The sequence below is a fragment of the Magallana gigas genome, chromosome 7 (genome assembly GCF_963853765.1).
Source record: "Magallana gigas chromosome 7, xbMagGiga1.1, whole genome shotgun sequence".
Taxonomy (NCBI): domain Eukaryota; kingdom Metazoa; phylum Mollusca; class Bivalvia; order Ostreida; family Ostreidae; genus Magallana; species Magallana gigas.
This window is the reverse complement of record NC_088859.1, coordinates 30,622,852-30,747,648: the sequence shown is the minus strand read 5'-3', so window position 1 is coordinate 30,747,648 and position 124,797 is coordinate 30,622,852. Positions and strand designations below refer to the sequence as shown.

Below are 124,797 nucleotides of genomic sequence, written 5' to 3'. Positions count from 1 at the left end.
TAATGATTATTATAACTAGATCTCGTTACGAGTAACGAATAGGTCTTCCATCCGATTTTGTTTTATGTGATTCAATGAAATATCGATACTCTCTGCCAAATCTGAGATCCTGGTGAAACTAGGTTTTTTGTCTCGAGACCGGAAACGGACAAAAGGAAGTGATTAATGAAAATAAAAGCTAGTTTTTCTTTATACATTTGCCTAGTGTACATCACTGTTTATTATCTTAGATGAAACACCAAAGACACTCCGTTAAACTTGTTAAAAACATGAATTGTATGAATTCTTCTCGTGAGTACCGGAAGTGACGGTTGACAAAAGAAACCCGCTAAACAATTCTTCAATCAATTGTCTATCATTCATAAATGTTCGTGTCTCAATCACTTACAGTGACTAAAATCTCGCGGGTATCAAATTTGTAAAAAGGATATGTACCTAAGATATTTGATATAACTCACCGGAAGTAGAATATGTTTGCTTATTTAACATATAAAAGATTTCAAGAATATGTTTGCTTATTTAACATATATAAGATCGTGTAATGATATACTGGTATTCATTCTATGTAAAAAAAAAAAAAAAAAAAAAAAAAAAGGAAAAAAATATTTTAAGTGCTTCCGGTGACGACCGGAAGTGACGACAATTCAAACAAAATAATGCAAAGATGGATACATACTTAGGGCTATCATCTCACAAAGTTTGGTTGTTAAAGTCATCACTGTTTTTGAGATCTCGTGAAGTCATTTTTTTTGTCTCTTCACAGGAAACAGACAAACGGAAATGCTCAGCGAAAGTAAAAACTTAGTATTTCTTGAACATTAGACACTTGTACTTTATTGTTTATTAATTGAACTAATATTGTCAAAGAAAAACAGTAAAACTTTCAAACAGCTTGATTTGTTTTAACCCTTCCGGTGAGGACCGGAAGTGACGGTTGACAAAATGAAAGCGATTACACGCATTTTCTATAGAATGTCTATTATCTATATACGTTTCGTGTATTGATCACTTTACTTTCTGAGATTTCGTGGGTAAAACATTTATTTTAAAAACGCTTTCTGAGATATTTGAGATATCTCACCGGAAGTAGAATTTTTTGTTTTTATTTAACATCGGATATATGACAAATGTAAGGATTATTACTTTTATTTCAATTCTATTTGAAACAAATTAAATGTAAAATTAAAAAAAAATTGAAGTGCTTCCGGTAACGACTGGAAGTTGTGACGAACAAAACAAAATAGTTTGAAGACATCTACAACTATAGTTCTATAATCCTACAAAGTCTGAATGCTTAAGTCCTTATCATTTTTGAGATCTCAATGCCACAAGCTTTTTGTCGCGGGACAGGAAACGGACGACAGGAAATAAACTTTGAAATATTAAAAATTGGATACTTGAGATATAATTTATTTCTATCACTCCTAAAAATTTCAAGAAAATCTATTGAGCCATCTCTGAGAAATCGTGTGTGCAAAGAAGGGGAACAAAATTCGTACCCAATTTTCGAGCCATAGTGAGCACTTAAGAACGGCGCCAATGGCGTAAAACAAAAAACAATAGGCACAACTTCAGACTATGGTCTACCTATCCTGAAAATTTCATATTCATATCTCTGATAGTTTTCGAGATGAAGCGTGCACAAAATGGGTCGAAAAAGTGACAAAATCAGCAATAAATCGGTACCGGAAGTGACTACGGCAAAAATATCACAAACGAAATAAATTCAGATCACTTCCTATCATCTGTGAAAAAATGGTGTAAATCGGTTGGATAGTTTCCGAGAAATCGCGTGCACAATTTGTGGGGAAAAAAAATAACTAGATACGACCTCGTTACGAGTAACGAGTAGGTCTTCCGTCCGATTTTTTTTAATGTTACCATGATATATCGATACAATTTTAAAATCAACACCCCCCTTAAATTTTAAGATAATGAATAAAAATCCCCAATTACGTCAAACATGGGCCTGACGATGACTTTTTTCAAACCGATAATGTTCAACAACTTTGATTCTATAATGCATAACAAAATATTTATCGTTTTCAAGTTATTCGTAGTAGACTTTACGATTCTCATGGGCCAGCCCCTTTTTCTTGATTTTATTGGAAAGAACTTTTGATTTTCTACTACTTTTTTTTATATATTATTTAACAAAATATCAACTGATAAAAAGATACAACTCAAAACGTATGAACATTTTGAATGAAAATTAGGACCCAATTTGTGTGCCTAGGTGGGCTCAAAGAAATGGCGCCACTGCCGTAAAAAAATATAATAGTGCACAACTTCAAACTATAGACTACCTATCCTGAAAATTTCGTATTCATATCTCTGATAGTTTCTGAGATCAGCTCTGCACAAAATAGGTCGTAAAAAAATAGAAAATCCGCCGTAACTCGGTACCGGAAGTGACGATTTGAAAATTTCAAAAAAGGTCTAGAATTATAACCTCTGGCAATTATCTGTGAAAAAATGGTCAAAATCGGCCGAATAGTTTCTGAGAAATCGCGTGCACAAAATTTGTGGAAAAAAATAAGAAGAAGAAACAGTATGAAAACAATAAAGTCTTCCGTTGGAAACGGAAGACCTTAATAAGAAACTGTACGAAAACTATAAGGTTTTCCGTTGGAAACGGAAGACCTTAATTATGTATAATCATTAGAGGGTACCTGCTTTAATAACTTTGACCAGCTCAAAAACCTTAACCTCGTCAAGCATCCAAAACTTATGGCCCAGATTCAGCATTCAAGCCTGTAAAGTGCATCAGTATCATTTGACGCACAATCAATGTAAGTTTTGTGAAGTTAGGACCAGTATTAATTAAGATATAACCATCAGAGAGCACCTGCTCCAAAAACTTTAACGAGCACCAAAAACATTAACCTAATTCAGCATTCAAAACCTATACAATACCGTCAACGCGGATCCCGTATTTGACCGCGCTCCCCCCCGCGGTTATTTAATCCTTTCCGCGTTACACCATCGCGGTTATTTCATCGCGGTCCTCGCTGCAGCCATGTTTAAACCGCGGCGGTGTGACCTACCGTTGAACAAGGTGATCGGAGATTGTTACCTGTATGCTATTAGACAATAAGACGGCCACCTAACACTGAGAGTCATTCTATACTGGCCATGTCTGATGTATTGTTTTCATTTCACATATTAAAATGATTACGTATTTTTAATGCACGTTTTCAAAACTCCTTATCGATTATTTTAGAGATGTTTTAATTAAAGAATCATCTGCACACGTAATAATTTTTATGTAACTGTTGATATACGTATTATTTCAAAAATATTTAATCATTTTTATAATGTAATCTACATGACGGAGAGGGTGAGAACTATAAAATATTATTTTTCGATTTTTTAATGATTTTAAACATTTCCGACTACAAAAATGTTTTAATCCATTTCAGTTTGTAGCTCGTTTTACGGCACTCTCTCGATGCTCAAGACAACTATTAATAATCTAGTCCTTGCCAGGCACATGCTACACGGAGAACGTTTACCTACGGTCAACGGCATAATATGAAAATTTTACTCAACCCTTAAAATACTAAATTATATTGACATAATTTTATGTGAGTTCAATATGAAGCTACAACACAAATGTACATGTAGTATCAGCTGCGAATACCGTTTTTCGTAACCGCCCCCTCCACCTCTTCAACGTTTTAATGACTGTGAAATTACATGTAAATTGTACTTGACTTTAGTCCCAATTGTTTAACACAAAGGTGTGAAACCATCGCATTGACGGGAAATCACTCTACGCTTGAATGCACAGAATACACTGGTACATGTATATGAGACAGGTGGATAATCCGTGTAACGAGTGACCATCAGGAATTTCATTTGTTTTTCAAACAATTTTACTAACAGTAATAACAATAAATAGTTATTCATTTTACTGTTATCTGTTTAACTGTTAAACGTGTTTAAGATGCACCCCCTCCGCAAAAAACCTAAATCCTTCAATATAGACTATGAGAGAGAGAGAGAGAGAGAGAGAGAGAGAGAGAGAGAGTCGATACTCAAGACAATTAACCTAGTCCGTGACAAGCACACGCTACGCGGTGTACGTATACCATACGATCAACGGCAAAATATGAAAATTTTACTTTACCCTTAAAATATAAAAAGATATTGATATCATTTTATGTGTGTTGAATATAAAGCTACTACACATATGTCGTATCTGTAGCGAATTATAACGTTTTTTGTACCCCCCTCTCCAACGATTAAATGACTGTGAAAGTACATGTAAATTGTACTTGACTTTAGTCCCAATTGTTTTTCACAAAGGTGTAAAACCATCTCACTGACAGGAAATCACTCTTCGCTTGAACGCACAGAATTCACGGGTATGAGGCAGGTGGATATTCCTTGCAACAAGTGACAACCAGGAATTCTTCCCGTATATCAAACAATTTATCTTACAGTAACAATAAATAATTGTTTCATTTTACTGCCTTCTTAAACTGTAAAAGGTGTTTAACATGTCTCTTCCCCCGAAAAGAGAGAGAGAGAGAGATTAATTTTCTTTTTAAATAACGTTGTATACGAACTAAACTTCACAAACACGGTGTCAAGCATTAAATTAAACATCATAAACAGTGTTAAATACTTTATTGTTAGACAAACTTCTTTTTTTTTCTTTACCTGAAGACTAATAGAACGAAACTGTTTTCCTTTATCAAGGAAGAAGCACGTGGTGCAGCTCGCGGGCTGATTTGATTGACAGGTGAAACACGAGGACTCAGACTGAAACTGCATATTGGATTCAATCTCAATGTCTTTTATGAATACTAAACTTAGGAAATTCTTATATTATTATATTTCAATTAAATGCAGTGGTGTCGTGGGGGGGGGGGGGGGGGGGGGTGGGGGCGAAAGAGCATTACCCTCTCTCTCTCACACACACACATAAAGATCGTAGATAAAATCAAGATCGGCGACACTCAATCAACATGATCAAGAAGCCTCCTCTGTAAGATAGGTGTACGGTTAGACGAAGCCGTACGCAATTTGGAGATTTTCTTTTGTCTTGAATAGGTGTGAAAACCCATAGAGCATGTCGTTTTCTACCCTAGGTTTGTTAAGGTGGCTCGACACACCAATGCATTATTTGATGGATCGATGAAGAATCATTTTTGAGAAATGATTATACAAAAATGACACCTATATCGGCCTCTGATTATTTTATATGATTTTTTTGTATTTTTTGATAGAAACCGGAAACATCGTTTTAGCTGCGAACAAGATATATTAGAGCTAAAAATTTGTTATGAATTAATGCACAATACAATTATCTATAAATACATATCAAAACGGCCAGATAAACTTTGAAATATTTTTGTAAAAAAAAATATTTATGAAAATGAAAAAAAAGGATTGTAGATATTTTTTAAATCTATGGATAAAAACTGCAGATAAACTGTTTCTCGCATTTAACAATTGCTGTTCAATCATATTTCAACAAGAAATTAAAACCAAATAGTGAAATTAAAGAAAAAATGGAAAATTTTAAAATCGAATCGATCCCGATTGTAATTAAACTGATCCCGAACGAAATCACATAAAGTTAGAATGAATCAGAATTTTGCAAAAATTTCAGGTTGTTTAGCTGTAAAATGGTTTCGTCATTTACTAACTTTATAATTTATATCAATTACTTAGAAAAAAACTGCAGTTTATTTGTAAAATTTCAATTTTAAAATAATTCTGATCGGGATCAGTTTTTTTTTCAATCGGGATCGGTTCAAATTTGATAAATAGCAATTTTTCCAAAATTTCGCATTTTCATTTTAATTTCTTTGTAAAATATCATTGTTTAGTAAATAGTTTATGTGACTATATGTTATTTTTAAAATTTTATCCGTAGATTAAAAAGATATTAAAGAATTAAAAATTTTGATTTTCAGAAATTTTTTAATTAAAAAATTAAACACTTGACCAAACAATCTTTGGCATGAATTTATTTATAATTATATTACACATTAATTGACAACAAGTTTTGAGCTCTAATATATTTTGTTTGTCTGCAAAACAGTTTTTCCTATTTCACTGAAAAAATACAAAAAAATTCGTATAAAATAACTGAAAGCCGATATTGATCTCTGTTTTGTGGAATCATGTTTCAAAAAAGATTCTCTATCGATCCATAAAATAAAATGTTGGTGTGTCGAGGAACCTTAAATTATTCACTATACACAGGAAATAATCGCGACTTATAATTAATATACACAATGAAGGAAATGTGTACAAAAAAAGTTGGCATTTGAATTTTTTTTTAAAGTAACTCAAGATATAAGCATTTAATAATATGTACAACTTCCCATGTTGTTTTGTGATGTAAAAACCTCATTCCATTTCTTGTAAAGAAATGTCTATCTTCAAGCACAACAGAACGCCTAGCCATTGTTTTATGAAAATCACAGAATATACGTGTATATACACTGTATCTTTTCAGGGCAACACTTAGTTTAAAACTGAATAAAACCCGTGCGATGTGAAGAATCATACAATTTTAATTATGAGTACCTTTTTCCTTTGTGTTTTAATTAGGAGAACTGATTTTTCTTTTAACATTTAATTGTGAGCAGGTGTTTTTTTTATAAGGCTACAACTAGTCGGTCTACAGAGCTGGTTGAAATCAATTTTCCTAACAAATTATAAAAATTTTATCAAAACAATGACGCTTGTTACAGCAATTATAAAGTCGTGATTTTCCGTAATATGAGCGATTAAGCCACTTTTAAAATTTAAATGAATTTTTAACGGTTTCATAGGATAAAAAGATAAAATGATATTGAAAAATAAAAATATACGTACCTGAATATTTATAAAGTAAAATATTTAATTTAAGTAAGTAAGTCTTATTAATTTTACATTTTTTTGTTAGATTTTAAAATTAAATTTAATCGTATATCGATAGATCAATAAGTTAGTAAAGCATGATTTTTCAACCACCTGCGGGCATGGCTCATTTCACCTTGGATTGTACAGATAACAGCTTTAAATGATTAGAATTCAAATATTACCCCAGTATTACCAAATAAACAGCAACTATTAAAAAAAAATATTTACCTTCAAAATATGTGATTTTCTATAAAAGGATCATGATTATCTTTATGCATTTGTTAAACGTTTAATGCATGTTATATTTTTTTTAATCGAGGGAGATAACTCGTGTTCCTTTTCGATACTTTTTAGACGGTGGCTATAAATAGCCACGGTCTATTGCTACGGTCAGGGCTTGGCAGAAGGATAAAACGTACGCTCAACTAGGACCCCAGGTCACCTGCTTATTCACAACTACCAAATCTGTGCACTCCGCTACAAAATGTAGTGCATTGCAACCGCAAAGTGAAAGTAGAATAACTAGTACCACTACTTAGCATTTAGAAATGATATACAACAGGCAGAAATGTATTTTTATTAAAGAATACCCCTCTAAGTATTGGAAGTACACTATAGAGGATAAAAAATTCAACATTGACTGTTATTTGAAAGATATATGAGATACGTTATATAGACATAAGGTGACCTGTGGTCCCCCTAAGGATATATAAGTTAAATGTAACACAAAATCCTCCTCATTAAAATATCAAAGTACTTCACCTTCTTACTCTGTATACGTAGGTGTAGCCTGTAGAAAGAAGTAGTTTTGCCCCCCCCCCCCCCAGCCACCCACCCATAGACTTTTTACTGATACTTTAATATAATGGTAAAATGATTGGATAATAAATTACATTAGATGACATCTGGTTTCCGTAATGGATGCATGCCAAAACAGTTTTGTATAAAAAAAAATATCTGACATTTTCGAGCCCGTTAGTGATGAGAACTGTGTGATATTTTTTTTTCCATACAGAGCTGTTTTCGGCATACATCGTACTAATTAAAAACACTGTTTTTGAATTTCATTGTTGAATTACCTGAGACAATCTGATTTTGAAGGATATCAGTACTGTAACCACGAGTAACGGTCTTATTTTAAGAAGCTCACTAATATCGGACTGTACATGTAAAATTTTAGACTGCTGGAACAAAGGAATGACATCAAATTTACATGTACATCAAAGGCAACCTTATAAACTAAATGCTCTAGCTAACATCTGGTCTCTTTATTGTCATTACGGAGTAGGTGTCCCCCTCCACCTACCACTTCCCTGGACTGGATTTTCACTCATCAAATTAAAAAAATATATTTAAATTGCTAAAATAAACATAGTAAATACGGACCTTTTGTGAATTGCATCTAAGAAATAAATGAAGACGAGCAAATCGTCACCCCTTTACCCCCCCCCCCCAACTTCCTTTGACGTCAAAAAATAAGGAATAAATGTGATCGAAATGTGTACCGTTTTTGCTTGTTTATAAAATCAAATCTGAACTTTTGTGTTCAGTAGATTAGAGTATATAATTTTTCACACACCACATTTTTAAACCTGTTGTCTCCTTATAAGTTATGCAATCTCTGGTCTCCCCAATGATGTACAATATATGGCGAACTCTGGTTTACGTATTTATTATCATCTTTATGTGACACATGTTCCCTCTTACAATTATGTTCTTCTTAATAAACAATATAAATATAGTGCATGATTTTCGTCTTGTAAAATGACATAAGATAACCTCTGGTATCCGTATTGATTTTCAAAATATAACATTGATTTAGAAGCTAAGGTGACCTCTGGTCTCCTAATAGACATTGGTTTCTTTACAGTGGATGACTTCTGCATGGTAATTCTCCATCTTGAAAAAGAAGGTGGCATCTGGTCTTTGTATTAATGAACAATTTACTACAATAATTTAGGTCTAAAGGTGACCTCTCATCTCCTTATTGATAATTCATAAAATTTTATCCCTAGTCTCTCTACCGTGGATTACTTTGGTCTCTCTACAGTGGATTACTTTGTTATCTCCACCTTATAAAATGAAATAAGATGACCTCTGATCTCCTTCTTAATTAACAAAATTATTACGACACATATCCAAGACCTAAAAAGAACTCTGTTTTACCTACAATAGATGATATTTTATGATTCTTCATCTTGTAAAATCTCTTATCACCGTATTGATTTACAGAATTAATCATTATACTACATCAATTTCGATCATAAGGTGACCTGTGGTCTCCTTTTGGATAGTCCACTTAAGGTGACCCTTGGGTCCCCTACAGTAGATGACTTTTTTGAATCTCCATCTTGTAAAATGACATTAAGTGACCTCTGGTCTTCGTTATTAGTTAACAAAAATATAACGACATAGATCGATTACCAAAGGTGACCTTTGGTTTTCCTACAGTGGATGGCTTGTTGGGAATCTCTATCTTTTAAAATGACATTATCTGACCTCTGGTTAACGTATTGATCTTTGAATTAAATCTAAACCTTTTTGAAACTAAGGTGACCTCTAAATTCCTTTTAGATATTCCTCTTAGAATGACCACTCGGTTTCTCTACAGTAAATGACTTCAGGTAAATGTCTATCTTGGAAAAGAAGGTGACATCTGGTGTTCGTATTTATCAACAAACTATTACATTGATTTAGGACATATCGATACCTATCATCTTGAAATTCCATTCAAGCTGACCCATGATCTAACAAATGGATGATATCTAGTGAGTATACATCTTGTTTAATGACGTTTGGGAACCTCTGGTATCCTATTGATAAACAAAATTATTGCTACATTAATGTAGGACATAAGGGGACCTCAGGGCTCCTCATGGATATTTTACTAAATGTGACCTCTGCTCTCCCTACAGTAAATGACTTATTTGAATCTACATCTTGTAAAATGACATTAGGTGACCCCTAATTTCCGTTATTAATGGACAAAATTATAACGACAGACATCGATTTCCAAAGGTGACCTTTCGTGGAGGGCTTCTATGGATATCCATCTTGTTATGACATTAGCTGACCGTTTCTATATTAAAATTATTTTATTGATGAAGGACCTGAGGTGACCTCTGGTCTCCTTGTGCATATTTTTACTTCAGGTGACCCCTGATCTCCCTACCATGGCTGAATACCTATCATGTAAATGACATAAGGTGACCTCTGGTATCCCTATAGGTAAGGAAAATAATCATTTAATTGATAGGGGACATGAACTGACCTCTGGTCTCCTTATGGGTGTTTTTGTAAATGACATATGTTGACATCTGGACTTCATGTCATTTTAAGAAAATTAAAACTACATTGTCTTTAGACCCAGGTTGACGTCTGGTAGCCTTTTAGATATTCACTTATGGTAATCCCTGGTCTTCCCACTGTGGATGGTTTTGGTAAATCTTTACCTTGTGTATTGATATTTTGTTAAAACTCAGGTCTCCATATTGAATCAAAGAATTGCAACGTCAATCTAAAACTAATGGTAACCTCTGGTCCCTTTATCGATTTTTTAATTAAGGTGACCCCTGGTCACCCTACCGTGAATAACGTTAGTGAATCCCCACCTTGTAAAAACCATCTGAGGTAACACCAGGTAGTCAAAGAATGGATGAAGACTGATTAATCTCCATCTGCAAAATGCATCTGCAGACCTCCAGTTTCCGTATTGATTTACAAAATCACTACGACATTTGTGTAGGAAATACATGTAAATAGGTCACTTCTCTTTCTCTCATGATATTTCACTTACTACAGTGGATGACCGGTAGCTCTCAATCCTGTAAAATGACATAAGGGGACCCCTGGTCACCCTACAATGGATGACCAATGACTCTCCATAGTGTAAAATGACATAAGGTCATGACTGGTGACTCTCTGTCCTGTAAAATGACATAAGGTGACCACTGGTCACCCTACAGTAAATGACTGGTGACCCTCTATCCTGTAAAATGACATAAGGTGATCCATGGTCTCCGTATTGATATAAAGAATTAATACAACAGTGATAAAAAAAACTTAGGTTACCTCTGGTCCCCTTGGGCATATTTCAAATAAGGTGACCCCTGGTCTCCCTACGTTGGATGGCTTTGGTAAATCTTCACCTTGTATATTGAAATATTTGTTAAATCTGGTCTCCGTAATGACTCAAAGAATTACAACATCAATCTAAAAACATTGATTACGCCACTTACTCATTTTTCACTTAAAGTGACCCTTGGTTATCCTACAGTGAATAACCTTAGTGAATCTTCATCTTGTAAAATGATCTGAGGTAACACCAGGTAGTCAAAGAATGGAAGAAGACTGATTAATCTCCATCTGCAAAATGCATCAGCCCACTTCCAGTTTCCGTATATATTGATTTACAAAATCATCACGACATTTGCGTAGGAAATACATGTAAAGAGGTGACTTCTCATGATATTTCACTTAAGGTGACCCCTGGGCACTCTACAGTGGATGACCGGTCCCTCTCCATCGGGTAAAATGACATTAGGTTCACATAATCATCACGACATTTATGTGGGAAATACTTTAAGGAGGTGACTTCTCTTTCTGTCATGATATTTCTGATAAGGTGACCCCTGGTCACCCTACTGTGGAAGACCGGTAACTCCCCATAGTGTAAAATGACATAAGGTGACCCCTGGTCACCCTACTGTGGAAGACCGGCAACTCTATATGGTGCAAAATGACATGAGGTGACCCGTGGACATCCTTCAGTGGATGACTAATGAATCACCATCCTGTAAAGTGACATAAGGTGACCTCTGGTCACCCTAGAGTAGATGACCGGTGACTCTCACCTTATGTCATATAACATGATGGAGAGTCACCAGTAATCCACAGTAGGGTGCTCACAGGTCACCTTATATCATTTTGGAGAGTCAAGGGCCAGCCTCTGTAGGGTGACCAGGGGTCACCTTTTATCATTTTACACGATGGAGAGTCACCGGTAATCCACTGTAGGGTGACCAGGGTTTCCCGTATATCATTTTACACAATGGAGGGTCACTGGTCATCTGTAGGATGACCAGGGGTCACCCTATGTCATTTTACACTATGGAGAATCATCGGTCATCCACTATAGGATGACCAGGGCATCCACTGTAGGATGACCAGGGGTCACCTTATGTCATTTTACACTTTGGAGAGTGATCGATCATCCTCTTTAGGGTGACCAGGGGTCCACTTATGTCATTTTTAACTATGGAGAGTCACCGGTCATCCACTGCAGAGTTCCCAGGGGTCCCCGTATGTTATTTAACACGGTTGAGAGTCACCGTTCATCCTTTGTAAGGTGACTAGGGGTCCCCGTATGTCATTTTACATGATGGAGAGTCACCGGTCATTCACTGTAGGATGACCAGGGGTGACCTTATATTATTCTACACAATGGAGAGTCATCGGTTACCCTCTGCAGGGTGGCCAAGAGTCACTTTATGTCATTTTACACTTTGGAGAGTCACCGGCCGTCCATTGCAGGGTGACCAGGGTTCTCCGTATGTCATTTAACACGATGAATAGTCACCGTTCATCCACTGCAGGGTGACCAGAGGTCACCTTATGTCATTTTACACGATGGAGAGTCACCGGTCATCCTCTGCAGGGTGACCAGTTGTCACCTTATGTCATTTTACGCCATGGAGAGTCATCGGTTATCCTCTGGAGGATGATCGGTGACTCCATTGCGTAAAAAGACATACTGGGACCCCTGGTCACCCTTCAGTGGTTGACCGGTGACTCTCCATTATGTAAAATGATATAAGGTGACCTGTGGGCACCCTGCAGTGGATTACTGGTGATCTCCCTCCTGTTATATGACATAAGGTGACCCGAGATCTCCGTACTGATATAAAGAATTGATACAACAGTGAAAAAAAAACTTAGGTTACCTCTGGTCCCCCTAGGGATATTTCATTTATTCATTGTGTAAAATGACTTACGGGGACCCCAGGTCACCCTACAGTGGTTGACCGGTGACTCTGCATTGTGTAAAATGATATAAGGTGACATGCGGGCACCCTGCAGTGGATTACTGGTGACTCTCCATCCTGTTATATGACATAATATGACCCGAGATCTCCGTATTGATATAAAGAATAAATACAATGATAAAAAAAAAACTTAGGTTACCTCTGGTCCCCCTAGGCATATTTCATTTATTCATTGTGTAAAATGACATACGGGGACCCCAGGTCACCCTACAGTGGTTGACCGGTGACTCTCCATTCTGTAAAATGATATAAGGTGACATGTAGTCACCCTGCAGAGGATTACTGGTGACTCTCCATCCTGTTATATGACATAAGGTGACCCGAGATCTCTGTATTGATATTAAGAATTAATACAACAGTGAAAAAAAAACTTAGGTTACCTCTGGTCCCCCTAGGCATATTTCATTTATTCATTGTGTAAAATGACATACGGGGACCCCAGGTCACCCTTCAGTGGTTGACCGGTGACTCTGCATTGTGTAAAATGATATAAGGTGACATGTAGTCACCCTGCAGTGGATTACTGGTGACTCTCCATCCTGTTATATGACATAAGGTGACCCGAGATCTCCGTATTGATATAAAGAATTAATACAACAGTGAAAAAAAAACTTAGGTTACCTCTGGTCCCTCTAGGCATATTTCATTTATTCATTGTGTAAAATGACATACGGGGACCCCTGGTCACCCTTCGGTGGTTGACCGGTGACTCTGCATTGTGTAAAATGATATAAGGTGACCTGTGGGCACCCTGCAGTGGATAACTGGTGACTCTCCATCCTGTTATATGACATAAGGTGACCCGAGATCTCTGTATTGATATAAAGAATTAATACAACAGTGATAAAAAAAAAGTAAGGTTACATCTCCCCCCCCCCCCCCCCAGGCAAATTTCAATTAAAGGGGCACGGTCACGATTTTGGTCAAATTCTATTTTTCTATTTTTATTTTTTAGAAATGCTTTAGACATGCATTTCCAATGATCAAATGAAATTTGAGAGTCATTATTGGAGTTGAAAGCAAGATACAGAGCTGAGAATTCTTTGTAATGTACACAACGCTCGTGCCCTGTTTTTGTTTACATAGGTTCAATATACGAGTAAAAAAATTGTAAACCTGATTTGTCTATCTTTTAATTTATTTTAAGCATAAACAGTTTCTAACGTTTAACACATTCATTTGAGGTCTAAAATTGGAATTTTCACTTTAACATTTAAAATATAAACAAACGCTTTGTTTACTTTGCAAAGAATTTCAAGCTCTGTAACTTGTTCACAATTCAACAAATTACACTCAAATTTCGGTTGCTTATTAAGAATGCCTTACTAAAGCATTGTAAATATTAAAATAGGAAAGGTGATTTTTGACCAAAATCGTGACCATGCCAATATAAGGTAACCTCTGGCTTTGGTAAATGTTCACCTTGTATATTAAAAAATTTATTAAATCTTGTCTCAATATTGACTCAAAGAATTACAACATCAATCTAAAACCATTGGTGACGTCGTCACTTATTCTTTTTTTTTTTTTACCTAAGGTGATCTATGGTTATCCTACAGTGAATAACCTTAGTGAATCTCTATCTTGTAAAATAATCTGAGGTAACACCAGGTAGTCAATGAATGGAAGAAGACTCATTAATGTCCAATTTGCAAAATGCATCAAATGACCGGCGACTCTCCATACTATAAAATGACATAAGGTGACCTCTGGTCTCCCTAAAGATAAAAATTATTACTCCATTGATTTCAGACCCACGTTGACCTCTAGTCTCCTTGTGAATGTAATTTGATATTTAGCCTTCTTACAGTGATTGACTTTTGGTGAATATCCATCTTCAAAACTACATTAAGGTGACCTTTGGTCTCTCTATAGATTCACAAATTATTACTTCATTGATCTAGGACCTAAGATGGCCTCTGGTGTAATTTTGAATAGTTTACTTAAAGTTACCCATACTCTTTAGACTAACAAAATTATTTTAATGGTTAAAGACCTAAGGTTACCTCTGGTCTCCTAATGGATATTCCACTTATGAGGACCCCTTGTCTTCCTACAGTGGCTGAATTATGTTGAAGCTCTCCACCTTGTAAAATCTTGTAAAATGACATAAGATGAACTCTGATCTCCCTATAGGTGAACAACGTTTTTATTTGATTGATTTAATACCAAAGGTGACCTCTAGGCTCCTTACAGTGGCTGACTTCTGGTGAACCTCCATCTTCAAAAATGACAAAATGTGATCCCTGGTCTTTTTATAAATTATTAAAATTATAACAACATTGATAACGGACCTATAGTGACCTCTGGTCTTCCTTTGGATAATCTATTTAAAGTGACCCCTGGATTCTCTACAGTGGATGCCTTCTGGTGCAGCATCCTTTACACATTTTTTAAAGATAGAGTTTGGTGGTGAAAGTTAAAGCATCAGGTCTACCTTAAATTTTAGAAATTATGTTTTAAGCTATAAACTATATCTTTTTGTAGAATTTTATTATAAAGGAGATCAATATAATATAAAAATGGTCACGATCATCGAACCTCCTTAATATGTGACCTCCGGTCTCCCTAAAGATTAACAAAAAATATTACTTCAGTGATCTGGGACCAAAGATGAACTCTGGTGTCATTATAAATGGTTCACTTTAGATTAACAAAATTATTTAATTGGTTACCTAAGGTAACCTCTGTTCTCTTTATTGGTGTTCAAAGTAAGGTGACCACTAGTCTCCCTACAGTTGCTTCTGGTGAATTAATCTCTATCTTCAAAAATGCATAAAGGTCAGACCTCTGGCCTTCTTTTGGATATTTCACTTAATGTGATCAATGGTCTCCCTATATAGATTAATAAGGTTATCATTTCATTGATTTAGGACCTTGGGTGACGTTGGGTCTCCTTATTGAAGTTCCACTTAAGGTTAAGGTAGTCTCCTACAGTGGCAAACTTTTAGTGATTATCCATCTTCAAAAATGGCATTAGGTGAACTTGGTCTTCCAATATATTACCAAAATTATAACAACACTTGATTCAGGACCTAAGGCGTACTCTATTGATATCGTTTTTATAATGATCCCTTGTTTCTCTACAGTGAATGGCTTCTGGTGAATCTGCATCCGGCAGCCCCCCCCCCCCGATATTCCGTGCCTGGACCTTTAATTTCCCTATAGATTAATAGAATTCATAGGTCCTAATATAATATGACCTCTAGGCATATTATGAATATTTCACTTAAAGTGACACCTGCTCTATTAATTACCGAATTATTTTTTCTCTCTTCATATTTAGGACCTAAGGTAACCTCTGGTCTCAAACGAACATTCCACTTAATTTAACCCCCGGTCTACATCTCCCCATTGATATTACACATTAGGTGACCCCTGGTCCCTACAGTGGATCACTTCTGACGAATCTCAATATTGTAACTTTTGTTTCCGTATTGATTAACAAAATGATTACGACATTGTTTTATGACGTAAGGTGACCTGTGGTCTCCCTATGGATATAGAAAAAAAGAAAGTAGATTTACATTCTTATCTTCACTTGTAAAAGAGTTCTATAAGTGCTCATTAATACACTCATTTTGGAGAACTATTTTCGGGTGACCCAAGGTCCTAGTTGAGCGTACGTTTTATCCTTCTGCGGTCCTGACCGGAAGAGTATTTCTCACGGGGACCCTAGCGGAAAAGGAACTATAACTCTGTTCGGTATGCAGTGTTACACGCAATGTATTATCTATATGTCGATTTCAGTATGAGAACTAATTTTAATCTTATCAGATAATTTAAGCATTATAGCTGCTAATCATTTTGTTCATATATTCAAATAATCTCACAATAATCGCTTCCTGTTTTTTTTATGATGTAAACAATTGTCAGAAACACATTATTTAAACAGGTTTGCCATTTCATATTTCAGCAATTATGCTTCATCGATAAATTCAGTCATTTTCAACGCATTAATTTTAGTTGAGGCAGAATATTTTTTGTTGTTGTAGCTTATTCTAAAGAATTCACAACAGATACTGACAATGAATATTACATAAATTACATTTTATTGAACTTAAACCGATCAATGGCACACTTTCTTTTACAAGTGTGCATGTGTTTTTAAACATACAAAAAAATTTACGATACAAATGTGTTAAAATCTGGACTGACCTGTGATTTACCTAATTTTGTAACCCACTCAGTCTGTAGGAACATTAATTTTATTACATGCACCTCAATATATATTCATCAGAAAATATGTACTACTGATGTTGACGCTTTACTTGCTGCTGACTTTCTCTCAAACACGCTAATTGATCGGCCTCGGATTGTAAAATTCACGTGCAAATCAAATCGCCATTTTACAATTTTACATGTATACATGAATAAACAAACCACATTTTACGATGTTTCAAAGATTTTCAGTTCAGATTTTTTGTAAGCAAATAAAGGCATGCTGTTTAGCTTGAATTCTAATCACTTTCAACCTCGTCTGTCTAATACAGGTAACCTGCCCCAGGACACAAATTATCACCGGGTCAGAGTGGACTGAACCAATAACATTTAACTCATCATACCTACCTTGATTTGATAAAATATAACACACCTGAATATAAAGAAATAATTTCTCGTGTGAAACATGTACTAACTATGTTTTTAAACCTTTATCTCGCCATTCGACTTGGTACTCGGAAAAAGTTTATCAACATATACTAAGTACACAAACAATCTTACTTCCGTACTGAATAAATTGGCTGAAAATTCAATTGCAAATTCAGACATTTTATTACGATGTGTAAATTTTAGGAATGCATTTCATTTCCTTATTGTTTTAACTGTAAGATAAGATAAAAGGCTACTATGACAACGTAACTGATTTAAAAACAATTTATTCATTTAAACTTGCTGTAGTTTTTCGACCAATTCTTTGAAGTCGACCTATTTATCCTGTTTTGATTTTTCTTTTGATTTTTTTTGTGTTGCTTAAAATGGGCTCCATCATCCTATAAACAGGATTGACCTTTCTCCGATTTTGAAAGTTAAGGTGATAGGGGACATCTGTCGATATTAATGTGGATTAATGTACATTATAATTAAAATACTTTTAACAGTTTAGAATTTTCAAATTTTACAATATTTAACCAAAAATAAGCTTTTAAAAATATTTGGAGAGGTAAAAATGTTAGACCCCAGTAGGATTCGAACTCATGACTTACAGATACTCAGAAAGAAATTATTTATATAATTACACTACGTTTTATTGTTTATTTCGATAAACAATACGTCACAACATGAAAGTGTCCCATACCACCTGAAGTAGCCTTCCTAAAATAGAGTACATATTAATATAAGGTATCGGATGTACAATTGAATCTGAGAGCTCGGAATTTTCCGGGATGAGCTCGGTAGATTACGGAGATTGAAATAATTTTCAAAATATCGCACTATTTTTGATTTAACGTTATAAACAGTAAAGAATAAACAATTGATGCATTGAGTCGAGCAAGATTTTTTTTCATTGTAAACTGAATTATTTAAAACTTTTTCCCCTTAGGCTAATTATGACGTTAAAGCAGCTTTTCGTCATTTGACGCTATATGACGTTATTCTTTTTCCCGAGGCGCTCTTGCAATAACATGAAGAAAAAGCCAAATTTTTTGAGTAAAGTTTGCAGTGCGTAAGTCCTCTATTCCGTTGAAAAATCGGTGGTTTTAATCATTGATTTCGTAGATTTTGTGACTGTGCATACCTTCAATTTGTGGTAGTCTGGTTATTGTACATGAATGACTCTATTTGTCTTATTTTTGTATTCGTAATTTCATTATACATACAGAATGTTTCAGACCCAATATTTGTATAATGGCGTATTTGCTACTTACTATTTTTAATAAGTAACATGCAAACGGATTTCCTAGTTAAAATGCTTGTGTACACACGTTTCTGTAATCATTGTGTTTAAACATCTACTCGTTAATTTCCGTAAATCAAATTGACAATAGTCAAAATATGAAATTTCTAATCATTGTATTTTTTCATCGGAATTACAAACAGTTTTCTTCTCTCGCATTTTATATTTTGTGCATGAACGGTATATTTTTCACTCTCTTGTTAATTGCTGGATTTTCTATCATTCAAATTATACTACTAAATACTGATTCCGACTGCTTCAAAGTCAATTTGTTTCAATTGGCTCTTACCATAAAAGAGGCGCGTTACCATCCATTGAAATCAAGTACTTGTACTCAAAATTTGATTGACAGGTTCAGCCAGCTGTTAGCCGATGTCCAATGTGTGGTATTTGTACACAATCTTATCGTGTAAAAATGCATGCTTACATGCATTACAACATCACATCGTCATTTATAGATGATTTGGAATTTTGTTCTATAGATGTATTGTGTATTTCACTATAACATCATTGTCAGACTTTATCGGCAGTCTCCATTCTCTAGACTTTTAATTCTAAAATTACAAGTTCTCAGTCGTAAGGGAATAGAAAACGGTAAAATTACCAGGTGACGGGAATATGAGTTAGATTATGATTGCGAAGGCCGATGTGGAGAGTTAAAATCGCGTGACATAATCATGGTCGTTGTAAAAAAAATATTTCTCAAAAATTCAAAGAAAAATGATATTATTACTTATTAGGTTCGTTACTGACTGTTTACAGAAATTTGTGGTGTCGGTAAAGTCCATAAAAGGCTCGGCTCCGCCTCGCCTTCTATGGACTTTACCGACCCCACAAATTTCTGTAAACAGTCAGTAAAGAACCTAATAAGTGTTTTGTTTTGTCAAGGACCTACAGTTTGATATGTAAACAAACAAAAGATAATATATAACGATTAAATTCATAGTTTTATTCACTCATTTTTTACCTTCCTCGTCAGTTGTTTGTGCAAACCTCGATGGTATTGTAGGAGCATAATATTACGTCACGGGCAAAGGGGGGTCACTCTAAATATTTTGGGGCTTAAAAATTAAATGTATGATTGAACGTTTGTGTAAAAAATCAGCTCAAATAACGTTACGTCCGTCATGTTGCCGTTTAAATTTTGACGCTTGCCCTGTAAAGAAATTTATGAGGCAACATAGAATATAAACCTTACCTTGCATCATTATTTGGTCAATAGTACATCTGATACCTTAATATTGCCAAGTGACAATTTGTCATGTTGTTTTCAAGATAAAGTTAAAATTGTTAATGGATAACACACAGCAATTACGCTAAATAAGAAATGAAAATACATGTTCAATACACGGTCATGTTTACCCCCCCCCCCCCCGCCCTTTCAACTTCTGCCTTATGGGTGGGGGAGCTCAGATCTCACATTTAACATCAGGACATTATAAACATAATAACAATGCATGACCTCATCTCCTACAACTGACACTACAGAAAAAATTAAATCAACACAATAAAGACACATTGCATAGCCACACCCTAAGGCCTGATCCCCTGACCCAGGAACCATAAATTTGGTAGAGAGCTTCATGGACATCATTACCATGCATCTAGTTTTTCTAAATTTTATATGGAAGTAGAGAAGGACATTTTCTAAGATATAATACACTTTTATCACATGGCTAAATATGCCCTAACCTAGGGCCTGAACCCCTGACCCAGGGGCCATGAATTTCAACAATTTTGGTTGAGGTCTTCATGAACCTCATAACCATGCATTCATTTTTTCCTCACATGGGAGTAGTGAAGATTTTTGAAAATGGGGGGGGGGGGTGTTTTTGTTGCATATTTGGTCCCGCCTGTGCCACCTGTGGCGGTAAAGCCATGCATTTCACAACCTCCTCTAAGCATAGAGATGCTTCATACCAAAATTGTAACAATTGCCCTTTAATTATTTTTCAAAAAGTGTTTAACGAGCGACTTATGAATGACGCCGCATGACGAAGGCCGCGGGAAAGGACCAATTATAAAATTTAATGCTTATAAGAGATGATAATCCATATTCCTTAAAGGAAAAGTATTGTTTACATATGAAAAGTTATCAAACTCATGAAAATTACATGAAAGTGTGTCATTTTTATTTATGCATTTAGTCCAACAACTTTGAGTTTCCTCATGTAGGATGTGTTGGAGTGTTATGTAGATCGAAACTTTTAGTAAAAAATTTGTTTTGTGCATGAATATCATTTGTCTTTTCACTCCTCAGGATTTGTAGAAAATGTAAATGATTCATGCTGGCAAGTGAAACTGTCAATGTTTTTGTCAGCCTTTTACAGCTTGAATTAATTTTTTAAATTAAAAAAAAAGAAATAAGAAAAAATCATATAACCCTTTGATTCAGGTGAGCTAAAATGTAATGTTATACATGAATTATATCTTAACAACAATGGTAAAGGTTACAGTACCTTGAATGATAATGATGCGGTGGTGAAACTTCTAATGGCAAATCTCCCTGGGTTCAAATCTTCACACTTGTCCTCTAAAGCTTTTGCTATTGTTGTGTTATATGTAACCAGCATATTTTCAAAACCAGCTTTACAATTAGATGCCAGGGTGTCTGTAGTTACATAACTAACTTCTAACTTTGCCTTGTAAGATGGAGTCTCATACACTGGAAAACAAATGTAATTATCAAATCAATGATATAGTATCTGCAATCTCTAATACTATAAGCAACTCCTTTTAGACTTGTAAATTGCTCCTCCGTAATATGAAAGATACAAGATGCAAAGAATGCATTAACTTATAAACAAACAAAAACAACAGATAACAGTCCAGAATATATTAAGTCTTTACAAACCCAAACATCAATACACTACATTAAAAAGAGAAAGCTGTCGATGTGACAGCAAACCAGGTTTTATTTTGCGTGAACAGTATCCATAATCCACTTATCAACTCTGAATTGATAAACACTACATATCTAGAGAAATGGGGTACTAAAGTTTAAAAGCGGAAAAATAATCAAAAATGATCAAAAACCAAAGTCCAAGTAATATGCACATCTCTGATATATGCACAATTGATCTGCAAAACAGCAACTTCCTATCTCAAATACTGTAGTTGGATTTAACCTTACAATATGGTTACCCTTTGACCCCCCCCCCCCCCCCCGCCCCCACACACACACACCATTTTCACCATTTCAATAACTTTAATTTTTACTTTGGAAAACCTGGTTAAAAACAATGCTGCAAAATAAAGTTCTTTTCATGCTCAGAGAAAACAATATATAAAATTTGGCATCTTGGAGGGTACACACTTCTAGCTTCCTTATCAACTCTTATCACTAATGAAAAATATGCTAGTTTGACTCTATCATCAAGAATGGTCCACAGTGGTAAAAAAAAATACACTGTCTGGGGCCAACATACAATAACTGCTCATCGGGCTGATCCCAGGAGCATAACCCGAACCATGCCTGGGGCTAAGTAAAACATCATACTAGTCTAAATCTATTACCAAGAGAGAGTACAGCTAAAACATAGGTATGTTAACTTCCGATTTACCCATTGTATCGTTAGGAAATAAGAAATAACGTTGACTGTGACAGTTGAAGTATATAAATTTAAAGGTCGTACAAGCCGGATTAATCTTTGTCGTTTATTTGTACCACATGGATTTTGATTGACAGCAATTGACACTTGCTAAAAGAAACTACAAGATCTTTGCCCAACTACGGTCCACACGGAATTCGAGGTAAACGAAACACATCATCACTTTCTCGATAATTTATATATGATTCACCAATTTCAGTTCATTTTAAAATGAACAGAAATAAATATGCCAAGCAAAACCTTAAGGGGCCTCAAGTTCAATATAAATTTAGTTTGTAGCAACTCCTGTGAAAAAACGCAAAATGCATGCTTATAAAATAATAACATTGGTTATCTTAAAAACTTCGAACAACCATTACCTGGGAGAAGTAGAAAAGACATATATCTATCAACAAACTTGTTCAGGATTATATTCGCGAGCCCTGCATGTATTTTGTTAATAGTCAATGCACATGCGTTTTAGTGTATATGACCCCGTAGATCGTTGCGATGTAAATACTAGTATGTATGGATTATTCGTAATTATTAAGTTTAATGAAACAATTATATTTATTTCTTAGAAAAATTTGTAATTTTCTGAAAGTTTATATATTCATAAGTAGTACAAAAATATCGAACCCGATCGGAATTTTTTTTAAGTCGGTTTTAATAAGATGCGCCGAGCTGTCTCTTTAACAAACTACTTATGTACCTGGATTATATGAGCAGGATAAATAAATACCTAAAGTAGACCTCCCCATAAATAGACGCCTAAGTAGCCCCCCCCCCCCGAAAAAAAACAAAGAAAGTTGATGGGGATGGAGTTTGACTAGCTGCAAACACAAGCGTCCTAATAAGAATGAAACAATCATAGACTTCCGATCCCCATCCCCAAGGATCAATGTCCCTGGCTTATCTATTCTTATTATTGGTTATCTTTTATATCTTCCATACTGACCATAACATTTACTTTTAGAAATAGTGTCTATAACAGAAATGCTACATGGCAACAAAATTAACCATTTGTGACTTGATGTTTAACATGCATACTTAATGTACAACAATAATAATACAGAGAACAGTAGAAATATTGTTTTTAAATCATAATTGATCCTATAAAATTCCAACTTTAAAAAAAAGGGCATTAATCAAATGAGAATTCCATGTACCATATATGGTGGCATAGATCTGCCACCACTTGTCAGATAGTTATGTCGACTTGTCAGATGATTATGTCGACTTGTCAGATATTTATGTCAACTTGTCAGATCTTTATGTTGACTTGTCAGAAAATAACCATATTGACTAGAAACTCAATATTTTGTTGTTAAAGCGTGTTAGTGCCACTAACTGCCATTAACTTGTCATCATAATATCTGACAAGTCGACATAAAAATCTGACAAGTTAACATAATTATCTGCGAGAATAAATAATATGGCCACTAGTTTAAAGAAATTTATCATTCATATTATAAGCCTATGGTTATTTTCTGACATGTTAACATAAAGATCTGAGAAGTTGACATTAATATCTGACAAGTCGATATAATCATCTGACAAGTCGACATAATCATCTGACAAGTCGACATAATTATCTGACAAGTGGTGGCAGATCTATGCCACCATATTTACATGCCCAATTTGTGCCATCCATTTGAAAAAATATTTTCTCATAAGTCGAGATAAGGATCTGACAAGTCGACATAATCATGTTTAAAGTCGACATAATTATTTGACAAGTCGACATAATTATCTGACAAGTCGACATAATTATTTGACAGGACGATAAATCATCTTACAAGACAACATCACTATCTGACAAGTCGACTTACACTATGAATGATAATTTTCTTTAAACTAGTGGCCTATTATTTTTTTCTGTCAGATAATTATGATAACTTGTCAGATCTTTATGTCGACTTGTCAGATGATTATGTAAACTTGTCAGATATTTATGTCGACTTATATGATATTTTGATGACAAGTAAATGGCAGTTTGTGGCACTAACACGATTTGACAACAAAATATTGAGTTTCTAGTCATTATGGTTATTTTCTGACAAGTCAACATAAAGATCTGACAAGTTGATATAAATATCTGACAAGTCGACATCATCATATGAGAAGTAAATATAATTATCTGACAAGTGGTGGCAGATCTATGCCACCATACTCATCACCTATAAAGCTTTATCAAAACCTAGCTATTTTAAAATTCACTGATTTTAGAGTAGTGGCGCTGACAAATAGTTAAAACTTTACTTACGGTAACCAAAATGTGACGACTATAAAACATTTTTTTCTAGAAAATTTCTTTACGAAAAAGGGGTGCCTATCATACACCCAAATAGAATTTTGAAACTTTTTTTAACAGGTAAAACATTGGTTATAATATTGTAATTCAGTGTACCTATCCCATATACAGAAATGCTACTTCTATTTGTTCACCACATTTATTTTAATAAATGAAAATGATTGTTTAGGCGTATTTAGCAAAAAATGTTTTGCTCTTAACCCGTTGATAGACAAATTGTAATAGAACGGCCATTTAAAATCAACTAAACTGTTTACTCAGCAATCAGAGCTGTGCATTCATCATCTCAATGTTCATGCCATTACAAATGGTTTTAATAGTACTGTGCAATAAGTCATGAGGGCCTGACTGATTTAGCCTTTTAGCCTTCGCATTACTCATTTTAAGCACATAAATAATTACTATTAAATACTAGATGCTGTCATTAGACAGTAATACCAGCACCAAGTGTTTGCCCCTAAATAACACTGTTTTGTACCAGTTTAATTAAAAAAAATGAAGGCCACATGTAAGCTCCAGTAATACGGTACATTTAAAAATTATAATTTTCATAACTGAAGGATGAGATCCCTTCCCATATGATAATACACATGAGCAGCACTTTATGTGCAATTTGGGGTTGAACTCTTTGCAGTGAATTTTCAGTTAATCAATAATCTTAACATTTCATGTCATAGAAAGTATAATGGTCTATAAATTATTACAAACAAAATTAAAAATTAAATTATGCCCCCTCCCCGTGGCGGTTGCCGGTTTTAGATTTGCTTCTGTGTGCCTACATGTACATCACCGTGTGCAAAGATTTAGAGAAGGGTGGAAGTGAGGGGCCGAGCCCCCCACCCCCCCCCCCACCCCCATGAAAATTCATTTACATCAATAGTAAAATTACCAAATATACACCTTGAACCCCAATGCTCTTACAGACATGTACTCTAATCCATTGCGCTTCAATGTTAGTTAATATTATTTTGAGGGTAAATATTTAATTAATATCTATACTTCATTGTTTATCTCAATAGGAAGTATACATCACAATATGCAGTTGTCCTGCACCACCTTAAAGCTGTTATTTACCTAATATTGTGCAAGGGGTTTTGAAGAATAGGTTATAAAAATACATGCATGTTGCAAACTGATCTTTGTCTGAAGTTACGTACACAACACAGGTCTGCAGGTCTCATTAGCGGGTACTAGTTTTACCCAGCTCTTCGATTAGATGGTTTCACATGTAATGATGTATACATACATGTATGTGTTTTCCATATGCAGAAAAGGATTAGTTAAGATCAGCTAAAGGAATTCATTATTGTGCTTTAATTGGATTATCATTATGATATTGACCAATATAGGTAAGCATAATACATGTAGTACATGTAGCAGTAGCACAATATAATGAGATGTCAGCACACAAAAGTTTTACTTTTACTTTCTAAATGTGATCTCCTTTTGACAGCATACTGTATCATCATCTTTTAATATTTAAATAAGCTTATCATTGTTACCTATCCTATCGCATTTGTAAAATTTCTGTCATTTTAATTGCAAAAGTTATTTTTTTTATTTGTCAGACTTACACTATTTAGTTGACCCGGTATAAACAATTTCGTATTAAATTTGTGTATTAAATGTAAGTAAGTGTAGACACTTATCATTTTTATATGAGTTATAAGAGGAAGGAAGGAGCGTTTCTTTCTTAATGTATTATAATGCATCAAATACAATGTAGGTCATGACCTTATGGGACTGTTCTGACCCCACATAACAGGAAAATGTGGTGTTAAGTTATACATTAATGACCCCCAGGTGTAACCCCCCCCCTTTTATGAGATAGGAAATGATGATACACTGTATATTTTGTTAACTTCTGAGATCCTCATGCCTAAACCATATAATTTATTTTTGCTCTTTGTGTCATTGCGCATCAAATTGTATATAGATTATGCCCCCTTGGAGACACTCTGACATTCTAGAACTAGAAATAATACAGTATTTTATATTATTCATATGTAGTGTTTGATTCATGTAGGTAATTCCTAGCCTAATGATGACACTGCTTTGTTTCGGAGACTTTACAATTGCCCAAAATAGGGCGAATACACATGCATATAACATTTTGTTTATAAATCTTAAAAAGTGAATTAAACAATTTCCAAAATGTTAATGTGCATCAGGAGAGAAAATCATTCAAGAAATGATTTAAAATTTGCTACTGTACACATGTGAGAATGTATTTAAAAAAACTGAATCTTTAGACCAGGTTAGATGGGGGGGGGGGTGCATTTATAATTTGAATCATTTATCTATACTACTATATCAAAATAATAGACTCGATTTTTTGGTCTTTAATACCGAGAAATCGGAAGAATACTGTCTTTTGTTTTATATATTTTAAACATCATTGGTACTTGAAGATTACCGATTTGTTTTTATTTTTTCTCAGTTAAGCTTCGCTAATTAATAATCAACGAAAATTCCTCATAAAATCCCGGAAATCGCCTAGATGTTTTGGATTTTACAATCTTGCGCTTGCGCAATAAATTCACGCTTACGAAATCTTTAGTTTATGTTTTCACAATACACATCTGCTTGAATAAACTCAGAAATGATAATATAAATACGGGTAAATTTTCATTGGACTTTTGCTATATATTTTGTTCATACCGTACATATTAATGATTTCTTATGAGAGAAAGTATAAAATAACAAATATACATTTCAACTAAGTACTTACTTTTGTCTTCGTGATGATAAAAAAATATTTGATTACATGCAAAAAAGTTACATTATATTTGTTAGGAGGGTGAAGATAGAATGTGATTTATCGTAAAAATGAATAATGTCCTACGGACCCAGTTTTACCAAAAATACTTGTACGTTGGTGAAAACGTGATGAAAGGTGATAATAAAAATCCATTCTATGGATTAAATTTTTTAGTTAAAAGGTATTTGCAGTCTCGAAAAGCTTTGTTGTGATGAATTTGACTGTTATTTTCAAGGCAACTTCATTAACTTTCTCCAAAATCGTTCCGGAGCGATTCTGCAATTTTCTGCTACATTTCAGGTATAAGGGAGGCATTCTAACTGTGGTGAGGGCCTTTCCCGAGACACAGTTAGATTATTCTAACTAAGGAAAGTGTAGTGAAATTAATAGCATTATTGTAGGCTTATAGCTTTGTCAATAATAAGGCGTGTCGATGTACCTATTTCGTAAATGTCCGATATGTAATGTCAACCCGTGCACGCACGGGTCAAAGTCTAGTTGTTATTAATTTTAACTTGTCAATGAATATAGGTTATTGATCTCAAGGTAGAAATATGACCTCTGATCATATCTCAATAGATCATTTGTCAAGTATGCAAGGTGTAATGTAATTTTTTTTAAGAATAACATTTTTACTAGTTTATAAAGGTTTTTAGACACCCAAAGTATATTTGGATTTTAATAGATCATTCGACAATTATGGGGGGGGGGGGAGAACAGTTTATATTTGAGTTTGTTTGGGGGTGGGGGTTCCATGTCATACAATTTTTTTAATGTAATTTAAGATAAAACAAAGCCATATACTACAGTCATGAACATGAATAGTATAGAACAAAACACAAACTAATACACGTATATATCCATAGGAAGTATTACAAAGCATAGATGATTGATCTATATCTGGGTTCTTAAATTGAATCATATAACATGTACATATTATTTTATTGTTTCTTTGTTCATGGCATTTCAGATGGTATGTAGGTCATGATCCCAAGTGCCCTTCCTGAAATTATCAAATATAATAAAAACCATTGAGATCCCCACCTTAATCCAAAGATATTATTCCTCCTTAGGTCATGGCGCATCGGATCATTATGGCATGTAAGTCATGACCCTAAGGCTAAGGGGTCAGGATTATCCTGACCCCCTTTAGAATCAGAAATTGTCAATAATATCTTTAGATTATTGATGTTTGATGATCCTATATCTATTTAATCTTTATTATTAAGTCTCCCAAATGAAATTTGAAGACTTATTGTTTGTGTACGGTTCTTAATACATGTATCATTATTCTTCGTCTTCTTCTTTCCCGCTCTGAACTTGTTTCTCAGAGATGGCTGAACAGAATTGTACAAAACTCTAGGATACGATAAGCCTGCATATCTAGTTGTGCATCCTGGTTTGATTTTTCTCATTTTGGGTTTTACAACCACTTTTCGGGAGGGGGGGGGGGGTCAAAACGGTGTGGGGTCTAACATTGAACCTTGTAGGAAGAATAGTAGACTCTATTGTAATAAATGGTAACTTGAAAACGGACAAAGATAATATTGGGTTTTCATAATCATATATTGACTGTTACTGGCAATATATAGGGTTTATTTGATCTGACCCCTGGGGTCATCCCCACCCCCCAGGAATTTGAAATTACCATATATCTCAGAAACTGTTATATCATGACCCCTAAATCATATATATTCATGGTTCTGATGTCAATGAGCATCAAATATTATGTAGGTCATGGGCCCTGTAGGTGGTCCTGGCCCCCTCGAACAGCAAGCTCCTTAATATCTTCAAAACAGTTGAGATCCCCACCCTTAAACCATATATATTCTTGTTCCTTGTGTCAAGGGGCATCAAACAGTATGTAGGTCATGGGTCCCGGGGATGGTCGTGACCCCCTCGAACAGGAAGCGCACGAATATCTCGAAAACGGTTGAGATCCCCACCCCTTAACCATATATATTCTTGATCCTTAATTAAAGGGCATCAAAAGGTATGTAGGTAATGGGCCTCAGGGTTAAATTTAATTTTTCAAAACCTTAATGCACATCTATAGGACAGTCCCTTTCATATCCCAATATATGATGTGTCTATCCATTAAAATATTAGAGGAGTTCTAGGATCTATGTTTTTGTTAGTGATAAACGTCAATTTTCTGCTACTATTTGACTCCCTGGATTAAATTTTAATTTTTAAAACCTTATTGCACATCTATAGGACAGCCTCAATTATATCCCAAGAGATGACGGAGCTACTCCAAAAGTTGTAAGAGGAGTTCTGGGAACTATACTTTTTTTGCAAAAAAAACGTCATTTTTTGTTGCCCACTGATCCCCTTAATAAAAACAAAATTCTTCAACCTGATCACAATTCAATATGACACCCCCTATCATATTCTAGGAGATCATTTGGCCACTGATAAAAAAATGACGTTTTTGAACCATTTTTTTGTTTGTAAAAAAACGTCATTTTCAGCCATTAAAAGACCCAAGGACAAAATTGAAAATTCCGAAACCTTATTGCGCATCTATAGGATACCCTAAACATATTCCAAGAGATGATTTGTCTACTGTTGAAAATGTAGGAGGAGTTCGAGGAAGAATGTTTTTTGTGAAAAAACGTCATTTCTTACCAATTATTTGACCCCCAGGACTAACAGAGAATTTTTGAAACCCTTTTACAAAACAACATGATACCCCAAATCAAACTCCAAGAGTTCAGTTTGCTGGTTTAAAAGATGTACGAGCAGTTTGAGAAAGTAAAACGTGACAGAAGGACGGACGGACGGACAGACGGACGGACGGAACAGGGTAACAACAATATACCCGAACTTTCTTTAGAAAGTGCGGGTATTAAAATAAAACTTATCTTAAAGATTCATTTCAGCTTTATTTTTAACACCTCTTTCGCGGGTACCTCTTTGCAGCCCTATCAAAGCCATTGCTTTACACACGTGCGCTTGACACTTATTCAAATGCTGATCAAATCGGATATACAATGTACCCTAAGGGGCAAAGAAATTTAACACCTTGACTTCCTTAATTGATACCCTGTTGTGTGCGATAAGTCACACTTTCAAGCTGTTTGAAGATTACCGCTATACAGACATCAAGACTTTTTAAAAATCTGCATCAGAAAGGTTACATCGTGAATGGACATTTTTCACTTTTCCCTGAATTACCATCCTGACATTTTGGTCAAAAGTATTGGTGCATATCATACACCCAAAAAGATGAGTGTGAATTATAAACAACTTCATAGTATATTCAGTAAATTACGGTAAGTCCAAAAATCAAATTCTGACAGATTTTATTTTCAATTTCATAGTTATGTAAGAATAATTATGTTAGACAAGGTACTTTCTTCCAAATTTTCCCGATTATCTTTTACCATCAATTCATTTTCCTAAAAAAAATCATTTTTACAGAATTTGTTTGTATATCATATGTGTTATTACAAGTTCATGATACTTACGAAGACAATCTTCAGGACTAGCCGAGGGAGACCAGTTATTGGCTCCTGAGCAATGGTATTGTTTGGAGGTAGTTCCATCAAAGTACACATAACCAGCTTTACAATTATATGTACATGTTATATTCCCCCCCACTGAACCACAACTCCTGGCAGCATTAGATACAGATGGTAAGCTTCCCTTGAAGCAAACTTCAGCTAAAATAATTAAGGACATTCAACGTATCAAGTTAACAAGTCACTAAACAATATTGCTCAGTTACTCAACAATATTACGCAAAAGCCTTACCTTTGGTGTAAATCAAAAATGTACATGTATCTGATGTCCCCCATTTGTCCTGCAATGTTGCTATGACTTGACGTGGTTCATCGAGTGTTGAAGTATTCAGTTTAATAAACTGATTTGGGTAAAATGTTGCTCCAGTAGTTACAGTTTGATTTAGGTCAACTGTGATTCCTGCTGGTGTGTTAATTGTCTCTTCAAGAAATGAAGGACATCTCAATCCGGGTTGAATACGATCTACACAAAGATTAAAATGATATTGATTTTGAAAAATTTCCACATAATGCGTAAGCAGGAATGAAAGGCAAATAAAGGCAACAGATACAAATAATCATATGTACCAAATTATAATTTGAATCTCTCAGATCATAATAATAAGTTGCTAGAGTGTGAACACATTCAATCAAAAACATATTATGTACAGGGATATAGATTGCATTTGCACATATTTTATTTATTTACTTGTAAACATTCTCAAGCATCAAAAGGTAAGTAAATCCCAGTGTTTCAGTTTGAATAAAAACTGATACAGTCTCATTTTACATACAAAAGAGCTTTAATTTAATTAAATAAAACATTTTGTTTTATTTTCCATTACCTGAGCTCCGAGAACTATTATATATCTAATGTTAGCGTCTGTTTTTAAAAATGGTGGCCTAATACACAAGAGATATTAATAAAAGTTGCATATAAGTTGGACTTTCTAATGATAAATATAAACATAAAACCAACAGGCCCTACCAGTCACCTTAGTACCACAGCCCAAACACAGACATGTCGAAAAAACTTATACATTCTTTTTATTATGTTTCATTTTGGAGAATTTGTAAAATTTAAAATATTCATAATTAAAACATTGTAATAACCACACCATCCTTCCTGAAATCTTCCAGGAAGAAGTATAAAAATATTATTTGTCATAGTAAAGTATATGCGACGTTGCGTCGCAAAATATTGTGGATTCTTTGTTGTACTTAGAACCAGCAGATCTTTATCAATCTATCGAAGACGAGCACAGTTTCTTTAGTAACAAATGTTTAAAAGAACTAGTAAAAATCCAATATCAATCCGCCATGCTTTTGCTTGCTCTCTGCTACTGCACATTCTCCTTCTCTCCTTATATACATGTAGACAAATAGTAACCAAATAATCTACTGGAATATGCATATAATTTGGGCTGTCATGTTGATGTGTAACCAGGTTTCAGAATTTATTTTATCACGAGGGCTGGTGGGTTGCATAAAATGACGGTTTTTGCCAAAAACATATGATTCCCAGAACTCTTTTTACAATTTATGCAGTACCTATGTCATCTCTTGTTATCTCTATCCAGGGAGTCATTAAGTAGCAGAACATTGACAGGTATCACTCCTAAAAAGTCCTAGTTTCTAGAACTACTCCAATGATTTTATAAATACCCATATCATATCTTGAGATATTTGCTTTTTAATATTTAAGATAAAATTATCCACATGGGTCAAACACTACAGTACCGATCAGACCCAACCTAACAGAAAGTAAACCCCAACTAAACCCTGGGTTTACTTTCTGGGTTTACTCTGGATTTACTAGAGTGGACCCAGAGTAAACCCAGAGTAAACCCCAAGTAAACCCAGAGTGGATACAGAGAGTAAACCCCGATCAGAAGTATACCCTGAAAGCAGACGCTACATGGGTATTCAGAATACACAAGGGGCAGGAATCACAGGCAGTAGGATGATAAGATAAAATACAGGTTTGCTTCACACTTCAATGCATATAGTTGACTCCAAAAGCAATTCTCGAGTAAGCCCAAAATAAACCCAAAGTAAACCCCAAGTGTACCCAATTTTTCAAAAAGTAAACCCAAAGTAAACCCAGAAAGTAAACCCGGGGTTTAGTTGGGGTTTACTCTGGTGTTAGGTTGGGTCTGATCGGTACTGTACATAGGAATAAGATAAATACCTGATTATTTCCAGTTCTAGATGGACAGGGTGTTTCAAAGGGGGCATAACCTATATACCATTTAATACGCAATGACACAAAGAGCAAGAATGAACATAGTTTAGGGATGGGGGTCTCAAAAGTTTTCAAAATATAATATTTCCTATTTCAGAGAAGAGAAGATAGTTTGAATATAACTCTTGGGGTTGATGTTCTTTATACCATTTCATGCATCACACATTAGAAACAAGAATGTGCTGTGGTTTTATTAATATTCATGGGCATCAATTTTCGTGGATAAAGTGAAAATCATAGTTTCAAGGATACGTAAATTCGTGGCCAACGATCCTATCAATACAAAATGTTAATAGAAGTTGCACTTCATTGAACATTTATTTCGTGGATTAACATAACACCGAAATATATGAAAATTAGTATTCAACGAATATTGATGAAACCACAGTTTAGTGGTGGGAATCTCAACAGTTTTCAAGATATTAAGTATTTTCCTGTTTCATGTGGGTCATAACAATACCAATGGGTCATGGCTTACATACCATTTGATACATCATAATACATTTGAAACAAAAAATTATAGGATGCAATGGATTTTAAGATACGTCGGGACGACCCAAGGGCAGGGGTTGTGTCTTAAATGAATCTTAACATGATCATCAGAATTGGACAGAATGATCACTACAGGGCATTTGCAGAGTGGGGCCCTGATTAAGTTGTTAATTGTAACAGAAGACTGCTACACAATAAAAGTTTACTCTGGTCTAAAAAATACATGAAGCCAGCACAGTTTGTCATTCATTTTCAACAATAAAGAGTTATCATACCAGAAATAAAGTGTTCAGCGAATTTCAGATATCCAAAAAATTATCAGTCAATTTTAAATGCAAAATCAAGATTTTGCTTAACCACATGTATAAGTCTTTGTTAATCGCATCTTGATGTACAGCCTTTTAAAGACAATCAATCTTGAAGACTTGAAAAGTATTAATAATATATAACATTTAAAAAGGTCAATATTTTCAAAAAGATGAACTGTTTAATCAGTAGCAAATGAGTCACAAATAACCGATTGGCAATTCTGTCATTGATCGACTTCCCTAGTGTAATATTACAACCATTTTAGAAGACCTTGGATTTTCGGTAGTATGTAACTATCTATTTCTTGCGTCAAAACAAGTGAAAAATGACGCTGGTTTGAGGTGAAATATACACCGATTGCGTAGTCTTAGCTCAAACGCCAGACAAATCTTGTTGATTTCAATGAGCTATGGCCGAGTGGCCAGCAATGAAATAGACAGGGCCACACCACATGCTACCAAAAGTCCAAGCTCCTGTTAAAATGATTCTACATGTGCAAAGGTAATTTCATATGTATATTGCTAATTAACAATCAGAATTAAAATGCACAAATCTAAATATTGTCATAAGCCATAAACATTAACTATCTTTATCTATGTAAATACATGTACCCACATAACTCTTGAAAAAAAAGAATAAGTTAAATAAAAAAAACTTACAGTCACTTGCTTTATTTTCTATTACTGGTGTATGATGATGGGTAGGGGGTTTAATGGGGAAAAATTACAAATACACCATGCTTTCTATGACATGAAATGTTAAGAAATAATTGAAAAATTTAAAATTGATATGCAAACAACATCAAATTGTACATAAAGAGCAACTCATGTGTAATATGAGATTGGATCTTATCCTTTATTAAAATCATAGTTTTTAAAATGTACCAAAAATTGCGTATGGCCTTTTTGACACTAAAACTGATACAAGAGGGTGTTTTCTCGTATTATCACCGGTGTGGAATCGGTTTGTCCAGTGTGAAACAGCAGTATGAGATTTATCTTTCTTACACTGTGTATTACTACGCCGCTTTAAAACGTCGTCTGCTATAGGCTAAACGATTGATTGAGATTTTCCATTAAGTAATCGTTTTGCTACATAAATTACAATTTATCATATTAATTTTTGTTGAAAAAACTGTGATATGCTCTCATTTTGACCTGCATTATTTGAAGCATGTGGAGGGAGAAACCGAAAGCAATCTCTTGAACGTCATAACAGAAAGTTGTCAAAAATCGTCTTTTTATGTAAAATAATGCTATAAAATAATTATTCACTATATACTCGCGTGAGAAAGTGGCCTTTAACCTTGAGGTGTCCTCAATGGAATTTCACTGTCCCACACGAGTACTAGTATATAATGAATGATCTTCTTATTTTAAGGGCAACCACTTGCTGACAGCCCCTAGATTGTACGTGTTTTCATAGAAAAACTAAAGATGGCTAATACACGTTTTATTTAAAACACACCATCTAGCATTTATCCAAAAAGCATTGTGCATGTACCGCACATCAGTGTTCGGGCTTGTCCATTATTACTCTGTTGTTGATTTGAAAATTCAAAAACTATTTTCGTTGTTTTTTTTTTATAATGAAAATGTTTGTACGATTCTTTTCATCATTCACATCATTTACAACTGTTTAACAATTAACTCAGAAAAAGCAAGGAAAAATAACTTCATTAACTGTTCCACCCCCAATAAACTTTTGTCAAAGGCTTTTACATTATCTAAAATTTGATAGAATGCTTCATTCTTACCCTTTTCTATACATATACTTATTTCTTTTACTAAAATTTAAGTGCACAATAATTGTATTTTCCCGCGTTTCGTCAGTATAGCGGGAAAATGTTGTATTCACGGTAGTCATGTTTAACAAATTGTTATGGTCCAGTATTGACCAATAGGCGGCAAGGAATTGTTATGAACGTATTATGAATTACTAGAGTAAATCACTTTCTAGCCGCCGCTTGTGATCGATAGACGCAATGAACGCTGAAGCAGTACAGAGACAAATTAATGAGACTTTACAACGTACAAATAATGAAATGCATAGCAGTTTTTCACAGCTCTTGGACAGCAGGCAGGCTAAATTCAGTACAACAAAATATCCGCGAAAATCAAAATCTTATTGCAGATCGGCAAAAAGCAAAAATCGAACACGTGCTCTCAGACGGGTATAAGTTTAAGAAACGTGGCAACGAGGAACAGCATAAGCACAACGTCAAAGTTATATCCAAACTGAAGGAGGCGAGTGATGAGCTGAACGAGGACAAAGTAGCAGAGGCCAAGCAAAAGTTAGCCGAAGGATTGGACATAGTAAAACAGCGTCAAAAGCTCATTCGGTTGGCGGATTCATCAGAGGCGGGATGGAGGGCGGTCGATGAATATGTTAAAAATCCGATAGCGTCCGATTCAGAAGATGAGAAGAAAATTCAGAAAGTCCAGAATCGTGCAGAACGGAAAATTAAAGAAGTGAAATTAAAGAAACGTAGAGAACAAAGAGACAATACCCGCCCTTACGCAAGACCCAGTTTGACTGAGAACACGACTACCCAAACATGGAAGTCTGGACATTGCTACCGCTGTAATAAAAGAGGGCACTGGAGGAGAGACTGTACGGAGAAATTGTATGAGAATAAGATAAGTAGAAATGTTTCTGAATTAGATCATTTGATAAGAAACATAAACGTAAATGTAAATTCAGTTTTTTAAGGTTCAATGTGTACAAATCATTCATGCATGAAAAGTAGTTTTCCAGTGGGTTGTTTAAAAAGAAATATAGGCCAGTTGCGTTTGATTGGAGCGAATTCGTTCATTTTGGAGGTTATAGAAAAGGGTTATAAATTACCTTTGTTCACTGCACCCGAGTCTGTTGAGTTAAAGAACAATAAGTCGGCTGTAGAGAATGTAGAGTTTGTGTCAAAAGAAGTTGATTGTTTCTTGAAAACAGGCTGTATTTCAGAAGTGAGTAGTAAACCAAAAGTGGTTAATAGTTTGACAGTGGCAGGGAATAAAGCTTCAAAACTGAGATTAGTTCTAGACGCAAGGCATGTTAATCCCCATCTTTTCAAACATAAACATCAATACGAAGATGCTAAAGTTGCTAAATGTATGTTTACGGCGGAAGATTATATTTTTCGTTTGATCTAAAGAGTGCGTATCATCACATAGAAATTCATGAGTTGTCGAGAGAGTACTTAGGTTTTAAATGGCAGGACAGATATTATGTTTTTAATGTTTTGCCCTTTGGCATTAGCACAGCAGGTTACATTTTTACAAAAGTCATGAGGGAGATAGTTAAATTTTGGAGGTCTAAAGGAATTAGAATTGTGATGTATTTAGATGACGGTATCGGAGGGGGATCCAGTTTGCGAGAAGCAGAAAGGATAAGTTCTGAGATTCATAGAGATTTAGAGAAATTGGGGTTTTTAATTGCTATTGAAAAGTGTAAATGGGAACCAACACAAAAGTTAGAGTGGCTTGGTTTAAGCTGGAATACACAAAAATAAAGTCAGTGTATCTAATGTAAACAGATGACTATTCGGTGACCTTGATTAGTACTGTTAAATGAACACGTAAGTTGTATATGCAAACTGCGCAATTATTAATCTGTCAATAACTATGTTGGAAAGTCCTTGGGAAATTATATTTTGGAAATTAATTACGCAGCAGCATGATCTCACACGTCCAGATGTGGGACACTAATGCTATATTTGTCATATTTACAGACTCTATGGAGTCCTGATATTGCAAGCTTGTCACAAAGTACATGTTTTCTGTTAACCTTTAACCTATACTCATGTTTTGTACTGATGCGGGAGATTGTAAGCCCGCATCCCCCGACGCTGTGATGGACAGTTTGACAGTTTTGATACTGTATTTAGAATTAAAATATTGTTTAGGAATTTGATCACTAAATCTACACTCATGACCAGCGCAGGTGGTCATGAGTAACCGAAACTGTCTGTCCCAGCCGAAAGGGTATATATATGCATGTCAAATTGTTAGTAAATCAGAACGGAATTAGACCAGCTTTCATACCACTATACGATCCAAATAAACTTGTGAAGCTTTTTACCGGACTTTTGACGTTTTCAATAACAAGCACAGACGGGAAGACTTTCTGCGGTAGAATTCTTACACTAAGGGTAGAATTGAAAAGTTAGAGATGAGTTTAAAAAACATTATTAGAGCAACACAGTCGGGTTGTGTTTGGTTTGAGGTCAAGGGTATAGCCTCTGTGGTTGGTCAGTTGATCTCAAGTTTCTCAACACAGGTTGTTTTTGGGCAAGAGGTCAGATTAAGAACTAGGTATCTGTATTTTTGTATTTTAAACAGATCCAGTTGGAACTCCCTTTATTAGTCTGAGCTCAGAGGCAGTAGGAGAGTTAGAATTTTGGTTTAAAAATTTAGATGCAATGAACAAAAGAGGTATTTGCTTGAGTCAGTTGACAGAGGAAAGCAACGTTCAGATTCTCATATATTGTGATGCATCTGATACGGGTTATGGATGTCGTTTGACAAATAACTTGGTGGATGAACAAGCTTTAGCTTGTTATGGTTTCTGGAACGGTTGGGAGAGAAAGCTCTACTTGGAGGGAGCTGGAGGCGATAAAAAGAGTATTAGAGCAGTCAGTTCACAGTGTTAAAAATAGAACGGTACAGATATTTTGCGACAATAGAAATGTTTAACATATTTTAAAAGTTGGAAGTAAAAAGTTGAAGCTTCAGAATATTGCCATGGCAGTGCATCAGTTTTGCAATTGTAATAGCATTGTGGTTAGTTGTAAGTGGTTTCCAAGAGCAGATAATACAATTGCTGATAGATTGAGTGATTGTGATGATTGGTCTATAAAGCAGGTGGTGTTTGATTATTTTGATAACAGATGGGGTCCATACACGTGTGATAGATTTGCAAGCAGTTATAAAAAAAATGCAAATTATTTAATTCAAAGTATTATTTGCAGGTACATGTGGGGTTGATGCATTGGAGCAGGTTTGGGTTGATCATGTCAATTGGGTGGCTCCGCCCCCTAGATTGATACCAGAGGTCATTAGAAAAATAGAAAATGAAAAATGTAGGTGTACAATTGTTTGTCCAGAATGGAGGTCAGCTCCATATTGGGCTATGTTGATTGAAATAGATGGAATGTTTAAGTCATATGTAAAAAATTATGCTTGTTTGGCAAATGATGTGGTTATTTGTCAAGGAAGAGGAAACAATGGAATGTTTGCGAAACGAGATTTTATCGTTTAATATGATATTTTTAAAGATATAATTTTAATTATTTGTGATTTTATTCACAGGATTAGGACTACAGAAGTGTGTAAAGGAGCTGGCACAGGTGCATGGTGTTCATTCGGGTAGTTACCTGGAAGATTTATGTCCCAGACTTTCGTATTATTTACTATCAAGTAAGAGTGACAACACAAATACGAATTATTTCAACGCTTTCAACAGATGGAAAACTTTCATAAACTCATAAGGACATTGTGCATTACCAGCGAGTTCTATTCATGTTGCACTTTATTAATGCATTTATTGGAAAACGGATCTTCACAACATCCGGTGAATTCGGCGATTTACGGTATAAAATGGGCGCATGATATTGTCGGATTGCCAGATCCCACGAAAAAGTCATTTGTGTCGTCTTTACAAGAAGCTGCTAGATGAAACGCATACAGACCAGTGCATAAAAAGAGCCGATTTCAAAAGAAATGATCATAGAACTCTGTAATAAATATGAGGAATGTAATGATAGTTTGATTGTTAGAAATATGCTTATGATTTTTTTTGGATTTGCAGGTTGTTTACGATTTGATGAGATCAGTGCACTTACATTTGGGGATGTCAAAATTTTTGAAGATTATTTAGTGTTATATATAAGAAAAAATAAGACAGATCAATACAGGCAAGATAACGAGGTTTTGATAGCTAAAGGCTGTTCAGTGGCATGTCCTGTGACAATGTATAGTAGATATATTGAACTTGTTGGTCAAAAAGATAGTAGTTTTTTCTTATTTAGACCCGTTTTTAGATAAAAAAAAAAAAAAAAAAAAACCACATGCAAGCTTATATACAAAAATAAAAAACTCAGTTACTCTGCTGCTAGGTCAAATATTTTTTGGCTGTTAAAGTCGGTTTGTAGCAGTGAATTAAACATAGGGTTGCATTCTCTTAGGTCGGGTGGAGCGACTTTTGCTGCTAATGCAAGTGTGGATGAGAGGTGTCTTAAGAGACACGGTAGATGGAAGAGCGACAGTGCCAAAGATGGGTATATAGTAGACTCGGTTGAGAAACGTTTGCAAATTTCTAAAGCACTTGGTTTATGATTACAGTCTAGGCACCCGTTCTTTGTATTTTCTAAAGCGTACACGGCTAGCTGTATGCAAGGTATATATGTGTTGTTGTTATTTGTTAATAATCATTATAGTAAATACTTGTATTTTCCCGCGTTTCGTCAGTATAGCGGGAAAATGTTGTATTCACGGTTTTCACAAATTGTTATGGTCCAGTATTGACCAATGGGCGGCAAGGAATTGTTATGAACGTATTATGAATTACTAGAGTAAATCACTTTCTAGCAGCCGCTTGTGATCGATAGACCAAATTTATGAAAATATTTTTTGTGAAGAAGTTGTTTTACCCATGTTATTATTTAGGGAATATAATATTTAAAAAATTATATGTATTATGTGAGGTCCGTCACACCCTTCTTGCATCATTTAGCATTGGCAACGGATACAGGTTTCCTAAAAAAAATTCACGATTCTGCATTTAATCGTTTAATTATCAATGTTGATAGGTGTTATATAAAAATACAAAGTTTTATATTACATTTCACATAAAATTAACACATGTACATGTAGTAAATGTTTAATAAAATTTGTATGGCGTCCAGCGTACACGGCTAGCTGTATGCAAGGTATATATGTCTTGTTGTTATTTGTTAATAATGAATATAGTAAATACAATAATAAGATTAATACAAGAGGCCCATGGGCCACATCGCTCACCTGAGCAAAAATTGCTAACTATTTTGACTTAAAACACTTGAAATAAATAAAAATAGAGAAATTTAATATTTAGCATAGTTAATTTAAGTATCATTATTTTCTTATGTAAGATTAAATATTTTTATAGAGGGGTGGGGATGAAAATAAATTGCGTCATTTAAATTAAAATTAATCACTGGTATGTTAATTCCAGCAGGTTTTTTGGCACACATTTGAAGAGTAATGGTTCTTTAAAGATAAAATTTCCATGCAATTGCTAAAATGTATATTAGTTTGAAATTTAGCACTTATTGTGGGCTGACCTTATCACGTGTGGTCATAATTTAAACAAGTTGAATCTACACAAATAGAGGATGCCAGTATTCTGGTTCATTGATTTTCATATCAGAGGTCATGCAATACATATCCAGTTTCATATATAAAATAGTGGTTAACCATTTAAACTTACTAGATTAATGCCCCAGGCCCTTCATAACGTCATGTGATAGTGCGTGTTATTTCATGCAACCTTTCTTTATTTCCAAGACTAAGTTATGACAAGAGGTACGCGCAAAATCCTATTAGATAATTTGTAATCTAAAATGTGTCTGTTAAAATCTAGCTTCATTTATACGCCGACTCAATATATCCCAGAATTTGAAACTTACAGAGAAGCTTTCATATGCCTTTTGGCAAAATTTGCTCGAAAAATTGGCAACATTCTCTTTGATGTGAACCCTTAAAAATATGAAACCTGTTAAAATATGTTTCAATCACAATGGCATGATTTAAGATATCTACAATGAATACAATTACCGGTATAATATATCAACACGAGACTTATTCATGTTAGAAAGCAATTTTATTTAGAAACAAACATTACTGGTAATATAAAAAGAACCTCTTGAATAATTTTTATGCATACAAATTCAAAAAGTAGTTACTGGTTATGCATTAGTTTTATCAAATTTTACAAATATACTGTATATGTTAACATGTAGTTTCTCAGTGTCTTATAGTTATGCATATTGTACATTAAATAAAATGATGATAAAACACAATAAATCATACTTTATAACCAGATGTATACATGGATATATAATTATGTTAGTCATATATATACACAAAGTTTGAATAAATTAATTTACAAGTTTCACTGTTTTTTCATAATCTTTCTCCTAAAAAGCGAAAATAGAAAGGTTATGAACAGTAATGATTTTACAAGACATAAGTAAATAGATATATTTGTTGATAGAAATTTATACAAAAACTAGTAACGTAACTATTCTTGTGTCATTTACTTAACGGTAATAAAACCAGAAAATGATAAGATCAGGAATGATTTGAAAATACCAGTTTTTTGTTAATTTTGTTATTTGAGTGTGATTGTTTAAGCAATTGTAAAAAATAATGCACTTTATACTTTAAAATGAGCATCATCAAAAACAATAAACTTTATGACACATTTATGAAAAGTTTAATATAACCATACAAGATGAAGACATCTTTTCTGTGCTATATGACACAAAATAATGTTTCGATCATATTATATATTTGCATACAAATACATGCACAACCATATTAAATAATACTCTATTTTTCTTTTACAAAAGAGTATATAAGTGTTGAGTGTGTGAATGATTTTGAAATTTTAAATAAAACTTAAATGAATAATTGTTTGAAAATCAATTCACTTTTAATGCAATGTATTTCTCATTTTTCAATTTCTTTCAATGAGATTTTCAATAAAGTATATATTAAGAGTACACTGCCTCAAACAAGCAACCAGTATGTAATATTTCTTTTGTTTTTACTTCATACATGTATGTACGGAAGCCCATTTAGGACCTATCAAAAAATATTTTTGAATTTGATATAACGAATTCTTGAATTTGTTAAAACGAATTTAATTCGTTATAACGAATTGTTGAATCCGTTATAACGAATTAAATCTGTTATAACAAATTTTAGGAATTCGTTATAACGAATTTAATCTGTTATAACAAATTCGCTGAATTCGTTATTTCAAATTTTTAAATCTGTTTTAACAAATTAAATTTGAAATAACGAATTCTTGAATTCGTTATTTCAATGTTTTAATTCGTTATTTCGGTTTTTAAAATCGGTTATAACATATTTTCATCCAATTTGTGGTAACAAATTTCATGTTTTGGGAAACAAATTAAACGGGGCGGACTTCATTTTTCCCATATCGGCGTACGACGAAATGTACCGATCAATTGATCGGCGATAAACGGCGAAATGGTAAATGAAGTGAACTGGCGTAAAAACAAAAGTGGAGGGACATATTGTCACAGCTGTTGCTGTAACCATGGTAACAGATGTAACAAACCCAAAAGACACCTTACTTTATCGGCTTTGCTAGAATTCCTACATTGATAGAAACACAATATTTAAGAACTGCTATGTATTTTCACAAAAAATACCATGCAGGATATACAGATTTGTTTCGACGGGTTTCTGCTAAAAATTCCCCAAAATTGTTTAGTTAACGCGTTTAATCAATGAGTATGTTGATTTATTAAAGGGTACCTGCAGCCCAGCCAATGTTGAACTTATATGTCATAGAATTTATTTACCAGATTTAAATGCAAAAAACGCATCGAAATCGATGCAAAAATAATGGAGTTACGCCGCTTCAAAGTGCCTATTTTTACCTGCTTTTAGAAATAAAAACAAGAGAAAATGAAATTAGGCGATAATGAGGCTTCAGTGACGTCACGAGGTCAGCACGAGGGAAATTTCCGTATAAAGCTATGCAAAATAAATTCGATTTTACAGCAAAAATGATTGATAGAGGTCTGATGTTTTGACGTATCTAGTTATTTAATTTCTTTTTAAACGATTTTAAATTTGCTATTCTAATCGCCTTTTACCGATTAATACAATATCTTTAAACGCTTGCATGGGCAGATTTATGTTTGTTATTCATATTCATTTTGGTCAGTGCGTGTTCAAATCCAATAAAGCTTAAAGGGCTTTATGATAGATTTGATATGCATGCTCCGACCAAAATTATCATCTCATTATATTCAAAGAATTATGTCTTTTTGCTTATAAATCTTCATATTATTTTCAATTTTTACACTTCAAAACAACATTTTAAAACCAGGGTTTTTTTTCATGCATAGCACATGTTATGTATTATTGCAGCAAATACCGTTTCACAGTTATGATGTAGGACACGCCCATTTTGTGTCGCTCATATTTTATGAAATTATTGGGCTATAGTTATCAAAATTGATTTGTAATGTTATCGCAGTAAAGGACACTTGAAAAATATAAATATGATATTTCATATGACAAAGCCAGGTATTATAACCAGGATGTGCGCATGGGAGAACCAACTTTCCATCGGGATTGGTAAACGTTTGGGAGGAAATCCGATAGCTTCCTGGAGGAACTTCGAACTGATGATAGGTGCCCCCCCCCCAAAAAAAAAATAACAACAAAACAAAAAAACCAACAAAACAAACCAAAAAACAAACAAAAAATCGCGTTTTTATATCATATAGTCATTAAAAGTGATAGGAATGTTATGTACCTTTGGTTTACACTAAAAAAAGTTAGTTAAATATTTGCAAGGACAATAAAGGCAATGTTACAGGAACACAATAGACACGTAGCTTCAAACGGGTTGGAGGGTGGGGGTGGCAGGGAGTGGCCTGTCCCTATGCAGGTGCCTCCCTCCTTTCATAGCATTTTCGGAGCATGTAAAAAATTGAAAGTGACTGGGAGGAAATAAACAGTGAAAATTAAGTTTAAGGTAAACTTAGCATTTCTATAGTTACCCCCACGGTGTTCAATTTTCACGGTTTCAAAATATCACGGTTTCCTTAATATACCAGTAAGAAAGAATTGGGTTTATATAAAAACCAATATTACTGTATCTCATACAAACACCTACGCTTAGATTCAATATGAAAAAATCCAAGGTTAGGAGGAGAGGGATAATTTATTTTGTTTTTCTTTTCTTTTCAGGGGTTATTGGGCAGGGGTAAGGGTGGTCAAACACCGACCCCATGTAGCTCTATCCATAACCCCTCACCAAGGTCGATCTGTGTGCCCATCACCAGGGTCTGTATACCCATCACAAGGGTAAGAATACATAATACCAGAGTCGGTGTACGTATCACCCGGTTCTGTATACACATAACCAGATTCAGTATACCCATCATCAGGACACCAGGGTCTAAATACCTAACCCGAGGGTCAATGTGTCTTTGTGCTCATCACCAGGGTCTGTTTACCCATAGCCAGAAATCAACGTAACCATCACCAGGGTCCCAATGCCTATCAACAGGGTCAGTGTACGTTTCACCAGGGTCTTTATGCCTTACATCAGGGTCTGTATACCAGTATTTATTATTAGGGTCAGAGTGAACATCAGTAGCGTCTGTATACCCATATCCAGAATCAGTATACCCATCACCAGGGTCAGTTTACCTATAACCAAGGTTAGTGTACCCAATTACAAGTGTCTGTACATGTATACGCGTAACCAGAGTCAGCATACCCATCACCTGGGTCTCAAAACCTATAACAATATAAGTTTTGAGACCCTGGTAATGAGGACCAAGCCCCTGGTGATATGTATACTGAACTTGGTGATATGCATTAAGACCCTGGTGATGGGTCTACTACCTTGGTGATGGGCACACAGACCCTGGTGATACGTTCACTGACCCTGGTAATAGATATAGACATCCTGATAATCGTAATACTGACCCAGGTTATGGGTATACAAGCCCTGGTGATACGAACACTGACCCTGGTGATACGTACACTGACCCTGATGATACGTACACTGACCAAGGTTATTTGTATGCAGACCCAGGTGATGGGCACCCAGACACTGGTAATACGAACACTGACCCTGGTAAAAGATACAGACATTCTGATAATCGTAATACTGACCCAGGTTATGGGTAAACAGACCCTAGTGATAGGAACACTGACCCTGGTGATATGTACACTATGCTATTAACACATTTAAAAATCCTGATCCGTGGGGGTAGGGGGTTTGGTGAACCTTTCACTTCAATTTTATAGTTTATATCCTCCCTTTCATTTCAGTTTTTACCTGGTCCCAAAAACATTTTGGGGGGAGGCAACTCTTTGTTAATTCACATTTTATATGTAAATTTAAGAAAAATGTTTGCTGCGAGAAAACGTGTGCTGAATGGGGTAGTCTCCCCTTGCCCCTGCTCCACTCCACACCCCCTCCCCCATTCCGATGCTAAGTGCCTGTTGTTTTCCTGTGACATTGCTCTTTATTGTTATCTCAAATACTAATATTTATTCAACATTTTGGTGTAAATCTAACGTACACAACATTCCTATCACTTTTAATGAACATTTATAATGTAAAAATTGAATTTTCCTAGTTTTTTAAAATGTGCAAATATCACTTCCAAGTTCTTCCAAACAGCTTTCGAATTTTCTCCCAAACGTTTACCGAAAAGTTGGTACACGCATGCACACATTCTGGTTATATTGCCTGGTTATGTGTATAAATCAAAGTACTGAAGTACTGCCAGGAGTTGATTTTATCGATTATTATTTATTCTAATATCAACGATATGTTATTTTGCATGGCACGTAAATTCCTATAAGTTTTGAATTACGCACATTTTTTTAAAATATGAATTCTCTTACAGGAATTTCGTGAAAACCCAATATCAATCAAGTTGTGTAATATTCAAAGAATTATTCCATCAAATTACGTATCAGTAATCGAAATAGTTATGAGAAATTGTATGGATCCAAGCAAAATTGAACTCTAGCCTCGTTCAACCTGACTCTCAACTGTATCCGTTAATCTCCGACAAGCAAGAGAGATTCTCCGCATTCCGGAGATTTACGGAGACAGCCGAGCGTCTGGTTGGACGAAACTATATTGAACTCTGACGTAGGAATACATAAAATGGACGACTTCAAAAAATATCTAAATTGTTAGTACCATTTAAAATCTTACTATCTACAAGGTATCTCTAAATGACATCCTTTAAAAACAGTGCTTATAAACTCATTACATCGAATTTATTGATTAGAACTAAACGTTGTAACCGGTGTTGATTTGTGCTTAGGTCCAAACACTGTTTCACTTTCGGTTTGCCTGAATATCCTTTACTTTGATAACCCTGCACAATAATTTCATAAAAAAAAGCGACAAACAATGGGCGTACTAGTAACCGAAAAACAGTATTGGCTGCGCTGCGTAATAATACATAGCATGTGTTTTGCATTAAAAAACATTGGTTTTAGAATGCTGTTTTAAAGTATAGAAATAATATAAATATAAGAATTAAAGTAATAAGGAATCATTCTTTGAACATTAGGAGTTGATAATTTCGGTCAGAGCGTGGTCAAATCTATCATAAAGCCCTTCGAGCTTTATTTGATTTGAACATGTCCCGGCCAAAATCACCTTAGACTAGTAATACTCAAAGACTGATTCTCTATTCTTCAATTAATTCTATTCCAAACCGGTATTTCTTTTAAGTATGGCGTTATCTCACGGTTTGGTGATGAAATGAGATGAAAAATGCAGATATATGTTAATAAATCAGCATGCTCATTGATTGATAGCATTAGTAAAACAAATTTTGGGAATTTTGCGCAGAAACCCGTCGAAACAAATCTGTATATCCTGCATGGTATTTTTTGTGAAAATACATAGTAGTTCTTACATATTGTGTTTCTATCAATGTAGGAATTCTAGCAAAGCCGATAAAGTAAGGTGTCTTTTGAATTTGTTACATCTGTTACCATGGTTACAGCAACAGCTGTGACAATATGTCCCTCCACTTTTGTTTTTACGCCAGTTCACTTCATTTACCATTTTGCCGTTTATCGCCGATCAATTGATCGGTACATTTCGTCGTACGCCGATATGGGAAAAATGAAGTCCGCCCGTTTAATTTGTTTCCCAAAACATGAAATTTGTTACCACAAATTGGATGAAAATATGTTATAACCGATTTTAAAAACTGAAATAACGAATTAAAACATTGAAATAACGAATTCAAGAATTTGTTATTTCAAATTTAATTTGTTAAAACAGATTTCAAAATTTAAAATAACGAATTCAGCGAATTTGTTATAACAGATTAAATTCGTTATAACGAATTCCTAAAATTTGTTATAACAAATTTAATTCGTTATAACGGATTCAACAATTCGTTATAACGATTTAAATTCGTTTTAACAAATTCAAGAATTCGTTATATCAAAATTCAAAATTATTTTTTGATAGGTCCTAAATGGGCTTCCGTATGTATGCCATATTGTTTATAACTATGAACTCTGTCCATAGATATAAATTTATCAGAAAAGGCAGGTTTACCACCGTCTACAGGCTGGCCGGTGACCTCCTTTCTTTATACTTACCTGTCATTTTTGAATGATTGGAGCTAAATGTCCTTTAAGACTGGTGCCTTTTGTACTCATAAGAGAAATACATGCATTCAAATGAATTAATAACATTGTATTCGTAAAATATGTATAATTTTCATTATAAAATTCATATTACATGTACCAAGGTAGTTATGTAGTTTACATAAAAATGATTTGGTCTGAAGTAATATAAAAAAAACCGTAAAGGTCAAGTCAAATAAAAAAAGAAGGAACATTACTGTAAAGATGTCTTCTGTTTTTGCTCCAATATTTTCGACTAACATCTTACATGTATTAACATAATTTAATATACATCTACTATGCACTCACATGAAGGATTTGTATATATTTTGTGTGTATTGTCGGTATAAATAAATATTAAAGAATTTTAAAAAATTTAAACAGATTCCCATACATTTATTATATTGTAAGACACCAACCCTTGCTTGATATAATACGATATTATTGAATGAAATCATTGATAACAGTGCTTTAAAGATAATAACTGAATAATATTAAGTTTAAAGACATATTTGAAAAAATTGTTTTCTAGAGTATAGGGTGTAATTATTTATATGAAATGCAAACAATATATAGTATACTAGTATAAGTAGTATAGACTGTATAAATATATGAGTACGATTTAACTTCTATCAAGTTATTGTAACACATGGAAATGAAACAAAAAATATATAAATAAAGCATCAGAATACAATTCTTTTTAAAACAAATAAGTGCAGGTGCATAATTAATCAGTTTTTTTTAATTTACTTTCTTCTTTTCTTTTCTTCAGATATTGCCACATTCTGTTTTGCTTTAATATGAAGGAAGAGTTCAATTTTTAATGTGGCTTGTGCACGGTATTGAAGTTGCTTACATGACCTGTCCAGAACTACAATTCCCAATTAACTCACATGTAGTTCACTTAATATGGAGCACATGGCTCAGTGGTCATAGGCATTATTAAACAATATAGTATCAAGAAAGATGGCCAAGTAATACAAAAGGCAAAATGTAATTAGTAAATGAATTTTTTTATATACATCATTCTATTACATTAGAAAATACTAGTACATATAATTAGTAATTATATATATATTTAATGTTTGTATTTAAATATATTGGCAGTCATGTTTTAGGTTAGAGGAGTTGTAGAATTGATGAAAACAACATCAGTGAAGTGGATGATATCTGTGTAAATTTGGCCTATTAAAGGCTAGAAATTAAAAATTGAAAACAGATTTAACAAATTCTCTTATACATTCAGAAAAAAGTTGAATTGTTACAAATCAAATGCTTAATTAATAATTTAATCCCCATCCCCCTTGACAGTGCCAAATGCAAATAGTTGGTGTCTTACAATATTTATATTAACAGACCATTTGTCACCTTTTTAAAGGTGACAAATGGGATGAGGGAGGGGGCATTATTTTCACAGCTCCCTCTGATGAGTTTTTACTTTGGTGCCCCATTCTCTTTAAAACACAATTATTTCATTCAAAAGCGCAGTATATCATTTTATGATCAGACCAGTATGCTTTAATCACATCTGTTGCACATGGGGCTATGTTTGTAAAAATCAGGTCCAACTGAGAACCAGTATTATGGGTAGCCTTTTTTACAATTTGTTTCAATTAAAACATTTTTCAAAAAATGTTAAAAAGTCAATATGCCCAGCCACCAAATCAAAATTGAAATCCCCAAAAAGTACAAAGTCCTTCTGGTGTTCAGTCAAAGGCTTAAGATGTGTGTTAACATGATGCTTGAACTTTTCCAAAAAACATGATCACCCCTGCGAATGTTATTGTCATTCAAATTTTAGACCACGTGGTTTTATTTGACCCTTTCAGTTTCGCAGTAAAAATCGTACCTCGTGTATACAGTCTATTTCACAGTTCATGTATCTAGGTTCTTAATATAGTAGTCAAATAAAAAATCTAGAGGTTTATTGATTTTAAACTTTATCTTCATTAATTGGTGAATAAAATGTGTTCTAGAAATAAATGTGACTATACAAAAATTAGTTTTTGTCTGCTGTTGCAACAACTAACATGCTTAAAAGAGATCCCTCCTGAGGATTAATTTTCGATCCGCGCCTGACCTAGTAATAACATCAATAATGAAACAGACTATACCATTTTATGCAGAATGTTCCTTGAAAATGTCTCGATATACTAAGTTTTAATGCAAAACAGACACCCATTATTTTTTTTTAAAACATGGTATTGCACACCACAAGCATAAAACATGGCTATGATTTTATTTAGCAACCCAATGATTATATTTTCAACCACTCTACACGTGTTTGAACACGAACGATAACTCTGTTCTGAATATTATCGTTTAATATAGATAACTGCTAGATGGTAAAATAAGACATACATCTTGAAAGCTTTTCCCGTTTTAACATAAATCACAGTAGGATATGATATGAAAAACGACCAGTACTTACGTATTTTGAGAATATTATCCGAACACTTATACTTCCGCTCGAAATTTCACAGGAAGTGAACAAATATCGATGAAGTCTCGTGAACTTTCATTCGAGCACCTCTGGATTTATTACTTACTTAGCAACGATAAAGAAAACATTCCGAACACATTCGCAGGGGTGTGATGGGTATTTATAAAGTACGATAAGTTGTACATCTCTACTTTGGCTTAAATGTACATTTGCGCAGTGATGAACTCCAAGAAGCCATTGTTAAACTTTGAGATATCTGTAATCTTGAAGTCATTTTTCACATACAGTGCTGTTCCATGATGTGGACGTCTATTCAAGTGACATGTAACCTCATGATTAAATATTGCTGTGTAGCTGTGTAGTTGAAAATTCTCTTCATCTGCACTACATAGTCTTGTCTCTATGAAACCAACTACATCTGATGCTAGACTATTTGGCTCACTTTTTACTTGTGAAAAGTGCTAATGGAGTTATCTACAATTATTGAAAAGCAACTTTATGACAATTAGAATTGATTTGATACATTGGAACATAACAAAGTTGCAATGGTGTTTCAGTTTTCATTCTTTCCATTTCCTCAAGCACTTTTTCATCCATAGCTAATGCCTGCTCATTGAAGTTAAGGATATGTAAATGATTTACTGACCGTACTCGACTTAGAGAAACATAGTGAATGTGTGGAGTTTTCCAAATTTTAGTTTGAGACAAGTCAATTACAATTTCATCAACAGTGCACCCTTGAGCTTTATGAACTGTCTTTCCTGCAGCTGGTCGCAATGGAAATTGAATTCTCTGAAAAGTATTATGATTCAATACAAAAGACCGCTGAACTTCAAAAATTGGTGTCCAGTCATCATCTGTTCCATCATGAAACAAATGCTTGTATTTTTTGCGAGTCGACTTTCCAACACCACAATCAAAGAAATTGACCCAAACTATGCTTGGTCTTGATATGCCTTCCATTTTGCTTTCAATCAGTTGAACTTTACATAATGACCCATTAGTAAGACCATCAGAGACATCAACATTGACTGAGATATCGTATATCATCCCAACAGCAAGAATCAATATTTGCATTAAATTGGCAGTTTTGCTAACATCATCTTTATTTACTAAAGACATGAGAAGCTTTTGTTTCACTTCCTTTGGGTAATCTTTGATAACAGTATCAACTGATTTCACTATGACCTTTTCCCCCTCAAGTCTTTCAATCAGCTGATTGTTGTATGCATCTACTTTAGAGTTCTGAGTAAAGAGATGGGGCGCATGGTGTGGATAATTTTCATTTGTTCCTGTAATCATGCATCTTTGAATAACATTCTTGTCTTATGGTGTTATTTCATTATAACGAAGGCGATTAAGGAGTTGGGCAAACTCAATATAATCTTTTTGTCTCTTTATTTCATTAAATTAAAATACACAAAAGTGTTCCTTCCAAAGATTGCTTGCAAGAGCTTGGGCATTACATCTTAAATCCTGAAAGATCCAGCTGTCCATCACAGGTTTGAGTTGAAAAAAATCACCAACTGCTAAGATACCAATACACCAATACCACCAAATGGCTTTTTGATGCCTGTAAGAAGTTGCAAACGACTGTCAATCAAAGCCAGTGACATATCGCCTACCAATGATATTTTATCAATTATGATTACTTTTAGGTTTCTGTATTTGGTACGAAAATTATTCAATTCATCGCAGTGTAAACTTTGTTGGCTTTGATTAATTTTTTGATGAAAAGCAGACGCTATGGTTGACCCTCCAATGTTATATGCTGCTTTCCCTGTGTACGCACAAAGAAGAATTCTAACATCATCTGGGTTTTCACCTTCATTGGAGAAAAGACGTCGGTGCAAAGCTTGATAAAGTGCTCTTATCAAAACAGATTTGCCAATACCAGCACCTCCAGATAAAAAAGAATAAATCGGCTCCTTTTCCGTTTTGACCCATTGCATGATTTGATTGAAAAATTCCCTTTGCTTCACATTCAAACTTTCCACCAATTTGAAATAGTCATCCTCTGGCAGTCTCACAGAACTTTCCTCTGTAATTTGTCTTGATGGGATACCAACGTCTGCTCCAATATCATATATTCTTTGTTCAACTGGTCTCTCTGAATTACACTGGACATACTTTTCTGATTCAAAAGACCCTTCAGCTTCATCTTCTGCCTCTGTTTGCTGAGTATTAGGTGCCAATTCATCAAAAGCATCTGTTAATTCATCATTTGCTATCTGTAATGCTGCATCTAGCAGTTCAGCATTAAACTCATATTGCTTGATTTTCTGAGCAAAAAAAGACTTTCTAAGACTAAATGAATTTTCAAAAGTGTCAGTTCCAGACAACAGATCAACTGATTCATCTCTCCAGTGCAAAAACAACATTAACTTTTCTCTATAGTAATTTTCAGGCTCTGTTTTTAGACTAAACCCGACATATCTAATCACTCTAGGTACTTTGCAACGTCTGATGATAATGCCATTTTTTAGAGAACAAGTGTATCACTCTCATTAAAGTCAACATCTGACTCATCATTTTCATCATCATTTATCTCTGTTTGATCGAATGATTTTTCACATTCTTTTGGAAACATCACATCAAGTTGAGATACATAGTCAGCTAAACAACAGTTTTCAGGTTGTTTAGGTCGTTTTGTGTATCTTTTAATGATATTACTGCATTCAACATCGGTAGAATTTGGTGTCAACTTTTCCAATTCAGCATCTGTTTTGATGAGAATTACTCTATCATCAGAGGGACTTGTGTTGATAAAAACAACATCTCTTGATGCTTTTGTTAGAGGCATTTGCAACACTAAATATGCAGCTTCTTGTGCTCCGATTTCTACGCTATTGAGGAAATGGTTTCCAATATGACGCACTTGTCTTTTTATGTCAAGATTTCCTTCTCTAGCTTCTTTTGCAGCTCTGTTCAGTAAATCACTCATTCCTCTTTGAGAATTACTATTATATGAAACAATATACATTGCACAGGCATATGGATCCAAGATAAATTGCATGTCAATGTTTGCTTTCCAAGCATTTAGAACAACGCTGTTGTAAGAACTTACTCTCATATCACATGGCTTTCTTTTCAGAAAAAAACCTTTGGACCTCTCGATGAACTTCTAATGCATTTGATGTAATCTTCCTCAGATATTTCTAAGACTGAATCTAGGAGTTCTTTGTATGATAAATCACAGCCATTTTTCGACATATCATTCAACTTTTTCTGAATCTCATCATACATTTTTCTATACTTGTCAACATCAGCATCTAAAGGTTCTAGAATCATAGACTTTTCTAAAGGAGGTAGTGGAAAGCCAAATCTGCATACATCTTTTCCTCCCTTTTTGCATGTTTGAGAATGTTTATGCACTTGTAATTCTGCCAAGTCATCATCTTCATTCTTTTCACATTTCAAGCAATGATCTACAAAATCCAAAATTTCTTTTTCATCATTTTCTTGATATTTTTGGGCATTTTCAATCCAGACAACCATATGGACATGGAGTGATCCTCTCTGTTGAAATTCAATTCTATAAAAATACTAGTAGTCTTTCAATTTGCCGAATGGATGATGGTCACTTTTCAAAACAGAATTCAGAAACACCCGAAACCAATGGTCAAAATATCTGGTGCATGTAATTGGATCTTTCTGTACCATTTTTGATTCTTGAAACCATGACATATTGTCAATTTCTTCATCTGTATATTCCTTTACATTGTTTAAAATTCCCAGTGCTCTGATGTGATCAGTCCATCTTGTATCGGCAGCAGACAGAGACATGAACCATGTTGGTAAACATAACTGTCTATTCATGGCAAATACATCTTTTTTCCGAGTTTCAAGATATGCAGGTGAATTTCTTAACTGTCTAAAGATAAAATAACCCTCATTGTGTCTAACAAGACTATCGACATGTTCAGGATTTTGTACATCGTTTGCTGTGAATGTTTTTCCCTTAGTTTTACATTTCCTCAAGGCCAAATTGCATTTGTCAGTAACTTGCTTCATTTGTATTTTTTTTTCAACTTTAAAAACAAGTTTGGAACAGACTGTGCTGCACGTCGTCTATCAAAACTTCTCAATTCCCACTTAGTTATGTCTGCATATGAAACACGCAGTTCTCTTTCTTCATCATTTAATCTTTTTCCTTCCACAAAAGATTGTAGGAAATGATAGATATTCAGCAGCCTGATCTTGATATAAAATTAGTGGACGTTGCCCTTCATCAGGGGCAAACGTGTAGACCTGATTCATGTCTCGTGATGCATCATCTAGAAGAGTATCACAATTTCAATCTCTTCCAATTCCATCAACTTCACAAAATTACTCTTTATCGGACTCTAGACAATCAGTATTTTGGTCCCTTCTTGACTGTGTCTGAACTAATTCTTGAACAATTTCGTTTGCAGAGGTTGTGATTTCTTGAAACCAGTTGTCATCAACATTGATATTTGCGTTCTTGTAGAATTCACTATTGTTCATGAGCCAATGCAGTGCTATCATTACTTTTGCGGGTCGTACATTTTCATGATAATCACATTTTAGATACGATAATTTTTTTCTTCAATTTTACGGGAATTGTGACATTTTCATCTAATTTTCTAGGTAAGCTATTTATTGTAGGCTGAATATCAACTGGGACATTCACAACATTTCCTCTGGCAGAATATTGTCCACCTCTTGTTAACTCTCTAATTTGCATAAAAGGAATTCTCAAAGACACAAGCCTTTCCTCTAAAGGAAAAAAATCTAATTCCATTGGTTTTTGTGGCCATGTCTTACCATTAAAAACAGACAACTTTGGAGTTTTGTTTTCTTTTAACGATGAATAGCAAATATTGCAAATCCACTCCTTTTCTAGAACAGAAAGAGTACTAGTCAAGTATTTGTATTTAATTCGTTCATCCAGTTTTGTGTTCTCCACCTTTAATACACTTTCTTTAAACCACGTTTGCTGACAACAAGAACATACAAAAATGGGACCATGCCTTATCTGTTCATGAAAATTTTTGATATAGTCATCTATATCTGCTCCAAACCTAAGCTGTCCTTGTCGTTCATTTACTTTGTTACAGTATTCAACATCTGTTCTCTTTTTATTGTTCCTGTTCCCTATTATGAAATTTTTCATTTCCACGATATGAAATGATACATCGTTTAGCTTGTTTTTTCAATCTTTCTTGTTCAAGGACAATAATTGGGTTCTTTCTCATCAATTTTCTGGCTTTTGTCTCTCGTTCATTCTCTTTATTTCTTACATTAATGTTTTTGTCGTTTTTTCTTTCTAGCAATTTTGTCAATCTTTCTTTCAATTTCTTGAATTTGAACTTTGCCTTTTAATCTTTCTTCCAGCTGTATTTTGTGTTCTTTCCTTTTCTTTAACATCGATAAACTGTCGTTTCAATTTTCTTCCAGCTGTATTTTGTGTTCTTTCCTTTTCTTTAACATTGATACATTGTCGTTTCAATTTTCTTCCAGCTGTATTTTGTATTCTTTCCTTTTCTTTAACATCGATACACTGTCGTTTCAATTTTCTTCCAACTGTATTTTGTATTCTCTCCTTTTCTTTAACATCGATACATTGTCGTTTAAATTTTCTTCCAGCTGTATTTTGTGTTCTTTCCTTTTTTAACACTTCAGGATTTCGTCTTTTCAGTTTCTTTGCAATTTTGTCCATCTCTCTTTCCTTGTCCTGAACATCAATACATTGTCGCTTCAATTTTCTTCCAACTGTATTTTGTGTTTTTTCTTTCTCTAACGCTTCAGGATTTTGTCTTTTAACTTTTCCTGCAATTTTGTCCATCTCTCTTTCCTTTTCTTTAATATCAATACATTGTCGTTTCAATTTTCTTGCCATTTTGTCCATCTCTCTTTCCTTCACCTGAACAATAATACATTGTCGTTTTAATTTTCTTCCAGTTTTGTTCTTTTTCCTTTCACTCTCTAACACTTCAGGATTTTGTCGTTTCAATTTTTGACAAGAGCATCTTTGCATCTTTCTTCAGTGTTAAATTGTGCGTTCTTTCTCTTTCTTGACATGTATTCTCTCATATAGCGTTTTCTGCATTGCTTCTCACCATTTGTAATAGATGGAGTTTCATCCATTTTGTAGAATTTATTCTGCAATGGGTCTCTCTCTGGAAAACTTTGATGCAAAGTGCTAATTGAGATTGGTAAGATTTCAAACTGCATAGAAAAATCAATATGCATTCTGTTGTACATGTTGTACAAATATGTCACCAAATCATCAAGACCCTTGTTCATTACCAACACAGATTTGCCCTCACATGCAGACATGCTATCATGGTCATGTGAATGAGAATCAAAGAAATAATATTCAGTGTTTGACATTTTGTATACACCCGAACAAATTGCTCCTATCATAATTAGCAAATATCTAGAAATCTGGAATGCCTCGTCTAATGCTTGATGCAATGATTTCACAGGGCTATTTTGATCTCCTGAGCGACTCATCCCCAAATGGTATCAAATTTGTGAATGACATGATGATTTTCTCCCAAAGTTAAGTTACTTGGTAATTCATCAAAGTTAAGAAGTTTGTTATGAAAGATTTGTTTTTGCATCAAACTTTTGACCACTGTTGTATACACCTGGTCTCCTGCTATTACATGTAAAGTGCTATCTAAAAATTCAGTTCATAACATTTGATCAACATAGTAAGTGCATTGCAAGTACATTGACGGCCCATTGAAAATGATGAAAATTTGTATCTCCTTGATGAAATGACCCAATAATTAATTTTCTTTGATAAACCAGGTTATCTTCACGAGGTTGCAAATGATTGCAAATTTGTTTCACAAAGTTCATTGAGCAAATTCATGTCAAGTTCATTGTGCAAATTCATTTCAAGTTCATTGTGCAAATTCATTTCCAGTTCAGTGTCCAAATTCATTTGACAAGTTTTTTGATTTTCCTGTTTTTTTTAACCTGAGGCCAGGCTCCTCAGAGTCAACATTGGTTTACTGTTTTTTGCAAGGCCAGTCTCCTCAGTCATTTTAATGTCAGAAATTGTTTTACTTTTTTTAACGAGGCCAGTCTCCTCAGTCAAGTCCAGGTCAGAAATTGTTTTACTGTTTTTAAGGAGGCCAGTCTCCCCAGTCATGTCAGTCTGTAACTCTTTCCTGTTCATCCTCCAATACTTCCGTCATCTACAAAAAATACCCTTATATATAAAGATCATGAAATGCCACGCAAAGACCAATTTTTATTAGAGGGTTTGGACTGTGAAAATAAAATATACCAGATGAAATTATAATTTGGGTAGTTATAGTCTCCCAAACGAACAAGGCTATTATTGGGGGTAGGGATGGCCAACACGGGTCTAACTTTAGAGACAAAAAGAGTGAATACTTCAATATTTCTATTTGTGAAAATTTATGAGATTCATGAGGGGTCATTTACTGTTTATCAGGTGATCTGACATAACCTAAGTAACAAGAAAATACATGGTTAAGGGTTGGGGTTCTCAACCATTTTCAACATATTTGGGCACATACTGTATGAGGGGGGTCAGGACTGCCACAGGCCCATGACCTTCATAGACCATTTGATGCCCCTTAACACAAGGATCAAGAATATATATGGGTTAGGGGTGGGAATCTCAATCGTTTTAAAGATATTTGGGCACATACTGTTCCAGGGGGGTCAGGACTATCCCCTGGCCCATGACCTACATACCATTTAATGCCCCTTAACACAAGGATCAAGAATATATATGGTTTAGGGATAGGGATATCTACAGTTTTAAAGATATTTGGGCACTTCCTGTTCAAAGAGAGTAAAAACCACCCCCAAGGCCAATGACCTACATAACATTTGATGCCCCATAACACAAGGAACAAGAATATTTATATGATTTAGGGGTGGGGATCTCAACCGTTTTTAAGATATTGGAGCACTTCCTTTTCAAGGATGAGTCGGGACCACCCCCGCCGCCCATGACCTCCATACCATTTGATGCCGATTAACATAAGGATCAAGAATACATGTGGTTTAGGGTAGGTGATCTCTACTATTTTCAAGATATTTGGGCACTGCCTGTTTGAGGGGGGTCAGGACTACCCCGGGGCCCATGACTTGCATACCATTTGATGCCTCTTGACGCAAGGAACAAGAAAATATATAGTTTAGGGGTAAGGACCTCAACAATTTTCAAGATATTTGGTCATTTCTTATTTCTTGGGGGTGGGGATGACCCCAAGGTTAAGATCTAATCAACCTCACATATTGCCAATAATCCAAATGGCCCCCACCATTATAAATGATTGTTGTTTACCTGGCATGAACTTCTGTGACTTTTTGTAACCTAACTCAATTGATCGATGAATACACTGGAGTGGGAAATATATTGTCACATGATATGTTAAAGAGCTATTTAATGTATTGACAGGTATGTTAGTAATTACTTTAATGTACTTAGGACCACCAATTATTTTCATCTTTATTAAAAAAAAAACAAAAAACAAATGGCTATAAACTAAGATAATTTTCCATTGCAATATATTCTTAAGAACAACGTTACTTTAGATATCATAATTAAATTATGTCAGAACTATAGAAACTGTTTAAAAGACATCGTTTATATTTACTCTTGCAAATTACCAGTGTTTCAAGCTCGTCAAAAAATTAACTAGACACTCAGGGCTGACAGCTAGTACAAGTTGTCAGCCCCGTTAAAATTTAACCAGCCTGGAGAAAAAAAATTGACATTTGGTTGGGTTTTTTTTTTGCATGTAAACCATTCAAAAATCTGCTCAGATTTTGTTCCATCATAAACTTGTCGTTCTGTTATCGTCCTCTAATCTCAGCAAAATTTTTGACATACATCTTTGAGAGTATATACGACCTTAACTGGAACTCTAAAGCATTTTTGAAGGTGTAATGCATGTGGATATGAATTGAAAAATAGACAAGTTCATATTATATAGCTTTCCAAAAATTCAAACATATTTTTAAAATTAAATGTTGTGAAAGAACTAGGTACGTTAATTGCCAAAAATGGACGATATTTTACTGAAATTTAGATATGAATATGCAAGTTCCTAAAATAGAACAGTTTTCATTTTTTTAATGAAGTCTCATTTAGCATTGTAACGTATAACAATAAACAATTATCGCATTAATATGAAGCACTTCATAATGGAAAAACCACATGTGCAGCTGAATTTCTATAGGAACAAAACTTAAAATAAGATTTGAACCATTTAGTCAGAAACAGAAAACTAACATTTTATATTGATAGGGAATTGAACAATGTTCAAAGTAAAAAGTTGAAGCAGGCGGTCGATGTAATTCAGCGTATTTCTTTCGTAACAACCAGTCAAAGTTGGGGCAAATTTTACAAAATCACTATGTCGCACTAGTCTGTGATTCGGAAGAGATGTACCAGCGTTAAAATGTTTCAGCCTCGACGAGATTACCCTATATTATTCCAAGCATAAATGGGGACTCTACTTCGCCATCATGATTACAAGTCAAGCATAATGTACTTGAATTAAATGCTTTTATTGACTGTTGACTTGTTAATTGACTATAAAAGGAAAACGATAGAGTGACAAGAATTAGTTTAAAATATTTAAAACCCCGATCCCGGTATTATAAACAAATGGCTCAAAAAATATCTACGTCCAGTCGGATGCTCGTACTAACAAATTTGTTCGTCCGTGCCAAAAATTATGCATCTCAGGTGGTTGGGCGAACGGTTAATTCAAAACTGAAAATCAGAAATTACTATCAAAATTGTTGTAGATTTTAGATAATTCTTTTGGTAAGAAGGGTCCTAAACAGTATTTATCTGTAACATATCATCTGTCTAATTTTTCTGCACATTGCAAGTATTTAATGCTTGGCAAGACATTTCTAATGATCAACCAATATTTCAGCATCAGTCATAGAATCATAAGAACAAGTGAAAAGCTGTCAATATGACAGCAAACCGGGGTTTCTTTTATGTGAACTGTATCCATAATCCATGTCAACCCATTCCAGTGAAATGGAGTACCCTATATGCAATATTTTGCCAAAAAAGACTAAGTTCAAAAGCTGGTATTTTTTTCATAAATAATCAGAAATCAAAATCCTACCAATATGCACACCTCTGGTATATGTACAGTTAATCTGCAAAAGAACAACTTCCTATCTTGAGAACTGTAGGAGGAGCTATCCGTACAATGTGGGTACCCTATATGCAATATTTTGCCAAAAAATGACTAAGTTCAAAAGCTGGTATTTTTTGGATAGATTATCGGAAATCAAAATCCTACCAATATGCACACCTTTAATATATGTTCAATTGATCTGCAAAAGAACAACTTCCTATCTTGAGAACTGTAGGAGGAGTTATCCGTACGATGAGGGAACCCTACATTGTATATGCAATATTTGCCAAAAAACGACTAAGTTCAAAAGCTGGTATTTTTTGGATAAATTATCGGAAATCAAAATCCTAGCCATATGCACACCTCTGATATTTGTACAATTGATCTGCAAAAGAACAACTTCCTATCTTGAAAACCCGTACAATGAGGGTACCCTTTTGGCAGCAGCCCACCCACCCTCCCGCTCCACCATTTTAATAACCGGTTTTTTCCGATGGAAAACCTGGTTAAAAATACAGAGCCCACAATTTCGCTAGGTTTGAGTTACAGCACCTGACGTTATATTACAGCTGTCATTAATAAAAATCGCCCTTTAATCTGCATCTACTGCCTTCGATATGTGACAAAAGGCTAAACACTGGATGGCAGTTGACAAAATGGCGGCATATTTTGTGTGATCCCTTTCAAACTTAGCACTGATACGTCTAGCGAATATTCAAAAGGCGTTAATTTTGAAATTCCATTAAAATACAAGTTATATTTTGAAATATTGAAACAAAACACAGTGGAGGGAAATCTCATTTACATACAGGCTTCAACTTCCGCCCACCCTTTAGACATTTATCGTATATCCGAGGCAGTAGATGCAGATTGAGGGGTGATTGTTATTAATGACAGTTGTAATGCACCGTTTTGGTTGAATTAGTTGTAAGCTTAGATGTTGTATGACCGATCGGGAGACGGAGAAGGTTGCAAAATTATTTTCCAGATGAGTCAAGCAGAACTTCGAGCTGATGTGACAGTTTGAAATAAAAATGGTGGCGATGGGTACGGTCTACCTTGCATATTATTAGATAAAAGGTATTAATTTTTATTATGAAAAAAATGTAAAGCGTCAGGTGCTTGTGGTTTGAGTCTTGTTTTTTGTTCACATGAGTTTAATGAATTCAACTTAAGATTTTTAAACTTAGTATTTACTATTCAGTATTTAAAATGTAAACAAACAAAAACATGGCCTAAGCTCTATGTACAATCAAAGAATTGTGAGCAAAGCTCTATATCTTACTAATAACTTGAGACTTGAGATTCAAATTAGCTGCAGGACTGTAGCTCCCGGTCTGAAAAAATTCGGATGGACGACCTGGGAGCTACAGTGCCTCCCATAGTAAAAAAAACTGCAATTTACGGCGCACAAAACATTGCGCTAGTTTTGGACTTATTAACCTTATTTTCACACAAATTCTGTAAAAAAAATTAGTAACATTAAATTCTTCAGCAAATTTACTACTGACATCGTCACTTAACTTGTCTCAGATTTTCTCTTAACATGATATCCGACCTCGGAAAATGAAGTATGTTAATTTACGTCGAGATCGAGAGTCGCCATTTTTAAATGTAAACAAATTTGCACCACTTCAATTCACAGGGCTGGTGATGGTGTTTAAAAGACTATCAGAAGTAAGTGAAGTGACGATATCTGTAGTAAAATGTTCGAGGAATTTTTTGTTCATCAATGAGATTAATCAGTCCAAAACTAGCGCATTTTTTTGTGCGCCGTAAATTGCAGTTTTTTACTATGGGAGGCACTGTAGCTCCCAGGTCGTCCATCCGAATTTTTTCAGACCGGGAGCTACAGCCCTGCAGCTAGATTCAAATATGGTTAGTAAATAGAAAATTGTAAACAATAAAAACAGAGAAAATGCACAATAACAAAGACGGAGCACATTTTATTTTTTAAATCATAAAAACACCTATATAATAACATATATCCCTTCAGCGAAAACAATGTCTGCTTAGACTGAATAAACTTTAGAAAATGCTTAGCATGTTCACGTAACACATTGCACATATCCACCACTGCGCAGATATTATACCGATTTACCAATTGCATGAATCGTCTTTTCACATGTTGTTGATACATCAGATTTTGCTCATTTTACGCAGGTAAACAATCAGCTGCCTGAATTACCGAAATTTATGTTTGATTTAATAGGAAAAAAATTCCAAAATACAGGCGATGGTTTCCTAAGTTCAAAAGCACAATGAAAATTAAACAAACTAAAAACCACCATCGCGTCACGAATGAAAATGTCAACGCATTAAAACATTCAACCTCAGTTTACTTCACACAATGATCGGCACCAATATATATACCTTGCAAGTTTCAAACATTACCTTTGCGCGTGAACTTTTCCACAATAAACAAATCACCCTTTTCAGACTTTTGCCAGAATGCGTCGAAAATGACCGCTTGGAACAAAGAACCTCGTTTTCGAGATGGAATGTGAATCTGGAATTACGGACCCGAACTTATAAACCGATTAAACCTCCTATATTATTTTTCGTTATCGTTTTCGTTTATAACTCAGATGGAACCGAATTAGCCCTTAATTTTTGCAATTTAAATTTTCCTTCCCATAAGGATGATTCATGCTAAATTACATTGAATTTTAATCAGTAGTTCTTGAGAAGAAGATTTTTTAAAATGCACCCCCTTTTTCTACAATTTCGAGGTTTTCTCCGCTCTCAATGAAAATTGGTCTTTCATTTCTGCGATTTATATTCATCTTTCCATAAGAATGCTTTAAGCCAAATTTGGTTCAATTTGGCGCAGTGGTTTTAGAGAAGAAGTTTAAATCTGAAAAGTTTACAGACGGACAGACAGACAGACGGACGGACGGACGGACGGATGGACAAAAAGTGATCAGAATAGCTCACTTGAGCTTTCAGCTCAGGTGAGCTAATAAAACCCCGTCAATAGCCCTTGCCTTAATAAGGTGTCATGGAATTTCATGAAAGATGACAGTTAAATGGTTTTCTAAATATGAAGTCAGTTCTATCCTGTGACGGTATATGTAAACATGTTTAAAATATTGTAAACATTAACACTATATGACCATTTTGGCCACAAACTGCAATAAGAACCCTTACTCTTGGGGTCATAAAATCCACATTAATCCACATTTGCTGTCAGTTTCAATTCAGTTTAAGAAGAGGTAAAGAAAGACGATTTTGAACATGTTACATGTACAAGTGTAACATAAAGAAATAAAGAAATATTAAAATTTCTTTATTTTACCCCCCCCCCCCCCTTGCTATTGTTAGAGCCCCTATCCCGAGGAACACGGAATTTAAAATCTTGGTAAAGGGCTTTATAGCATTATTAAAAACACTGTCCGTTTCTTTTCAGTACCAGTAAGAGTAAAAAAGAATTACAAACATTATATACATTAACACTACTTGACTATCTTAACCTAACACTAAATGCAGAACCCCTACCTTTGGAGGCATGAAAATTACAGTTAAGGAAGGAGTCTTTTCATTATCAAACATACTTCTTATAATAAGAAATGCATGAAATTTTGACACAGTCAAACGGATCATATTACTTAATGATTCTATCAGTTTAATTAAATTTGACCTTTTTGTTTTCGGATAAAGGTCAGGTCAAGGTCACTACCTTTTTCCTCAACGTAAAGAGTGATAAAAATAAGTGTAGCTCTTTATAGTTCTGTAGACATTTGTTTAAGATTTGAAGATTCAAATCTTCAATGAAATCATAGACCATGAGAGTGTCTATCAGCTTATACTACTAAATTGGAATAAATTTTATACTAAAATTGATATTGCTTAGCCCGCATTTCCTCTAATTTTCTTAAATTTTGAAGAAATTTTGATTATTTTTTTATGCTTCCAATAATAAAATATTTCTAATTTTTATGTATTATGAAGACTTTATATAAGAATATAAATTGACAGAAAAGCTAATATATTGACCGTTTCATAAGAGAGAAAAAACTGATTTTAGTGATTTGTTCACAAAAGTCAATGTATAGAATGGGCACTTTAAAAAGCTTATAAAAATGTTATTTGATAGGAAAATCATATTTTACAAACATATTCTGAAACCCAAGTATCATATTATTAGTTCACATTAGTAAAAAAAAATCCAACATTATTGTTATTGTTTTTAAAATGCTAAAACAGACTCATTATATGTATATAATCTGCAGCAATTCTGAATTGCGCAACATGTGATATTTACCTACGCCAATATTACGCCAAAAATATAGTCCTTGTTCCATTCTAAACATTGATTACATTTTTCTATGCGAAGTTGTATGATAGTAAAAAAGAAAGAAAAATATACTATTTTAATTTCCTTTCATCTTGATTAAATGAACAATTAATCAAATTTACGTTTGGCAAGTCGAAAACCAGAAAAGACTCCTTCCTTAAGGTGGAAAACTTTATTGACTTTCTTAATTAGTTTCTATTCAGTATCAGCAATAGTAAAAAAGGTTTTTAAACATTTAAATGCATTAACACATTATGACCATTTTGGCCCCGTCCTTGAGTCAGAACTTTGTAAAGTACATAATTATGAAATCAAATCCAGTTTTCCTTAAAGATGTGTGGGAGTAGAGAATAATACTTTTACCAATATATAAAGGCATTAAAACTATATAACCATTTTGGCCCTGCCCTAGAGTCAAAATTCCTATATGTCCTGCAGGCAAATTCACAAATTCGATGGAGGGGTTCCCTGGTCTACATAAGTTTGAATTCAGTGTTTCTTACAAATGTTTGGTTGTAGAGAAGAAAAATTTGAATATTAGATGCATTTATACTGTATGCCTATTTTAGCCCCCACCCTAGAGTTAGAAACCTTATCCCAGAGGACATAAAATTTAATATATTTGAAGAGGACTTCCTAGTCTAGATAGTTAGGAATTCACTTTTTCTTACTGATGTGTGGGTAAAAAGAAGTTTTTTTTAAATAAAAAAAAACAAACAAAAAATAAAATAAATACAATACAATTTAATAAAAATTATTTGCATTAACACTATATTACCATTTTGGCCCCGCACCAGAGTCAAAACCACAATCCCGAGGGACATAAAATTTACAAATTTGGTAAAAGGCTTCCTGGTCAACAAAATTATAAATTCAGTTTTTTTCATAGATGTTTGGGAGTAAAGAATGAGATTTTAGAAATAATGGTTAAACGTTGACCATTTTGCCCTGCCCCTAGAGCCCATATGATGCATTTGTCTTTGTAAATTACAATTTAGGTCCCCCTAACACTAAAGTTACTCATACTAAATGTGAAAAGAATTGGCAATATAGAGTTCATTGAAGAGTTAAATTGACATCTTTATACCTTTGATGATGAATGATATTGTACAGGTTGCCGAGTTCCCACTGTTATCTACTGCTGCGTAGGTGACATTTAAATCCTCAGACACCACAGTTCCTGGTTTGAAGTTGTACGGCTTCACAGTCACATTTTTTACCAGTCCCGAGTTATCCAAAGCAGTTGGAACAACAAAATTAGTGGCTTCCATTTTATCAACATAAAATGGCTTAGTATAACAGTTTAAGAACATTGGCGGCGTAACATCTAAAATTAAAACAACAAAGGAAATGAATAGAAAGCGACGTTCTCTCATAGGTCCAAAGAGTTTATGAGACCTGAGCATTCCATATAGATATGATGATACATGTGTATAAGAATAAAGGCTAATTCAGATATAACAAACTTCACATAATGAGATTGAAATGTATGTTTTAGTACAGCGGTTCATGCTCTTTATCATTTTATATCCCGCGCCGAAATCTTGTATACAGAGAGTACAAATCTGATTAAAATTTTAACATTTAGGCCTAAGGGAGATGTGACGGCCATCTCGTACATTAGCGGATAAAAATGTAAACATTTCTTGAACTAACTTGTTTCTGCCCGAAACTGGCCAAAATTGTTGCCAAAAGATATAAAAGCAATATTATGAAGTCCTACATGTCATTTTGTTTGAGAAATATGCATAAAAGAACAGGACAATGCCTTTTTCATCAGTTAGAACAGCTGTCGAACTGCGCAGCTGCAGACTTTTTTTGAAGATTAAAAATATGAAGGTTTATTTACGTCCTCTCTACAACCATTTGTTGAGAAATAGTTTGAATTTTGCTCATTTAAGTGGTAACGTTTAACTGAGAAGCCAGACAAAAAGTAATTAGAAGAGCACATTTGAGCTTTAAGCTCACGTGAACTTAAGTGGAATCCGAATGCATTAGAACTTTATATTTTAAACAGGTCTACCGGTGTTATATAATGCCTTTTTCCCATTAGCCATCTTTCCCCCCGGAAATGGCTATATAGCAGTTTTTTCCCCCGGAAAAATGGCTATATAACAGTTCTTCCCCAACATAAAGCTGACTATGTAGTGGGTTTCCCCCTTTTAATAGCCAGATTACCCCCACGGAAAACCTACTATATAGTGGAGTTTCCCTCTTTTTTACATTCAGGTCATGTTTATGGCGGACCATTCTTGGAAATAATTTGCAATAACTGATATGATATAAATTTCTCATAATAAAGGATAATTATGGCATTTTTATTAATACTGTACATAGAATAAAATACATGGGTTTTTTTTTCACCCCTAATATGAACAAAGACAAGCGCCATCACAACTTTAATTTGCCATCATCAGTTATTTCACCTTTTGTTACACCTTTTCGGAACATCTTTTACCGGATTTCGGAACACCTCGAATCTTTTTCATTTTATCGATGCTTATCTACAGTTTTGACACCGATGATATGAACACGTGAGAACACATTTGAGTGAAAATACGCTGGTCTGGAACTTTAACTGTATTACCATCTATGTATAAGCTTCCTCCTAGGAAACTAACTGCATGACCAATCTTGACTTTATTTTGTAGAGGAAATGAATAAGAAGTGGAAATGTATTACTCCCTTCGTCCAAAAGGCTATCAATGTATAATTAATACCGTTAGAATTGACGATCTTAAATACAATTATATATTTCTTCTTCTAAATATCTAATGAGAGACAGGGTCAAATGATATGATGAGAAACTGAAATGTTTTACTAACTTATGGGTATGGGGGATTATAATTGATAATGTATTAAAAGCATGTGTAAAGTTAGTATTCTTTTTTTATTTTTTTTTTTAAGTAACGCATATTCATATTCATAATCTTAAGCACATTTTTTTACGAAACGCAAGGCTTTTAGGATGTAAAGATTTTTCAAAAAAATGAAATGGCTTCACAACCAGAACAAAGTCGGTATCTTTGCTGGTTACTTTGGAAAATGTGAAATAGAGCCTGCACTAACCTTATGTATGTATTATCATTCACTAATTGCTAATTTTGCCGCGTTTTAGTTTGCAGCGTGATTTATGAATACTAGTATACAATTTTAAAAACGATGCCATATAAAACAATATATACGACTCACTTACCTAAAAATCGTATCATACTATTTGTTTCATATTTTTGCAATAAAGATTTACTTGTGTACTATTATTCCTTCGAACAATAAAACAAGGGTAATTTTAAAAAAAAACACTAACACCTCCTTTGTGATAAGCTGACTTAATTTTAAATATAAGTTTGTTCTTTTAATCAATAAACAAGTTAAAAAAAAGTCGTATATCAAATGCGCTTAGGTTGGTTATATATTTTTGTTTTTCGATTTTTTTCTTTTATTAAAAAAAAAAAAGATTATTGATTTATTTATCTGTTTTTTTATTATATCATTAGTCATCTTATGAATTGATTAAATGTTCTGAAGAATAATGAATTTACCCGCGTAATTTTTAAAAAAAAATTCCTAAATTAAAAAGAAAAGCAGAATTAAACGTAATTTTCAACCATTTTGATAAAAAGAAATAAATGAGTGAGTGTGTATTATCAAATGATGCTTTTACTTTTAAATGACCGTAAATTAAATGTTCATGTGGTCATCTTTAGTGTTTGAAATGTGGGGCCCTAAAAATACACTATTCTTTATAATTGGATTTCAAACATCGGGCTCGGAAACAACAAAGCCCCCTCCCTGGGGGCTAAAATTTTCAGGGTCATCTACTAGTGGTATACCACTATCAGTCTGAAAATATGGTTAAGTGGTCATCTCTAGAATTTAAGAATCGGGTCCCCACTTACAAAACAATTATTATAATGGGCCGTGATACATCGAGGGCCCCTACACTGAGGGCTGCAATTTTCAGAGTCGTCTACAAGTGGTAAACCACTGCCACTGTGAAAATATAGTGATATGGTCATCTCTAGTTTATGAGATATTAGACCCTAAAGAATATGCTCTATAATCATTATAATAGGATTTTAAGCATCGGGCTCTGAAACATCGAAAACAAAATTTCTCTAAAACAGAGGTTTAGCCTGAATAAATTTGCACAAACAGATAGACAGACTGATAGATTCATCAATAAAGTCTTAAAAAATTTCACTTTCTATTAATTACCTAAATTAAAGCTGCTTGGTCCGATTTTATATCAAATTTTATGCACGCTTTTAAACGATGGCTATGCTTAGTATATGTATAATAATAGACATTGCAGTACTTTTACCCGTCAATTATGCCAAATTTCAATGAAGAAAAATACGTACAAAATATGCTAACAAAACAAACGACATTAAAAGTTACCGCGTTATTTCGCCTCATGTTAAATTTCACCCCTGACGACGAGAGGGGTATAGTTGTATTACGACTTTGACATCGCTTTAAATAAAGGTCGAAATGATCAGACAAATTACAAATAAACATGTGTACGTTTTGTTCGCTAATATTTCCAAAGTGTGCTTTGTTTACAATCGATGCATAGCATGCGGGTTGAATAACCCCAATCATTCGGGGGACGAAACCAAGCGGTTTCCTTTTCTAAACATTCCCGTGATGCATTTTGGTTTGTTTTTTCGTTTGCCCAAAGAGAAATTATTTTTATTTACTTTGAATATTTCTAACTTTGAAAGGAGACTGATTCTGCTGGTGTAAATAGGAGAAAGTCCACAACTTTCTAAGATAAATGATTTATATGGAAAAAAAATTGATACTGTAATTACAAAAAAATCGGACCAAGCAGCTTTAAGTTCTATGTGTAATTCCATTACACACATGTTCAATTTTCAGCATTGTCAATAAAAATGATAAATCGGCAAAACGAAACTTTACCTGTACAGATGAATGCAGATATATGCTATCTGGGAGTGAAGGAACATTGATTTTAATCATTAATGGATTTCCATGAATATTTTTTATAAGATCTGAACCAAAAACGTGAGGGAGAAACCCTACTATGGGGGAAAAGTTACTATATAGTTGCTTTTCCCCCGGGGGGAAAGCTACTATGGGGGAAAACTGCTTTACAACACCTGTGCATATTGGTATCTTTGTAGCATTCCATGTGGCATTGTTTACACCCTGTTGTTGACATTTTAAAGGTGCTGATGGGACTGGTTCATATCCTGGACGTAAACATTTGAAACTGAGCAGCTCCCCTGCCTCATAACTCCTAACTTCTTGAACAGCTCCCCCTGGTGTTCCAGGATCTGTACAGCGCCCCACTAGATACATATGAAGGGATGTTAGCATGTTGTAACATAGATATAAAACAATGTCAATTACGAACGCATTCGTCATTTCATTTGTATTACTATAATATGAAGCCCAAGTTACAAATACATTCTAATATTAGAAAACAATAGAAAGAAAGAAAATTTATTAATAAGTTTCTGTTAACAAAGAATATGGCATAATGAGATTGCCCATTTCATATACAATCTACCAGGTAACTCTCATGAATGATGATAATTATACATTGCACTTTGAAAAAGTGTAACTTACATTCTATTTAAAGGGACCAACAGGTAAGAATATTCTGTTTTATCGTTTTTAATATTTCATAAAGTTGACTGTTATTCCAATGTCTATTTGTTTATTACTGTGTCAGGCTGATAGATTTTATGTTTTAACATTTAAGGTATTCGATGTATAACGACCACATTTCGACCTAAGAAATGAATGGTCCGATATTCCTAATCATGGTATCATTTTGAAGGTGTTATCAAATGAAAATACTCCACCAAAGGAATTTTCAAAATATTAATTATGGGCCAACTAATTACACCTTGAATTTTGTATTGAAGTCTATGGGCAACGTATGTTTTAATGCGATATTGTAAAAAGTAACTTAAAATTTGTAAAATTCTCTTGGTTAATACATGCATAAACTTTCTCTTTATTAAAATATGAATTAAAATGAATCATTTACCGCAGATATTCTGACGAAATTAAAATTTTCTTTTTTTCAACAAGGGGAGAAAACTCTTTAAAAAAATTTAAGGTGCAAAATGACTGGCTTCTTATAAGTTGTCAGTCATGTGAATTTGGTTCATTTCACTTTCATTGTTTTTTAGCAGTACATATTTAACTGGTTTTAAACCATTCAAAATTGTTCAATATCCCTTCATTATACATTGAATACCTTAAGGCTCGAAAATCTCAACATTATTCTTTTATCATGTTTTACATAAACATTTTTTCAAGATATTCTATTTAACCCCATTTAAAAGTTGATCTAATTCATTAACCTGTACATGTGAGATTCCCAAAACTCCATTTTCTGTTCTCCTGACAAGTGACAGTGTAGTCTTCATTTACTGAGACTCCACTACGGACTGAGCCAGTTAGACAGCTGAAGGTAAAGCTACTTCCATAAAAGGTGTCAGTGTAGATGTAATCCTCGGCATCAGGCACATGCTCGGGTAACCCACAATCAATCACTGAAATTTGCAAAAGATATACGCGACTTCGCTTATCTCAGCAACAACGACTATTTTGAACAAAAGATGCTGATAAGCTGTTGATGTCAGTTATAAGAACAATAAATAAAGCATGCCCAATTTCAAGTTTACCCACATTATACATCAAAATATATTTATCTCAAAGATGTAAACAAATATAATATATCTTCCAAAATGTTTTACACTTGTTCCTCGTTAATCACAATCTAGGAAAAAGCAACAATCAATTTTTGAAAACATATTTTATTTGTCGTTCTATAAATAAATCTCGATCCTCTTTGTGTGTCCATTTAAAACCCTCTTTGGGTAATATTTAAAAAAGTAAAGTGTATTAAATCTCGGTTAATAAATAATGTGCTTTCTGCAAATTTTAATAATTGCGGATTTTTCTATATCTGTGAAAACAATAAATTTTCTAAGATTTTTTTAACGATTTTAACAAGACTTGACCACCTGTATAAACGCTGACCAAAGCAATGCAAAATTATGATATAAAGGTACGTTTTTCATATTTGTTAAAACTGATGAAACAAGATATCTGTGAGCCAATGCTCACTAGTGATACCCCCGCCCTGATGTGAATATGCAAAATAAGCAGAGTCGACATTTAACAGAAAGCTGGCATCCAATTGGTACAGAAATGTATCCCACAATATGGCATGCCTAAACAAATAGTGTGTTAAAATTTCAAGCATCTGCGATAAATAGCTGCCGAGAAATCTTTGACGGAAATTTGTTGGAAATTTTGGCTAAAAATAAACAAAGTACTCATTCAACAGGAAGTTGACGTCCGATTGGTACAAAAATACATCCCACGATATAGCATGCCTTTACAAATACTGTGTTAAAATTTCAAGCATCGGCGATAAACAGTTGCTGAGAATTCTTTGACAAAAATTTGTTTGAAAAGTTTTGCTAAAAATATACTAAGTCGTCATTTAACAGGAAGTTGACGTCTAATTGGTACCAAAATATATCTCACAATATGGCATGCCTATACAAATACTGTGTAAAAATTTCAAGCATCTGCGATGAATAGTTGCTTAGAAATCTTTGACGAGAATTTGTTTTAAAATTTTGGTTAGAAAATAAGCAAAGTCGTCATTTAACAGGAAGTTGACGTCCGATTGGTACAAAAATATATCCCACGATATGATATGGCATGCCTATACAAATATTGTGTAAAAATTTCAAGCATCTGCAATAAATAGTTGCTGAGATAAATGCAACAGAAATTTTTGTTACGAACGGACGGACAGACAGACACACAAGGGTAAAACAGTATACCCCCTCTCCTTCACCCCCTCTCCTTCGGAGCGGGGGTATAATAACTTTAGAAGATTATCATTCTGGTTTTGTTCTGCTCTTCAGTACCTAGCTTAGACACCACTGTGTATGCATTCATGTATGAAACATGTTATTAATTTATTTTTCTATCAATATAAGATATATTGTTACATATTGAAAAATATGAATAATATATAAAATTTATTTTAGCTTCGTTTTAACTGATATTGTATTATGTTCCATTTCCTTAAAAGCGACATTTACTGTACATATTTTAAATACACATTTATTTTCAAAATGTTATATCTGTACTTTTCATTCAAAACTTTCTTCAAATATTGTGTAACTTTGCTTCTCAGTTATTTTCATAGCTTCAATGTTTCCGAAGAATTCTTATCAACTTTTCCCTCATACAGCACCCAGTTGTATCTCTGTCTGACCCTAAACTTGCAATTTCTATACAGATATAAGCTTAGTTCAACAATTATTTCATAGTTTTAGCTATAAATTCTTTAAAAAGACTTCTAAGGTGTCTAAATCTCAAGAATAATCATGGAATATTATGGATGTAGTGGGTCATTGATCATTAAATATTTTATATGTAATCAAAGGGAAAAACGCTTTTCTAATATTATTTCTATCGATCTCTCTGTATCTAAAGAGAAAAAAATAGCTGTTAAGAAACTCAACATAACTCTGACCTGGACAAGTCAGATTATCTCCAAGCAGTTCATAGGTCGCCACACCACTTTCCCCACAATACAAGGATAGATTACGAAAACCATTTCCATATCTGCATTCAATGGTAACATCAGTACCAAAGTCCACGCTTGTATTTTCGTTCGGGAAAATTATGTTGTAATTAGGATCTGCACTTAGATTAGGTGTAACACAGCTTCCTTCTACACCCAAAAAATATCAATATTAACGTTTTTATATTGTCTTAACAGTGTTATAGAATTGATTAAACTGTTACAAAATTACGAATTCCTCATATAAGTATTGTTCACTTATTAACAGTAAAATAGTATATGATATAATTCATATTGTACAATAAAAACTTTTATCATGAATACAGGTTAGAGAACTCAGATGTCAAACGTAATTTAAAGCTTTATATGAGACGTATTCTTACTTTTACAGTGTGGCATATCGGCAGACCATTGTCCATGGTTTTCACATTTCAAAGTGTGTGTGTTAGTTGTGAAAAAAAAACCATGATCACACTCTATGTCAATCTGATCCCCATAATAGAAAAGTTTCTTGTTGCTTAAAATCTTTCCATTTAACAAAGATACTAGTTTTGGACACTGTACCCCTAAAATTGAGAGAAAAAAAATTTGGTTATTGTGGCATTTTGACGAATTAATTGTAAGGACAAAAATGTGATTATATAAAAATTATGTAAATTCTAATGAATGAATATATGAGGTATTAGAAGTGTGGTGCTGTCTAGGAATAAAGATAACTTTGGGGCTCAAATTCACTTTTCCAGAGCAACATACTTTGAATATAAGTATATTGTTTTAATTTTTTTTTTTATAAAAAATACATATATCTCAATGTGAAATCTTAAACATTCATTGTCAGGCGACCAGATTTGTGTTGGTTATATTTCTAGGTGCTGTGCTTTCTTTTTTCGTCGTTTTTAGCAATGACTAGTTTTATGTCCTTATTTAAATGGTAAAATATTGTTTAAAAGAAATCAGCTCTCCTTCAACCAAGTAATGTTTTCGCCTTTTGCGAACCCCACGACGCAATTGTTGGCTATATTTTGAGCGTTCGAATTATATCTAAAATAGTGACATAACTGGTGCTAACAATTTGCTGGTTAAAACTAAAAGGAAAAAACTATTGATAAATATAATCAACCAATTTTAGAGTTGCAGGCGGAACACTATTCTTAAAGAAAAATGATGAAGCACAAATTCATGATTTACAAAATATTGAATGTTTACACTCAGCTTTCATAATTCATTGTCAGAATCTAAACCGTCGTTTGATGATAATTTCGATTGGAGGCTAGAAATCATTATATTTGTTAATCACTTACTGACACAAGTATGGTTCATTCTTATTTTATCTCCGGCTCTTGTTCCCGTTTCCCCATCTGCCAAGCTAACGTTGTTAAAGTCAGGATAAGCATACAATTCATAACCTGCCTCACAGGAGCAAGAATACGAGCCACCATTATTGGTACATGTATCACTGCATCCTCCATCATCTACAAGGCACTCGTCAATATCTATTAATTAAAATATTTTGCAATCAATGTCAAATATATATTTTTAGTTTCAACATATATTTGCAAAGCTTAGTTGTACTTTATATTAAAACGTATTTAAATTTTGTTTATATTAAAATGATTTGTTTGAGTTTTAACTTTCCGCACTGTATGTATATTCTTCCAGTAAGTAAAAGAAAACTAAAGATTATGCAGATATAAACGACGAGAAAAGAAATAATCCTATATATACTAACTAAGCAACAAATGAACACGACTCTTGTAAATATTGATAATATCATTACCGTCATGTTTCATGACCAAATGACAGTTAATTATCAATTGTAGAAGATACAATAATTAAAGATGACATGAATTCAAAAATGCATTCTGTCGCCATATTAGTTTCGATCACTCCTCTACTACCACTGGGGTATATTTACCGGCTGAGAAAGTGACGGTCGGTTGCTTTCCGATCGAGGCAATCAGGTTGCACGGAATTCTAAATGCATGAACTACTCACTGATGTAAAATGTTTGTAAAAAAGTATAAAGGAAACAACAATCAGTAAAATACAAAATATATTTTTACTTTGAAAGAATTTCCAAAGTATGCGTATTATTTTGGACAGATAGTGTTGCCTTACTTCGCATGCACATCGAACACGTCTGTCGTTCATACAGAGTGCATAACGTCTGCATCTTTTAAAAAACCCGGCGGCACTACTTCAAACACAGTAGCTAAATGATCGTAAATCCAAGAAAGTAACAACGTAACATCATTTCCATTGGTTTCTACAAAAAACGCCTCGTTTTTAAAAGCATGCGGTCATTGACATTGTTCGATCTGCCACAGTGTCATGTGTGGTTTTCACATGTGCGATGTTATAACATACACACGAAAACAGTCTACAATTATCGAAGAGTTTTGAGGTATCTGTGCCTGGATTTCAGTCTGTCTTGTTTCGTTGTTTATTGGATATTCCTTGCCAGTGCAGTGGTTATCATGTTATTTTTGTTCAAAACGCGTTTATATACGTCTTTTCGTCCAAGGTAAATTGTTTAGGGGCTCGTTTCATAAAGACGCCTAAATTTTGGGCCCAAATTTAGTCTAGTCCGAGGACTTACACCGAAACTTAGTCGGGCGTATTTTGCATTTCATAAAGCGGCGTAACTAGCGTGTAAACTTTAGACTATAGCTTTAGCATAAGGCATTGACAACGCAGCACTGCACATGCATAATTTTTTTTTCTTTTACTCCTTTATGTACTGGTGTATGTAGCATGTGAAAATATGATCAATTTTAGAGGAACTAGCAATTGTAATAATTTTTACCTAAGAATACATGTATTTAAAATTTGATAAATTCTTGTTTAAGTGTGCAAAAAGGTTAAAATGTTTAAATAACATTCCTTTTTCTTCAACAATTTACCGAACAAAAAGCACATAATATCAAAATTATTTTATACAAATAGATAAAACATTAAACGGAAACCAAAAACTAGTAAAGTGTATATGATTTTCTGAAATACCAGCGCGAGTAGTATTATTTAGTAGCAAAAACACATGGAAATCTTAAAGAGACAGTACAGCTGAAAACACGTGTGTGAATAACTTCAGATTTACCTATTGTATCGTTAGGGAATAAGAAATAACGTTGATTGTAATAGTTGAAATACATATAAATCCCTTTTACATACCTAATAAACGTAATTATGAGCTTCCGGAAATGCAAGGGTCGTACAAACCAGAATAACCTTATATTGTTTATTTGTACCACGTGGACTTTGATTGACAGTAATTGACACGTGCTGTTGACACATTTTAAAATGAGGACATAAATATGTCAAATAACCCCGCAAGGGACCTCATTTACAAAAATGAACTTAGGTTGTAGCAACTCCCATGATAAATACGCAAAATACATGCTTACAAAATAATTATTGAGGTTATTTTTAAAAACTTTGAACAAATATTAACTGGGGGAAGTAGAAAAGACATATTTTTATCAACAAACATGTCCAGGAGAATCTTCGCGAGCCCTGCATGTGTTTTGTTTACAGTAAATATAAATGCGCAAGAGTATAGAAGGCTGAACCCCGTAACACGTTGCGATGTAAATATGTGATAGGTTATATGTAATTATTTATTTTAATGAAATAATTAGATTTATTTCATGGAGAACTTTGTAATTTTCTGATAGTTTATACATTCATGAGTAGTACAAAAATACCAAACCCGATCTGAAAATTTTTTCAAGTCGGTTTTTTTATAAGATGCGCAGTACTCTCTCTTTAAATGAATTATTCGTTTAAAGTAGATCCAGTGTTCTGTGACGTCATACTTTATTGTAAAACTTTGAATTCTTTAAAATTTTTGCAAGATAGTTTTATTTATTTTATGTGAACATAATCTCATGGATGTAATTAGAAATATTGTTAAGTTCAAGATATTTTTGCAGCTTAATTTTATCCTAAATTTCCAATTTTTTATACGTTTTATCTATGCTAAGGGGAAATAACTTTCTTATCCCAACAATTAATTTTAAAATGTTTTTGTAGTTTTACTTTCCTGACACAGTTGACAATAAAATTAAACAAGATTAACAAATTTCTGCCTACAAATATTTTACTTTGAACAAAAAAGTACGGTTTTCTGATGCTAAATTATTCTTTAGTTCATGTTTATCTGACATCTCAAAAGGTGTGATGACATGTATATTTTTTCTTATAATTGATGAAAATTAAGTCTATTAAACTGAAATCGGTTCTGTTTTTCAACTTTCATCAGAGGGTTTTACGAGTATGGGGTTACCTTAATACATGTATAATGTTAAATTTAGAGCGGGCTTACTCGGCATCATTTTGGTTGACGTACACGAATTGTGTAATGTGCTCAATAGAATTATCAATATATTGTTTTAAGTAATTGTGTTGTCCAAAATATATGAATTATTTTATCACTTTTATCATATTGAAAATTTTAAATTTACTGGGTCGGTGTAAATTTACAAGTTGTCACATTGTAAATTGTTTGTTCTGACCTTCATCGCTCGTTGTCATTGTGCATTTCGATTGAAATGAATTTAAGGTGTTATAAAACAAAATAAATGCATTTTTGTTTTCAATTATTTCGCGATGTTTTGTATTTTAGCGCAATATAATGTATTTATACATGTATTATGATAGGTAACACTCTGTATCAAGTATTTAGAAATAATAGATTTTATTTATCAAATCAGTTTGAATTGCAGACTTGTCTAAACTCTAATGAGTCATCATTCTTGTAGTTAAAAACCATGTATCAATAACATATCTTCACTTTAAAATAAGAATCACAAATTAAGTTTATGGTTGTGCATTAATATCAGTGGGTTAAATCGGCTTCGATTTTCAGTATTATATTTTTACATTCAATATTAATGCATCTACAGGTACATACATCGTAGGTTATAAAAATATTTTGCTCATATATAAATTACCCAAAAAGAATATTAGCTATTTTCTCGGGAAGCAATTTTAATAAAAGATTCTTAAAAGGTAAAGTTATTACTACATGTAATGTAAACTTGTCTATGGTTAATATTGTAGAAAGAGAAAAAATGGTTTACAAAAAAAAATAAAATTAGGACACTTTTTTATATGATTTATGATCTCTCTCTCTCTCTCTCTCTCTCTCTCTCTCTCTCTCTCTCTCTCTCTCTCTCTCTTGCACATTTATTCTTGAGAAACCCCCATGTACACATTTATTCTGGAGAGCCAAAATCAATTTCCAGAATTAAAAGTGTAAATCGTTTTTTGACAATACATGTAACTTAAATCGCATTAGTGATGAAATATAATCGTCGTTTCAAAATATATATGCTTACTTATGTTTACGTCCGAACTTACACCTACCTATGAGTGGACGTAAGATGTAAAATTTTGGCTTAACTTCAGTCGGACGTAAAGATGCGCTCTTTAATGAAACGCAAATATTCGAACTAGTCCGTATTTACACCGGCGCAGCGCCAAGTCTGGACGTACGATTCTTTGTGAAACGAGCCCCTGGGGCCCGTTTCTCAAAAAGGCCTACGTCCAGGCGTAAGCTTAGTCCAGACTAAATCAGGGACTAAACCTCAAAACCAGACTAAGTTGCGTTTCACAAAAAGGCGGAAACTTAGTCTTGACTAAATTTTGGTTTAAATTTACGCCTGCTAATGGATAGGCGTAAATCCTTAGTCTGTACACAAAAATGGCGAGCGTTTTGTTTCTAAGGCAAAATAAACAGAGATTTTTTAATTTTGGGATTGTTTTACATGTTATTATGGAAACATTCACATTTATTGAGATATTTGGTCATGTACATATAACTTTTTTTTTTTTTAAAAAACACCAAAAAACAAAAACCCTATTGTTCGATAACTTTCCTTTTTCTAAATATATTAAGATTAAATCAATTTGATAAATAATGGGCTCAATTCACTAAACGAATGTAATATACAGTAATACTCGGTATACCCCGATAACTAATAAATACACAATAATTAAAAAGATGCTATAATTCTTAATAATACACGTATTCCACAACAATAACTCCGAGTTCATACATCGTATAGATGAATACAAGCGTGGATAGATAATTGATTTTTAAATCAATACTCTATAAGTCTGAGACCATTTTAATGTTTCTAATAAAATGTGAACCCATGAAACGAATCTGATTTCAAAACATTGAAAATACGTCTTTAATAGGAGCATCTCAAAACGTTTACAGTTGTATTTGTGCTTGTGTGTATTTGTATGTTTCTTGCCTACATTACGAAAAATTTTACAACACGTTTGCATTATTTACAAATTTAACTAGCTAGTCATACTTATTATATATGCAAATGTATACCCCCAATAACTCAAAGCAGATAGGAAAAAAGTAGGACTCAAACGTACATGTACTTGTTAGATCTAAAACCGCCCTAAATATCTTATCCGGGGGGATAGGGGATTTTTAAGATTTCTTTTCCATTAAACTTTGAGAAACCATTCGCTCATAAAACTTTCTTCAAATAGGGAGGGGGTTCTTAGATAATTGCTTTTATATCTATATTTTAATCAAGATACTGTATACTGGAGTACTTTCGTCCTGTATAAGCTTCAACCTTCTACACTTGCAAACAGTTTCGCCCCGTCGAGAATTCTCCGAGTCACAGTTGTGTTTCAAGTTACTTATAATAATATTAGGCATTGAAATTCTTAAATTCTTAAAATCGCCTGCTGACAACGAGGGTGAAATGGTTGAAAATTAAACGGGGGCAATTAATTCCTTGTATACAGTATATATATTACTTTCAACACCACCACCCCCCCAAAAAAAACCCCAAAACAAAACAAGCAATTAATTAAACCAAAAACATGAAAAAGGGTACAGGAGACTCTGGCCTCATATGTTGTTATCTATCGTGTTGTTAATTGTAGAAAATATCTTTCAAAACTTTTATCATTTCAATCGTAGAAAATCAAGAATCGTTTCCATGTCATGGTCTACATTCTGTCTAAATTCCTACAATATTGGAACAGAGGATGGAATTTTTCTTTAATTCTGTTTGTAGACATGGACAAGGTTCATATAGGCCTATTATTCATATATTAAGTGGATATTTTCGATTTCATTAGGTTGCTGTTTAAATCATAGCCATATTATTGTCTATAAATAATTCAGTGATTTAATTTTAGAAAAGGGTATACAGCCTTATCCCAGCAGCTGAAAGTGTCTAAATATCTATATGAAGCATGACTGATCATTCTGCAGACGTAAGCAGGCATTTCTACTATACTCTGCCCCTGCATTCTAATATTTTCAATTTTACACGAATATTGGAGTTAATTTCTATGCATTGTTTCGTACATGATCAATTAAGCATAACTGTGCTTCAATATCGTCAGCGATGAATTCAATTCAATCATGTATTTGGTTTCTGCAACCTCTTATGTCTGCCCCTTTCATATCACCTGTATTTTCTCTAAAATTTCATTTTGTCAAGAAGCGTATAGGCATTTATTCTTTTTTAATTAACAAACTGTTATGGACAATTTTAACTTGAACATTCTGTGATGTAGTATAACTTGGTACTTTCGAGTAAATGTACTATGAATCCAAAAATTGATCCACCACATATAATCATAGCCTCAAAGCAAAACAAAATACGATGTGTGCATGCTTAGTAGTCAGCGGAGATATCTTAGTTCCTCGACATGTAAACCCTAACTTACGCCTCTTTCAGAAACGCAACTTAGACCCGACTAAACATTGGCCTAACTTTGTTAGTAGGACTAACTTAGGCCCAAATTTACGCCTTTTTGAGAAACGGGTCCCAGGTGTATGAAATTCCTGAATGCAGTGAAGCATATATAGTGCTCTCAGCCTTAAATAAGGGTTGTGAAGCATGAGCAGAACAATAGAAATCGACAACTAATATGGCGTTTCAGAATTCATAGCGGTCTTAATTGCCAAAATTAAAAAAAAGAACTTTATCAATCTAATTATCCAAACAATTGTGCAAACAAACCCGGATATGAATATCATATCATTGAAGTGTGAAAACAAGAATACATATGCATTCTATGGTCACTGAAAACATTTTTGTCCTTACCTTGTATCTATCTTATTTAGATTACATTTCCTGGCACTAAGTTATCGTCAGAGCCAAGCAGTTTGAGACGCAAAATAATGAATATTCAGGGGCCCGTTTCTCAAAAAGGCGTAAATCTGGGCCTAAGTTAGTCCGACTAACGAACTTACGCCAATATTTAGTCGGGTCTAAGTTGCGTTTCTGAAAGAGGCGTAAGTTAGGGTTTAAATGTAGAAGAACTTAGACATCTCCGCTGAGTACTAAGCATGCGCATATCCTATTTTGTTTTGCTTTGAGGCTATGATTATATGTGGTGGATCAATTTTCCAATTCATATATATAATACATGTCCCGAAAGTACGCATGCTATTCTATACCACTGTGCATAGTTCAAGTCGCTCATAACAGTGTGTATTTATGAAAGTAGAACAAATGCCTATACACTTCTTAACATAATGAAATTTTAGAGAAAACAGTTGATATGAAAAAGGCATATATAAGAGGATTCAGAAACCAAATATATGCATTGTAGATGATGTTGAGGCACAATCGTACATATTAATTGAACGAAACAATACATAGAAATTAATTCCAATGTTCGTGTAAACTTCAAATATTTATAGAATACAGGGACAGGGTACAGTAGATATACCCGCATACACCTGCAGAATGATAAGTATGCTTCATGTAGATATTTAGACACTTTCAGATGCTGGGATAAGGCTTGATTCTTTTTTACCCTATCACTATATTATTTATAGAAAATAATATGTCCATAGGTTATAAATAGCAACCAACTGAAATAGAAAATATCTACTGTATAACTAACATTACATGAACCTTGTCCATGTCTACAAAAGGAAAAAAAGTTCCATCCTCTGTTCCAATAATGAAAGAATGTAGACAGTGACATGGAAAGGATTCTTGATTTTCTGCGATTCAAATGATAATAGTTTTGAAAGATATTGTCAAATATTTACATTCTACTGTGTTTTTCCATTAAATTCCGTGATGTTTAAATGCCTCTAAATGCAACAAGTAGTCAAAGGTCAAATTGACGAGTTTTATTATGACGTCACAAACGTTCAACGCTGTAAACTGCAACGTCACAAGCGAAAATCAAAGTTCACGCTTGTGGCTGTTACTGTGGCTCTTCCATTAATATTAACTTACCCTTAGGATAAGATAGGAATTTTAAGGTATGAATCACATTTGCAGACAAGGCAAAAAGTTAAAAAAATGTAAATATAAGCATTAAATCTTGGTTTTTGGAAGTATACACTCTCATAACTGCAGCGGTGTGTGCATACAAATTTTCATAACGCGCTAACGCGCGTTACTCAATTTGTATGCACACACCGCTGCAGTTATGAGAGTGTATACTTCAAAAAATCATGATTCAATGCTATACAATTAACAAGACAGAAATTATCAACATTTGTGGCCGGGGTCTCCCCAACTCCCTTTCCTGTTTTTTGGTTTAATCGATTGATTGTTTTGTTTTGTTTTTTTCCGGGGGGGGGGGTGAAAGTAATATATACTGCATACAGGGGATTATTCGCCCCCGTTTAATTTCCAATCATTTCACCCTCGTTGTCAGCGGGTGAATTTTTTTTAATAACAACTGTGACTGGGCGAATTCATGACAGAGCGAAACTGTTTGCAACTGTTAGAAGGGCGGAAATTACACGGGACGAAAATAACTCTGTGTACAGTTTCTTGATTAAAACAATTATGACAAATGCACGCTAGTTAAATTTGTAAATAATGCACACTGCTGTAAAATGCTAAAACAACGCTTTTGTATTGCAAGTCGACAACTTCGAAATAAAAAAAAACATCCCTTGATATACATACATCTTTAAAAATATGATGAAACAAAACTATCATGAATTCAAGTAATTAAATACCAATTCAGTTAAATGAGTACAAATAAACAACACATATGCATATGCACGAAGATCATCCATAGCACATGTAAACCATACCTATTTAAAAAGAATTACAATCGACGTTTAATATGAAGGAAATTGAACACTTAATCCTAGAATTAATAAAATAAATGAATTAATTTCAGCTCCGAAAATTCAAGGTGTGCATGCGAAATTTTAGAATCGTCAAGAACCTCGACAAACGCATGTCAATAGATCTACAATTGATACACACTCTGCACGCTTCTAAAACATATTTTAAGTAATATTTTAACAAAAATTGATTGTACATGTATCTAAATGCGAGTTCATAAACAATCAAAATACATGTAGCTTTCATATGGTTTTGTTAAGATACTAGGAGTAAAAAAATGAAAATGAGAATGTATACGTGTTGTAAAGTTGTAAGTAGTATACATGTAGGTATAGAATATACAACAACACACAAGAACAAATTACAACTTTAAGCGTTTTGAATTGCTCCTATTCAAAGGAGTATTCTCAATATTTTGAAATCAGTTTCGTTTCATAGGTTCAAATTTGATTAGAATCATTAAATTCCAGTCTATGCTTACTGAGTATTGATTTAAAAATCAATAATCTATTCATACTTATGTATACATCTATCTTGTTGGGGAATACATGTTTAATTTAAAATTACAGCATCTTTTTAATTATTGTGTTTATATCATCTATCGGGGTATACCCATCTTTAATTCTTCATACTTAAAATATAGATTTCATTAACGAGAAGTAATGTATATTATATGTGTTTAATAAGGTAAGCCCATTAATTATCAAATTGATTTAATCTTAATCTATTTAAAAATAGGAACAGTTATCGAACAATAGGTATTTTTTTAAAAGTTATACGTACATATACAAATATTTCAATAAATGGTGAATGTTTACCTTAATAACACGTATAACAAACCAAAAATTAAAATTCTCTGTTTATTTTGCCTTAAAAACAAAACACTCGCCATTTTTGTGCACAGACTAAGGACTTACGCCTACCCATTAGCAGGCGTAGATTTAAACCCAAATTTAGTCCCGACTAAGTTTCCGCCTTTTTGTGAAACGCAACTTAGTCTGGTTTTGAGGTTTAGTCCCTGATTTAGTCCGGACTAAGCTTACGCCTGGACGTAGGCCTTTTTGAGAAACGGGCCCCTGTTGTTTACATTCTTTACTTAAAATAAAACATGCTACTGTCAAAATGATTTTTTTTAAAATCCAACAGGTTTTTCAACATTTCATGTAGGTTGTAGGTTTTCTTATAGATTTTTTTAAATTTCATATAGGTTTCTTATAACTTATTTTTCCTGTGGACACATAGAAACAAAGTGGTTATATAACTTTTAGGGAATGGTCTATCGTTTAGTAAATATGAATTTTTAACAATAATTGCTTAGTGTTCTATGATATTTTTGTTCCATATGAATATTAATTATGGTAGCCCGACGGTTCAATGTAATGTGTTATTTATACAGTAGAGAGTTGAACTTTTCACTAAGGATCCGACAATGAATTAAATTCTAGGTGTTGAGTGGGTGTGGTCAACTATACACGTGACGGTATTAGCCGTGGGTGCAGGACAACGACAGACTAACCATCGGAACCAATCGTCAACGTGGGAAAAGTGACGCACGCGGACGCACGCACTTTGTGAGCTGGTTATATGGTTGAGTATCATCCGTGACGAAAGGTTTTGTTTATATTACGGTGTGTTGACGCACGTGTACCAGATTAATATGAATTATACATGAACGTGTGATGTATCCTTATCACACGTGATCAACATGAATTGGTCTCACCCATACATGTACCTGCTGCGGGTGTATTTGTTAATTTATCCAAAAACAACCTTTCAAAAATATTGTCCGGGCTAAGTATTCATAAGTGACATCAGTCAAAGTCGGGTTATATTGTTTGTGTGTGTGAATTGCGTGTATTGTGTGTTTGAGAGAATGTGGGTAGAGAGTGTTCTATGCAGTAGCTATATTTTCTTCTGCACACTGTAAATAAAGTTCAGTTTATAATGAAGGCCTTTTAACACAAAATGTGACAGTCAACATAGAAAATTAGTCAGAAAACAATTTGGAAAATGATGTTAATAAACTATAGGTTTTCTTTATTTGCATAACTGAAGCTTTGCTGGTTATTTCTTCCATATTCATTTTGCAACATCAACGCATATTCTTCAATTCATGTAGAACTGAACATTTCTATTGGTTTACTAACAAAAACCCGATGGGTAAAATCCTTCACACGACCAGTGTTGCCTATAGTTAAACTCATGGTCACCAATTTTATTGTTTTAATATATTGATTCTTGAATTGATATGTCTAGTAATTGTTTACTGATTTCACAAATATAATCTTTATTATTCAGAAAAAGAAGAAACAGAACATGCTTAGCCTTGCACATGCAAAAATTTGCAAGCTGTGGCTTTCAAACATCAATCACTTTGTTACCATTAAGTCACTATTATATTACCTCTACAAGGGCCTGATGAGTTTAAACGTGAAAAACCACTTTTGCACTTGCAGAAATATGAACCAACTGTATCCACACATTTTGTGTTCAAAACAGATTCACATGGTTTCCCTGTGCATTCATCTTTGTCTACAACAATAAATATGAGCAAGTACGTTTTAATTTTTGGAGATCGTAATTTTATTAGATCAATATAAGGTAGAAGTATTCTAATTCAATACTATATACAAGTAATAGAAGGTTTAAGGATTTAAAATTAAAGTGTCACCATATCCAAAGCTTAAATAGTTGTTTTTTAACATGTCGTTCGGAACAATAAAAATGTATCAAATACTTGTATTACTGACAAAAACCGAAAACAAATCAACAAAGGAAAATAGGAGTATTTTAAAAAATAACGTTAATGCATAAATTGTTGTTTTATAAGGACAATTATAATATTTCGAGAAATAACTTGAACAAAAAGGCTGATAAACCACATTGCCAATAAATCTTCAACGTTCTTGTAAAATACAATTATTGTGATACATATTATAGGGAAAGGTCAGGTATAAACCATTCAAAGTGAAAAAATATACACTTAAGATTGCTTTAAACACCCATCATATAACTTATCTCATAATCTCATCTTAAGCCGTAAAACTTGGTTTAATTATCTGGTCAATGTTATCTCTCCAACAAGCGCATGGAGGCTGCCGTGATAGCATCTATATTACATCAGCCCATCACTTTGATAAACTGACCCACATATTGTATAACATAGTTCTGTATGAATGGCGCAAGAAAATGCATTTGGGATAGTATCTTATTTATGTGAGCCTGAAGATACAGAAGAACTTCAAAATCTCTCTGATGCTAACAATTCAAGACCAATAATTCCAACATTAGAGGAATGGTGCTCTGTGATCAGTGTGAGGTCATGCCCACTGGCAAGGAGTATTCTAGTATTCCATTCTTTAAATTAGTTATCCATTGTTCCACTTACGTTTTGATGAAGCATCTTTGGCAGGGTTTAGTATCACAAAAAAACCTTTTTTGCATTCCCCTTGCTTATTCTTGCAATTAAAGGCTTAACAAGCTGGCTTATTTAGAAACACATAACTGTAACTTCCCACGTGTGGACTGATATGAACTGTGAATGGGGCTGCACGCTGACATCACAGATCATTTGAAAGTTATCGGGATAAAACCCGATGATAAACCACAACATAATCAAAATGGCAGCTCGCATGACTTTGTCAAACTTTGATATTTAATCTGTGACTGTTGGTAAAATATGATCATGTTACGTAAACTCTCATTGTTGACATCATTTTCATGGTAAATATAATTATTTTAACTCTTCTGTATTTTTGCGTGACCTTTCCCTTTAAAGTTCCATAACAAAATTTTTTTTGGTTGCAAAACAATGCTTCTATAAGTAATGTTTGAGTATTGGAGCTATTTTTTACAACCAGCAACAAACAATTTAACGTATTGCAACATAACTGACAATTTGATTTAAATTCAAAATTGGTTTTCATTTTTATAACTTATTTTAGACGGCAAAATACTTTATGCGGCTTTAAAGTCAAGAACATTTGCATTTTTTTTTATGAAAGTGGAGTTTTAAGAAAATTGGTGACAATGCAACCATGCATGCTTAATATCATCGATATCGTAAATATGGCGCTTTACCTTAATATCTACGTTTTTACCAAGTCTAACAGATTTTCTTAGGTGTTTCATCTAGCATAATAAACAGTGATATACACTAGGCAAATGTACAAGAACTACTAGCTCTTTTTCCATTAATCACTTTCGTTCGTCCGTTTCCAGTCTCGAGATAAAAAAAAAATAGTTTCACAAGGATCTCAGATTTGGCAGAGAGTATCGATATTTCATTGTATCGTATAAAACAAATCGGACGGAAGACCTATTCGTTACTCGCGATCGTAACGAGATCTAGTTACAGTAGATACTGATAATGCATTAAACCGGCATCTGTTTTCAGGCTTCCTTTTTTTTCTTTTTTTAAAATCAGTTTTATACTGGTATACTCTTTGTCCTGTGCCTCAAAGTATGAATTTATAGATATTTTCTAAGATCTATATGTACATGAAGTTTACAAGTATTTTCTAAGATATGTAGTAATTACACATCGGGACAAATACTTTTTTTCTCCCCCAAGTCCCTAGGTATGAGTTATTAAAATAAGATTTACAGGTATTTTCTTTGATATATGTAGTAACTTAACATGGGGACTTACATTTGTTTTTCTCTGCACCCCGAAGTAAGAATGTTTAAAATAAAGGTTTCAGGCATACCCTTTGATATGTAGTAATTACGCATGGGGACTTGCACTTGTTTTTTCTGGGTTTTTTTTTTGTTTTTTTCTGTGCCCCTGTGTATGAGTTTATATGAGCAATTACAGGATTTTCTCATTTCAATGTATTTAAGATAAGGTTTACCATCTTATTTACAATTTAATATCATACTTTAAACTAGCAAGACCCAAATCTGTACATTATAGATTTTTTCATGACATGTTTTGTTACATTTACATACAGGAAGTATTTGTCTTTTTGATGCATGTATGAAAGGGTTGAGTGAATGTATCAAATATAGGTGCTTACTTGCTATACAGTTTACAATTTATCAATGACTAGGTGTAAAATAACTTCTGTAAACTGCAGAGGGTTACATGACCCGATAAAAAGAAAAGATGTTCTTAGCTATTTAAGAAGTCATAAATCACCCTTCTATTGTTTACAAGACACTCACTGAACAGAATTAGATTAAAAACTCAGTTTATGCTCAATGGGGTAATGAGATGCTCATAAGTTCGGGCAAATCAGATGCAAGAGGAACATTAACCTTATTTACTAATTAACACAAATGAAATAAATATTTTAAAAGTTTTTAGCAATAATGAAGGAAATTTCATTATATCAAATATAATGATAGATAACAAGTACTCAATTACGCTTGTCAACTTATACGGGCCCAATAGGGATAATCCTTACTTATTATTCTGAGTTGAGTGATAAAATAAATGACTTTTTTGATACCGACTTTATAATTATGTGTGGGAATTGGAATATTGTACAAGATTTCCAATTAGATTGCTTTAATTCTGAGAGAAAATAATCCCAAAAATAAAATTGAAATAGAAAAACTAAAATAAAAATTTAGTCTACTAGATCCCTGGAGAATCAAAAACCCAAATATTAGAAAATATACATGGAGTAGAAAAAAATCATGTAAAGCAAGCTAGACTTGACTTTTTCCGTGTGTCAGAGGAACTCATATCATTATCGATAAATACACATGCTACCCGGTTATAGGACTGACCATTCTATTATTGAATTAGACATCACTATAAATGACTTTAAAAAGGGAAAGGGATTCTGGCGTTTTAATAACTCACTACTCAGGAATAAAGACTTTGTAACAAATGATTAAAAAATGATTAAAGAAACTGATAATGAATGGCGTATTAATGAATCAACACTGGAAATTCCAGACAACTTATTTTTAGATGTTTTATTGATGAAAATAAGGGATATGGCAATAAAAATGTGGTCGAAATTAACGCGAGAAAGGAGAGAACATAAAGTAAAGATTAGTAATAATTTAAATTTTTACATGATATGTATTCTGATAACCATTTGCCACTATATTTAGATATGATAAACGACCCTGAGAGGGATCTGGAAGAAATTAGAAAATATGAACTAAAGAGGCTTTGCTAAGAAGTCATTGTAAGTGGATTGAAGATGGAGAAAAACCAAAAAAATATTTTTGTGCTTTAGAAAAACGAAATTTTGTTAACAAAAATATTAGCAAATTGGATATCGAGGGTAAACATATAAACAAACAAGAAGAAATATTACAAGAAGTAAAAACGTTTTATAAACAACTGTATGCAAATAAAGATCAAGATCTTGTAGATGTAAACCTAGAAGATTTTCTACAAAAAGAAGAAGTCCCCAAAATAAATAATAGAATAAAAGAAATTAAGATGCAGAAATTACAAAACAAGAGGTGCTTCAAGGCCTAAAAATATTTAAGAATGACAAAACACCTGGAACAGATGGCTTTACTGCTTATTTTATTATTTATTTTTTTTGGAGGGATATTGATTCTTATATTCTCAAATCTTTTAATTATAGTTATGAAATGGGACAGTTATTTTATAAACAAATGCTAGGAATTATATCTATTCTCCCAAAAGGCAATAAGCCAAGGGAATTTTACAAAATTGGCGACCAATCACCTTATTGAATTTTACATATAAACTGCTATCTAGTCTCTTAGCGAATCGAATGAAACCAACTTTAACGAAAATAATTCAAGAAAATCAAAAGGGTTTTTTGCTGGTAGATACATAGGTGAAAACTCTAGGTTATTATATGACATTATGCACTATTGTAAGGAACATAATAATCCTGGTCTTATTCTTCTGGTTGATTTTGAAAAAGCGTTTGATTCTATTTCTTGGAAATTTATTTACAAAGTACATGTATTGCATTTCTTAAATTTTGGTGAGAATTTTATAAAGTGGATAAAAATTTTGTTTAAAGAGCCTAAATTATGTATTATTTAAAATGGTATTTTTTCTGATTTTTTTTCATATGGGACGAGGTTGTAGACAAGTGGACCCAATTTTACCATACTTGTTCTTACATTGTGCAGAAATAATGGGTTTAATTATTAGAAATAATAATCTAAATAAGGGAATTGTTATTGAAGATAAGGAATACAAACTATTACAATATACTGATGATACAGTCTTATTTATGGATGGGTCAGAGGTCTCCATCAGGTCAACTTTATTTTTTCAACCAGTATTCCAAATTTTCTGGATTGAAACCAAACTATGATAAAACACAATGTATAAAGATTGGATCTACTGTTCATACTGGCAGTAACTTATGTGAAAAATACAAAAACCTAAAGTGGTCACAGGAACCATTTACAGTCTTAGGTGTTACATATTGCATATACTTAGATACAAATACTATGTTTGATTTAAAAAAAAATTGAATCAGTTAAGAAATTAATATCATCATGGTCAAGAAGGACTTTATCTACTGCAGGCCGCATAACAGTAGTAAAGACTTTGCTTATACCCAAATTCAGTCATTTATTGATAACGCTACCAAGCCCATCTAAAGAAAAACTCAAAGAAATTGAAGACTTCTTCTTTTATTTTATATGGAATAAGAAAACAGCAAGGGTAGTTAAAGTTATGAATACAGTGGCACGAGAATGACATGTCTTGACTCTTTTTGTAAAAGTTTAAAAATCACATGGATTCGCAGATATTTTGATAATTCCTGTAGTTCAGCTTGGAAGCATTTAATAAAAGATTTAATTCCAGATATAAGTTATCTAGCTATATATGTGGTAGAGATTTTTATAGAAAACTTAAGAAAGATGTCAAGAATGCTTTTTGGACAGATGTTATTTCAGCTCTATCAGACTTAAGGCTATGCATTGATAATTAGACATCTGTTTTGAGTCCAGTGTGGTATAATAAAGATGTCTGTATAAACAACAAAAGTGTTTGTTATAGATCATGGCTAAAAAGGGGTATTCAGTTTGTTTTTGATTTTTACGATACGGACGGAACTTCGCTTAGATATCATGAATTTTGTACAAAATATTATTTAAAAACACCTTTTACATTATTTTTTAAAGTAATTGATTGTATTAGAAAATTACATTTGAATTATGACTATGATAAAATTCAAAGAAGTCAACCTTTTTTCCCCAAAATTCATACAATTAATTACAAAAAGCAAACAAGGTGGTAGAGATTTCTATGATGCTTTTATTAGTCAGAAATACAAAAAGCCAAAAAGTGAAATCAATGGGAAAATATTTTAGATTTAAATGTTGACAACTCTTGGAGGAAAAAACAAAATAATTTGTTTTTTTAAAATAACAAATGATATACAATTAAGGTGGTTCAATTATAGAATTTTACATAGAATCTTAGCAACGAATACATTATTGCGTAAAATTGGCATTACCAATACAAATTTATGTAGTTTTTGTAAGATATATCCAGAAACACTGTGTCATCTTTTCTGGGAATGTGAATATGTCGAAAATATTTAGGAAAGTGTATTGATTTGGTTCAAAGAACAGTTTGGAATAGATATATCTCTCAACAAAGTTGATGTTTTGTTAGGAAAATGCTACAAGTATTACAATATATTTAACTTAATAACATGTATAATTAAAAAAAAACATATTTATAGAAGTAGGAGCAAGAATTGTTAACCCTCATTTGAAAGGCTCAAAGAGGAAATAGTTTATTACTTTCACTGTGAGGAACATATTTATAAAAAAAAAATGGTGACATGTAAAGAAATAAGATAATTATTTGTTGTGCGGTTACATATGATGTAATACAGTTGTCTATTGCAAAAGAAAGATTAACATAAAATTATAGCTGTCTATGTATTTTCACATGCATGTGTTTGGGTGAATGATGTATACATGTTAAAAAGAAAAACCTTTCACGAAATTTTATTAGTTAATATATATATATATATATATATATATATATATATATATATATATATATATATATATATATATATAACACCTAGTACTTGGTGAACCCAGGGCCCAAACCCTGGCACCAAATATATTGCTTTTTATTAAGTGATGGGACAATAAAGGGTTAAAAAAAACAGGAAATGTAACCTTCTTCCTTTGTTAAGAATTATATAAAAGTTGATCTTTAAATCAAGTCTTACTGTAAGATTAATGGGTAAGAGACGTTGATAAATACAATCAAACATGGATAAACTAAGCACTTACTGACACACGGATCCAATCCAGAAAACAAAGCATCACTCCCACAGGTCACATCTTTATCAGTTAAAGTTGTACCATTTACATTGAACCCAGCATCACACTTCAGCGTGGCTGTCTCTTTATACTTAACATCACCACCAGATTCAACTTTACCATACATCACTTGTGGTAAGGGACATTTAATCTCTGCCAAAAAACATCTTTAAGGTAACTGTGCATTGAAAATTATTCCATATATTTGCATGGCTAAATTATGTCTCGACTATTCCTAAGAAAATAACAAAAAATCCAGCAATTATATCCAGATGCAGAACAGATTCACTATTGTTTTGGTAATTAGCAAGAGCAAATACCACGTTTAAACACTGGTTATCCAAACAGTTACGCTCAGCTAAGCTTTAGACCGTCTTTAAAGTAATAACATTAATTAACTATAAGAAATATATAAACAGTAGAGTACTGTGGAATCATTTTCGTTCGTGGGGGTCAATGTTCGTGAGTAGCCAAATTGTCTTGGTTCATTGGGACGTTATTTCGTTGGTAGCAAGTTATTTTGCGTAAATAAATATTAAATGAATGCTTGCATATACATTCATGGGGATGTAAATTCGTGGGCAAGGGTTACTCATGAAAGCCACGAACATTGGTCCCCAACAAACAATAATGATTCCAAAGTCTATCTTGTTAATGAAGATTTACAAATTTTCTTCACATTTTCTTTAGCTGAACATTGAGCTTCTTTTTAATGTTTCAGTTTATTAAGAATATTTTTTACAGTTTTTATTTCTAAATGTCCAATTTTAAAATTTAACACACTCATCATTGTGGCTACACTCAACCTTTAGCGATCATGCGGACGTTTTCACACAACTTATACCTTTTCTGGCTCAACGTTTTAGAGAAGATTTTTAAAAATACCAACAATTTTCAATAACTCTTCATTACTTCGCCCTTAAAGGAGGCTTGGCCCTTTATTTAAACATACTTATAAGCGTTTCTCAAAGAAAACTTTGCTCCAAGTTCGGTTGAAATTGGCCCGGTATTTCTGGATAGTAAGATGAAAATGTGCAACGTTTACAATGACAACAACGCTAACGACGACAGACAACGGACAAATTTTGATCAGAAAAGCTCACTTGAGGCTTCGGTTAAGGTCAGCTAAAATGCAATAAATTATGTTTGAGCATTTTACAAACAGAACAGTTTAATACAGATAAAAAAAACATAACTTAATATATAACGTTTACATTTGTTAACAAATCTTGAAAAAGAAATCATCATTTCCATGTTTTGTGAACTTTTCTTTTTAAAGAATTTCTGCCTATTCAATATCAAAATGTGAATCTTGCCTTAACCAGTTAAAAACAAAACACCTTAATACAATACGATTTATCTTGCCTGACTATTACTTTTTGCATTTCGCTTACAATGTGTCAATAAACACATACTTCTTGAATTTCATAGGTACCCTTATGTGATGATGAGCTTAAATTAACACTACTCATTTTCGCACCGTAGTTGTTTTTTTTTTGGGGGGGGGGTGTTTTAATCTTCTTTGGGGGTGTGGGGAGGAGTGCCCTTCTACACTAGCAAACGGATTTGTCCCATCTTAAATTCGCCCAGACACAGTTGTGCTAAAAGACAGAGGAGTTGAGACGTTTGAATTCAACCAGTCTTAAATTCGCCCATAGACGACGAGGGAGTAAGGGGCGAAAATGAAACAGTGGTTAATATTTCCCTGTATACCATACGTAACATTGAAAATTAATGACTGGACATTTTTTTATAGAAATTTCACAGTATTTAAGAGCCTCGTAATTGATGTTTTTCTTCTGGTCATTAACATAGTCAAGTTCATTTCCATAACAGAGTTCAATTTTCTTGGTCAATAACTTTTACCTGTACAAAACGGTAAAGGATGTGACCATGTGACATGTTATTGTTTTATATCACTCACGAAACGTTGCATTGTGTGACCTTGAATCATTTTATCTTTCTGTATGGGTCATTTATACTGAAACAGGTAGATACAGAATGTACTTATTAGCTATTTTATCATTCCATAAGGATTACCGGTACAAAGTGTCGAGTGTTAGCATGTACCATTTCATTCTTATTTAAATTTTACCTGTACATGAAGATTGAGGATGTGACCATGTGCCATTTGACCTACAGTGGATGTACACCGACCCAAGAAGATCATATCCTGGGTCACAGCTAAACATTAACACAGAGGCAAAATCAGTCCCACTTCCTTCAGTAATGTTAACACTTCCATTGGTTGGATCACTTACTGAGCTGCATTGTTGAGCTGGAATATCAAGTGTTTCCTCGTCAATATTTTAAACACAAACCTTGGATTGCGTTTGGCAAATCGACAAAAATATATATATTTACCAAAGCATATTGGCAGTGTTTCCCAGTTTCCATTCTCTCGACATCGAATGGTGGTTAATCCCCGAAGAGTAAACCTAATATTGCATTTGTATGTTGCAAAATCTCCAACCTTTGCGCCTGTTGCACTTATCAGTATTCCATTTCGTAAAGCTGGAGGTGTGCTACAGTATGTAACTGTGATAACAAAAAGTCAGTTACGCACTAGTTTCTACATTTATTTACCGTTGTTTTAATCAAATTTTCATATATTTTAAGAAAATGGTTTCGTTTTATATAATCGACCATATAATTTACAAATACTTACTCTGGCAGTCAGGTATTCTTGACACATTCCATTTTCCTCCAGGTAAACATTTCAGAGCAACAGACCTTTTCCTGTTGTACTCCTCTTGTTTGAATGAGTATCCAGGTTGACAGGACAGTTCAATTTCTGAGTTAAGTGCTGTGTATTTATCCGAAACTGAATTTATGGTCCATTGTGAGAGTGTTAACATGTGGCAGTCTAATGATGAAATAAAGATATATATAAAAATCTTTATTTTAAAACATCTAGTATGACAATGTATGTACATTAGTAAAAATGATCTACACATTTAATAGCATGTACCAACAGGCTTACCAACAGAGAACTCAGCCTTGAATCCTTTTTCAACCAATACCAAGTTGGACTTGAAGGTCACATTGAGGTATCCATTGGTAGAGCTAAATATTTCAGTAATGCCAGAAGTACCTGTCAGTCCTCTTCCAATGTGCAATGCTGTACCGGTAGTGTCATTATAAAGCTGGGTAAAGTTAAAAATGCAAATTGCCAGAACCAATACATATGCCTGCAAGTTCAATAAATTAGTTTATACAGATACACATTTATTAAACGATGACTTACCTCTACGTAATCAGAATTGCTTTTAAGTTTAAATTCTGTGAAGCGTAGAGAAATTGGTTTAGTTTCTCCTGTATTTCGTGTAAGAATCCAGGCACATGTGACATTGGAAGGATAGCTGCCAACTTTATAGCCAGGTGAAAATATAGTTCCTTGTTGCTTCATCTCAATAATACAACCTTCAAAGGCAATTGAAGAATTTAATCTGATTGATTGATCCTCAAAAGAAAAACCAAAGGAGTTTAATCCATTTAACAACAAGAGTAAAATACTTTAAGGAACTTTATCGGAATTAATTTGATAAATGTCAAAAATAATAATTTTTAAAGTTTCACAATGTCAACAAAATCAAATCAAAGGGAATATTATCAGTAGTTACACTTATAGTAGAAATTATGCAAGATATTGGAATCAAAATTAAAACAATGAACATTTTGAATATAAGCATATTATCTATACTACAGAACCTTCCTTGTATTTGAGCCGAAATCCTCGATACTTGGTGTACTCATGTTTATCTGTTGATAACACAATGCGAATTGATTTGCTTCTAGATATGTAGATGGGATGCAAAGGAGTTTTATTTGACGAGACAGCTTGAGGTGCAATTAAGTCTTCTCCGTCATAAGCTTGTAGGGAACTGCTTGTAGGCAAATCCACCTCTAGAAACTGATACAAAAGTATTTTGTTTAAAAATTGTATTTATATTCAAAAAAGTTTTGGGTGTCATTTATCCAAAAGATGAACAGAGCTGGAGTATATTATGGTCACGTGTTTGAATAATTGAACCGAGCATTAAAAACTAGAAAAATAAAAGCGATCTTTTAAAATCCGTTTGATGTTCTTTTTTTAATTAGGAATCTACAGTATGTAAAAAATATGTCTTTTGTACCTCCAATGACACCACTTGGTAAGAACCTGCTGTAATCAACCATTCTAGCTGTAATCCAAATGGAACAGCTGTCCCATACAATGGTGACTCCAGGTTCTGCCAGCTACTGCCTGCTGTCAGCTTCTTCATATCATTCCAAATCACTGAATCAGCAACTGGAGGGTATAAGGATATTTTTTTTGCTTAAACACTAATGATATTATATAAGCGGAATTACAAAAGCCCATTCCATCTGTACATAAATATGTTTCTTTTTTTAATTTTACTAAATACAGGAGCCAAACACACCGGTTTCATATGTTACAGTAAATCCACTTCTGACATTTACGGAACCATCCATGCTGAGCTGCATGATGATGTAATTGTTCTGTGAGTAGAATTCCTTTTGTGATTGAAGACTTCCTGTTACACTTCCAAGAAAATTGCTCTCTTTTAAAGATATGCCACCAGTCCATATACTGAGAACATCAGCATTTTCCTCCAAATGAAAACTCGAACTTATCTACAACAAAAATACACACTATTTTTATACATCGTATAACGCAATAGTAGAAAATATATTAAAATATCCATCATGCATTAAATTATGTTATTCAAGCATATTTTAAACACAATTCAACAGTTTTAACAAGTTCTTTAGAGTTTTAGCAGCAATTATGTATATCACCATTTCTGGAAAGCCAGGATTCTCTCTATCGGTATATACATCAACGAAAAGAAATTACGATTTTCTATTTTATTTAGGAAAATGATGGTTTCTGCATAATAGAATATATGGAAACACATTTTTTATATGTGTTCATTAAGGTCATTGAAATGCTTTTCCTTAAAAAAAGACTTACAGAAGTTTATGAACGATATTGTCTTATCACTGAAAAGTGAATTATATTCACCAAATTTTAAGTGAATTAAAATTTTACAATAATTAGTAATAGCAACATCAAATTTGTAAAATCCGCAAATTCCACATCTCACGAGCTGTAATTCTCCTTCCAAAGTATAAATTTATATATAGTAATACTATACGACCCAGTGATCACTTACTGTAATTTTTATGCGGGCACCAACAGGAGTCTGTATTGTCCATGTACAGAGGGCATTATTATCAAACCACGTCATTGTTATAGATCCTGGTGTACCCTTTTCAAGCATTAATAATTCAGAGCAACTTGATGCTGTAATAGTAAAACAAAATTATCTTTACAGGGAGCCATGATGGCAACATTAAATTAAGAGAATATTAAGAATATATTAAATTTTCAATGTATTTGATGTCTTAAATCTATTTTACAATAAAATGCTTTCTTTGGTGCTTCGTTCATACAAATTTAAAAATATAGAACCTTTGCCCACAGGTTGAGTTACTTGTTTTAGCAATATTAGTGTGTGAAACATCAGAGCGTTTTTAATATATTTAACATCCATTTCTCAATCGTTCAATCAAATATCAATTAGGTATTTTTTTAAACGATCTCTACAAACACCGATAGAAGGAGTTTTCTGTTATATTTACACCATGCCTGAATCATTCATTCAATTGTTTATCTAAAGTGAGTAAAAGAACATAAAATATTATTATTCTCGATCAGATTTTTTTTATAAACAGAAATGAACAACGTTTGCATTTTTTCATTTTAAATGCTTATTTAATGTTTATATTTACGCTTTTTATACCCAGACTTAAAAAAATCAAATATTGTTTCGATATAAATTTTATTCAATTTTTGTAAGATATTGAGGGGAAAATACTTCAAGGTTGTAAATATAAACTAATATATTTAATCCAAAGATTGCAACACAAAACAATAAAAGAAAACTCTAAATTGTTCAACTCCAGGCCCTAGGAAAAATAAATGTCCTCTTACAGCAATCAATTTCATCAGACATATCACCACAGTCGTTTTGGCCATCGCATTTCCAGTTCTTATGAATGTAGCCGCCATTTCCACAAAATATGACATCTGTGTAAATATGGGGAAACCATTGTGATTTATATGCTATAATATATATATATATATATATATATATATATATATATATATATATATATATATATATATATATATATATATATATATATATATATATATTAGGGATGTCAAATCGGTTAATTTTTAGTACTCGGTTACTCGGACGTTTTTCCGATCGAGTACCCGGGTACTCGGTAAAAGTGTAAATTAATATGAACAAGTACATTGATAACTGTAAAACCTTGTGATTTAACATGTTTGTCGTTCCCCCCGTATACAATAAGTTTACTTCGCACAGCTGACATTTTACGTTTTTTAACTCTTCAGTTCTTTTAAAATATTTGCAGACCTTTAAGTCCAATTTATATAACAGACTATAATTATAAACGATGTTCAGTGAAAACAAATCATTAAAGTAAGCCAAAAATAGGGTAGAAGACAGCCAAAGGTGAGAAAAGCTAGGTAACAGGTGCTTTGTCACGATAATTACTATATAAACACTGCCACAGGCGATAACGGTCATTTAGCATATTTAGAGGCGTAGGAAATCCTAATTACTGTATGTACAAGTGCAATGGACATTTTAAGTTTTAAAACCGATGTTTTAATGCATTATTAAATAAACTTAGAAACATAAAAAATATACAACCGAGTAACCAAGTACTGATTTTAGTATTCGATACTCGGACATTCGATCGAGTACCCGGTTAACCGGGGGTACTGGGTACTCGTTGACATCCCTTATATATATATATATATATATATATATATATATATATATATATATATATATATATATATATTCACAAGAGTTTTTCTAGTCATCATATTATATAAGTATACAAACTGAACAATATGCTAATTTGTTACAGGTAAATTATACTAAACTATTTCATGTGTATTTATATATACTCATAATTGTTATTTGCCATGCATCATGAAGCACTAATGTGGGAATAAATTATATTTATTCATTTCTTATATTTTTATCTTAAATGTATTTGGAAGTGAATTTTAATATGCAACTGCTCCCATTTGCAAAAAGACTAAAACAACCAAAGTTTCGTTTTTTTAGAGGTGGGTATATGTATAAAGTTGCATGTTATATTTGAAAAAATATCTTTATCACAGTCATGTGTCTATGGTGTTACCATGTGGTTTAGGCGCTCCCATAAGCTTGCAAACAAATGGAAGCTTCTTTCTACAATTTGTGATTGTCCAGTGGTTGTCATATTTATCCTTTAGGGTAGAAACACATTTATTCTCCTCTAAGAAATCAGCTGGTTGCAGGTTTTTCCACAGTCCTTTATACACTGGAATCGTCTTGTCATCCGATATTCTATATCGTGTCCATGATACTTCATTCTGTCCTGCTGTTGAAGATGTATTAGACAAACCTGAAAATACATTTTCTAGAATGAATGTCTTTTCCACGTGTAAAATGTATTCCTGAACACTGCAAGGGAAACTTTGAAAAATAACCAATGTTTAAATTGTAATAGCATGTGTGTATCTTTCATTTTTAAAGAGAGAGAGAAGAGAGGACATAAAAGACAAGGATTTCAACTTCTGCTCCTCATAAATACAGGTTGGAAACTATACAAACTGGCCTATCTTACTTCAATTTTCAATTTGTAAGTACTTCACTTCTTTAGACTGTAGATTTCCTACAATTTTCATTTCAATTTTACAGAAGAAAAGTAGGTTCAGTTATTCATATCATATCTTTTCAAGATTTTTTCGTAATTCAACCATAAACCATGAATAATTTGTTATTTTTAAAAAGCATAACCCGTTTAAGCTACCGTATGCGTTGATTACGGAAAAGTTCATATAGTCGACAAGCAATAAAGAAAGAAACCGAAACAAGAAAAATAAAGATAACTAGACACGATCTCGTTGCGAGCAACGAGGAGGTCTTCCGTACAATTTAAGAAGTTGATATACATGTATGACCTTCAATTTTGCTATTTACCAGCTAAACATGATTTTGGAAATAGAAGACAAAATCCTTGTTTTGTTTCTATAATACATGTGTAAGAGCTTTGATTGTAAACATTTAGACCCCTCTTGTCCCTCATTTTAGGGGCTAACCCTTCTGTTGATATCAAATGATAGGTCTTTTTATTCTAAATACATTTTGTACAACATCTGTAAAGAAATTCGTTACCGTTCTTGAGATATTTGGGAAAGATTGTTTAAGGGCCGACCCTTTATCTCCTTATAAGGGCCATTAAACGAAACTTTGGTTAAATATTATTACAAACGTTATTCTGAGCATCTTCTCTTCTATAATGCTTTTCAAAATATTCTTCTTTTTAAGATATGAATGATCAAATTATCGGACTTCTAGCCCCTTAAAACCCCTAATATTGTAAACTTTTAACATACGTTAATAAATAACTAAAATATTAACAGTTTTGCTTCTATATTGCATTACAAAATATTTATGATAAAAGGGTTATAGATAAAAGACTTTAGACCCCTATTGGTCCTTAATTTGAGGGGCCAATCCCTTTTTCTTGATATCAAATGAAAGGCCAGTTATTTCAAACACATTTTGTTCATGAAGTGTTTCCAATTTTTTTACCGTTTTTGAGATAATTGGGAAAAATTGTTATAGGGGCCGACCCTTGATCTTCTTTTAAGGGCCATTAAACGAAACTTTGGTGGTTAAATATTATTACAAACGTTGTTTTTTAGCATTTTTTTCTATAATGCTTTTCAAAACATTTCTTCTTTTTAAGATATAAATGATCAAAATATCGGATTTCTAGCCCCTTAAAACCCCTAATTATATAACATATCAGAAAATGTTTAACATACGTTGATAAATAATTGAAAGATAAACAGTTTTGCTTCTATAATGCATTAGAAAATATTTATGATAAAAGAGATATAGATTAAAGCCTTTAGACCCCTCTTGGCCCTTAATTTGAGGGCCCAACCCCTATTTTTGATATCAAAAGAAAGGTCTTATTATTCTTAACACATTTTGTTCATTAAGTGTTTCCATATTTTTTACTGTTCTTGAGATATAAAGGAAAGATTGTTTTAGGGACCGACTCTTTATCTCCTTATAAGGGCCATTACAAGAAACTTTTGTGGTTAAATATTATTACAAACGTTATTCTGAGCATCTTCTCTTCTACAATACTTTTCAAAATAGTTCTTCTTTTTAAGATATAAATGATCAAAATATCGGACTTCTAGCCCCTTAAACCCCTTATTATGTAACATATCTGAGGTCTTTCTAACATGATTGAAATGAGTTAAACAATTTTGAAAAATTAAAATTTCATCTAATCAATTCGAGAAAGATGACATCATACTCAGAATTTCAAGCACCACTTAGAAATCATGTTTTTCAATTAGTCTGAGATCATTTAAACACGATTTAAATGAGTTTAATTTTTTTGAAAAATTAAAATTACATCTAATCAATTCCAGAAAGATGTCATCAGACGCAGAATTGAAAGCGCAACTTAAATAGCGTGTTTTAAGATTAGCCTGAGGTCATTTTAACACAGTTTAAATGAGTTTAAAATTTATGAAAAAATTTCATCATTTTAATTAAAAAAAAGATGTCCTCAGACGCAAAATTGCAAGTGCAACTAAGAAATCGTGTTTTAAAATATGTCTGAGGTCATTCTAATGCGATTTAAATGAGTTTAATTTTTTTTTTAAATTCAAATTTTATCTAATCAATTCTAGAAAGATGTCATCAGACGCAGAATTGCAAGTGCAACTTAGATATTATGTATTTCAATTAGTCTGAGGTCATTCTAACACGATTTAAATGAGTTTAAAAATTTTGAAAAATTTAAATTTCCTCTAATCAATTCGAGGAAGATATCATCATACGCAGAATTGCAGGTGCAACTTAAATATCATGTTTTCAAAGTAGTCTGAGGTCATTTTAACACAATTTAAATGAGTTTAACAATTTTGAAAAATTTAAATTTAATCTAATCGATTCGAAAAAGAAGTAACCATACGCAGAATTGCAAGCGAAACTTAGAAGTCATGTTTTTAAATCAGTCTTCGATCATTTTAACACGGTTTAAATTAGTTTAAATTTTTTGAAAAATTCAAATTTCATCTAATCAATTCTAGAAAGATGTCATCAGACGCAGAATTGCAAGTGAAACTTAAATATTATGTTTTCAAATTAGCCTGAGGTCATTTTAACACAATTTAAATGAGTTTAACAATTTTGAAAAATTTAAATTTAATCTAATCGATTCGAAAAAGAAGTAACCATACGCAGAATTGCAAGCGAAACTTAGAAGTCATGTTTTTAAATCAGTCTTCGATCATTTTAACACGGTTTAAATTAGTTTGAATTTTTTGAAAAATTCAAATTTCATCTAATCAATTCTAGAAAGATGTCATCAGACGCAGAATTGCAAGTGAAACTTAAATATCATGTTTTAAAGTTAGCCTGAGGTCATTTTAACACAATTTAAATGAGTTTAACAATTTTGAAAAATTTAAATTTAATCTAATCGATTCGAAAAAGAAGTAACCATACGCAGAATTGCAAGCGAAACTTAGAAGTCATGTTTTTAAATCAGTCTTCGATCATTTTAACACGGTTTAAATTAGTTTGAATTTTTTTAAAATTCAAATTTCATCTAATCAATTCCAGAAAGATGTCATAAGACGCAGAATTGCAAGCGCAACTTAAATATCATGTTTTAAAGTTAGCCTGAGGTCATTTTAACACAATTTAAATGAGTTTAAATTTTTTGAAAAATCTAATCAATTCCAGAATTGCAAGTGCAACTTAGAAATCCTGTTTTTAAATTAGTCTGAGGTCATTTTAACACGATTTTAATGAGTTTAACATTTTTATAAAAATTAGATTTCATCTAATCAAGCACAACTTAGAAAATTTTAAATTTGTCTGAGGTCCTTTTGAAACGATTTGATGGGATCAAAAATTTGGAAAAATTTAAATTTCATTCAGTGACTTCAAGATACATGTCATCAGACGCAGAATTGCAAGAGCAGGTTAGATATGGTTTTTTAAAGTCGGTTTCAGATATTTTTAGTTCAATTATAATCTTTTTAATTTTTGAAATAAAAACATTGAATTTGACTCCCATAGATTATACCATCAACAAGAAATGAAAACTAATACGGAAATTTGTATAATCGATGAATATGTGAATCCAAGCACTATACAGTAAAAAAGAACATACGACACTCATCATGGCTTGAACCCGGGTCGCCTGGGCACATGTCCACGACTCTAATGACTGAGCTACTCGGACTCTCGCTTCAGGACTTTGATCCTTAATATCTTAAGAACGCGTTGATCGATTTTTAAACAATTGCATATTCTGAATCAGTGAAAGGGTCACTATCAACCCTACAGAAAAATATCAAAAAAGGAAAAAGTTGAAAAAATCGATTTTTGTCTTTCCTTCCGGTGACGACCGGAAGTGACGGACGTTAATTATTTAACCTAAGGGCACCCTTCCAAAGGTAGATCTATCATCGCTGAAAATTTCAAGTTTTTGTCTTTAACCATATTTTAAATATTTGCTGGACAAAATGAATTTTTAAAAAAAGTAAATTTGACGACGTTGACGAACGGAAGTGACGTCATATTTGAAAAGATACGTATGCATAGCTATAGGTACTGTCTTCTATCTTTAAAATTTTCGTGAAAATCCGTCGAATCGTTTTTTAAATATTCGGTTTTAAAAAAAATTGGTGTCGGAAAAAAAACAAGAAAAATAATAGGTCAAAAGAAACCTAACGAAAACAATAAGGTCTTCCGTTGGAAACGGAAGACCTTAACTAGAGATGAAACCATTTTAATTAATTCAGTAAATCAATTCCATTAAGAGCAGCACAGAAATACAACTTCGGTCATTATCATTATACATTTTTTATTTCATCATCCTAGCGTATGTGTTGGATTAGAATGACTGATAAATGTGTTGCTTTTGATCTAAGAAGGCTACGGCAATATTTTCCTTAGTCTGGTGATGATATAAAATAAATATTCATATCACAGATAATGATAATCTCACCAATCCAGTACTGGTTCACATCAGACATCACGTTCATGGCGACATATTCGTTTTCAATGGCATTCTCTAACCAGGCCAGATACATGCCAGATCTACATATATAAAAGAAAAAGTATTTCTTATTTTACTGATTCTTATTATTTAAATCAATAAAAGCTTCTAAGACAATCACATTAACCATAGAATTATGTACATGTAGATTGTAAAATTTCTTTCCTACAAACGTTGATTAAAGTTGGCTTTTGACAAATAACTAGTCATTTTGTATATATCTTAAATTTTATGGGTTTGTGAAAATCTTTGCTTTTTATGTTGATAAACCAACAGAACAACTCGTAAAGCATTCAAGTGTTTAACAACCAATTTATCAATTATTCTGCTACAATATAAGTTGACAGTTTTTCAATATATATTTTAAATTACTTGAAAAGACACAATATCCCAATACTCTGGGCGGGAAAAATTGAATATGCATAGTAGTTTATAGTTTATAAAAAAAAAATCAAGATAATTGATATATATATAGTTTGATACATGATATTTATGATTACCGTAAACAGGCTGTCTCTGCATGTTTCCATGTCATTGGAACTGTCTCCTTTCTGAAGCAGTAACCTTGGTAAAACACCGATCCTTTGGGAGAAATCGCATTTTATAGAAATTATTATATTTTTTATTGTTCAATCATGCCAGTTTCATTGCAACACAAGGCGTATTAGTGTGCGTAAAGTTATCACTTTGTCAAGATTTTCTTTCGTACTAGTATCATGAGACGTTTAAAGATAATAGGGATACAAAATTGCAAAACTATTATAAAGTTTACAGATTTATATCTGTAAATTCAATCAATTTTTACATACCGCTTGGACACTTGAAACCTATGTCGCCCATTCTTCCATCATCATGACTTAGACAACATCTGAATCCAATCTATAATATGATACATCCTGGTAATTGAGATTTTATTCAAATAGTTTGGTAAAAAAAAAATGTGTATATATTTGGTTTCCAATAACACGTTTATCTCACTCAAAATAGGTTGGTATTTATAACAGATGCAAAAACAATAAAAAATTAAAGCGAATGAGAGCAACATTTGTAGAATCATATGTTATATGTTGTTTTAATATAACCTACATGTTAGTTACCATTACTTCATATGTTGTTCTAGCAAAGAGTGTCATTTAGAAATTCCAAATCGTCTGCAGTGACTTATCAATTAAAGCTGCAGTGTAAGGGGTGCGGTCATATATATATATTTGCATATCCATTGCGCTTTCCCAATGTAAGTCCATACGGAGGAGCTGCAAATATTTTTCTATAATCGCAATTGCTCTGTCTGTATACTATGACGTCATAAAGGCGTGACGTCATTTAAGAAATAAACAACGTTATTTAGTGAACATGGCGTTATGAATAGCAATTGCTCTGTTGGCATATTCCATGATGCGCGCTAGCGCATCATGGAAAATATGCCAGCAGAGCAGTTGCTATTCATAACGCCATGTACACTAAATAATCGTTGTTTATTACTTATATTTGCATCATTTTACCACTCGCAAATACCTTGTATTAGCCTAAACCTTGACATTTAGCTATTACATCAAAAGTAAACATTCAGACTGTAATGTATCTTTTTAATTCACATAGATTTGTTAACAGAATCAATGATATGTTATAACAGTTAATCCTTTAAAATGTTATCAAAAGCATCTTTTAATATCAAATACGTCAATTTTAATGGAATTGGAGAAAATTTTTCAATATATGCAGCTTAGACGGGTGCAAAAATGCCATATTGGCACTGGCATAATTATCTGGCACAGGGTTACAAGTTCTTTTAAGCTTGTTACAACAAAGAAATTATTATGCCGCGTGTGATCGTATCCAGTGGTACATGTACGTACGTTCTATGTGGTTGGTGCAATTTATATACACAGCAATGTTAAGGCGTCCCGGTGCTAAAAAACGGCTGGAAAACGATATTATTTGACTCAACGCAAAAATACATTATATTTGATGCATTTTGTGACGTCATATGTACTTTATAATCACGTGACGGGCGAATCTTAATATTGCAAATGATCCATTAAAACGCATCGGCGCAGGTGATTAATGACATTAAATCATAAATATTTTAAAGAAAAATCCTTTGTTTTGTCATATACTTTGAAATTCTTGCTTGGGCTTGAAATAGATATTTCGTTTATGGATAATATTGTTGAAACATTCCAGAAAATCATCAAAATAACGCAAATTTTTACTAATCAAAATTGATTTACAAAAATGGTGTAAATCCGTAGTTTTCCCAAGCATGATTCACATTGGTTCTAATATTCTGAACCAATTTAACGTAAAATATTCTTAAATTGTGTTAATCTTTCACCTGCGCCAAGCTGATTTTTACATGCATTAAAATTTCTTCATTCATTTGTTTACACGTAGCAGGGAGAGTGTCCAAACCACAAGTTTATAAAGAGTATTTTACTAAAAACGAAGCTTTAATCTGCCGATTGATACAGGTTTTTAATATGAATGAATTCTGTACGTCTAGCATCAACGGCAGCATCTTTGTAAAGGAAACATGCGGTTTTATACTGGTTTGATATAATTCACTTTTAACGTTGAGATACATTCCCTGAGAACTATCCTTAACATGCCCGCAAAGCTCTTGGCTATAATACTTTGATAATAAAACTGAGGACTATGCATGCATCCTGGCAGGTTGTTCTGTTTAATGTAAAACCAAAATCAACTGATATTCTTGTTTCGGTTTTTAACCAAGAGTATAAATTTGAATTAAAATGTTTACCTGTAATAGGTGACAGAAAAGTAATAAGTCTCGCAGACAATCCATTGCACTCGGTCCTGGTAGTGCGTCCGCTGGACTAGGTATGAATAGAATTCACAAATCTCAAGGTTTCTGCCGGGGTAGCTGCACGTTCCAGAGGAATCGGCATTACTCTTCCTGGTATACCTAGTCTTTTCTGGTTTTTAAATTCGTTATGATATACCATTTCAATTTTCCTACGCAGTTTGCTGAAATCTTTCAATTAAAAGCAAACAAAGGGGGTGGAATGACGAAACTCAGTTTAAAGGGACATGATCACGATTCTGATCAAATTTTATTTTTCTGTTTTTATTATTAACAATGCTCAAGGAATGCATTTCTAATAATCAAATGAAACGTTTGGTAATAAGCAAGATACAGGGCTCCCAATTCTTTGTCATGTAAACAAGGCTCGTGCCCTGTTTTTGTTTACAAAGGTTCAATACTAGTATACCAGAAAAAAATCTTTTTCAAGCAGATTTGTCTAGCTTTCTATTCATTTTAAGCATAAATAAACACTTTCTGGCGTGCAACACATTCATTTTAGATCCAAAACTGACATTTTTGCTTCAACGTTCAAAATGTAAACAAAAGCTCTGTTTACATAGCAAAGAATTGCAAGCCCTGTAACTCGCTTATAACTCAACGAATGGCAACAAAATTGTGGTTGCCTATTAAGAATGCCTTACTGGCGGATTGTAAATAATAAAATCAAAAAATGATTTTTGACCAAAATCGTGACCATGCCCCTTAAAGGGCATTCAGAAGTTGGAGTTCTATTCGTTTTTGCTATTCACTATTCGAATAGCGAATAGAATTCTGTGGTCGGTTCGCTATTCAAATTACCGTAAACATGCTAATAAACATAAATTCAAAATTTCATATAAACGTCCCTTTTTAATTAAAAAACAGTTTTATAACCTGAACATCGACAAAATAAACAAGACCAGTAAGAGGCTTAGCTAGCCTTGCGAAAATGCGACATTTCCAATAATACAGTTATAATGGGATTTCTTTCAAGGGGCTGGCTCACACCCTGTATCCCATATTTGGGCCTTCATATTTGGTGAGGATGGCGCCCCCTAACAGCCCAATCGACCCTCAAAAGGAATTGGGTTCCCGCAACCAGTAAGAGGCTTAGCTAGCCTGGCGAAAATGCGACATTACCAATAATACAGTTATAATGGGATATCTTTCAAGGGGCTGGCTAACACCCTGTGTCCCATGTTTGGGCCTTCATATTTGGTGAGGATGGCGCCCCCTAACAGCCCAATCGACCCTCAAAAGGAATTGGGTTTCCGCAACCAGTAAGAGGCTTAGCTAGCCTGGCGAAAATGCGACATTACCAATAATACAGTTATAATGGGATATCTTTCAAGGGGCTGGCTAACACCCTGTGTCCCATGTTTGGGCCTTCATATTTGGTGAGGATGGCGCCCCCTAACAGCCCAATCGACCCTCAAAAGGAATTGGGTTCCCGCAACCAGTAAGAGGCTTAGCTAGCCTGGCGAAAATGCGACATTACCAATAATACAGTTATAATGGGATATCTTTCAAGGGGCTGGCTAACACCCTGTGTCCCATGTTTGGGCCTTCATATTTGGTGAGGATGGGGCCCGGGACAGCCCAGTCGACCCTCAGAAAAGGAATTGAGTTTACACAACCAATAAGAGGCTTAGCTAGCCTGCCAAAAATGCGACATTTGCAATAATACAGTTAAAATGGGATATCTTTCAAGGGGCTGGCTAACATCCTGTTTCCAATATTTGGGCCTTCATGTTTGGTGAGGATGGGGCCCCGGGACAGCCCAGTCGACCCTCAAAAGGAATTGCGTTTACATGACCAGTGAGAGACTTAGCTAGCCTAGCGAATAATAGGAAATATCGTATAATACAGTTATAATGGGATTCTTTCAAAGGGCTGACTTACACCCTGCATCCCATATTTGGGCCTTCATATTTGGTGAGAATAGGGGCCCATGACAGTCCTTAATTTGGCCTTCATATTTGGTGAGGATGGCACCCCGGAACAGCCCAGTCGACCCTCAAAAGGAATTGGGTTTCTACGACCAGAAAGACATTTCCTATAATACAGTTATAATGGGATGTCTTTCAAGGGGCTTGCTAACACCCTGTGTCCCATGTTTGGGCCTTCATGTTTGGTGAGGATGGGGCCCCATGACAGCCCAGTCGACTCTCAAAAGGAATAGGTTTACACGACCAGTAAGAGGCTTAGCTAGCCTGGCGAAAATGCGAAATATGCTATATTACAGTTATAATGAGATATCTTTCAAGGGGCTGGTTAACACCCTGTATCCCATAATTGGGCTTTCATATTTGGTGAGGATGGGGCCCTGGGACAGCCCAGTCGACCCTTTAAAGGAATTGGGTTTACATGACCAGTGAGAGGCTTAGCTAGCCTAGCGAATAATAAGAAATTTCGTATAATACAGTTATAATGGAATGTCTTTCAAAGGGCTGACTTACACCCTGTATCCCACATTTGGGCCTTCACATTTGGTGAGGATGGCGCCCCGGGACAGCCCAGTCGACCCCCAAAAGGAATTAGGTTTATACGACCAGTAAGAGGCTTAGCTAGCCTGGCGAAAATGCGACATTTGCTATAATACAATTACAGACCCTGAAACGTACTACTACACCACACGCTCGCTGCACGCTCGCTACCCGCTCGCTAAACGGTTCACACGAAACGCTGAACGGTTTACACGAAACGCTGCACGCTTTGCCCGAAACGCTAAACGATTTACACGAAACGCTGAACGGTTTTCACGAAACGATTCTCGCACGAAACGATTTGCTCGCTTTTTACACGCTTTGGACACGCTTTTATCCTGATCGATTCGGTTCCTCTCGGATTTTTACCCTGACTGACTCTGTTAGTAAGAATTAATTTTAAGAAAACACGAAATAATAAAAATACCGATATTAGAAACATATATGTACATAAGTGTTGAATTGATTAATTAAATTAATATGGTACTTTTATTTAAAGCAAAAAACTATTTATTCACAGAATTAGCCAAAAATATTACTTCTATAAATATATTTATTGCTCAAAAGAAATATCCATGATTCTTATCAGTGCCGTAAATAATAAAAATTCCAGAGAAAAAAGTTACTGTAACATAATATTTAATACCAAAAATAAAATCCGTATGATTACAAACTGAAATCGGTTTTTCAGTATTCGGCGGGATTTTTTTGTTCTTCTCACATTAATATTTTTATTAGTTTCAGAGAATACGATGTAAAAATACTACATGTAATAGTAAATAAACCTGTAATTATTTACATTGATAATTTTGAAAGTTATGTAAAATAAAATTAGTCACATAAGTTAGAAAAATGCTATAAAACAACCGAATAATTTTTTTTATGCCGAATCATTCGCGTAAATAAATGTTCCATACATAATATCACAGAAAAAAAATCAATCGATTAAACAAAGAAAGTTGTCATTACTATTTCGGATAGAACAAAAAATAAAAAATGATTTAAATTTGTGTCTCAATATTCGTATACATAACCGGCGCCCCGCATAACGGCATACAATATATCTATCATAATCTATTTGAATTTAGTACAGTGCATATAGATTCACATAATAATTAATTGCATGTGTACATTTTAAGAAAATTTCAGTGTGTTGATTACTTGTTGTTTTCCGTTATCAGTGTTTAAATAATTAAAATAATAACTTGTAGAACTATTTTTAATCGGGATTCAGAAGAATTTACTTCCTGCATTTCATAGAAATGAACAGAATATTTCTTTTCTATGTTTACATTTAATTTTGTACAAATTAATGTTGAATAATCTATCATTGAAATTGTGTGCATCATCAAATACTGATTCCGTCTACCTTCAAGTCATTAAATTTCTATTGGCTATTGACAAAACAAGAGACGAGTGATCATGCAATGAAAACGAATACACAGAGTTTGATGGACAGGTTCAGCCAGGTGCAGGTCTTCCCGATGTCCGAGGTTATGTGTACTGGTTGTACACAGCCGAATAGTCTCAGTAACTAGTCTTCTTTCAATACGCGTACTTTTCTTTTGTTTGTTAAAAATTAATTCAATTTTGTAAAAAGATAAGTATATCATTTCTTATAGATTTTTTTCACGAGAATATCTCATAGGAGTTTTGCCGATCACAAACAGTTTAAAGTAATGTTTAACACGAGCGCTATTTTGAAACAATTAAACTGTCAGAGAGTTCCGAATGAAATCTGATGAACGTTTCACACGGTTCTCGCACGCTTTGCCCGAAACGATTTACACGCTTTGCCAGAAACGCTGCACGCTTTGCCCGAAACGCTAAACGGTTTACACGAAACGCTTCACGATTCACACGAAACGCTAAACGGTTTACACGAAACGCTAAACGGTTTACACGAAACGTTTCTCGCACGAAAGTCGCACGCTTTTTTGGTGTAGTAGTACGTTTCAGGGTCTGTATAATGGGGTTTCTTTCAAGGGGCTGGCTAACACCCTGTTTCCCATAATTGGGCTTTCATATTTGGTGAGGATGGCGCCCTTGGACAGCCCAGTCGATCCACAAAAGGAATTGGGTTTACACGACCAGTAAGTGGCTAAGATAGCCTGGCCGAAATACCACATTTGCTATAATACAATTATAATGGGATGTCTTTCAAGGGGCTGGCTAACACCCTGTATCCCATATTTGGGCCTTCATGTTTAGTGAGGATGGGGCTCTTGCGACCATCAACAGGAATTGGGTTTACACGACCAGTGACAGGCTTAGCTAGTCTAGCGAATAATAGGAAATTTTGTATAATACAGTTATAATGGGATTTCTTTCAAAGGGCTGACAAACACCCTGTATCCCATATTTGGGCCTTCATATTTGGTGAGGAGAGGGGCTCCTGACAGCCCTTAATTGGGCCTTCATATCTGGTGAGGATGGCGCCCCGGGACAGCCCAGTTGACTCTCAAAAGGAATTGGGTTTACACGACCAGTAAGAGGCTAAGCTACACTGGCGAAAATACGACATTTCCTATAATACAGTTATAATGGGATGTCTTTCAAGGGGCTGGCTAACACCCTGTATCCCATGTTTGGACCGTCATATTTGGTTGGGATGGGGCCCTGGACAGCCCAGTCGACCCTCAAAAAAGGAAATGGGTTTACACGACCAGTAAGAGGCTTAGCTAGCCTAGCGAATAATAGGAAATTTAGAATAACATTTCCAATTATACAGTTATAACGGGATATCTTTCAAGGGGCTGGCTAACACCCTGTTTCCCACATTGGGACCTTCATATTTGGTGAGGATGCAGCCCGGAACAACCCAGTCGACCCTCCAGAAAGGAATTCGGTTTACACGACCAGTAAGAGGCTTAGCTAGCCTAGCGAATAATAGGAAATTTAGAATAATACAGTTATGATGGGATTTCTTTCAAAGGGCTGACTAACACCCTGTATCCCATATTTGGGCCTTCATATTTGGTGAGGATAGGGGCCAATGACAGCCCATAATTGGGTCTTCATATTTGGTGAGGATGGCTACCCGGGACAGCCCAGTCGACTTTCAAAAGGAATTGAGTTTCTACGACCAGAAAGAGGCTTAGCTAGCCTGGCGAAAATGCAATATTTCCTATATAACAGTTATAATGGGATGTCTTTCAAGAGGCTGGCTAACACCCTGTTTCCCATAATTGGGCTTTCATATTTGTGGAGGATGGCGCCCTAGGACAGCCCAGTCAATCCTCAAAAGGAATTGGGTTTACACGACCAGTAAGAGGCTTAGCTAGCCTGGCGAAAATGCGACATTTCCTATAATACAGTTATAATGGGATGTTTTTCAAGGGGCTGGCTAACACCCTGTATCCCATATTTGGGCCGTCATATTTGGTTGGGATGGGTACCGGGACAGCCCAGTTGACCCTCAAAAAAGGAATTGGGTTTACACGACCAGTAAGAGGCTTAGCTAGCCTGACGAAAACGCGACATTTCCAATTATACAGTTATAACGGGATATCTTTCAAGGGGCTGGCTAACACCCTGTTTCCCACATTGGGACCTTCATATTTGGTGAGGATGCAGCCCGGGACAACCCAGTCGACCCTCTAAAAAGGAATTCGGTTTACACGACCAGTAAGAGGCTTAGCTAGCCTAGCGAATAATAGGAAATTTAGAATAATACAGTTATAATGGGGTTTCTTTCAAAGGGCTGACTAACACCCTGTATCCCATATTTGGGCCTTCATATTTGGTGAGGATAGGGGCCAATGACAGCCCATAATTGGGTCTTCATATTTGGTGAGGATGGCTACCCGGGACAGCCCAGTCGACTCTCAAAAGGAATTGGGTTTATACGACCAGAAAGAGGCTTAGCTAGCCTGGCGAAATGCGATATTTCCTATATAACAGTTATAATGGGATGTCTTTCAAGGGGCTGGCTAACACCCCGTTTCCCATAATTGGGCTTTCATATTTGTGGAGGATGGCGCCCTGAACAGCCCAGTCAATCCTCAAAAGGAATTGGGTTTATACGACCAGTAAGAAGCTTTACAAGCCTGGCGAAAATGCGACATTTCCTATAATACAGTTATAATGTGATGTCTTTCGAGGGGCTGGCTAACACCCTGTATCCCATATTTGGGCCGTCATATTTGGTTGGGATGGGTACCGGGACAGCCCAGTCGACCCTCAAAAAAGGAATTGGGTTTACACGATCAGTAAGAGGCTTAGCTCGCCTGGCGAAAATGCAACATTTCAAATAATACAGTTATAACGGGATATCTTTCAAGGGGCTGGCTAACACCCTGTTTCCCACTTTGGGACCTTCATATTTGGTGAGGATGCGGCCCGGGACAACCCAGTCGACCCTCTAAAAAGGAATTGGATTTACACGACCAGTAAGAGACTTAGCTAGCCTAGCGAATAATAGGAAATTTAGTATTATACAGTTATAATGGGATTTCTTTCAAAGGGCTGACTAACACCCTGTATCCCATATTTAGGCCTTCATATTTGGTGAGGATAGGGGCCTATGACAGCCCATAATTGGGTCTTCATATTTGGTGAGGATGGCTACCCGGGACAGCCCAGTCGACTCTCAAGAGGAATTGAGTTTCTACGACCAGAAAGAGGCTTAGCTAGCCTGGCGAAAATGCAATATTTCCTATATAACAGTTATAATGGGATGTCTTTCAAGGGGCTGGCTAACACCCTGTTTCCAATAATTGGGCTTTCATATTTGTGGAGGATGGCGCCCTAGGACAGCCCAGTCAATCCTCAAAAGGAATTGGGTTTATACGACCAGTAAGAGGCTTAGCTAGCCTGGCGAAAATGCGACATTTCCTATAATACAGTTATAATGGGATGTCTTTCAAGGGGCTGGCTAACACCCTGTATCCCATATTTCGGCCGTCATATTTGGTAGGGATGGGTACCGGGACAGCCCAGTTGACCCTCAAAAAAGGAATTGGGTTTACACGACCAGTAAGAGGCTTAGCTAGCCTGGCGAAAATGCGACATTTCCTATATAACAGTTATAATGGGATGTTTTTCAAGGGGCTGGCTAACACCCTGTATCCCATGTTTGGACCGTCATATTTGGTGGGGATGGGTACCGGGACAGCCCAGTTGACCCTCGAAAGGAATTTGCTTTAAACGACCAGTAAGAGGCTTAGCTAGCCTAGCAAATAATAGGAAATTTCGTATAATACAGTTATAATGAGATATCTTTCAAGGGGTTGGCTAACACCCTGTATCCCATATTTGGGCCTTCATATTTGGTGAGGATGGGAATCTGCAACAGCCCATTCGTCCCCCAAAAGGAATTGGGTTTACACGACCAGTAAGAGGCTCAGCTAGCCTAGCGAATGATAGGAAATTTCGTATAATACAGTTATGATGGGATTTCTTTCAAAGGGCTGACTAACACCCTGTTTCCCATATTAAGGACTTCATATTTGGTGAGGATGGCGCCCCGGGACAGCCCAATCGACTCTCAAAAGGAATTGGGTTTATACGACCAGTAAGAGGTTTAGCTAGCCTGGAAAAATGCAACATTTGCTATAATACAATTATAATGGGATATCTTTCAAGGGGCTGGCTAACACCCTGTTTCCCATATTTGGGCTTTTATATTTGTGGAGTATGGCGCCCCGGAACAGCCCAGTCGATCCTCAAAAGGAATTTGGTTTACACGACTAGTAAGAGGCTTAGCTAGCCTGGCGAAAATACGACAGTTGCTATAATACAGTTACAATGGGATTTCTTTCAGGGAGCTAGCTAACACCCTGTATCCCATATTTGGGCCTTTATGTTTGGTGGGATGGGGTCCTTGGACAGTCCAGTCGACCCTCAAAAGGAATTGGGTTTAAACGGCCATGAACAGGCTAAGCTAGCCTGGCGAAAATGCGACATTTCTTATAATACAGTCATAACAGGATTTCTTTCAAGGGGATGGCTAACACTCTCTATCCCATATTTGGGCCTTCATATTTAGTGAGGATGGGGCCCCATGACAGCCCAGTCGACCCTCAAAAGGAATTGGGTTTACACGACCAGTAAGAGGCTAAGCTAGCCTGGCGAATACTAGGAAGTTTCGTATAATACAGTTATAATTGGATATCTTTCAAATGGCTGACTAACACCCTCTATCCCATACTTGGGCCTTCATATTTGGTGAGGATAGGGACCCATAACAGCCCAGTCGACCCTCAAAAGGAATTGGGTTAACACGACCAGTAAGAGGCTTAGCTAGCCTGGCAAAAATGCGATATTTCCTATAATACAGTTTAAATGGGATATCTTTCAAGGGGCTGACTAACACCCTGTTTCCCATATTTGGGTTTTCATGTCTGGTGGATATTGGGTTCCCAGGAAGCCCAGTCGACCCTCAAAAGGAATTGGGTTTACACGGCCATTAACAGGCTTAGGTAGCCTGGCAAATAATAGGAAATTCCGTTTAATACAACTATAACGGGATATCTTTCAAGGGTCTGGCTAACAGCCTGTATCCCAAATTTGGGCCTTCATAATTGTTAATAATGGGGCCCCGGTAACGCCCAGTCGGCCCTCAAAAGGAATTGGGTTTACACGGCCATTAACAGGTCTAGCTAGCCTGGCGGAAATAGAAATTATTTTGATATAGTTATAATTGGAATATCGGCTGCCCAGTCTACCATCAATTGGAATTTGGTTTACATGACTTTCAGACATATGTGTAAGTTGCTATTTGAAGTGACAAATATCGTGTAAATTGCTATATGGGAAAACTATTGTAGGAAGTGACTTACATATCTATATCTTCTTTTGTCAAAATGTGGTACTTGATGAAATCAAAGGACATTTAAGAAAGAGTTATTGTTCTGAATATATACATGTGTAAGGACATTCACATCATACAATTATCTCAACAGTCATTTTAACACTTTTTTTTAAAATAGATATTAAAAGTCAGCACTATCTCTCTGAAAGTGAACAGAGGTTAATAATTTTGGGTATTATATGTAATAACATGTGCATGCATGTAGCACGTTTTTGATTTTTATAGTGTATAAAATCGATAACGAAACAATATGTTATGTAATATGTTCTTTAATCCCGTGAGCAAAGGTCAACGAATATTTAAATCAAAATGGGTCTTTGTTCGACTTGGGTTATTTCTCAATACATATACCGGAGTTCACACGTTATTTCATAACGATTCATATATTATATGATTTATTATATATTATGTGAGTGTTATATGAAAATATAAAAGGTCGGCGGTTCAAGCCCCGGTGTGGCCATTTGCTGTGTGTTGTGTCCTTGGACAAGACACTTTATCTACTTTGTCTTAGTTCTCAAATATAGGTTCAGGTTGGAAGTTAATCTACGATGGACTGGTGTCCCATATAAAAGGAGTCTATGATTTTCATCCGATTAGTACCACGCGTACGATAACCAGGATTAAAATAACGACAGTCACTCTCATTTGTCGGAGAAAGAATCGAAATACTATCAATAATGCAAATACTTCCAACAAGCTTGTTCCCCTCTTTACAGAACATTAAATGCTTTGTTTGTGTTCTAATACCGCTGAATCGCGAGAAACTTTCTTTTGTTTAAAATATCATAAATCTGCAACTATCATATTTTTTTTCCAAGTCGAAACTTACTATCTACTAATCAAATAAGTAAGGCTTAAAAAAAAATATGTACGAGTGTGAAATTAAACCTGGTAGTTGCCGAGACGAAAGCTTTCCCTTCACATAGAATGCATTTTAATGGACATTGTCTCATGATCAGTTTGTATTTCGGAGACAATAATAAATTTTTCAATACGTGATGAATTATTTCAATTTTGTATGTATTTTGGCATATTTCCATTCTCAAATGCCTGTCTGTGATAACATAACGAATCAATTTTGAACCCTAAAACCCATTAACTTCATATAACATGAGTAACACAAAATGGGCGTGTCTTATAGTATAACCGAAAAAAGGTATTGGCTACGCCGCGTAGTAATACACATTATAGTATGTGCTAAGATAATAGGGGTTTTAAAATAATGTTGTTTTAAAGTGTACAGATTTAAAATAATGTAAATGTAAGTAATAAGTAATCATTCTATGAATATTATGAGGTGATAATTTTGGTCGGAGCGTGGTCAAATCAATAGATTTGACAACGCCCCGACCGAAATTATCACCTCATAATACTCAAAGAATGATTCCTTATTCCTTAAATATCTATATATAGGCGTTAAATACATGTATATTTAAATATAGATACATGTTTTAAGCATATAGATTTACAGTAAACACACAGTTATAGAGAACACGCTTATAATGAATTGACGCTTACAGTGAAGTGATTTTCATTCCCCGTGACTAAATAACACGTTTTAAATTTGACGCATATAACGACTTTCGGTTATAACGAAGCAAAATCACCCTCTGGCACTTCGTTAATTATAACCGTGTTTTACTGTACATGAATGTGTGGTTTATATCTGTAACCTTTCAATCATACAATTGTTCTATCTTGTGGATGTGTTAATTGTACATTATGAATGTTTATTATTTAATGTCCCTGTTAACCCTTTTAGGACCCTTAATGATCAATAAAGAATTGGAAGAGAAATTAACAGCTTTTAAGAATTATTCAATTTTTATGATAGGTTTAAACTTTGAAGATTTTTTATAATTTATAAAAAAGTATTTGCTTATCATTATATCGGATAATTCTGGCACTCAGTTTCAAAACAGAATAACTGATGCTAAGTGCCTCATACATGTATATGCAATTTAAAACACGTGCAGACAATGAAAATAGCTAGGACAGCGCACCAGTGTTGACTCAAATGCACGCAAATGCTTTGGATTTGCAAGCGAGGTGGTGGTAGTGGTTGTAGATATAACACAGGTTTATAACATCGACATTGATTTAAACAAATAGTGCAATATCAATTAAAATTAAGAAATAATACATGTACTTTCACAACAATTTTTTTCTTTAAAACACGATATGCTTTGGTATATGTGTATTGCGGCGTCAAAGTACCTAGAACCAAATGAATAAAAAAATTTAAGTTCTGACGAATTGGCTTTATGTTCGAACAAATAAATTAATTGTTAATAAAAAAAAATTAAAGAGTAATTTCGAGTAATTTAGACTATCTGATCTGCCAATGATGTATATTTCGAGGGGGGAGGGGGCTGTAATCAAGCCAACCCCTTGAAAGATATCCCATTATAATTGTATCATACTAAATTTCCTATTATTCGCCAGGCTAGCTAAGCCTGTTAATGGCCGTGTAAACCCAATTCCTTTTGAAGGTCAACTAGGCTTCCCCGGGGCCCCATCCCCAACGAATATGAAGGCCCAAATATGGGATACAAGGTGTTAGCCAGCCCCCTGAAAGATATCCCATTATAATTGTATTATACGAAATTTCCTATTATTTGCAAGACTAGCCAAGCCTGTTAATGGCCGTGTAAACCCAATTCCTTTTGAGGGTCGACTGGGCTTGCCTGAGGCCCCATCCCCACCGAATATAAAGGCCCAAATATGGGATACAGGTTGTAAGCCAGCCCCTTGAAAGATATCCCATTATAATTGTATTATACGAAATTTCCTATTATTTGCCAGGCTAGCTAACCCTGTTAATGGTCGTGTAAACCCAATTCCTTTTAAGGGTCGACTGGGCTTTCCCGATGGCCCATCCCCACCGAATATGGGATACAGGGTGTTAGCCAGCCCCTTGAAAGATATCCCATTATAATTGTATTATACGAAATTTCCTATTATTCGCCAGGCTAGCTAAGCCTGTTAATGACCGTGTAAACCCAATTCCTTTTGAGGGTCGACTGGGCTTCCCTGGGGCCCCATCCCCACCGAATATGAAGGCCCAAATATGGGATAAATGGTGTTAGCCAGCTTCTTGAAAGATATCCCATTATAATTGTATTATACGAAATTTCCTATTATTTGCCAGGCTAGCTAAACCTGTTCATGGCTGTGTAACCCCAATTCCTTTTGAGGGTCGACTGGGTTTCCCCGGGGCCCCGTCCCCACCAAATATGAAGGCCCAAAATATGGGATACAGGGTGTTAGCCAGCCCATTGAAAGATGTCCCATTTTAATTATACGAAATTTCCTATTATTCACCAGGCTAGCTAAGCCTCTTACTGGTCGTGTTTATTATGTCAATGTTCAGGTTAGGTCAGCGAGTAATAATTTTTACTATAAAAATGTTTTTAATTAAAAAGGGAAGTTTGTATAAAATTTTGAATTTACGTATATTAGCATGTTTACGGTAATTTGAATAGCGAACCGACGATAGAATTCTATTCGCTATTCGAATAGTGAACAGCGAAAAGCGAATAAAACTCCAACTTCTGAATGCCCCCTTTAAGGCAGATTCAAAAATGCAAGAGAGGGAGGGTTAAGGGCTGTCATTTCGCGTCAGCTGGATCTGTGTCTTTGGTTTTTTTCTGTTAACAATAATTCTTGGTTTATTTTAATGGCTTACAAGGGCAAAAAAAGTCTACCCTGAAGATTTTATCCATAAAAAATTTAAAAGGCAACTTATTTCAAAGGATTTCGTACTATATTTGCGTGAATCAGTTACGTCAATTTACAACGTGGTGATTTAAAAATGTCTGATTTTGTATCCTTTTTTTTTTGTAGTTTGGATATTTGAGATACTAAACATAGGTAATAACAGATTACAAAGCTCACCGAGACGAGGCATCACCCTTATGAGACATCACCTTTATGAGACCACCTTTATCATATTATATGAAAATCATACTTTATGATCTTGGATATTCATGGATTCTGTTTTGACACAAAATCATACATCATCTGTTAAAATTTGTATGAAAATCATATGTTCACATGTTAATCAATATATTAATATAAAATTCAATATTTTATCTTATCATACTTACAATATATATCATATAATGCAATAAAATACTGTATCATAAGATACAATATAATTTGATACAACATTGTATCATATCAAATGATACAATATCATGTGCAAAAGTAAAATATTATATAAAACAGTATTATATTATACATATTGTATCATATGATACAATAATATATCATGTAAACCAATATCATATCAATTATTATACAATATCGTATGATACGATAATATTTAATATTACAATATCGTATAATACAATTTCACGTGATATAATTGTTTATTACAGAAACCAATATCATATTATACAATGTCGTATATGAAACAATATTATAGATACAATATAATATGATATAATATTGTATCATAATATACAATACTATACAGAACAATATCATGATACAATGTCATATCATAAAATATCAAAAAAATTGATACAATATCATATCGTGTCATATAACTTTTTACAGTATAACATATAATATTATATTGTATCATATTAAACAATAGTGTTTCATATCATACAATACTTTATCATAGGAATCATGTTATATCATTTAACAACACCCACATCTTTCTATCAAGCAGGTTTAAGTGAGGTAGGAGATTTCTTTAGCATCCTTGATAATGGAGATTAGGCTCTGCATTTGAAGCAACCTCTGCGTTTCATTTATAATAAAGTTAAATCAACTATGCAAGCTATCATCTATAAAACATGTGACCTGTTAAAAAAACTTTACCTTATCCAGCATCCGAAACCTATGGCTCATACTCAGCATTCAAGCCTGTCAGGTGCATCAGTATCATAAAACGCACCATTCATGGAAGTCTGGTGAAGTTAGGACAAGTAATAACTAAGATATCATCATCAGAGGGCACCTGTTTCAAAACCTTTAACCAGCTGCAAAAACCTTAACCTCCTCCAGCGTCCGAAACCTATGGCTCAGATTCAGCATTCAAGCCTGTCAGGTGCATCAGTATCATAAGACGCACCAACCATACAAGTTTGGTGAAGTAAGGACCAGTTGTAACTAAGATATTATCGTCAGAGGGCACCTGCAACAAAAACCTTTAACCAGCTCATAAAACCTTAACCACCTTCAGCATCCGAAAGCTATAGCTCAGATTCAGCACTCAAGCCTGTCTGGTGCATAAGTATCATAAGACACACCATCCATGCAAGTTTGGTGAAGTTAGGACCCGGAGTAACTTAGATATTGCTATCAAAGGGCACCTGCAACTAAAACTTTAACCTGCTCCAAAATCCTTAACCTCCTTCAGCATCCGAAATTTAGGATCCAGATTCAGCATCCAAGTCTTTCAAGTCCATAAGTAGGCCCAGATGCATCACCCATGCAAGTTTGGTGAAGATAGGACAAGTAATAGCTTAGATACAGGACCTGCAACAAAAACTTTAACCAGGTCCGGACGCCGACGCCGGGGGTATAGCATAAGCTCCCCTTGACTTCGTCTCGGTGAGCTAAAAATGGATTGAAAAAGATTTTTTACTGTATGTAATTTAAACCAAAGGTAAGCTATCTAACTCACAGATGTATAATTTGAAGTGCACAAGTTAATTAACGTTCCAGTAAAAAAAAAAAAGGCAAATGGGACAGTGTTTAACAACATCTACCATTTAACATACAAAGAAAAAATGAATAACTCAAGATACAAGCATGTCAAAAGGTAGGTCATAGAGACTCCCAGTATTTGACAGACAGAGGACACTGGTGTGGATGCATGGATCATGTTACAGGCATTTTTTCATTCTTCTATTTACCATCGCGTGTTTTTTTTTTAAGTGAATTAAAATGATGCTATCTTGGTTTCTGTTTTTCACTTCCCGGTACAAATATTTATGCTATTATTCTCAGTGAAGCTTATGATGAACATCCTCAAACAATGAAGCTTGCTGGGGAATTTTCATTGGCTAAAATTCAAAATTGTTATAGTATAGCATGGATAAAATTGAAAGCAGATTGAGAAATATTTAAGTCCTTGAAAAAGACTATATGAAGATTCCATATCGGTATACATGTATTTACATTTTTCAGTGTCTTTGTGATAAACCTACGAATCGAATTGAAATCTACAGTCCTATAAATTCAAATGACGTATTGTCGAGGCGCAGGCGGTGTTTGTATAATTTTAAAAAAAATCAAAGAAATATATCAGTATTCTGTTGATATATCTGTTAGATATCGAAGTTTTGCAATTTAAAGAATTCAAAACTATCCTTAAAATTGTTATAGATAGTTTTGAATTCTGTGAAGTACAAAACTTTACAAAAACATATGCCTTCGGGTTTTATTGAATATGACCACGCCCCGACCTAAATTGCGACCTCATAATACTTAAGGAATGATTCCTTATTCTTTTAATCAATTCTATAATTTTTTATTCAATGCAGGATCACTTTGACGACGTTTACATTTAAATATCCATCTATTAAACAGACAAATACATTTCTGCTGCGGGGTAAGAGGGGATATAAAAATGCATTAATGATTTAAAGACATCAAGACATCTTTGTTTCTATTTGCCCCAACATAAGGAAATACAATGACATCAAAAGTCATAAATCATAATATACATACCCTGATTGGTGTACATATGAAAATGAAAATGAAAAGAATTACCATTGAGTGATAATTTTTTGAATAATATCCCTATTAAAAGTATATTTGTAATGTTTCTATTACTATACACAAGGAAAATAGAACACATTATGTAGTATGTTGAGATTGTTTTCATTTTTCATTTCTGCCAAACAACTAATATCTATATATCTTTAAAGCAATACTTACTTAAGTTTGTCGTTCCGTGTAGAACGTTTGCCATTAACGACAGCCCTCCAACGAACAAGATTTTGGGCTCCTTTTGCTGCGTCGTTCCGGGTCATATCCTGCGTCCTCAATTCTGTCTCAGTGTCTCGCCTCTAGATGCTTCTCGGATTTTCCTATCCTTTTATTGCTCTGTGGGTTCCGGGATAGAGCTTGATGTGTGATGCTGGATATTTGCTTCCATAGGGTGTGCACGTAGAATCCAACCGCCCTTACCATGTCTTATTTGTATGTCTATTGGCTCCTTTCTCGAGCTCTTCCAATCGCTTCCAATCGC

At 33.9% G+C, this 124,797-nt stretch overlaps 1 protein-coding gene across 1 annotated transcript; it reads right to left on the bottom strand.

Moving 5' to 3' along the window:
• Nucleotides 1-21,257: 21,257 nt before the first annotated feature.
• LOC105346438 (CUB and sushi domain-containing protein 3) lies at nt 21,258-108,411 on the bottom strand. Its single transcript, XM_066065834.1, has 26 exons — nt 108,237-108,411; nt 106,285-106,354; nt 105,976-106,057; nt 105,425-105,516; nt 100,529-100,774; nt 99,273-99,368; nt 98,452-98,582; nt 97,696-97,909; nt 97,408-97,562; nt 96,983-97,184; nt 96,519-96,694; nt 96,255-96,417; nt 95,940-96,137; nt 95,636-95,809; nt 95,367-95,549; nt 93,242-93,424; nt 86,423-86,551; nt 75,221-75,412; nt 74,303-74,485; nt 73,869-74,069; nt 71,668-71,859; nt 70,450-70,641; nt 66,411-66,650; nt 31,232-31,462; nt 30,946-31,140; nt 21,258-21,472 (listed from the first exon to the last, which is right to left on the bottom strand). Exons 1-26 carry the CDS (start codon nt 108,279-108,281, stop codon nt 21,258-21,260), a joined length of 4,380 nt encoding a protein of 1,459 aa, XP_065921906.1. The 5' UTR covers nt 108,282-108,411.
• Between the last annotated feature and the right edge of the window lie 16,386 nt (nt 108,412-124,797).

Excerpts from the sequence above, each read along its gene's own strand:
- LOC105346438 (XM_066065834.1), bottom strand. The coding sequence starts at position 108,281 with ATGGATTGTCTGCGAGACTTATTACTTTTCTGTCACCTATTACAG. Across the intron at positions 106,058-106,284 it reads AGGTTTCAAGTGTCCAAGCG|GATCGGTGTTTTACCAAGGT; the intron begins GTATGTAAAAAT and ends TTTCTCCCAAAG. Across the intron at positions 105,517-105,975 it reads GCAGAGACAGCCTGTTTACG|ATCTGGCATGTATCTGGCCT; the intron begins GTAATCATAAAT and ends TTATATATGTAG.